This window comes from Pleurodeles waltl, chromosome 7 (assembly GCF_031143425.1).
Source record: "Pleurodeles waltl isolate 20211129_DDA chromosome 7, aPleWal1.hap1.20221129, whole genome shotgun sequence".
NCBI lineage: Eukaryota > Metazoa > Chordata > Amphibia > Caudata > Salamandridae > Pleurodeles > Pleurodeles waltl.
This window is the reverse complement of record NC_090446.1, coordinates 1,367,340,942-1,367,485,120: the sequence shown is the minus strand read 5'-3', so window position 1 is coordinate 1,367,485,120 and position 144,179 is coordinate 1,367,340,942. Positions and strand designations below refer to the sequence as shown.

Here is a 144,179-nt window from a genome sequence, read left to right as displayed (position 1 = left end):
AGGTGCTCTGCCAGTCCCTCTGTGGTCCCAGTTGAATAGACGCAGTGCAACACATCGCCTCGCAAGACTCCACAGCGGAACCGCTACCCAATGCATCCCCAACACAGGACTTCGCATCTCAGGCTACACCCTCTCAGAACCGCAGCTACGTGATACATGTCCATGCATGACATCCCATCACCCTTGTAGCTCCTCAGAACTGCAGCTGTGTGACACATTTCCCCACAAGGACCTTGCATCGCCACCCCGGCTCCCTTAGAACCACTGATGCACGGTGCATCTCCATGCAAGGACCTTGCCTCTGCTGCGCAATGCAGCTTCAACGCAGGTTTTCATATCACTCTGCAATCAAGACTTAAGGTACTTTTCTTCAGCGGGCCTAACTTGGTCCCTTTAGCCGGGCCTCACTCTATTGCAGTCAGCCTGAACTTGTGACTTTGTCTCGTTCTGTTGCAACCAGATAAACACAAGTGTACTTCTAGGCACTATTTTTACCTAAAACTTTGAAAGTGCGTTCTCCGCTTCTATTGATGCCTGTCATTTTGGTGTCAATTTATTAAAATGTATTCTATTTTTCTAAATTGATGTCGGATTTTTTTTGTGTTATGTTTTCACTTTATTATTGTTTGAAGTGTTGCATAAATACTTTTCACATGACCTCTGGTTAACCCTGGCTGCTTTGTGCTAAGCTCCCAGAGGGTTAAGCATGGGTTAATTTGGGGTTTGCTTGTCTTTCACCCTGACAGAGGTTGTGGTTGCTGTTTGAGTAGGGTTTCACCCCCCTGTCCCCCCAACAAGTAACCCAAATTCCAACAGGCATTAATCAACCTTGGTTTTATTGTGAAGATAAATTATTTGAAACGGGGAATCTCCACCAAAATAACGGAACTATCTGAACAAACAAAATTGCACAATTCACATATTGATCTTGGGGTCCAGTGCTCTTGTACACATAAGTCCCTGTGTTTTTTGGCAATAGAAAAAAAAACAAATTTGAAGAGAATGAAGGGTAACTACTCAAGAAAGACCCCAAACAGGTTAATTTCCTTCTCAGGGGCGGGTCTTGAGCCTAAGGACTCCTTTGCTGTGAACCGTTTATTAAGGTGGCAAGAAAGGATGTCAGGGATTTCCCCTCACTTGACTATCCCCAGTAATCTCTCAGATGGCTTTTTTCAAAACCGGCAGAGGCGGAGCTTAGTCTCTCAGTCGTTGCATCCCAGACAGGACATTTGACCTCACCACAGGCGTTTCAGTGCCTTCCAATCACAGTCCACCTCCATCCCATGAAGGCGAAGATTCATCAGCCATCACCCTGTCAGTGGACAAAGCAGAGAAGGCTTTGTCAACAGTAATTATTCCAATCCAACTGAGTCAGATAGGTCGATTTGCTCTTTTTAAAAAGAATATGGCACCAATGCTTGTCAGATCCATGCTCCTTTAAATTGTACGAGGGTGCTACAAATAATATTACTCACATCTAGTTGAAAATGTATTCAGCCATCTGCTTCACCTCTGTTGTACGCAGTCCTTGCACCACCCCTAAGAAAAAGCACCACCATGCACGCAAGTGCTGGCCAGCCACTCACTTAATACAGCAGCCCAGTTGCAACACCACAAACAGACCATTAAATTGTCTGATTGTGTTTCATGCTTCACTAGTACTGTAGCAGAGGTCTGATCCTTCATTTGTCTCTTCGTGAATGACCACCAGCTAAGACACCTGTCTACAAACAATGGTGCCGCAAAAGGTTACGCTCTACATTCAGAGATTTTTCTGAAACGTATACTAGTCATACTATGGCGTGCAGTAAATTTAAACAACTTCAGTTTTTTTGCCCCCACTAGCACTTCAAGGTGGGGGCAGCCACTCATCTAAGTCACTCTTTCATCTCAAGGGAGAGGAAGTTTGGGTTGTATCTCAAGGAAGCATGCCTGTCTGTTTCAATCTGTGAAGAATGGAGAAAGTTCCTTTCATTTCAATGGTAAGATAAAATCCCTTCCAAATACCGATTTCTGAACTTATGAAGTTATTTATGTATTAAAAATTTGCAACCGAAATCTGGTCACAAAACATCAATATTTTACCGCCAAATCCAAATTGGTGGCAACCATTTGCAAGTAGGCAGTGGTCTTAAAAATGTTCGTAAATTATTTATTTTCTTTTTTAAACGCATACCTTTTTACTTTTAGGAAAATTGGCTGCATTTTTTTTTTTAAAAAGGTTACTTTATTTAAAAGCAATCACAGATATAGTGGTCTGCTGACGCCAGCAGACCACCATGCCTGTGACACCAACCAATCGTAGTGGGTATGAGTTTGCAATATACGTCATGCATATTAATGAGGTACGTGAAATTGTGACCTACTACGAATCGGTATTTTGCAAACCAACCAATTAATGGATAGGTTGGTTCACAAAATACCAATGCATTCTGTAGAAGGCGGTTTGCATATTGCACCCGCTTGTATCAAGTCTGTTTTAGCAGATTCCTAATAAGAAATTGCAAATCGGTATTTGATACAATTTAATATTTCTTAGGATCTTTTGTATATCAGGTCTATGGTCTCTTCTTATTTCTCTTTTATGTCCAAGGGGAGCCTGTCCAGAGAAGTAGGTGTCCTGATTAGGTGTCCTGGCGTCTTCTATGCATACGCTATTTCTGGGTTAAATTCACTACGCAGCTCTCCAAAAACTAAAGATATTTCACCTAAGAAGAAGTCTTTCATATACTGCTCTAATACAACTCCAGTAAGAGTGTCATTTGGAACAGGCTGATGTGTGAGCCATGTGGCTATAAGGAACTGCATTCCCAAATCTAGTTTCAGAATCTCAGAGCCTTTTTAAGGGATGGACAAAGTGACTGATTGCCCAGAGGCCCCATCTTCCAAGGGTCTCCCTTTGAAAGTGAGTGGACAGACAAAATCACTGCTATAGTAATGTTGCTCATAGAAGACAGCTTCTTTGTTTTATTTTTACATTCCAACATACTTAACAAAAATTTAGGACGGCATTTACTAATGATTTACACTGGAGAAAAGGCATACAAAGTGACGCAAAGCAGCACAAACTTGTAAGGGTATTTACGTTCCAGCACAAAAGTTATTTTTCACTGTAAAATAGCTTTTTCTCAGTTCAAATAGCACTTTGTACTGCATTGTACTACGCTGCATCTACAGAGAATTACTTGAGTGGGTTAGCAAAAGTACCAATAGATTTCTTTTTATTATTTTGAAGTAAACCCTAATCTACTAAAGATATCCAGACCAGGCTTTGCATCACAAAATAATGCCTCCTTGAGAAGGAGCTAAAATAGTGGACTGTTTTCATTTATGCAAACATTCCACACATTGCATGTATGTTGTACTGTACAGTATGTATACAAAATAAGAATTAAGAAATTGTCAAGGCAAAGGATTTTGTACTGGAAGGGTATGGTTCTAGTACAAATCCTGTGTTTTACACACACACACACACACACACACACACACACACACACACACACACACACACACACACACACACACACACTCCCCCCCCCCCCCACCCCTGGGAATGTTTGTGAGCTAACGTAGGTGTAGTGAGCATCAGAAGTCTATTTGTAATCATATTGCATGCATTGCACTACTTTGTAAATATGGCGGTGGGAATTGCCTCCTTAACGCCACATTAGTGTAAAATAAATTACACTAGTGAGGCGCAAGAGGCTTTTAAATATGCCCCTTGGTTTCTTGTGGCCAGAGCTTTGCCTAAAATCACAGATAATAGGCAATACCTTTTGGTTTTCTCATTAATTTGTATCTTTAATATTTTGATCTGGTTAGTAGCAAATCATCCTTTTCATATGTTTGACAAATTACAGTACAAACATTTGCTGATATAAGTGTGAACAACTCCTCGACCCAAGACATCAATGGAGTGCCAGTTATGATCCTTAAATGCAAAGATTTGCTCCATTTTTAAGGGCTGAGTTGTTTCAACCTCTTTTTACTTCTTGTCTGATATCTAATCAAACTCCCGGTTCATAGAAAAGAAGTAATATTTTACAGTGAAATAAAAAGGGCGATCGGTTAATTATTGTCCAATTGACTTGTTGGATACAATTGGAAAATTATTTGTTGACGTCATTTTAATTCATCAGGGGTTGTGGGTTACTGGTAACTAATTGCTAATAACTGCGCAAGTAGGACTTCTAGCTTTTTGTTCAACAGCTAATATTTTGTTTATAAGTTTTGTGTGAAAAAATATGTGAAAATAAGGCACTGAAAATTATGTTTCATACGTCGATTTCAGTTGTGCTTTTGATCGAGTGGATCATCAAAAAAACGATGACAGTACTAAAATATCTGAACATCCCTGACCATCTGTTTCAAGCTTTAGTTAATTTACACTTTGACAATTGGTTAAGGTGATGATGGTGGCAAGCAGTGAATTAACTTGTAGAATCCCTGTTGTAAATGGTTTAAAACAGAGGTATGTGCGCACTACTCGAGAACTCACAAGGCAGTAAATGAAAATAAAACTAAAATTATGATAATGTACCCTCGAGGGTTAGCTGCTCCTCCCCAATGGTTGTTTGCCTGGCGATAGTTGAGTATTCCTCTTGTATTGTCTTTCCATATGTGCCAAGCTTCACAGAAGCACTGCTACATAATAAAGCAGAGCTGGGGCTGTGCAGGCATTTACTTGGATCTGAACACACCGGATCCCATATTGCATTAGCTTTGACAATACACGTGAGAGCCCCTCCCTTCCCCGAGTGCAAGATCCTGCCCTTGTACTTAACGCGCGCACCCACTTAGGAAAAAAAGTAACTCCGTTGAATGAGAGAAGAACCCAGCATCAGAAATCACAATACAGTCATACATTAGAAATTAATTTGCTCTACAAACGTGGTGATATCACAGCTCTATATAAGCCGTAACTTTGTTTTTTCAATGCTTGCCGTTTCCAGCTCAGCTGCCAGACCATATGATGAAAGCTCCTTCTAATTTCTCTTTTAGCCACTGGATGTCGCTCGCGCTCCAGTACTCGTCAAAGAGGTTTATTTGACCTGACAAATGTTTTGTGGGCTGAGTCACTCACCGTAGGCTCACTAAGGAACAAGAAACTTCGGGGCATATTTAAGAGCCCCTAGCGCCATTCTAACGCCACATCAGCATAATTTTTTGACGCTAATGTGGCGTTAGAAGGCCAAAAACGCCGCGCCCTACAAAATGGCCCAATGCATGCATTGCACCACTTTGTAACCCTTTGCGCTACATTATGCCTGCGCCAGGCATAATGTATGCAAAGGTGGCGTACTCCCATTAGTTGCGGCCGAACAAATGGCGCAAGGAAATCTGCTCAGAGCAGGTGTTAAAAGGGGGCATACCATTGTTTACAATGTGCCCCTATGTACTCTGCAGGAGTAGTGTCAAAATGTTGGTTCTACTTCTGCAGAGTACATCAATAGCGTAAAAAAAAAATTGCCTTACCCTGGGCCATGGTGCGCCATACTTTAAATACAACGCACACATGGTGACGGTGGGGGGCGCTAAGGGACGCAAGAAAAGTGGCGCTGGACTGTGTGCAGAGACACTTTTCTTAAATATGCCCCTTCGTTTCGATAATGCCTGACGATTCTAAGGGACTGGAGAATGCATATTAATCTATTGCAGTACAGGCTTGCCACTGCACCTCCTTTAGTGATGGACTCGAGCATGGGTGATAAACAGACTTTGGGCTAGTTGTCCAAAGGTTTACGGAGTTGGAACTGGCTTTCGAATGCTAAATTTGCATTTTCTGATCTACTAAGGGCCATTTGGAAAAATTCAATAGCAAAACAAACATAGCAAATCAGTAGTTTTACCATATGAAAAGCTGGTGCCAGACGTCAAAAGATGCTAACTGCAAAAAGTGATAGCTATTCACAACCAACCAAATATCTAATTTTGCAAAGTGACTGATGTACTAATAGGTGGATTAGCGAAATACTAAGGGGCAGATTTAAGAGCTCCTAGCGCCTCCTTGCTCCACATTACTATCATTTTTTAATGCTGATGTGGCCCAACGAGGCCAAAAACGCGGCACCAAATTTACAATTGCACCATTTTGTAAACCTTTGCGCTACATTATGCCTGAGCCACACATAATGTATGCAAAGGGGGGGTGGGGTTCCCCTGTTAGGGGGCTGAAAAAATGGTGCAAAGAAATATAAGAGATTTTTATGCGTCATTTTTTGGCACTTTTAACGCCTCAAAAGAGGCCCTCAATGGGCTTTGCAGGATTAGCTTCAAGATTTTTTACGCTAATGCTGCAAAGCTCTGAACAAGGGCCGTATTTTTCACACAGCACACACATGGTGGTGTTAGGGGGACGCTAAACGGGGGTGCTGCGCCACTTTTCTAAAATCAGGCCCTAATTTGAAGGAGGTAGCAAACTGGCTTGCAGATTTAATATTCATCTGGGATGTCGCAAACAGCAATTGCCTCCCAAAGGCTATCTTTGTAGGTGTGGTTAAAGGAAATGTGGCTACTTAAAAAACACACGTTTGCCATTTAAAAAAAATCTGAGTGAGAGCAGGCAGTGGGCCCCAGGAAGCTTTAAATTCCCTCTTAACACTTGACCTTCAAATCGCAGCTGTTTCACATTTTTGCTCTTTTCATTTGGAATCATTGAAGAGAATTGTCCCCTTCTTGTCCTTCACCCACATAGCCACAGTTGCCAATGCCTACATCCAATCTAAGTTGGATTATGGTAACACCATCTGTTTTGGATTATTAGGCGTCTTCAAAATATTCAATATGTAATTATCAGAAAGCTATTCAGTTTAAAGAAAACAGAATATGTATCTGCTTTCAGGCAGGAATTAAATTGGCTCTCAGTCTCGAATCGCATCCAATTTTAAGTAGCCTGCGTCACTGACAAAGGCTACTATGGTAGCAGCCCCACTTTCATCTCCCAGAAATTGTCAAAATACAGACCTCTACGGTAGTGTGATCAACACAGGCATTTCAACTTTCCTGTTCAGAAATTCCAACCTGAAAAAGGGGGAGTTAGAGCTTTTTGCCCTCTAACATCCAAACACTGTGACTCGCTGCCTCTGCAAGCTGAACCTATTTATTGAAATTCAGGAAGCAACTGGAAAACTGAAAACCTAGCTGTTCACTCAATGATCATCTAAGTCAGTTGTATGGGAAGGTATCATAATGTGCACCAACAGACTATTTGTGAGTGAGAGTCCACTTTATAAATTCCTAAAAATAAATAAATACAAGAATAAATACTTTTTTACCAGGTGCAAACCCACTGTTAGCGACCCAGTAAACAGCTCTGTACATTGGGCCTGTGATTTCTTATCAGGGATTCCCAAATAGCGAATCCCTATTGTGATGTACCAAGGATTCGCAATTAGTGAGTAGTTGTATTGTATTGTAGGACTTACACAGCACTTACTACCCTGAATAGGGCAGTGAAGCGCTTGCCTATAATGGGTAGCACCCTGTATGGTGTGTGGTTAGAACGGTCGCTGATCCTATGTGGAATCGTTGTCATTTCATGCGTGATGACCACCGAGGTGCAGTTATTGTGTTATGGGATGCAGCTTTTAGCATGATGAGTAAAGAACTGTGAAAAATAGGCCTACACACTATCGTTTTCAGAAAGTTGGCAGCTTTAATTAGCTCTGCAGACCCCTTTATGGTGTTTCATATGGTCACAGTCCACTAAACTGGTTACCGCACAGGGATATCCATTCTGAGATTTTTTGATTGTTTGTGGTCCTGAGAAGGCATAGGCTGAGGGATACACAGTCAGAAGATCAGCTGGGATGGACTCCATCAAGTCACCCTATATATGATTGTTATTGTGAGATGCCAAGAAGCAGTAATAGGATGTAGTTAGTTGAGACCTGCAGGGGTGGACTAGATTAGAGCTCTCCGGTGGCCAGTGGTATGTGGCAGATGTCTTCAGGTATTCCTTGTCTTTCACTTGGGGATGGGTCGGTCGTTTCAGTGGACTGATACAGAACTGGGTGATGGACATGAACAGTAGTGGCTCTGTCTTATGTGAGTATAAGAAGGCCAACAGTATAAAGAAATTATCATGCAGCCTGTTTCAATTACAGTCGGCTGCATGACCACTAAGGATCATAGTATTGGTGAGGTTAGTTTGTGTTATGTGTGGATTTATATTACTATTCAATAGTCAGGCTAGACACCTGTCAACCTTTTATAATTCAAGTGGACATAGAAATTATTTGTTAGTGTGTTTGTCAACATGAGGAGAGTGTACTGGTCTGCCTGTTCTATATCCGTGGACTGAAGATTGTTCTTGAATAGGTGATTTTTGTTCAGGGATCTATCACAGGGTTATTTGTTGGTGCAGTTATCTTGGTGACAGCCGTGGTTTCTCCTCATTTCTGAAGCTAAAATGCTCCTGAAGGCTTGAATTTTTGGCTGGTAGTAGTGCTGGCTTGTACTAAGAAAGCGATGCTTCCTAGAGATTTCTTATAGAAACGTGATGTGATGATGTGTGGCGCATGCCTGGAGCACACCGTTCTATCTTGTTTGTATTGCTTAAATTGAATTTATTGTTTAAGATGTCCTTTTCCTTGGGAGGCTCCATGGATGATGCAAAGTGCAAGAACATTGCTTGTCAATCTACAGGTAGACAGTGCAGTGCTTTCAGAACTAGTGTCACGTGTTCTCTGGGGTTAAGGCGGAGAAGGAGTCTTGCATGTGATGACACTGGGGGCACCAAGGTAAAGGCTGTTGTCATAGTTGAGTTTAGAGATTATGAGTGGGAGAATCCATTATATCGTTTGATGGTTTCCAAGGTAGGTTTTCATTGTGGAGAACGAGCTTTATTTGGCCTTGTTGACATGTGGTATCAAGGATGAATCTGACTGTGGTTACACCTAGGTATCGTACCTTTCTTGATGTATTTGGAGGGACATGTATGCGGATAGCAGAGTGTGCTGCAGGATGAAACTGAGGTGTATTGTTAGAGGAGTCTCTGGGTCTCCAAACCAGAAAGCAGGTGTGTGGTAAGCCCACACTGAGGTACACTGGCAGAACTGTGTGGGGTTTTGGTATTGAAACAACATGGGCGTTGCAGCTCTGCTAAAGTGTGCATGAATGGAATAGTAGTGCGTGCCACAGGTTAAGAGAAAACCTATTGCATATCAGGTTTGAGATGCACTGGGAGAGCTATGCAAGCCCCAATACTTCAGATGAATGGGACACGATAGAAGAAAATGGAGGCGCTTTGGCAGATCTATGAGTAGGTCTCAGTTACTGGAGTAGCAAGTGGTGGTGATGCGGCAGGCATGAGATACATTTGTAACTGTTGACACTAGGGCTTGGATAGCAGGTGGTGGTTTAGAATTAAAGTGAGATGCATCAGCAGCGTGTACGTGGGGGCGTGACGGAGGCTTTAGCATTGAAAGAACAAAGGATACTACTGGGCAGGATTGAAGGGCATTGGCCGAACTATGCACTGGCCCATGTTCTGGATTAGCAGGTGTTGCTGCTTGTCACAGCTGACATTCTTTAGTAGAGGGGTCACTTTATTTGAAACCAGTGCTTCCATAAAACTTTAAAATCATGCATTTTATTAATCCAGGAACCAATAGAGGTTGTCCTATCTGCACCTTCCTTTGTTATTGACCTACCTAAGAAGTGAAAGTTGCCTGATGAACATTTTTCCTGAACTACTATATTGTGTCTGCCAGACAAAGCAACATAGCACATGGTTAGAGGGACTTGTGTTTCTATAAAGAGCATCTACTATGCAAGCTGTTGGAGACAAGAAGGTGGGGTGGACAATTTAAATATTCCTTTTGATGGAACAGCTTAACAGTCTTAAACAGAAAATCAATGTCAATCAATGTGTAAATTGTGCTGTAATGCTGTGAAGTAATGTTTGTAATCTCCGCGTAAAGGAAAAAATACTAGCTGGTGTTTCTTTCCACAAAAAATGTGTTGGGGTAAGTGACTGAGTCTGTCCAGCCTTACCTGCCATTTAGCGGTATCAGCTTGGTGCGAGATTATAAAACCTGTGTGGTTCTGTAGTTTTACATTCCCAAAATATTTGTATAAGAAAGTGACAAATGCATACCTTTCATGGTTTTCTAAAGCAGTGTGAACTGTGCAAAACACTATGGGGCATATTTACTAACATTTCACACAACGCATGGCAGCAGGCAAAGTTGCAGCACAGCGTTTCATGAAACAGAGAGATCAGAAATGTACCATATCTACTGAGATGCGGCACAGTTCTGCTTCCTCCTTGGGGTGGCATGCTTGATACTGCCTTGGGCCAACGCAGCCACTGCAGTTGGTAGAGTTTCACAAAATGCCTTTTGCAGGGTTTTTAGAAATTTCCTTGATGCCATGATGTAAAGAGTTATACTAACCAATGCGATTTGCCAACACCCCATAGGATTTGCATAACGCTAAATTGGAAATCAATAGAATTGCACAATCACCCTTGTGACGAGGTGTGTGGATGAATGTACCAATTTGTCCACCCCCTATGAATGAATAATTTTTTTTCTAGCTTAAGTGTCAAGAATTTTCAATTCTATTAAGGACACGGAGGCGAGAATTAAGCTTTCTCTTTCTTTTACTGTTCCAAACAGCAGCCAATCAAATAACAGTAAACAAAAAATTTCAATACCTATGATACCCATAGTAATGTCACATGGTCCAATAGCATCTCAGGACCTATACACATAAAAGCCATGACCTCGACAGTTACTTCCTCTTTCTTTGAAACAGTCAGATCATAACCAAATGCGAAAGGAATCGAAACTCCTTACAGAGTAACAGGCCAAGGAAAAAACCCTTCTAGAGTCCAACAACAGGTCTCAGCTCCAACGGCGACCAGAAGCAACTACAACTTCAACCGAGTGCCTCGGAACAGGAGGCTCGAACACCAGCCTTCCATCAGCACAAAAGATGAAATATCCAAGAATCACAGTGTCTTCTGATCCGTTCCTAAGAAGATAAAGAATTGCAAGTAATATCTTTGCTGGATAAAACATCCACTCAAAATAATTATGTTATCATTATAATCCAGGGCAGGAAAAGACATACAAATCAACATATCCGTTGAATGACATCAAATATAGTAAATAAATACCCCAAAGTTGTATACTGTAATAATGGTGGGATAATACTCACCTCCGTGTCCTTAATAGAATTGAAAATTCTTGACGCGTAAGCTAGAATTTTTTTAATTCTATGTCAGTACCGGAGGCTCCGATTATGCTCGTTTAAAGCTGATCAACCACCACAGTCGCCACATCAACTACTGGTTTGTGATAGAATTTTCTAAACGTCGATTCTGAAGACCAATCCGCTGCTCTCATAATGTCCTCCAGGCGAGAACCTAAAGCAAAGGTCTTGGACGCCATAGACCCTCTAGCTGAATGAGCGCCATATTTAGAGGTGTCTATCCCAGCTTCGTTCATCAACTGTCTCATCCATCTAGCCAAAGTGCCAACGGAAACCGGTTTAAAAGGTTTTTGCAAAGAAATTAACAATTGACCTTTAACATCTTGTCTAATGTCAACAGTAGTAACTTCATAATCCTTCAAACATTGAACAACACACAAATGTTGATTATCAGGAAATCTAGGGTATGTTACCAACCTGCAATTGGTCTTTGTTCTTCTGGTGATATTAAATGTAACTCCGTCCAGCGAATATGTTCTGCCCGCTAAGTCTAAAGCTCTAATGCCTGAAACACGCTTACAAGAAATACGGCAAAGTAACATGGTTAATTTTGCCTAAATTTCTTTTCTAGACAGATAACGGTTGGAAGGCCATTTATCCAAAGCTTTTAAAATTCCATCTACATCCCAAAGGGAAGTATATCTAGATTGAGGAGGAGACGTCATACGAATCCCTTTCATCACCTTACAGACACGAGGATGTTCCCCTACTGGTTTGCCTTCTACCTGAGAATGACCTGCAGAGATAGTTGACCTAAAATTATTCACGGTACGATAGGCAAGACTCGAATTCACAAGTTCTGCTAGAAAGTTCACAATCATATCAACATCCGACCCCATGGGATCGATACGCCGTCTATCACACCAACTGGCCCATCTCCGCCAGGCTGAAGCATACTGCTTATGCGTGCTTGAAGACCAGGCTTGCTTAATGAAATCTGCGGCTTGTTGCGAAATGCCTGGGGAACTCCATCTCGCCCTGAAACCATCCAAACCATCAGCCAAAGTTGGTTCGACAGAACCAAGGGATGTTGAAGGCCCTCCGGACTCGTCAGCAGATTCCGACGAGGCGGAATAAGAAGAGGGAGAGAACAAGCTAATTGCAGAGCTACAGGGAACCAAGGTTGAGCCCTCCAAAAAGGGGTTAGAAGTACAATCTCTACTTTCTGTCTTCTCACTTGTACTAACACCCTGGGAATCATCACAAATGGCGGGAAGGCATATCCCTGAAATTGTCTCCAATCCGGAAGGAAGGCATCTGTCGCCAGTGCCATTTGATCTGGACGCCAGCTGAAGAAAATCAGAATCTGGAAATTGAGACGCAAGGCAAAAAGATCTATGTCGCAAGGACCCCATTTCAGAATAATATGGTGAAAGAGATCCTGATTCAATTTCCCAATCGCTAGCGTCCCTCATATATCTGGAGTTCCAGTCTGCAATTGTGTTTTGAGCCCCCGGGAAATGCACTGCCATGACACTCAATCGATGAAGAAGGCAGTAATGCCGAAATTCCTTTGCTATCTCTGCCAACATTTTGGACTCAGTTCCCCCCAGCTTGTTGACATATCTCACTGCTGATATGTTGTCCATCCTCAATAGGATACAACAATCCCCCTTGAGGGGAGAGAGACTATTTATGGCAAAGGAACCCGCTAATAGTTCCAGACAAATGATGTGAAGACTCATCTCCGCCTGAGACCAGAGACCTCCCATCGTAATCGGACCACAACGTGCTCCCCAGCCCCTCTGGCTGGCATCCGACTCTATTACTATGTCCGAGAGAGAACCAAATATGGTTCTGCCATTCCAGGCCACCACATGGTTCAACCACCAAAGGATTTCTGACCGTACCTCCTCGGTTAAGGGGATCTGTTCTGAGTTTGAAAGGCCCTTGCGCAGATGTTGAATTTTTAACCTCTGAAGAGCCCGGTAATGAAGAGGAGCCGGAAAAATGGCTTGAATTGAAGAGGATAGAAGCCCCACTATCCTGGCAATGGCCCTCAATGACACTGTCTGGTTTGCCAAAGATGACCTTAACTCCCGTTTGATATTGCAAATCTTGGGAAGGGAAGAATGAGTTGGGCTCGCACTGAATCTATTTGAAAACCCAGAAAATCTATCAACTGAGAAGGATTCAACAATGACTTTGTGAAGCACCAAGGGGCAGACGACAGGCCGAATGGAAGAGCTTTGAACTCTAGACAACGACTCCTCCACAGAAACTGCAGGAACCGTCTGTGAGGCGCGAACATTGGAATTGAAAGGTAAGCGTCCTTCAGATCCAGACGAACCATCCAATCTCCTTCCAACAGAATGTCCCTCAACATGTGAATCCCTTTCATTTTGAAGTGTCTGTATAAAATCCAGTCATTGAACTCTTTGAGATTTAAAACAAGGCGGTGACCTCCCCCTTTCTTGTCCACAAGAAAAATAGGGCTGATGAAACCCCTTGGATGAGGGGACGAAAACTCCACAGCTCCTTTGTCCAGCAGAGATTGGACTTCATGATCTATAATGGACAGATCTGCTAGGAAAAATACATTGGAGCAGGAGGCTGAAGTTGCTTCGGGGTACTAAAAAACTCCAGTCTGAAACCATTCACCATTTGAAGAACCCAAGGGTCTCCAGAAATCAGTTTCCAATTGTGAAGGAATGAACTGACCCTGCCCCCCAAAGTCACTTGAGAAGAGGGAATAACACTTACCAGAATATCCTGCGTCCTGGATTGCACCTTGTTGTCCCCGCCTGGGACCCTTGCGGAATCTTGTATCCTATGCCAACGACAAGCAACTCATCCTCTCCTCAGAAAGCATAATCGGAGCCTCTGGTCCTGACAAAGAATACCTATACTGTACACCTGTGATTCACAGCTGCCTACCAAGAGGAGACCTTGGTGACAGATTTTTATTGCTACGGTTAATCAAATAAGTATAACAGTAGCACACATATGTGGCATGAAAGATATATGTTACATCTGCGACTGTTGTAAGTGACAGTACCTAAGCCCTAAGTCCATGGATGCTCAACCCATACTGGAATGCAACACTCGAAGTGAGCGTATCTATAACAATGCTCCCCAGAGAACTTGCTCTGTAGTTGAGTGCACCTTTGGTCTCCTGACGGACCAGTTTCGATGTCTCCATATTAAGGGTCATGCGATCCAGTACAAATCTGAGATCTCATGCACAATGACTGCGACCTGTGCTTTGCTGAGCAACATTGCACCACAAAAGTGTCTTCAAACAGTGCTTGATGGCAGTGATTCGGATGAGGATAATATCCCCACCACCACCACTAAACAAGGGTAGGTTGCAGCTAGGGCTGCAGAAAGAAGAGCATGATGGCTAGACGTTACAGTCCATCATTTTTCAAATGAGTGTTGACTACGGAACAATTATTTAACCCCAGAATGACGCAGGTTTGTTGCAAAAAAGTGGAACTTTTTTTTATTTTTGGGCACAAAACAATAATGATAATGTAACATGTGCCAGTCCAGGCATATGCACATTTAAGGAAAAAAAGGAAGATACTTGAGATACAAAAAATATTGAACGATATGTTCATCAATGTTTTTTCCAGCCTCATTCTATGTTGTTCCTCTCAGATGTTGTTCCTGCGGTAACGTTTGAACCATTATCAGCACTGACACCGCTCCTACTGTGCCATACACTTTGTTGCTTTCTAATGATATCAAGACTTCACTCTCTGGTGCTGCCCCCTGCACACACTTGTCCATCTGGTCTCCAGTTCTTCATGGTCTGTGATCACCTCCACCAGTCCCTGTACTTGTACAAGGCCCATTTGTACATGTAAATTCATAGAATGCCTTGATAGTAGAGCAGGACTCTTTGCAAGGAAGTTAACCGACCTACCCAGTGTATTCAAGCGGTAGAGATAATTATGGTGCCTACACCTTTGGATGATTGACACACAGCAACTGATGCTCACTGCCTATGCTTTGACTTCCAGGTTGCCTTACAGTGATCTGTGAGCCTTATCCAGCTTATAGTGCCTTGCCTGATATCCTTTCTTGACAGATTGTTCAATAACCCGTACCTGCCTATTTATGTCTTTCAATTTCACACACCCTACACGTAACATGGAAGACTCCAACGTCCAACATTGCCCATCTCGGTCATCTGGAATTGCCAATGTTCCAGGTGGTGTGAGCTGTGCCCTCTGCCTTGCGAACAGTCTTTGCCTTGACTACCTTGCCCTGACCTGTTGCTCATATCCTGGCATTGTTCAGACTGTGCAACAATGTGTGGCCAAGGAATAACTCTTGGGAGAGTGAAGGAGGCTGGCCTGGCTTATAGTGGGCACCTGATGGTACTTACACCTTGTGCCAGGTCCAGTTATCCCTTATTAGTAGATTAGTAGTGTTCTAGCAGCTTAGGCTGATAGAGGTAGCTATAGCAGAGCAGCTTAGGCAGAACTAGGAGACATGCAAAGCTCCTACTATACCACTTATATCATATAGCACTATATCATAAGAAAACACAATACTCAAGAGTTACTAAAAATAAAGGTACTTTAATATAGTGACAATATGCCAATAATATCTCAGAGGATATACTCCCTTAGGAGGGAAGTATAATACACAAAATATACACACAAACCAAAATCAGGTAAGTAAAACACTTAAAAAAGTAGTGCAAACACTGTAGAACACAATAGAATGCAATAGGAGAAAATAGGCCTAGGGGCAACACAAACCATATACTCCAAAAGTGGAATGCGAACCATGAATGGACCCCAGGCCTAGTGTAATGTGTAGAGGGTCACTGGGAGTGTAAGAAAACACTAAGGGTGTCCAAGATACCCCAGCCCAAGACCCTGAAAAGTAGGAGTAAAGTTACCCTACTAACCCAGAAACACAGTAAAGTCAAGATAGGGGATTCTGCAAAGACAACAACTGACTGCAGAACACTGAAGACAGATTCCTGGGCCTGAGGACCTGCAAAGGAAGGGGACTAAGTCCAAGAGTCACACAAGTGTCCAGAGGGGGGGCAGGAGCCCACTAAACCCCGGATGAAGGTGCAAAAGGGCTGCCTCCGGGTGGAAGAAGCCAAAGATTCTGCAACAACGGAAGGTGCCATGAACTTCTCCTTTAGTCAGAAGATGTCCCTCAGCGTGCTGGAGGATGTAGAGTTGTTTCTACACAGAAAGACAGCAAATAAGCCTTGCTAGCTACAAGAGTCGCGGTTGAAGATTTTGGGTGCTGCCAGGGCCCAGAAAGGACCAGGAGGTCGCCCATTGGAGGAGGAGACAGAGGGGGCGCACATCAATAGAGAGAGTCCAAGCAGAAGCAGGCAGCACCCGCAGAAGTACCTGAACAGGCATTCAAGAAATCTGAGCACGGCGGTCGTCTCAGCACAACAAAAGAGGGTCCCACGAAGTCGGAGGTCAACTCAGCGAGTAGAGCAATGCAGGACGGAGTGCTGGGGACCTGGGCTAGGCTGTGCACAAAGGAATCCTTGCAAAAGTGCACAGAAGCCCTAGCAGCTGCAGTTCACCCAGTACACAGGAATACTGTCTGGCGTGGGGAGGCAAGGACTTACCTCCACCAAATTTGGACAGAAGGACCACTGGACTGTAGGGGTCACTTGGATCCAGCTCCTGTGTTCCAGGGACCATGTTCGTCAAGATGAGAGGGGACCCAGAGGACCGGTGATGCAGAAGTTTGGTGCCTGCAGTAGCAGGGGGAAGATTCCGTCGACCCACAGGAGATTTCTTCTTGGCTTCCAGTGCAGGGTGAAGGCAGACAGCCCTCAGAGCATGCACCACCTGGAAAAAGTCGAGAAAGCCGGCAGGATTAGGCGCTACAATGTTGCTGGTAGTCTTCTTGCTACTTTGTTGTGGTTTTGCAGGCGTCCTGGAGCAGTCAGCGGTCGATCCTTGGCAGAAGTCGAAGAGAGAAGTGCAGAGGAACTCTGGTGAGCTCTTGCATTCGTTATCTGAAGAGAAACCCACAGGAGAGACCCTAAATAGCCCTCAGAGGAGGATTGGCTACCTAACCAGGTAAGAGCCTATCAGGAGGGGTCTCTGACATCACCTGCTGGCACTGGCCACTCAGAGGTCTCCATTGTGCCCTTACACCTCTGCATTCAAGATGGCAGAGGTCTGGGACACACTGGAGGAGCTCTGGGCACCACCCCTGGGGTGGTGATGGACAGGGGAGTGGTCACTCCCCTTTCCTTTGTCCAGTTTCACACCAGAGCAGGGGCTGTGGGATCCCTAAACCGGTGTAGACTGGTTTAGGCAAGGAGGGCACCATCTGTGCCCTTCAAAGCATTTCCAGAGGCCAGGAGAGGCGGCTCCTCTCAGGCCCTTAACACCTATTTCCAAAGGGAGAGGGTGTAACACCCTCTCTCAGAGGAAATCCTTTGTTCTGCCTTCCTGGGACTGGGCTGCCCAGGCCCCAGGGGGGCAGAAACCTGTCTGAGGGTTGGCAGCAGCAGCAGATGAAGAGAAAACCCCAGAGAGCTAGTTTGGCAGTACCCGGGGTCCATGCTGGAGCCCGGGGGATGCATGGGATAGGCACCCCAATACCAGATTTGGCTTGGGGGAGACAATTCCATGATTTTAGACATGTTACATGGCCATGTTCGAAGTTACCATTGTGAAGCTACACATAGGTATTGACCTATATGTAGTTCACGCGTGTAATGGTGTCCCCGCACTCACAAAGTCCGGGGAAATTGCCCTGAAAAATGTGGGGGCTCCTTGGCTAGGGCCAGGGTGCCCTCACACTTAGTAACTTTGCACCTAACCTCCACTAAGTGAGGGTTAGACATATAGGTGACTTATAAGTTACTTAAGTGCAGTGTCAAATGGCTGTGAAATAACGTGGACATTATTTCACTCAGGCTGCAGTGGCAGTCCTGTGTAAGAATTGTCTGAGCTCCCTATGGGTGGCAAAAGAAATGCTGCAGCCCATAGGGATCTCTTGGAACCCCAATACCCTGGGTACCTAGGAACCATATACTAGGGAATTATTATTATTTATTTTTTAAGTGTTTTTATTAACATTTTGCTGTCAAACATTGTTGTATCAGGTTATAGCGTACACATTTTTATGCATCATCCAAACATGTCAGCAATTTTATTATTGATGTACAGTCAACAGTACAATGTTCGTAGATCATTTATGCTAGAACGGTATCTATCTTCAGAACTTCTTCAGATCTATGTGATTCTGGATATTCTGTGGATAATTCCCTTGTCTTTTCCCAAATTGTTATTACCTTTGCAGCCTAGCAGCTTGTAATTAACACTAATCAAACTATGTACAAGATGGTGATCTGTGGGGTGAGCAGTTAACTGTCGTGGAGGAGGGAATTCGATGTATCTTTGCCGTGGGTTAACCTGGCCTGTTTTTCAGCCCCGAAACTCCCTATCGGGTAGGGTGACCCCAGCATGGTCAGTCTGGGTTGCGTCCATGTCATCCTGGTTAGGATGAGTAGGGGGTCAGTGACACCTGCCCGCTATCAGATTCCCACCTTCGCACTCACAATGTTAGGACCAGGCCCCATCCCTCTAATCGCTGTTTAGGTTCGCTGTAGCTCTCCTGGCTCCACTACCCTCAGTTCTGGTCTGTGACATCTCCCTGTACCTCCGTGAGTGTTTCCATTTCACACTCGCGATGCTCCCACTTGTCTAGCACCTCCTCCCATAGGGTGGCAATGGACTTCTGACGCAATCCCTGTGCCTCCTCGTGACTTAAGACCTGTAGTTCAGCCCTGGCCCACCTCGTCACATCTCGTCTCCAGGCCCCAAGGGAGGACCCCCGGGCAACTTCCACCCCAAAGTGATTCGTCTCCTAAAAAGTACCAGTGTCAAGTCCAGGAATCGGCCCCTAAACTTCTTAGCAGCAAGTCCAGGGTACAGGCCCTACAGGCAAACCGACAGGGTCAGGTCTAAAGTGATATCTAAGAGTGCCTCCAGTTCGCCCAACACTGCCTTACAAGATTGTGTAAGCTCTGGGCAGTGCCACACCATGTGGTATAGGTCCGCATCCGGATCGCTACACCTGGGGCACACTCCGTAGTCACCCCCATAGATAAGATTCAACTTGTGTGGGGTGAAGTATGTCCTGTGGATAGAATTATATTGAATATACCGTAAGCGAGTGTTTCGTGAGACCCCCCGCGGGTATGCCAGTACTTTCCGCCATTCCACATCCGTCAGGTTTCGACTCATTGTCTTCTCCCATCTCCCTCTTAGTGAATGCAAGGGATCCAGGGTGCACTCAACCTGAGCCCTGTATAGCTTAGTGACAAGGTGAGCATCCCCTCCCACAGTTAGCAGGAGGTGCAGTACCCTATGTACGTCGGGCTCTGCATTGACTGTGCTCCAATATTTCTTTATGAGTTGTGTCAGGGTGTGATATAATAGGAATTGTCCGCCCGGCACTCCACTCCTGTTGCACATGTCAGTGAAAGGCCTCAATGCTCCATCCCGAAAGAAGTCACCCAGCGTTTCAACCCCGCCCTCGTCCAAAGTCCTAGCCCAGGGCCCAGCAAGGCTCCATCTGCAGTATCTTGTATCAGCACTGACAGAGGTACAGCCGGGGAGTAAGCCACACCCACTCCCACTCGCCGCACACATTGCTTCCAACAAGAGGAGGTGACCTTCCTCAGGGTACTTTCCTCCCGGTGCACCCCTCGTCGATCAATCATTTGCGCTACGATCCAGTCTCTGCTCTTTTCGCCGTCAATGGTACACCTATCCAATCGGCCTTTCCCTGCGCACCACCTAGAGATCCACTGCATTTGGCAAGCCAGGTAGTAGAGTTCAAAATCTGGGGCACTCAACCCCCCTTCGAGGGCCAGCCTGCAGAGAATCGAGAGCGCAGTGCGTCTGCGGCACCCATCCCAAATTAGGTCCCTGAGCAGTGTGTTCAATTCCCCAAACCACTTCGAAGGTATTGACACCGGTAGATTGGCAAAATAGTAAAGAAGGCGGGGTAGCATGACCATCTTAGATAAAGATATCCTGGCCGTTATGGATAGCTTCAGTGACCGCCAGAACCCCACAGATGCTCGGAGCGAACGGAGAGCCCTACCTATGTTGCCCTCGCGGAGGTCCCCCAGATCATGAAACACCTGTATGCCAAGGTATTTGAAGGTGTGTGGGGACCACACTACGTCCATCGGGCACGAGGAAGGTCGACCCCCTCCCGCCATCAGTGGAAAAACATAAGTATTACCCCTATTCAAACGGAGCCCCGAGAGATCTTCAAAGCTGTCCAACCTCGTCAATGCCCAGGGCAATCCAGACTCACCGTCCCTTAGATAAATTAAAATATCGTCAGCGTAGAGTGAGATAATGTGTTCAGTCTGTCCCCACTCCACCCCTCGGCCTCTGCCTTCCAGTCGGAGCCGGGCTGCCATCGGCTCAATAGCCAAGTCAAATAATAATGGAGATAGCGGGCATCCCTGCCTAGTACCCCTACATATGGGGTAAGCCTCCGAAACAATCCTACCCGTCCTTACTCTCGCCAGAGGAGTCGCATATAGCAAGTCTACCCAACGCACCCATCCCTCACCCAGCCCCATCGGAAGCATCACTGTCCGCAAGTAGTCCCAACTCAGCGAGTCAAAGGTCTTTTCGAAATCAATCGCTAGGAGCATCGCCCCAGGAGGCTTCTCCGACCGCGGCATATGCAAAAGGGCAAATAGGCGTCTCAGGTTCAGCGACGTGCTTCGTGCTGGGACAAACCCATTCTGGTCTTTGTGTACTAGGTTGGGGATGTGTCGGAGTAGTCGGTTAGCCATGAGGTTGCTTAAAATTTTAAAGTCAAAGTTCAACATTGACAACGGGTGGAAGTCAGTTACGGATACATCCCCCGAGTCCCTCTTGGGCAGCGGGACCACCAAAGCCTCCCTCAGCGAGTCAGGTAGGAGACCCCGCTGAACTGCCTCCGCGTACATTTCGACCAGCTGGGGAGCTAGCAGAGCCGAATACCTCTTATAGAAGTCCATAGGGAGGCCGTCCGTGCCTGGAGTCTTTCCCGACGCTAATTGCGTGATGGCGTCCTGGACCTCCCCCAGTGTCACTGGGCCTCCCAACCTGTCTCTCTCCTCACTAGTCAATGTAGTTAGGGGCAGTGAATGTAAGTAAGCGTCCAGTGATTCGATCCCTAACGTATCCGGGCTTCTATAAAGAAATGTATAATACTCTCTGAAGGCATCGTTGATGTCACATGGTTTGTATCTGTGCGCCCCCTTCATGTCACGCACACTCACAGTAGGCGTCCCCTCCCCCCCAGCTTCACCAACCACGTCAGCATCTTACCCGACCTGCCCTCCTCTGCCTGTATCAATGGCCAAATATTTCTGCACGTTATGGCATCTCAACTGCTCCTCAATCCGGGAGTGGGAAATCTTTGCTTCCTCAAACTTGATGCGCTCCGACACTACTCCACCCCTATCCTTTTCCCCTTCATGGATGATCTGCTCCAGTTTGGTTAATTCACGCTCTAGAGTGCGCTGTATCCCAACTGTCTGCCCCATGCAGTGGCCTCTCGCTGCCACCTTAAGCGTTTCCCACTCCACACACCTGGTCGAGGCGGATCCTTTATTAATATTAATATGCTCCGCAAGATAAGAGCGGAGTGCCTCTTTATATACCTGATCGTCCAACGCAGCTGGGCCCAATCTCCACATTGGTATGGGGGTCTAACTTCAGTCGCCCTCCAGGTGAGTATCAGGGGGTTATGGTCAGAGAGGGTGCGCCCCAAGTATTCTGAGTGAGTCATTCCCTGCGCTACTTTGGCAGAGCACACTACCCTGTCTATCCTAGTGTTTAACCGGAGCAGACTCGAATAGTAGGAGTAGTCTCTATCCTCTGGATGTTGGCTACGCCAAACATCTACTAGGCCCCAGTCCTGCATCCATTCCTTCAAATGTGTAGCTATCTTATATGATATTGCGTCTGCTAACGGTGGAGTGGAGCGATCCAAATCTGTATCCATTACACTATTAAAGTCCCCTCCAACCAATAGCTCCCCACCCTGCTGGCTTGTAAGATGACTCGATAGGCGCTGCATGAATGGGATCTGATCCTGATTAGGTGCATATATGCTACACAAGACAATTGGAGATCCATGAAGTTTCCCTTCCACTATCACAAACCTGCCCTTTTGGTCTGCATCCACGGAGCTGGCCTCAAAAGGGACTAACGCTCTGACCCATACCAAAGCTCCCCTAACATAGGCAGAATACTTGGTAGCAAACACCTGTCCTCTCCATCTCCACCTGAGTTTATCAGCTTCTCTTGCAGTGAGATGGGTCTCCTGCAACATGGCCACATATACACCCCACCTTTTCAAATATGATAACACTCCTTGTCTTTTGGAGGGTGATCCCATCTCCCTTATGTTCCAAGTTAGGAAGTTGAAATCGGCCATGTCGGAGGGACTATGTCAGAATTGGGCCTCCCAGGCCACCCCGGCTCATCGCCCCCCTCCCTCTATCTGCAGAACTTTGTATATGCAACTCTCCACACCCACATCACCATCAAAACATCAAACTGTAAACCCCAACTCCCCGTCCCAAGGGCGCCTCTCCAACTGTAGGTTGCCCATAAAGCAGTGCAACAGTGCAACCAAATCAACAAGTTAGTTAGAGTTCTCGCCATTGTCCACTGAGTGGCCGAGAAACCAACGGGGGGTGGTTCCATGCCCGTCAGGGCCTCTGTCCGTACTACTCTCCTCACCTCTGGTCCAGCCCGTGGTGCCACTCAGCCCAGCTCATCTGCGGTCTGTGAAGTCACCTTCGGTGCGGCTCTGGAAGGGCTAGGACCCTCTACCGAAGACACAGATGCACGATCCGAGTCTCTCATACTGCCATCCGCCGATGATGCCTCCCCGCACACGGACGCCGTCGCCTCTAGCGCTGCTTTTTTCGCTATCTCTTTTTGGGCAAGGGTTGGTTCGGTTCGTGGTCGATTTCTGGTGGGCTGTATCCTCTGTCCTCTGCGGTCTTCACGACCAGTCTGATCATTCTTGTTGCGATGGCCCCCCTCTATTCCTCTCGCCTCCAGCCATTCCCAGGCCTCTTCCGGGTTTTGGAAAAATTAGATTTTACCATCCACGAACACCCTCCGTTTGGCTGGGAAAAGGAGTGAATACCGAATCCCTTCTTCCCTGCGGGCCCTCTTCACTGCCACTAATGAGGCCCGCTTAGTCTGGACCTCCATAGTAAAATCAGGAAACAGCATCACCACACCATTCGCCACCTTAAAGGGCCCGGCCTCCCTGGCCCTCTGGAGCAGGGTATCTCTGTCCTTGTAATGCATCAGCTTCGCCACCACCACTCGAGGCGGTCTCCCCGCTGCCAGGGGCCTCGAGGGGACCCGATGTGCCCGCTCTTAAGTGAAGAACGGGATGAGATGTTCTGGGGCTACTACTGTGCGCAGCCACCCCTCGAGGAACTCCACCATGTTTGTTCCTTCCGCACCTTCCGGGAGGCCCACGACCCGTATGTTGTTCCTGCGGCTTCTCCCTTCTGCGTCCTCCACCCTTCGCTCCAGGCTCTGAGTACGGTCGGTTAAATGCAATACCGTGGCTGCAAGGTCATCATGTTTCGGTGTTAGCTCAGATAATGTCGTCTCCGCCTCTCTCACTCTGTCCATCAGCTTTTGGTGGTCTGCCCTCAACAGTTCCACCTCCACTGCCACTTGGTTTATATCATGCCGCAGGGTTGCTTTGGTGTCCTCAATTGCACTCAGGATCTTATCCAGGGTGGTCTGCATCTTGGGTTGCATAAGGTCTTCCATATTCTCTTTACTGTGGTCGCTTGGGATTTTGCGGCTCAGTGCTTTGCCCCTGGTCCTGCCTTTGGAAGTCATCCGCAGCTTGCTATGTTTTATACCAAACGTCTAACGGGCGGTGGGATTACTCGTTGTAGTGTCTCCAATGTCCACAAGTCCCTGTCTGGGCACTCCCCGGCATGGGCCACGACGACGGCGCGACCGTTCTCAGGCTTGGGGCAGCACTCCTCCGTCCGACCCGATCTGTTCCGAAGCTCCCTGCATGCCCACCACACCGATCTGGTTCTATCCGAGTACTAGCCACACTCACCCCTCTCAGTTTATGGCACGATTACCAAGTCTGTACTCAGAGAACCCATTTGGTGGGACCAGTGTCCTAGGGCTCCCTCTCCATCCCCCGGTGATTCCTGCCTCCTAGTCCTTCGTCACTCATTTCCGCTGACCCTCCACTAACCCGGGGGCCATCTGCCCTGCTCCACTACACTCCAAATTATCGCCGTGCCTCAGTGGGGTTGCCCCTCCCAGAGTGTCCCCAGAGCTCACCCGCGCATCTGCAGGGATCGTAGGGGCCCGCAGGCGATGTAGGAGCGGGGGAGGGGCTCCCCGCGCCCTCATGCGGTGTCCCAGCAGTCCAAGGGGGGCCTCCGAACAACTCCTGCCGCTCCGCTCACCTCAACCGCCGTGCCGGCATCTCAGGGCCCCCGGGAGCGGGCCGGCTGCCCGTCCCGGCACCGATTCTAGTCGCGGCCCTCCTGCTGGAAGCGCCCCGAGCCGCAGCTCTACCCCACCGCCTGCAGCACCGCAGGAGGTACTGGGTCCACCGGGGCGGGGGGGCAGGGAAAATGCTCACCGCTCCTCAGCAGCCTCACCTCTGAGCTGACAGCGCCCGGGCGCCACCGTCCGGTCTTCGCTGTTCCCCTCCGTCGGCTCAGCGCTCCCGCGCGAACCCACCCCCGGGGTCGGGCCTCAGTCCCCGCCGGGAATCTCTTCCAGAAATTGCATAGAGTTGTTCATGCGACCTCAAAGTCGGGCAGCCGCCCCCCCGCCGGGTCCCACCGGTTTCTCCTGGGTGACCCACCTTGCCAGCCCCCGGGGGAGCTCAGTTGCTACAGGATTTTTGGCAGGCCCCGACGGAGACGCCACGCTACGCGTCCGCCATCATGGCTCAGCTAGCCAATGCCCCATATACTAGGGAATTATAAGGGTGTTCCCTTGTGCCAATTAGAATTGGTAAAATTAGTCACTAGGCTGCAGTGACAATTTTAAAAGCAGAGAGAGCATATACACTGAGGTTCTGGCTAGCAGAGCCTCAGTGATGCAGTTAGGCAGCACACAGGGAACATATACAGGGCACAAGTTATGAGCACTGGGGACCTGGCTAGCAGGATCCCAGTGACACAGGCAAAAACAAACATATACACACAAGTAAAAATGAGGGTAACATGCCAGGCAAGATGGTATTTTCCTACAGAGAGACACTACCTTTGCTTGTGCTATTGAAGGGGGAAGAGAGTCCCTAGTCACATCAGTCTACATTTCTGTTTCTTCACTTCTCTGTCCTTCAACTTCTGTGATGGTTCTTCTGTGGTAAAACAACACTCTACACTGCACTGAACATGCAGGTTTGACATTATGGTTTGTCTTTTTTATGTATTTCACGTGCAACCACAGTTTTATGTCAGCCATCCATGTTCGAGAGAGTGCTGGAGTCATACAGAATGGGAATGTACTGCAGTGCATGTGTGTCTCACTCAACTCTCACAACAGTACTCTGAGTACAAATCCTACTGTGCATTTTACATGTATTAAAAAATGCAATACGGTGTGTGCCCTGATGGACAACATGGGGATGCTTCTCCGGTAGGCTTGTGTCTATATCCCCATGAATCCAAAATTAACCCTCCAAAATCATGCTGCCTAGAGTCAACCCAGGTACATCACAATGAGTCCTAGACAAGTGCATGAAGTGGAAGGTGACAAAACTGACCCCTGGAAGTTGAATGATGTAGACTCCAGCTGCGGCCTAAGTGATGACTGAATCGTGATCCCGACCGCAATACAGTGAGGAAGATCGACTTATGGGGTGAATGAAGCTGTGGCAGAGACACTGGTACGGGTAAGTGGGGTGCGGATTATCAGTGATGGAGGTTGGAGGAGGGCTGTGTCTCCTACTGTGCATCGCAGCGCCTGGGACACGATTGCAGACGATGGAGCTGGAGGAGACGCAGCGGGGAGATTCAACGGTGCTGCGACAGAAGAACTTGTTCTGATGCCAGACGTGCCGCCATGTCACCACCAACCCATCACCTACGTGAAGCTGCCTCCAAAATGGAGCAGGCAGAGGCAGTGGAGGAGGGCTGAAGACAACGCTGACCTCCCTGGACAGATATTGAAAGGGGTATCCTCTACTGATATGAGTAATCAATGAGTAATCATGGGTACTGCAACCACAATGGCCACTCTTGGGCCGTGATAATGTGAAATTCAGAAATTTCACTCAGCTGACGGAAGTAGCCTGGAGGAAGCCTGGATATCCCTCTTTTTGTGTTTTCAGTGGTGGCTGTTCCATCTTTACCCACATCAACACATCTCATTGAACGCGAAATGAAGGGCAGGACTATACATCGATAATAGACTCCTCTCCCCACCTGAAATGCTAGTCACAGGTACAAGCAGCTACAGAGGGGTAGGGAATGGTGCCAGTGTGTCACAACTGATGCCCCCCCCCCCCATGCTTCAGGGACTGTCGGGCCCATGAGTGCCCGCAGAGAAGGTCTTCCATAGGTGAGGGTCAGCCATGGAAGTGGGGCCTTAAAAATCAACAACATTTGGAATGACAAGAGGCTCATGATATGAAGGACCCATAAATTCACAACAGATTTAGGTGGACCGGCAACACCTTCCACCTCCGGATGTGCCTGTCTGCCGCCACAGGAACACAGCATCAAAACACCATAGATAGAAAGAATTGTGAGGGACAAAAAGAAAAAAAATATTCTCAACTGATTTATTGTCCAAGTACAAATCACGAGAAAACCCGCTTCCTCCCAGCTTATTTAACAGTTCCAGTAGTCCAATGAATCACTTAATTCGTATTTTCAAAGTCAGTTTCCCTAATAGAAGTGATGTATTCAAGTTTCAAATTAAAAGTTGTTCTAGTATCAGGAGAAGAGTAACCATCATGGTGCTGTTCCACGATTAGTGTATACGCAATAAAATACATTTATGAAGAATACATTTTTCTTTTTGCTCCTCGCAATTCTTTCTCTGTATACGATTTTAAATATCACACTGCCAGGCTGGTGCATAATACCAAGGTACTCTGCAAATACTCCAAAGTTCGAGTCAGACTGAAATACGGTTGAAGTGAAGTTGTGGGTGGTGTTGGATGAAAATCATACTATAGGGGAAGATAACTTGGCACAGCGGCTGTTATTTTGAATATTTCATATTGGACAAATGACCACCATAGGGGATCATAGTAACCAGTACGCTGTTCTGATTGTCTGGGGGAGCGATAGAGATGTCCCGTCTGACTGAACACAAATCCATGCAACACAATAAAATCCACCTGTGCCACCACTAGAAGAGTCTACGAAGAGATCCTCTGTGGTGCCCAACTGACACTTTGGGGCATATTTATAGTCTTTTTGCGCCAAATTTGCATAATTTTTTTACGCAAATTTGACGCAAACCTAACTCCATATTTATATTTTGATGTTAGACATGTCTAACGCCAAAACATAGGAGTTTGCACCATTTTTTGGATGCGTACACCTACCTTGCGTCAATGAGATGCAAGGTAGGCGTTCCCATAAAAAAAATGGTGCTACCCCTATAGCCCCATATTTATCCCCCATGATAAAATGACGCACGGGTGGGAGGAGGGGCTAAAAAATTGTTATTTAACGACTGGGTCAGACCAGGCGTTCGGGGACCTGTGGGCCCATTTCCATGGTTAAACACCATGGAATGGGTACACAGGTGCCCTCCCCAACCCCCAGGAACACCCACAACCACACCAAAGGGACACCAGAGGATGGGGGAGACCATCCCAGGTAAGTAGGGTAAGTAGTTTTTAATCTTTTTTTTAAAGTGTCATTGGGGGCCCTAACTTGGGGCCCCCTGCATAACAAAAGGATGCAATGGCCATGCCCAGGGGACACTTGTCCCCTCTGCTGGCCATTGGGGTGGTGGGAAGGGCTCCTGTCTTTACTAAGACAGGAGTCATGTTTTGAGTGGTTGTGCACCTGGAAATGGCGCTAGTCTGGTTGGAGGCATTTTTTGTTGTTGTCTCTAACCAGACTAGCGCCATTTTCTGACGCACAACCCTCTCCTTCCCTACAGCCACAGCCACCCCCACCCGGCTAGTGTCTTTTTTTTTTTTTAAGACACTGGCCTAAGTTTAGTGCCGGCTGGTAACTAGCTACAGAACCATGGCAAGATGGAAGGTATAGCAAGCTTCCCTTGTTTGATGGAGGTACAGGTGTGAGGGAGCAGAAGGGGAAAGCTGAGGAAAGCTGGTCATCCCTAGAAGCATGCTACGTTCAATAAAAGTCACACAAATTGCCCTGGAAACGATATCCAGTGATATTGTGGTCCTATTTAGTCAGAACCTTCAAAATGTGTTGGACTGAGTTATGGAAGTATGGGGTGGGAATTGGGTGCTTAATGCAGGGATTTGTCACTTCCAGTTAGAAACATTAACAGGAGGTGGGATTGGAGATGGCAGACAGCAGTATGGACTGTGACCTGGAGCAGAGAACAGATGCCAGCTGAACCATGAGTACCCCTACAATGATGCAATACTCCGGAGGATAAGCCTCTGTGGATTGCTATGTTGGATGGAAGGATTACGGGCCAGGCAATACATGCATACATACTGAGAAAATAGCATCCTGCAACAAATGAAACACCACAATGATAATGTCTGGAAGGAGCTGTACTGGAATACACTGTGAACAGATTAATGTTCCATGCAGAGTTCACTTAGGATTCCAGGAGAGTTGGGATACTAATCAGGAAGATGCCTCTTTCTACTAAAGGAAAAGTAGATGGACCGACGGATACTACATACGTTTCTGCAGGACAAAGGGCAGGGAAGATACCACAGTGTTTAATATCTCCCCCTGCCATGTTTACAAAAGTATACGCTAGACAAGGTCAGATTACTATGCAAGGAAACCCCCCATCACTGCATATAAGGACTTCAATGACATTATGAAGCCAAGTAAAGATAGATTGAAAGTGCCCACATCTAGCATGGAGACCACTACACAATTGGCCAAATGGGTGGAAGCGTTGGAATTGACTGATAGAAGGAGGCTAGTGCATCCCTCTGATCATCAATTCTCTTTTCCAGGAAACACAGAATTTTTTTGAAATCCCCAAATCTAAAGTGTGGAACAGCTGGCAAGGGGAGTCTTTGACCACTCTTCTCAACAGCTAATATCTGGTATATCGCCCAGGTGAGGCACTGGTACCTGGTGACTTGACACAGGGCAGCAGAAAGATAGGGAGACAGCTGGAGCTCTAACAGAGGCCACTGACAACTATTCTGAGGACAAATCAGGCTTAGTCCCATTTTATGTCAGAGATTGGGAGGGATTCAAGGCAATGCGTGGGGGAGAAATTATTATTATTATTAGTAGTAGTAGTAGCAGTGAAAGAGTTAGACTCTAGGCAGACATGGATTTAGCACAGGCCTACTACTAAGAATTACACACAATGAGAGTGACATGATGGGCAGGAGAGGTATCAGCATTTCTTGAAGGTCTAGGAATACCAAGATTATCAAATAATGATAGAGATGCCCTGAATGGAGGATTAACACTTATTGAAATAACAACAGTTATCCAGCAAGCACAATGTGGGAACGCCCGGTACCTAACGACTAACCAGCAGAGCTCTTTAAGAAGATGGCATCCAGGTTGGGAACCCATTTGTTGGATATGCCCACACGGCCATCAGCTGGAGGAATTACCTAGAGATCTCTGGCATGCTCTAATAACATTTCTAAACACCAAGGGCATGATGTTCCCCATATCACACAATATCACTCCTTAACATAGATACAAAAATGCTTACTAAAGTCATGGCGGCTGGACTGCTGACCATTGTAACAGTACTGGTCCACCTGGATCAAACCAGTGATTTGTGTGGAAGGTCCACCTGGCATAACCTCCTCAAACTTAATAATCAACTGGATATTAAATAAACATTGGTAATCCCTTAGAAATCCTCTAACTGGATGATGAAAAGGCATTTGACTCAATTGTCTGGTACTACCCATCTTTGATCCTGGAACACTTCGGTTTTGGCCTGATGTTCAGAGCCTGGGTTTAGTTTTTCTATATGCTCACCTGTCTGAATTGAAGGTCGCAGGGTGAAGTACCTGATATATCCAGCCTGGTGAGAGGGACATGGCAGGGTTTCCCACTCTCCCCACTTCTATTTGCAATGGTAATTGAACCCCTAATTTGCTGGGTTTGATCATCTACAAGATTTAAGAAGTTCAAAAGAGAAAACAATACAAAGCTCAAAATCTCATGGCTTGGATAGGACATTGTTCTATATCTAGCCGAGCCTCTTGAGACAGGCACACAAATACTGGCAATCACCTAGACCTTTGATGGATATTCTGGATCAACTGGGATAAGTTCACATTGTTCACTGTTGAGGTAAATGGGTATAATGATGAGGCAAAGTGGCTAAACATCAGGAGCGATAGATACCCATTGAGGATATACTCAATGAAAAAATAAGATAGTAACTTCCTATATAAACTTGATTGCCCTGCTCAAGAGAACAACTCAAGAACCCAACGACTGAAATCAATGTGCAACTTGAAGTGATTTGGATTATGGCAATTAAGCTAGAGCGATGATGTACTAGGATTCATGGCCAGATGTAGGAAAGATGCATTTACTGTACTCTGCACATGAGATCTTGGCTGTGAGATTCAATACAAGTCATCATTTCTGTTCTCCACCAAATGCCAAAACACAATGAACCTGGACATGGGATCATGTACTTTGAAAAATACCTTTAACACAAAAATGTGATCAAGGCTTCGTGCCATAGTATACCTTGTCATCTCAAAAGCATTATGCCTCTTTCATGTTTAGAAACAAGCCAGAAAACTGTAGAGGTGTGGCAGCATGTACAAAAATGTAATCCTTTTCAGCAAAATGGCACTAAATACTGAAGCATCCAATTTACAGCAACTTGAATGCTGAAAGCACTCTGAAAATTGAGAAAAAACAAATGCCACATTTGCAAGTAAGTCTTTTTATCTTACTCCCTGTTTTCTTTTTCAGAGCACCACTGGTTCCACTCTCCTCTTTGGTCTCTCTCCTGTGCCACCTTTGCTTGCTCTTCCTGAAGAGCTGGGAGATGGTGGGGTGATTCAGTATGATGCCAGATACAGTAGGAAATGGGTCACCTTCGAGACAAGGGAGGCAATAGGGGGCAACAGGGGAGTGGAGTTCATACGGTCTGTGGCAGGGATACTGCAACTAGAGCAGTACAAGAATGAGGTTGAGAAAGGTAAATTGGCAACAACCATTTGAGTGGGAGAATGTGATACATAATCCTGAGTTAGACAGATCAATCCCTCACTTCATGCCACAAGAAATCAGATGAGCCTCTATGTTTAATCTGCTTGATACACCAGGGTACATAGTCTAAAGGATCAGTCCATGTTTTCTTTTCCCACCCACACTTAATATTTTTAAATATATACTGTTTTCACAGTTTGCAATCCTTCATTTTTTAGGTATACGTTTTTATCTCTTATATACCACCTAATCTATAAGCAGCAGCCAGTTTTAGACTTCAGATTATTTTAGGGAACTTGAACTTCGTTCTCTATGCATGGTTTTGACATAGTATTCATAAATTCAATTTTGCTAGTACACTTTTCTGAAATATGATTTCTGCTGCAAAAATGCCAAAACAAAACGTTATCATTTTTAGTCCTGGCTTTTAAGACAGCTTTGGCTGACTTTCAGAAGATTTCCATAAAAATCATACAAAATATGCATACACAGAGAGCTTTACATCACCAGCATTCATCCATTGGTCTGCTAAACTGTCATTCGCGTTTTGCTTAGGCCCACCAAAGCATACAACATGGGTCAATGGCTCAGCCCATTTTAGTTACTTGCAGGGGTGGCTCCTCCATAATAGCGGAGGAGTGTCGCCCCCCTACTCAGTCATGCAGCAACAAATTTGTCACTTCCTGACTGAGCCATGAGAGTTTAGGGCAGGGCGGGGCAATCGCAGCAGAAAACGAGTGGTGGGCACTTGTAAGTGCGCATGTCAGTTTGGCCGGCCGTCTCAGGCTGACCAAACTGACATGCGCACTTATATTTCTCCAAACCCGCTGTGTAACACAGCCAGGTTGGAGAAAATGACACATGCTCCCTGTGCCTGCGAGAGCGACACACCAGCCAGTTCAGGCCAATCCAGATGCTGCTCTCATGCTTGCTTTAGCATGAGAGCAGTGTCAGGACTGGAGCCTGTGTTTTGTGCCCCAAAGCCAGGAAGAGCGGAGCGTCACAGAGGCAGCAGGCAGTGGAAGCTTCTGAAAGGTACGTTTAAAAAAAAATATTTATTATATTCCTCCCCGCCATCCACAGTCCTCCCCCCGCCTGCCCCGCCACCCTTGGTTGACGGCAGCCGCCTCTGGTTACTGGCACCCTTCACTGTAAATGACTGCATAAAGCAAGTTCACAGTGGTCTTTTTATTTTATATATTGTTATATTAGCTCTACATACCAGCTGTTTTTCCCTCAAGTTCTTTTTAAAGTGTATTTACTTATAAAGTGTTTAAGTGACATCTAGACATATTTTAGCTACCAGTGATATGAGTGCTTGGTAAGGTGATGATTTATTCTTGTCCTTTACACAAACAACAATAATAATAATAAAAATGCATGGTGTGGCTGAAAAAAATCTGTTATGTTTATGTAACAAACACCACTAGTCAAACAGCCACAATGGTGATTTTTTTTTTAATGAACATTTTAATTTCAAGCATAAAGTGGTTACATTTAGCTGATAAAATACTTCCTTTTTTATTTTATTTTTGTGGTATATGTTTCCAATAAAGAATAAAAAAGAACCACTGTATCAGCTTGCTAAGGCCCTATCAAAAGGAGGGACATGGCCCTAGATAACCCCAAGGCTGGTATAGACAGCACTAGGCTGATTCATACCACCAGCAGACTGCTTTTACTGGACTCTCCTGGTCCTGAAGGATATCTATTGTCTAAGTACGTATCTGAATATGTAATGCATTGTGGCTCCCACTAGAGGGCCTCAACCTAGGTATTATAGGTGAAACCCCATTTCCAGGTGAAGAGGGTGGGCCCTGCATCAAAGTTCACACAAACCCAGGACAGAACTTCCCCCTTAAGTATCAGAGGCATGTCTAACTAATTTGGGGGATCATGAAGGCCCCTGGAGAGGTAGGCTCCTAAATAGAATCATATGAGCCAATTGTTCCCCACTGCCTCAATGCCTACATCCTATGAAAGAGAGCAAGTCATCAATGATCCGTTTTGGTGGGTAGAAGTCATCCTCAGTCCCTAAGATCAGATACAGAACTTTCTATTGGGAGAGACAACAAGCCCCTCAGGGAAGAAATAAGTATTAGAATGGGTTATTGCTATTTGTACATACACAACTAAGGACTGATAATCCCATATAGCTACCAAGACAGTCTATTATCACAAGCAGAGGCCATCGCACTATGGCGGCCCAGAATAAAGACCAGAATTTGACAAATTGGCTACTGTGTAGGGGTCTTTATTAAGCAACGCATTCAATATTCTTGGGACCAAAGAATGAGATGGAAGCAATATTATGTATGATAATATGTTATATGGCTATGATTTGAGTTGGCTCTGAGATACCTGCTCATTTACACAAGTAGGAAGCACAGTAGGGTTAACTCATGCCCAGGAAGGAGAGCAGAGTGCTGTTGTACTCATTCCCCAACAACATGAACCAGAGAAATGTGTCTTAGTTGCCAGCTATTTGGGGGAGGGAGTATGGGATCACTGACTGTGCTGTCATCGTTGCCCCCATCAAGAACAAGAAACATAGATGATCCACCAAGCAAGCCAGCTGGTACCCCAAGGACTTCAGGACAGCCCTCGAGAGAAGGTGGGTCACCAACAAAGACCCAGCCAACAGAAGCACCTACAGAGCAGCACTCAACCTACACCACTGCCAACTACAAGAGACAAAAAAAAAAGTCCTGGCATTGTGCATCATAGTTAACCCAACAACAGTAAGGAGCTCTTCTGCACAGTTTAAACATTCACCAACCCTTAAAGGTGACAAGCAACATCTCTCCCTCTCAGGGCCTATGTGACAGCCTGCCATATTTCTTCCACACCAAAATCGGCAAAATCTACACAAACTTCAACACCCCCCAACTCAAGCCTGAAGACTTTTCCAATGGCCATACCTTCACACACATGGCCATCCCAAGGTTAACCACTTAGAACCATCTCACCACTCAGGACTCCATCAGTCTCATGAAATCATTCCACTCAGGGGCCAAATCAGTCCACTCAGGTGCCCCATCCGACCTGTGCCCCCACCTCATCCTCAGCCTAGGAGCATCCCGGATCAGCCTTGACCTGGAACTGGACTGGAAGCATGCAGAAATAACACCCCTGCTGAAGAAACCTTCACCAGACCCCAATGAAATCAGCAACTACAGACCCATGTCCCTGCTACTTTTCCCAGCCAAAGTCATCAAAAAAGCCATTAACCAACAACTCACCATCTATTTGGAACACATTCACCTCCTACATGACTCCCAATATGGATTTCACAGCAGCCTTAGCACCAGGATAGCCCTGATCGTAGCCACAGATAACATCTGGGCCCTCCTCCACAAAGGTGAGACAGTCACACTTATCCTCCTAGATCTCTCAGAAGCCTTCAACACCGTCTCCTCCCACACGCTCACTGCAAGACTTCACAACATAGGCATCCTAGGATCCGCCCTTAGATGTCTCGCCTCCTCCCTCACCCACAAAACACAACGAGTCCACCTTCCACCCTTCACCTCCAAACCCAAACCAATCATCTGTAGAGTCTCAAGGTTTCTCACTCAGCCCCCACCCTCTTCAACATCTACATGTTCCCCCTTGCCAACATAGTCAGATCGTACGGACTCAACATTGTATCCTACACCAACGACAAGCAACTCATCCTCTCCTCAGAAAGCTCCACCTCTGCCAGAACCAACATCCACCAATGCATGGCCAGCGTCAACAATTGGATGAGGAATAACTGCCTCAAGTTCAACACAGACAAGACTGAAGTCTTGATCTTTGGCAGTGACAACTCCCCCTGGGAATGCCTTCTATTGGCCCACAGAACTGGGGCCCACTCCAACTCCATCTGAGCACACCACAAATCTTTGTATCATTCCGGACAGCAAACTCACCATGAGATCCCATGTCAATGCAGTGTCATCCTCCTCCTTCTTCAACCTGCACGTTACCTAACATTTTCAAGTGGCTTCGCCAAAGCTCGAGACACACCATAACCCATGCCCTCATCACCAGTCGACTGGATTATGGAAACACCCTCTATGTGAGAATCGAGGTCCACATAGTTCAAAGACTACAGACCATCCAGAACGCCACAGCAAGACTCATTCTGGATCTTCCTCATCGCGCCCATGTCACCCCCACCTCAAAAAACTCCACTGGCTCATAGTTCAGAAGAGAAGCCAGTTCAAGCTGCTCACCCATGCGTTCAAGACCCTGCACAACTCCAGAACCCCTACACCAACCGCCGCTCTAGATTCCACAAACCCTTTAAATACCTCTGCTCTGCCTCCCTTGCACTGGCCCATACCCCACCATACAATGCAGCAGAGCAGGAGGACACTCCTTCTCCTACCTCGAAGCCAAAGCCTGGACCTGCCTCCCCCAGCACCTCAGGACCCCCCCTACTTCACAGGAATACTTTCTATCAAGGTGTCAACTTGTCTAGATTGGATGTGCACAAGCAGAGGCAAAAAAGATTATACAACAATCATGAGGAAGAAATGACAATACTCAGGGGCATGTTTACGAGTAATGACGCATCGCTGCGGTAAGACAGCGATGTGTTAGAAACAGTTGCGCTGCGACATTTTACAATGCAATGGATGTGCTTCGTTTACAGTATGGCACACAATGGCGTAAGGTTCCAAGCTGTGTCCAAAAAAAAGACGCATTCGTGGGATAGCTGCTGCAGAGAAAAGTGATGTATGTGCAGTAAAAGTGATGCAAGGCTTCTTTGCGGCACGTAAAGCACTGCAAATCAGCCTTGCGTCACATTGGAGTGCGTGATGTGTCAAAAAAACTATGAAAAGTGATGCATTTGAATCCACAACATTTCCCCATACCTCAAAAGGGAAAGATGGGGCAGGTGGCAGCAGCAGTCAGGGCAACAACATCAACAACCCCGGGACCTACCACGATGTCCTGACAGACCCCCAGAGGAAGAGGAAGAGTCATTTTAATGAGGAGGAGAATCAAATACTCATTCCAGAGGTGACAAACCATCATGGAAGAAAGAGGCAATTTGGCAGTCCATAGTGAATAAAATTAACAGTTTTGGGCAATTAAAAGGACAGTGCCAAAGTGCAATAAACGCTGGCATGATTATAAGCATAGGACCAAGGAGAAACTGGCCACCAACCTGAATGCAGCCAATGAGGACTGGAGAAGGAGGACCTGAGGAGCCAGAGGATCTGACGTCCTTGGAGGAGCAGATGTCATCAGTCATCCCAGCAGAGTTGGTGGCAGGAGTGGAAGGACTCAAGAGTGCAGCTACAAGTACCAACAAGACCTACAGGTTAAGTGGCAACAAGGGACAATATGACCAAATATGTTATGCTCTTCAGCGCAGCATGCAAAGGCCCTCGTATGGTGATTTGGCATAGGGCAGTACAGCAAGTCACCTTGCTGCCATACCCTACATCAAATTGAAGGGGCAGGAATGCACTGTATATCTCTTATACAGTGTCTTCCTATCTTTCCTCTTGTGATTGTGCTGTTTTGGCTGCCTTGTGCCAATGGGAATCTGGCCGAGAGACACAGACAAATGTTACTGGCTAGTTCGCCACCAGAAATTGGAGCAACGGTGCCAGTGTTGTTGGCAGGATAGTTGAAGTGTAGGAAGGGACACCTCCCTGCACAGAAACAGCACACATAGAAAGAGCAAAAAAGAAGGCATACTAAAGGTATTTCACCTCATTACCCCTGCCATGTGGAAGCAAGAGATTTACGCATTCCTAGATTTATAAATCTGGGAATGCTTCAAAAACCATGGGAGTTGCCTGGAAACACCCCCTGCAATGCCCAAGGAAGGCCTCCCTTGCACAGAGTAAGGCAACGTAGACATTTGAGCTGTCTTGCCTTTCTCCATATTTATGAGGCTATTCAAAGCCACATAATGTGGCTATGCATGGCTTCATAAATCTAAGAGATTTTTGTCACGCATGTACCGCTTTGCGTGGTGCAAACATGATGCAAGGCTCTCATAAATATGCTCCTAAGTTCCTGTGCTGCACCGTGCTGAGTGTAAGGGAAATGTGTGGAAATGCACACATGTCCAGTCATACATCATAGAAATGTAAGTCAAACTGACCAGTCACATGTTGCACAGCCCAGTCCTTCAAATTTGTCAAGTCCATTTGTGATGTGCAGCACCAGTCCCGGTTCTCCCTTGTGTCCTGGGACTTGTAGTGTAAGGTATAAAATAAGTGACCAGGTAATCTATGTATTATACGTCCCACAATCAAAGAGAAAAAACTGGACTGGAGCAGCACATCATCCATGGACTCTGGAACCCTGCTTATCCTGACTTGGATGATGCATTCCACCTTGGACATGAGGCTAGTGGGTCTGTCTTAAGGCCATGCAGCCAAATCTTGACCACAAAGCAATGGAATGGAATGGGGATATCAGAGGATTACTTCCTCACCTGAGAGGGGGGTCAGGTGTGAGGCATGTGAAGTATCATCACTAACGAACATGTGATGAGCCATGTGTATAGTCACTACCATGAAATTAGATTGCACGCAGCAGTCCTGATGTATGGGGTGAGAGCACACAGGTGTTGCCTGCCATTGTAGACTCCACCCTAACTCTTGCCATGTACAAATTCATACTGGGGGTTGGGGTGAATGCAAGTGGTGCACACCAGAGGACCATGTGTGTTTGTTCAAACAATAAATGGTGTGTGAGTCTGGTGGGCCCCTAGTTGTGCAGTGCAAGGTAGGTTTGGGCTGAGCACATTGAACTGGCACTGTGTCTGAATGGGAGGGAATTGCATAGCAAGAGGTGAGAAGTGGCGTGTACTGCAAGGTAGCCTGAACAAAAACACACACACTGCTGTATCTGATAGTTTCACACTTGTGTTGCAGCTAGGAAAGGATAACATAGAAGAGAACATAGGTGTACTACATCATACCTGGACCTGGTTGAAGATGTAGCACGTCAGGAGAGAGCCAGAAGAAGACGTCTCTTACCATGCCACATATGTCAAAGTATGAGGCTGTCATACAGGAAATTCTAAAGTGACAGGATGAGCTAGGCTGCCAAAACCCTGGGCAGGATTCATGGATGGTTTGAGGGTGAGGTGTATGGCCCTAGTTGTGTGGCAAACCAGGGTATGTACATGTCACTGATTATCATCACTACTAACATGTGGGGTACATCTTCACCAGTAGCCCTCAATTACAGGCAGACAAATTGGTCAATTGGACGTGGTGACTCATATTGCTGGTGTGTTGGCGTTACATGAGAGTCAATGTATGAACTGGGTTCCATCTGTGTGTGAGAGTGTGGAGTCCCTGGCCCCAAATTAGCTTTGCCAGAGGAATCATGTGCATGTACAAGTGAGTGGGCATGAGTCAAATGGTGTGTCATTCCCTGCAGATAACCAACACTTGCAATGATGAAATGGGGAGAGCATCAGTGAAAGCAATCTACCACATTTGATGGGGCCTAGCCCCTCAGAGTTGGCACATAGTGGCTACCGTTTGGAATTATGGAGCAAAATGTATGTGTGTAATGAAATCCCATGACTATACACAAATATCACAACCATTGTAATTACATGCCCTTATACATTCCCGCAGTGTAGAAAGGTTGCTAGCTGCGTAGAAATGTGTGGATGAGTACCAAATATGAGCCCTTGGTCAAATGAATGCACAGTATGAATGCAAGACAGCACAACAAGACGGACTGCTGTGGTGTACTATGTGAAAGGTAGACTGCAGGATTAAATCAAATGCATGACCAAACCCAAAGTGATGCTTTCCCAGAAGCAGCGGGCTGAATAGTGGCCAGTGGGAAGGTAGGCGTCCTGGTGACTTGGTGCAATGTGCACAGTAGTGCTGTCAATACATGAAGCCACATTCAATATAGACCATTATGAAAAAGAAAGATAATCACCAAGGCAGATATGGACCTTACTTCAACTTATCCGCACAGACAAGGCAGGTCAGCATGCTGTCTAACTGTGTTGCAATATGTGGTCTTACCCAAAAAATCATCCTTGTCTCGAAGTGGCTGTGTGAACAATGCAGAGATACTGCCATCTGAAAGGCAACTACATTTCGAATTGGCCTCAATTCCTATCAAGTCACATATGTCCTACACATCAATGTTGAACTTAAAGTGAATGAGAATAAAATCTGAATGTCAACCAGATTACTCATGTCAACATCTAGCATAGCTCACCATTGAAATATCTCTATTGTATTACAGAGGGAGAAACAACGCTTCCTGGCCAGCTGCCTGTCCTGGATGACCAACCTGCTGGCAATGACAACCTGCCCCCCAATGGATGCTGACAACTTTCAGCAACTTCTTGACTACATAGGTTCACCTTCTCCTGCTGCAGGAGGGGCTGACAGTGTTGCTGGGTTTCCAGAAGAACCTCCTACCATGGGACATACTCCATCTGCTAGCCCAAGGCCAGGCCTGGACTCCAAGGACCCCAAAGTTGTCTTCCAAAAGCAGGTGGTAGGAGTCCAGCGTCAGATTGAAGATACAGTGCGTGTTGGGATGAAAACCCTCATGGGCACCATAGAGGGAGTCTATAGATGCCTCAGTCCCAATGAGGACACCTCAGAAGCAATAAGAGGCACCTACCGTCCGCTCAATAGATTGGAACAGTCCCTGGCTGGCATCGCTGGTGTCATGAGGCAGAGGCAAGAACAACAGCCCTGTCAATGTGACACCAGTGAGGTTGCCACCCAGCTGGGGGCTACATGCACCATCCTTGAATCAATGGGTGCCTTTCACCGCAACATTGTTGCTGTGCAGACAAGCTAGCAGACCCTTTTCAGGACTGTGCTGCCTTCCTTGTTGTCACAGGGAAATGCTACTGGAGACAGTGGAGCCTCATCTTCAGCCCCTATGATGAGTGTGTGCCTCAGATGCCTCCTGCACAAACACCATCACCTGCAGGGGAGGCACAACACACATCAGAGGAGGAAGATGTGGAATTTTCCAGTTTCCGGCAGAGAACTAGCCAGTAGCATTTGTCTGTCTCTTGGCCAATTTCCCATTGGACCTATGTTAAGTTTCATGCCATCATCCTTGTCACCTAGTAATGCCTCCTTTTTGTATGCCCTCCTGTTTATCTGATCCATTTGTGGGGTACTGATGAGGCCTACCTCCCCTAACGGCATTTCGAAACTCATCCTCACTGGAATACTACTCTCCTCCACAAGTCACATGACATGTATCAACCCTTGGACTCTGTCTAGACATCCTTTGGCTCTCAAACAGTGTTGAGGTTGTTGATGCAAGAACTATGAATCAGATTATGAACAAACCTGTACATAAATGCACTACCTTGAACCTGCACGTTGTATGTTGCTGATTGGACTAACTAGAGCATGGTGGATGTGCAGAACCAAATGGCACTTCCTACCATCTGAAGGGAATGAATCTACAGTCCCTTTCACATTTTCTTGTTGGACAAGGTCAAGCATCATGGACCTCCACTGCCATGGGATCACATGGACAGTCTCTTTGAACTATTGAACATCATGGTGTTACAATAAGCATCAGTAACTAGAGTGGCACACAGAGAATAATCCTAAACAATCACACATTTGCATGCATGCACAAATTGTGAGGCATGTGAGCCACTAACACATTAGCAACACAAAAGGATGATGGACGGAGTACTGAAGCTTTTCAAACAGTCACCCCAAGTTACAGATCTGGGTTTAATCCATTGTTCTTTTGCTCACCATGCCACCCCAGCTTGGACCCAGCCATATGCAAATCAGTCTTGACCCTGTTACCCATGTGAACAGTCCAGTCTGAACTGCCAGGCAAGGTCCTCCCTGGACCAGAAACAAGCATCCTGGGACTGGTTTCGGGGTATCTCCTTAGTTCCTTCATGATTGTGTATTGGAACACAGATTCCTGACGAGGGTGCCTCCTGGGCTGTGGGCAAACGTAGTTGTTTGGGGAGCCGTTGGTGCAACACTTGTGGTTGATTGTGGATGGCTTGGCCCTGCTATAGGATAGCTTAGCCCTGCTCTGGCCTTGCTTGACCCTGGTCTTGGCTGGCTTGGTCCTGGTATGACCTGGCCGGTGGGTGAGGTTGGCACTGCCACTTTGCTGTGCCTGGAAATGTTCCATGTCCCCACTGCTTTAGCCTGTACATAAAAATTCTGCATTTTCTTGAATGCTTTGGCAACATTACTGCCATTTCGGTACCGGATCTACAAATTTTACACATGGACTTGGTTATCCTAATTTGGAATTTGGAGTTGCGTCCAGCAAAAGTTTATATAATTGATAATGAGCATAAGTGGAAGTGGATTAGGTGACAGAGTACAGACAGTGTGGCTTGCCTTGGCATACCCCATTTGGACCTTCAAAACACTGCATATTTTGCAGTCCTCACTCACTCTGGGGGTTATTTCTGAGAGCCCTGTGGCACTTTTGCACCACATAAAGTGATACATGTGTGACAAAGGGCTCGAAATTAAATCTATGAAGCCACGCAAACACACCCTGCGTGGTTTTCACTGGGCTTATACATGTTGAGTTAGGCAACACAAGCTAAATAACTGCATAGCCTCACTCAGCGCTCAGAAGGCCTTCAATGGCCGTGTTTTCCCATGCAACACCCATGGAGTTTGATGGTACCCCAGATTTCCAGGAGTATGTAAACCTGATGAGGCACCAAATATTTACATCTCCCAAAGTGAGGCATAACCAGGAGCGGTATCTTCATTTCTCATGGTTATTTCCTCTTCCTTTGTGTGCTGTATTTTGCGGAGCGAGTGCAGAGGAAAAGGACGGGAACGTCCCTGTGTTCTAAGTGTAACCTTGGGAGTACCATTTACTCCAACCTGTGTTCCAAGTTTAGCCTTGGGCGTGTCATTACAACAGATTACTGGGAGTGTAGGGAACGCCAATCAGAACTTCATATTTGTCCTTTGGGGTCTCAGATATTCCTAAATGCTGTCTTGGTTATTCTGCTCACATGCCGTGCTTCAGAAGAAGCTTGTAAGTGTAAATCACTGATGTTATAGCATTGTCAATGTATCTAGAGGCCTGTTAGTAAACTGATGGTAACTGCATCCTCTTGTCATTTCCAGAGTACTGCGTCTTATCCAAACCAGAGGTTATGTTGCCGTTCACATCTACCTTGCAAACACAGAAGGCCTCAAGAGTGATGAGCCCTTTTACACAGTATAACCCAGCTGGAGGGAAGATCAAGTAATGCAAGTGTCCCTTTTTCTAATTTTATCCTAAACCTCCTTCCCCCAGGGACTGTACGGGATCTAAAGAGGTTTTGTTCCTTGATGCCTTGCAGAGCTGAGAGGGATAGGAGGACCAGCATGGGCTCCAGTATCATCTCCTTGTTTGGGACCAGGTGAGTGCATGGCAGTCATGAAGTGCAGGACACACTGAGTCATCGCACACTCTTTGGAATATAGTCACTTTGGACTGTGGCAGGGGGTCTGTAGCTGAACACACTGTAGCAGCACACCCAATCTCTTCATGTAGACACTGTTACTGCTGGCTTTCTGTTATGTATGTGTTGCACAGGCACACATATTTGGCACATGGTGTTATCATGCCCACATGTTTCTGAAAACATGATGTTGGTCTGGGGGGGGTGTGTCACACAGCAACAGACCTTAGGAGTAGGCCAGTGAGCCATTAGCATCACTGAAGTAAAGCATAGTTGAATAGACAATGCAACGTGATATTCAATAAACATGATGCTGGCATACACACATGATCTCCGTCTTACTCCTGCCAACATTAATAGCAGGACGTCTACTCTGAGGGCTTGCGTTTATGTGTGCCTCCTGGTCCAAGGAAACTGCATCCCCTGACACAGGCATATGTAATGGGACACACACAGCTTATATTTCACCTTTGGGTGGACACACTATTTGTGAGCCACTCTACTATGCACTTGTTCACTCAGGTCAGAGATACCTAACTCTTGCCATACAAAGGAAATTTAATTTAAATGTCCCTCCATCCAAACATGTGCAATGAGGTTGTGTGTATGCACATACAGTTTTGTCTGCCTTTTGATCTAAGTGTAATCCTATTCTTGACATCTCAGTATTCAATTGTTCAGACATTTGCATATTACCTACCAAATGTCATACAGCTCTGTCTATTTACTGACTGTACAATGTATTCTGCTCATATTTTAATTATGCAATCCTTTGTTCCTCATTGCATTGATGTGCAGTGCAAGAGAAATGTGTTCTTTATCTACTGTAGCATGGTGTAGTATGTGTGACAGTGTAGCCAGCAAAATGTTGATGTGCTGTTTTTTGTGGAAATCCACACATGCATATATGCATTCATTACAAGTGACAGCTTTTACATGTTTGCATGACACTAGGACTTTGTCCATGGCAACTGTCACTCATTATCTCTGATGGTATCTGTACCTACATTAGTTCCAGCAAGATGCTGTCATTCTGCATGCTCACACATTTGTGAGACATATTACATTGTGAGGTTATTTTCTGGTAAGACAGTTGGTGGGTTGTTTTTCACACTTCACTAAGTGCCATCTATTGTACACTTTGCTGCTGCACAACACAGCAAGCCTGCTAGGTGTGCAGCTCTGCACTGCTCAAGTGCAAGGGGAGAGTAATCATCAATTTTGAATTTGTAATGTTGCATGGCTGGCCTGTCCCTTAAATGCAGTACACTGCTTCACATAACATTTCTGTATATGTGCAATTGATAGATGTGAGGCATGGCCCCATGTTGTTCAACAGGTCTGATGACATGATTGTTACATTGTGAGGCCTACTTAAAGTAGGCGGGATGCTGGTGAATTCATGTTTCCTGGGACTGTGACATAAACACAAAGAAAAATAATGGATTAAAACATTTTTTTGCATGTTGAACCTTCCAATTATGTATGGACATGTTCAATCACATGTGCATGTGCTTCAGGAGAAGAATGTTGCACAGTGTGGGTGTGTCGCCCATTCCTAGCCACGGTATTCTGGATCTCACCTCCAACCTCATCCTCGTCCTCCATTGGGTCCTACTCATGATGCTCCCAGTTCTACAGGACATTTGTCCGGACACAGATATTGTAAAGAATGGCACAGACAAGTATCATCTTGCAGACCAGAGGGGGCGAACAGAGCAACCTCCCTCTTGACATGTCCAACCACCTGAGCCGGGACTTGAACGCACCAAAGGTCCTCCCACCAATGTTGTATGATCATTGCATTATTGTAGTTTTTGTCTGGCTCAGTCTGTGATGTGGTTTTGGGGTCATGACCCATGGCTGGAGACCATGGGCCAGATGTATCAAGAGTTCGGTTTGCACATCGCAAATAGCGAATTTTAAGAAATCGCTATTTTCGACATGCAAAATGGGATGTATCAAAATTGCGAGTCGGAAATAGCGATTTCTTAAATTTTGATAACGCAATTTGCAAGGTCCAAATACCGAATCACATAATAAATAGCAAATTGGTATCTGAAAATCGCAAATTGCGAAAACAGCAAACCGGAACAGCCTGATGACATCACAACCAGGAAGTGAGTCAGCCCATGCTGTTTCCAGGAGCCACAGGATCAGGCAGGGAGACACAGCCCAGCACTAGGGGGCCAGCTAAGTGAGCCTGCCAGGATCAAACTGCACCATGGCCAATGATGGGAAGGAGAAGGACAAGGGAGACAGAAAGCGCAAGATAAATTCAGTGAGCAGGAACTGGAGGTGCTCACTGAAGAGGTTGTCAGGAACCATGACAGACTGTTTGGAAAGAACTCACTGCAGGTGCCAGAAAGTGAGAAAAGGAAACTCTGGTTGGAAGTCCAGACACAAATATGCGCAGCGCTCTGTGGAGGAGATTCGCAAGAGGTGGTATGACCTATGTTCCCGTGCCAAAGAAAGGGTAGCCAGCAGGCTACAGGAGGCAAGGAGCACCGGAGGAGGACCACCCAACCACCCACCATCTACACCACTGGAGGACATGATGGAGTCCACACTGCTCCCTGAAGCTGTCAGTGAGGTCACTGACTGACACCTCGGGCACACCCAGCACCAGCAAAGGTAAGGCCAGTAATGATGTGTATCCCCATATGTGCATGTACAAATGCCCCTTAGAAAATAGCTATCAGTGCAATGCAATGTGATAAGTAGTCCAAGCCGCATCTTACATACAACGCACCAATGCCTTATGGGATTGTTAGTCCACAACCATAACCTGTAAATACCACATAGATAGCAAGTAGGTGTACAGCCACACAGAGGAACAACACACACAACTCACAGTGCTACAATGTAAGTGTACATTTATAAAAATTGTGCAACATTTTGTGGTATATTCATAAATGACATGCTGCACATTGTCATTGCAGATGTCTCAGGCCCTGCCGCAGCAGAATGTGGATATGTGGGGGATGTTGAAACACAGCCACAGTCCAACTCGAACACCAGTGAGTCATTGAGTATTGTACCAACTAGGCGCAGGGCAAGTGTGTTACCTCTCCCAGAGTTGAACTTGGACTCAGACAAAATGCCGGATGATGTCCACACACCACCCCCAGAAGCTACATCCACAGGAAGACAGCAGTCCCTGCCCAAGCATCTTTCAACTTCCCTCAGGAGGCGTCACAAAGCAGGCAGACACTGCACAGATGAAGTAGAGGGCCCATCAATCTTTGGCGGCCTTGAAGTGTCCATGCTGAAAGTGCAGAGCCTGCAATGCAAACACATGAGGTTAATGCACAGACAGTTGGTGTCAATTGTTCATAACATGGGCGCAATGCACAGGCAGTTGGAGTCTCATAATGACAATATGGGAGTACTGCACAAGCAGTTGGAGTCTCTGCATGAGGGACAGCAAAAAGCTGCAGAAAACACTAAGGAGTTGACAACTGCCATAAAGGAACTCTGCACTGAGATGAAGTATGAGCGTGTCAACCATCGCAGGCACCATCACCAATTCATGGGAATGTTCAATGGTTTCTGCAGATCCGTCAATCGGCTCGCTTGATATCACGGCGTGCTGTGGCCACACAGGTGGAGACGGCACATTGCAGTCAGGACGTTGCACAGGGATTGGTGCATATAACCAACGTTCTGGATGCAATGCAGACAGCACACAGTGATACAACCAGCGAACTGGGTGTTGGGGATAGTGAGGAGTCCTCTAGCCTCAGCAGTCTTACTGTCCCTGTGATGGATCCTAGGCGTCGCAGTGCCAGACACAGTACTGCCTTTGACCCCGCTACAGGAGGTGCCAGCGAGGGCACTGCGCACTCAAGTGGACTGCGTGGACGTAAGAAGTGACATTGAGGGCTGTAGGGGACTACCTTCGCCTATAGCAATACAGTTATACTATGATGTTAATAGTGTGACACTGTTAATCACTCATGTCTGCCTCCACCACATTGCGGGTTGCCCTGTGTGCTGAATTGAACCTCCGCTCTGCAGGTGTTGCAGGGTACAGGTAGGGCGTCCTCATATAGGTGCGCACTGTGTAGGCACTGTCTCCTAGAAGGAATAGAGAGTAAAATGAGTACTTGTGCCACCTGACGCCACACTGACATCAATGCAACATTGTAAATAGGCTATTTACCTAATAGATAGCCTTCACCAAATTCCCCAGCTAGCAGTCTTGTGTGAATCCCGCTGTGGCGGAATATGTACGAACCATGTGTGCTCCCTGGGTACCTGGCGACGAGATTGGTAATGATGTTGGAGCCTGTATGTTCACTTAATGTTGGTTTTTACGGTTACGGTACACATACTCTGTGGCCGATGGTGGACAGATTGCAACATTTGTCCCATCAATGGCACCTAGGACATGTGGGAACTGTGCTATCTGATAGAATGTGATTTTAGTGTGCTGTATTTCCTGTGGGTGTGGGGGAATCTGATGTACTGGTGTATTCTGCTAAGCATGGCATTGAGAAATGCGTTGAAAATTCTAGAGAGGGCACTCTGTGATACCCCTCCAGCTGCTGCTATGACCCCTTGATAGCTCCCTGAGGCTAGTAGGTGCAGGGAGCATAATACCTGCACATGGGTGGGTATGCTATTGGTCCTGTGTGTTGTGCGCTGCAGCATGGGTTGTAGCTCAGCTATCAGGTCAAGTATCATGGTGAGCTCAACCTTTACTTCTCATAAATCTCCTCCTCTGTCTGGTCAAAAAGGGTTATGCGCACTCTGAAAATGCACACCTGGCTCCTCCTCCCTCTCCTCCAACCTGCTAATATCCTCATTCTCCTCGCCATCACGTAGAGTGCAGCAATTGTGGAAAAGTGGCTGAGTCATTCTGGGCCTCTTTTTATAGTTTGCACCTGGTTACCACCTGGTTTCAATTCGTGGTAAATTGTATGTGCAAAATGCCATTCTGCGAATAATCGCAATTTGCAAATTTTTGATGCATCGCATTGCGACGTGGTTTTGCGTGTCCCAATTTGCATTTCGCAAATAGCGACGTGATTTACAGAATCGCTATTTGCGAGTCGCAATTCTAGGGCACAATTTGCGATGTGCAAATAGTGATTTGGTATTTCATGTCGCTATTTGCGAAACACAGATTGCAACACGCAAAACCACGTCGCATTAGCTAAAAATCGAAATTTTTGCGAATCCTTATTTTCACGCTGCAAATGCCTTTCATACATCGCAAAAGGCATTTTTGCATTTGCAAATGGCCGATTTTTGCGATTCACACAGTTTGCGAATGCAAAAACGCTCGATACATCTGGCCCCATATCCTTGGTCAGCTGAAAGTGAAAAAGAAACAACAACTGTCAATGCTTGTGCTCTCTTTTGCAGCTATATTACTGTCCATGTGCGTCATGTGTATTGAAATAATCATACACAGTTCTTACAGTACTTCACAATGTGTGTTACTTATGCAGTTGGCCTTAGGTTTACACATCTCTTCAATTTCTCTCTGTAATAGCAAATGCTGAAAAGTGGCGTGATACATTGTACAGTGCTACATCCTGACTTATGGTGATCCAGTAGTTTTCTGTGATGGCTATTTGGAGATGTTCCTGACCACTCTATGTTATGAGCACTCCCTTTATCTGTGAAGTGACAGATTTGTGATCAGATATTGTGCTTGTTGGTCCTCCCAAGGTAGGTAGTCACTTTGCCAACAGGTATTACACTGACATATACATAGTTCCAAACCACAGATGTAGTTGTTGGCCTACATGACATTGCCACAGCCATCATAGTACACTTACTTGTAAATGTGATATAGGGGTATACATGTATTGCAGTTCACACATGTCACATGGATTGTTATGTGTTAGAAATGGAGTCTCTAGTTGGCAGGGGTTTACATCCTTGTCAAAGTAGGGACCACAGTCCTAGTCAGGGTAAGTCACACACAATCCAATTTATCCTGTGCCCATCCTCTGGTAACTTGGCACTGAGCAGTCAGGATTAACTTAGAAGGCAATGTGTAAAGTATTTGTGCAATAAATCATATACAGTAACACAGTGAAAACACCACAAAAATACACCACACAGGTTTAGAAAAATAGATAATATTTATCTGAATAAAATAAGGTAAAAACGACAAAGATCCAATAAGCACAAGTTGAAATATCACTTTCAAAAGGTTCAAAAGTCTTAATCCTTGAAAATAAACAGTTGTCTCTTTGTTATACACAGAACCTGGTATGCATCAAAAATAACAACGTGCAGAGACCGCATAGGAGGAGATGCGTGGAAAAATAAGGTGTGCATCAGATTTTTCAGCGCGACACAGACAATGCGTAGTTTCTTCCCATGTTGCAAGGGGCTTACGTCATTTTTCTGCGCACCGTCTTGGTTCCTCACTGCGATGCAGGGATATTTTGACGCCCAGGGACGATGCAAGGAAAAATCCTTGACGCGCTGGAAGTAGACACTGGCGCTGTGTCGATCCGGTAGGCGATAAATTTAATTTTCCATTGTAAGGCAGGTGCTGCGTCGCATTTCCACTCGGGAAGTCGGGCTGCGGCTTTCCAGTCGGCAGTAAGGCTATTTCTTGGTTGCAATGCAGGCTTTGTCTCAATTCTGGCAGGCGGTGCGTTGATTTTTTATGCAGAAGGAGTTTCCTGAAGAGATGAAGTCTTTTTGGCCCTGAGACTTCAGAAAACAGGAGGCAAGCTCAATCCAAGCCCTTGGAGAGCACTTTTGGGGACGGCAGAGTCCTTCTCAGCAAAGTCAGAGGCCAGCACACCAGCAGGGCAGCAGTCCTTCTGAGCAAAGCAGTCCAGATGAGTCCTTTGAGCAGCCAGGCAGTTCCTCTTGACAGGTTGCAGGTGTAGGTACTGAGTTGGTGGGGTCAGAGACTCAGTTTATATACCCCAAAATGCCTTTGAAGTGGGGGATTATTTTGAACAAATGGGTCAACCAAGTACCCCGGGACCTGGGTAAGTGAATAATATAACAACAAATGTTTAAGTTAAGTTAGAAAGAATCGAGAAAAAGTTAGTGGGAACCCAGTTACATGGGCACTTGATGAAAGAATATTTGCGATCCAGTGTGATTCAGGTGGGCTTACAAGTGAGGAACGAGCCAGCAATATTTATTGAGGATCCTAAATATAGGAAGAATTTCAGCTATGTAGCCAACCAGTGTTCATGAAACTGGATGGTCTTAGGTATCAATACTGCATTGGAACATATAACCAAATTGAAAAAAGAGATTGAGGAACTCACAAAGGAGATTCTAGATGACATTGCATTGACAAATGCTAAGGAGGCATTAGGAGCCCTGGAAAAAACCTCAGCAGAGTTTACATATATTATTCAACAGAAAAAGCTGGACAAGTTAGCCAAAGATCTGGCCAAGTATGATAACAAATTGACATATCCATATGTAGATGAGGACTATTATAAACAGGATGACACAGGCCAATATGTAAAAAAAGGACAAGGGGGTTACAAGAAATACGTCACTTTCTCAGACACATCAGTCTCGGATAGCTCAGACAGTGAATTACCTGGCCTAAGTACAGGAGGACACCAAGGAGGACTAGGAGGCCCAACGGGCCCTACTGTTTTTTTAGGAAGGAGCCAGGGAGAGGGGGGTCCACAGAGAGAGAGAGAGGTGGCGGAGGAGCAGAGGCAGGAACAGGGGCCGAGCCTATTATCAGGAGTCAAACCTTACTGTACCCATACCAGAGGATACCTCCTCTCTCATGACAATACAAACTAAAGCTACCTCTGAGCCCTCTGCTTCCACTAATACCAATATGGCCCCAATATTCAATCTATCAAGACACAGACTGACCCCTGATGAGATATCTGTTCTTAGCAAGGGACTTTCATTTGTCCCAACAGCATGTCCCAATTTTTTTGAAGTCAAACTTGAAATGCAAAGGTACTTTAGGAAGATAAGATTGAACCACTTCTTCATAGGAAACACCCAGGGTACCAATCTTGATTTGACTCGATTAAGATTACCTTCTACATTTACACCGCCTTCCCTTATGATGCCAAGCGAGGTCCTGTCCTTTGAAAAATGGTTCTGAAAGACATACACAGTTTAAGCAAACAAAGAAAATACATCAAATGCAGTCTCAACTATAACGAGAGCATGGCCATAAAAGATCTTAAAAACAATACAGAGATTGTAATGAAAGCAGCAGACAAAGGTGGGGGTATAGTTATTCAAGATATTTCTGACTACCGACAAGAGATCCTTAATCAATTAGAGGATGTAGGTTGTTATAAGAAACTGAAAGGAGATCCCACTGGTACCCTTAAAAAAGAGATAGCTGAACTTTTAAAGCAAGGGCTAGACCAGGGTTTTATCAGCAAGAATTCATATTTATTCCTTAACAGGGAACATACAAGGATGCCAGTAATATATACCTTACCCAAGGTACATAAGAGATTAGACAGCCCTCCAGGCTGCCCTAGTGTATCTGGATGTAGCTCCATTTTGGAACCATTATGCCAATATGTAGATTTTTTTCTAAAACTATTTGTGCCTAAAACCAGATCTTATATTAGAAACAGCATGCATTTCATAACAAACTTTGAAGGTATGACATTTAATGAATCAACTGACCTACTTATAACAATGGATATTCAGTCCCTATATACCAGTATCCCACAGACAGAAACACTATGAGTGGTAGAGGAAATATTGGGATCCTGTACGCAACCTGTACAAGTACCCACCTGGTTCATAGTAGAAATAATGGGAATTGCAATGACCAAAAACTACTTTTAATTTGAAAATGATTTTTATTTCCAAATCAAGGGAGTAGCAATGGGAGCAAGCTTTGCACCAGACCTAGCTAACCTCTATGTGGCTGACTTTGAAGCACTTCATATCTTTTCTTCAGATAATCCGTTTGGAGAACAGATAAGAAAATGGTCACATTACAGGGAGTGCAGAATTATTAGGCAAATGAGTATTTTGACCACATCATCCTCTTTATGCATGTTGTCTTACTCCAAGCTGTATAGGCTCGAAAGCCTACTACCAATTAAGCATATTAGGTGATGTGCATCTCTGTAATGAGAAGGGGTGTGGTCTAATGACATCAACACCCTATATCAGGTGTGCATAATTATTAGGCAACTTCCTTTCCTTTGGCAAAATGGGTCAAAAGAAGGACTTGACAGGCTCAGAAAAGTCAAAAATAGTGAGATATCTTGCAGAGGGATGCAGCACTCTTAAAATTGCAAAGCTTCTGAAGCGTGATCATCGAACAATCAAGCGTTTCATTCAAAATAGTCAACAGGGTCGCAAGAAGCGTGTGGAAAAACCAAGGCGCAAAATAACTGCCCATGAACTGAGAAAAGTCAAGCGTGCAGCTGCCACGATGCCACTTGCCACCAGTTTGGCCATATTTCAGAGCTGCAACATCACTGGAGTGCCCAAAAGCACAAGGTGTGCAATACTCAGAGACATGGCCAAGGTAAGAAAGGCTGAAAGACGACCACCACTGAACAAGACACACAAGCTGAAACGTCAAGACTGGGCCAAGAAATATCTCAAGACTGATTTTTCTAAGGTTTTATGGACTGATGAAATGAGAGTGAGTCTTGATGGGCCAGATGGATGGGCCCGTGGCTGGATTGGTAAAGGGCAGAGAGCTCCAGTCCGACTCAGACGCCAGCAAGGTGGAGTACTGGTTTGGGCTGGTATCATCAAAGATGAGCTTGTGGGGCCTTTTCGGGTTGAGGATGGAGTCAAGCTCAACTCCCAGTCCTACTGCCAGTTCCTGGAAGACACCTTCTTCAAGCAGTGGTACAGGAAGAAGTCTGCATCCTTCAAGAAAAACATGGTTTTCATGCAGGACAATGCTCCATCACACGCGTCCAAGTACTCCACAGCGTGGCTGGCAAGAAAGGGTATAAAAGAAGGAAATCTAATGACATGGCCTCCTTGTTCACCTGATCTGAACCCCATTGAGAACCTGTGGTCCATCATCAAATGTGAGATTTACAAGGAGGGAAAACAGTACACCTCTCTGAACAGTGTCTGGGAGGCTGTGGTTGCTGCTGCACGCAATGTTGATGGTGAACAGATCAAAACACTGACAGAATCCATGGATGGCAGGCTTTTGAGTGTCCTTGCAAAGAAAGGTGGCTATATTGGTCACTGATTTGTTTTTGTTTTGTTTTTGAATGTCAGAAATGTATATTTGTGAATGTTGAGATGTTATATTGGTTTCACTGGTAATAATAAATAATTGAAATGGGTATATATATTTTTTTGTTAAGTTGCCTAATAATTATGCACAGTAATAGTCACCTGCACACACAGATATCCCCCTAACATAGCTAAAACTAAAAACAAACTAAAAACTACTTCCAAAAATATTCAGCTTTGATATTAATGAGTTTTTTGGGTTCATTGAGAACATGGTTGTTGTTCAATAATAAAATTAATCCTCAAAAATACAACTTGCCTAATAATTCTGCACTCCCTGTATATAGATTACGTTTTTATTTTATTTGGAGGGGCACAGCCTCTGAACTACAGTCCTTCCATACATGGCTCAATATGAGATCCGCAGATATTAAATTTACAGTTGAATACAGCAAAACAAGTATCCCCTTTCTGGATTTGAGGGTGGGGACTGATGATTATAAGATTTATGTGTCCATTTACAGGAAACCCACAGAGAGAAACACCGTGTTACATTACAGCAGCAGCAATCACCCTAGAAGCTTAAAAGATAATCTACCATTTGGTCAGTTTTTACGCATTCATAGAAATTGTACCAAGAAGAGTGATTACTTTAGGGAATCAGAAATACTCATGAATTGGCTTGTAGAAAGAGGGTACCCCAAAAGACTGCTGAAAAGAGCTTTAAAAAGTGCCTGTTATAATCATAGGGAATTTTTATTGCACCCTAATCAAAGAAAAGAAGAGATGGACAGATTAGTTTGTGTGACCACTTTCAATCCTGTTAGCAATGAAATAAGAAAAATCATTGAACGACATTGGGATTTGTTAGAAGACCATCTAAACAATAAAGAACTGCCGCTATTTTCATTCAAGAGAGGGAGGAACTTGAGGGATTCCTTAGTGAGAGCTAAATTACCGGAACCACCTAAAACAACTCTAAATGCTTTGTGGGGTCTCCCGGCAGTGGTTGGACACTATAAATGTGTCTGGTTTGTAAGTTTAGTTTCAACACCAATGATTTCATTCATGATATCATTGTGAATAATGTAAATACGTTCACTAATTGTAATACGAAAGATGTTGTTTATGCTATATGGTGTCCATGCCAACTACTGTATGTAGGAAAAACCACACAAAAAGTGAAATGTAGAATTCTCCAACATAGAAGAAGGATCAAATGCGGGACCATTGGAGAACCTCTTGTGGAACATTACCAGAGCCTACAGCATAACAATGATGACATAAAGTGGCAAGTGATTGAGCATGTGAGGATGGGACCAAGAGGAGGAGACATTGACGTGCTTCTAACCAACAGAGAGCTGTATTGGATGGACAGGTACAACACAATTTCACGATGATTGAACACATTGGAGGATTGGAGACAAGCTTCTGCTATATAACAGGATCATGGACTTTATCACCTTGGCTTGTGAGAAGAGGTTTGACTGTATTTTGGTTATAAGTACCACTGCTTTTGACTTTATTAAGTATAACAGAAGGTATGAATTCATATAATATGAACATATATACACCTCTTTTGGAGGGTTCTATTATGGGAACTAGGAATACAATATTTCAATCAGTACCTCATTGCCAATTCAAGGGCTCTGTTTATTTAGCATCATTTGATAGCAAATACCCACATACACTGTGAACTAAGTATATTTCCACGTCTACCACATGATGGGACTTGTCATAAGAGTTTTTAAGCCAAACATGTCTTTAACAATGAACCTGGCCTTAGGGTAATTATTACCTGTCACAAACATATTATTAAGAACCATCACAGCTTGGATGAAATCACAGTCTGTAATTAATACAGACAAAACCTTAAGATGCATGAATGAAAATGGTTCAGTATAGAATCATAACCTGGATTTACATAGAGGGTTATGTTCTATCACTACATAATTTTAGTTTTGCCTCCACTGTCTTTTTGGCCAAAGTAATAGAATTATTTTTTGTTTTTCGTAGACTAGCAAAAGAATAGCCATTATAACACTAGACTTTCCTTATTTAATAGAGGAAAAATCTATTTTTTGGCCACTAGATGGCAGCAGAGGCTATCCTCGTGGACGTTTACGTAACTGGCTTCCTCATCTATAAATAGAACGAGATAGGCAGTAGGGTCTAATGGATTTACTGTGCTGCTGAACTACCAGCCAAGTAAGTAGATAGAATCAACAGGATTGATGCAATTTTTATCTGGCAGAGACTCATTTATCTGACTTCATTATAATTTGTTTACTTTCTTCCCAAAACTAGAGCATTTAACCTGATTAAATCAGGGCTGCAGATCCTTAACTTTAACATAGGACCACACCAACAAGTTTTCAAAAGGACTTTAAACACTTGGCTCATTTTCATGGAACGATCTAAGACCTTCCTGAAGCCATTAGGTCATTAGGTAACTATAAAGTAATTTTCAGGTTTATTTTCAAACCCTATACAGTAGTCTCGACCTTGAAGACAATTAATTTTATATATATATATATATATATATATATATATATATATATATATATATAATTTTTCTCTAGATGGCAAAGTAAAAAAGTGGTATTATTAACAACACACCAGGGCTACATTACATGGAAAGCGAATTGATATAGTTTTATTATTAACACGACTAGGATGTGTCTGATTACAATTAAATAGGGGTAAATACGTCTTCAAATTGGTTTATTTTCTAAATTAATTATGTAAATTTTGTTTTGATCTCTTAAGAGGTTGACTAACTATCACATAAAGAAGTAGTGACCTCATGTTAAATATGGATTTGATAATATAACCATACAATATATTGTACTGTTGAATTAATAGATGCTGACCAGATGGAGGGCAAAGTACTGATACATGCTTTCTGTAATTGTATTCTAGGTGCTTCCTATTTCAATATTCTGTCCGGATGATGACCCGCCTGAATTAATTTCTTTGATTGGGGTCGAAACGTCGACATTGTATTAGAAATTGTGGATTGACTTGAAAAACTCAGCAGGCTCACAGTAACTAAGGTTATAGGTACTTATTTGAGACCTGATGCTTTGAACCACAGTTTGGTTTTAGTTTTCATGTAAATAACACTGCAACACTTATACTAACACATAATTCACTCACACTGTGCCGTTATACAGGAGCACCTCAATTACTTTGCTTTAACTTGTTGAATTTAAGTTTCTAGTATATGTGATATATTACTCACAAACCTCATCGGTACAGAAAGTTATTTATGGTACAACCACTGCCATGGAGGTTAATTCATATCCTTCCCCCAGAGGGACCAAAACATTTTTTGTTATATTTTTTGTTATATTATTTGAAGTGGAGGAGACTTGAAAAAGTGGTTTTGAAATGCACAAGTTCCCCTTTCAGTACAGTCCTGTCTGTCAGGGTCCCAGTAGTGGGTTTGGCAGTCCGTTGCCTGAGGGCAGGCGACTAGCCTTTGAAGTGTGTCAGGCCCTCCACCCTTCCAGCCCAGGAAGACCCATTCAATTTGCAGATGAGTGCAGGTGTGACTGAGTGTCCTGTGTTTGTGGTTGTCTGGATGAAATGCACAAGGGATATGTCAACCAGCCCAGCCCTGACATTGATTGGATACAGGCTGTAAGGCACTGATGTTTTTTAAGTGCAGAGAAATGCTCACTTTCTAAAAGTGGCATTCTAAAATAGTAATATAAAATCCAACGTCACCAATAAGCATGATTTTCTATTACCATTCTGTCCATAATAAATATGACCTGGTTACCCCTTTCAGATTAGAGTCTACCACTCAAAAAGTATATGAGGGCAGTCCTAATGCTAGCCTATGAAAGGAAAAGGCCTCACAGTAGTGGAAAACGAATTTAGGTGTTTTTCACATTCAGGACAGATGAAACACATATGTACATGTCCTGCCTACCTAGCCCCATGGGTTACAGAGGGCCTACCTTAGGGGTGACGTATATAGAAAAAAGGGAGTTTAAGCCTTGGCAAGTACTTTTAAATGCCAAGTCAAAGTAGCAGTGAAACTGCACACACAGGCCTTGTAATGGCAGGCCTGGGACATGGTTAAGGCGCTCCTTATGTTGGTGGCACAATCAGTGCTGCAGGCCCACTAGTAGCTTTTAATTTACAGGCCCTGGGCACATGTAATGCACTTTACTAGGGACTTATAAGCTAATCAGATATGCCAATTGGGAGAGAACCAATGTTACCATGTTTAAGGGAGAGAGCATATTCACTTTAGCACTGGTTAGCAGTGGTAAAGTGTACAGAGTCCTAAAATCAGTAGAATAGTGTCAGAAAAGTGGATGGAGGCAGGCAGGCAAAAGTTGGGGGATGACCATTTTCAGGCTTAGGCTATCATTTTGTATGGGGTCTACACTGACATGGCATGCTACACATGGGCTTTACACATACTTCTTCCTGTGTTGCTCCTACAACTTTGGTCAACATACAAGTATACTGCCATGTGTCACACGTTTGTTAATTTCCAAAGTACTTTTTTTGAACACCATGGAGCTTGTTGACCTGTGACTGATACTAAGAGTTGCTACACCATTGAGGGGACACTCACCTCAGACATTTCTCTGGTGTTGCCTTTGTACTCATAATTGTCTGTCATGCCACATGATTTAATTGATGATTCATTTCCCAGTGCATGTTGATGTGGTTCCATCCATCCACACAGAGTGAATCGACACATTGATAGACACTGACGGTCAACTACTATTGGTATTGACAGATTAGTAGTACATGACAATGTGGCACATCATCATCTGCAGATTGCAGTGCATTAATCCCACTATGTGCACATGACACAGGGGCCCAGAGATTTGGGTAAGTGGCATTGTGCAGTGCTGCATGTCATCTGTCTGCTCTGCTTTGCGGCTTAGAGAAGGGACAGTATTTAGGCCATACAGCACATCCCTGTCCCTTCCCCCTACACTGGCACACAACTGGGCATATTTGAGAGGCTTGCCCCACTGTAGCATCACTTTTTTTGGTGCTCTGGCATCACAAGCCTGTCAACCATACCTATGAGGCCACGCAAAGCCTCTTTGCATGGCCCCATGTCATAGGTATGAATGGGCATATTTATACTTGTTTTGCGCTGAATTTGCATCATTGTTTTAATGCAAATTCGGTGCAAAACTAACTCCATAATTATCCTTTGGCGCTAGACCCATCTAGCGCCAAAGTTATGGAGTTAAAGTAATTGTTTGGACATGGAAACCTACCTTGCATCAATGAGATGCAAGGTAGGCGTTTCTGTGCAAAAAATGACTCTATGGCCTTAGTGCCCTATTTATCCCCCCATGCTAAAATCACGCACAGGGGTAGGAACGGTTAAATAATGGTGCAAAGCTTGCTTTGCACCATTATTTAACGCCTGGGTCAGGGCAGGCGTTAGGGGACCTGTGGGCCTATTTCCATGGAAGAACACCATGGAATAAGCCCACAGGTGCCCTCCCCAGTCCCCAGGGACACCCCCACCAGAGGGGCAGCAGAGCATGGGGGACCCCGTCCCAGATAAGTATAGGTAAGTACAGATAAGTATTTTATTTTATTTTTTAAAGTGCCATTGGGGGCCCTGAAATGTGCCCCCCTACATGTCACTGGGTGCAATGGCCATGTCCAGGGGACACTGGCCCCCTGTGCTGGCCATTGGGGTGGTGGGGTGGTGAGCATGACTCCTGTCTTTTCGAAGACAGGAGTCATGTGGTATGGATGGTTTTGCATCAGAAAATTACGCTAGGCTGGTTAGAGTCTTTTTTTTTTTTACTCTAAACAGCCTAACGTCATTTTTTGGTGCAAAACCCCCTTCTCCCATACCGCCACCCCCATTCGGCTAACATAATTTTTTTTTATGCTAGCCCACCCTTTGCGCCGGCTTGCACCATTCCAGAAACATGGTGCCTGGCTGGCACTCAGGAATGGTGCAAGCCGGTGCAAAACCTTCTGCTGCAAAACTGTGTTAGTGCAGTTTTGCACCAAAATGTATAAATATGCCCCGAAGACAAAGTAGTGCAAATTGCTGTGCTGCCTTACTCTGCACCATGGAAGTGTTCCATGGGTCTTGTGGTGGGTTTTCCCACACTAGACCCATGGATTTTGGCACTGCCCCAGATTTACTGCTGAAACACACAAACCAAGGGCAGTGGGAAATCCTTCTCCTCCCCCAACCCCCCCATAGAGTAGGTGAAACGAGGAGAAATATTTTCCTTGTTTTTCCTTCTTTCCATGTGTGCTGTAGAATGCAAGAGGAATATGTCTCAGGAGATTCTGTTTGTGCAGGAAGGTGTACTTTCATGCACAAAAACAAACCTCTTGCAACACAGGCGTCTGTGCACCAGGGTGCAAGAGTACCTGCATTGGCGACTCAGTGTCGCCTATATGATGCGGGTGACAAAGCTAATAAACTGCTGGCCTGGTTGGACGGGAGGGAACGCAAGAGATCGTGGGTCAGGGAGGTGAAGTCTGGGGAGGGTGCCCTGTGTGGGACCAATGAGTCCATAGCAGAGGCCTTCGCCACGTACTATGAGGAGGTTTATGCCTTGGTGACTTGGATGACTGAGGCGGACTGTGCGGACCTCCTGCGGGACATTCCGCTCCCAGAGCTCTTGGTGGAAGGGAGAATCGAGCTGGACGCTGAGCTGTCAGAGGGTGAGTTCACTGTGGCGTTGCGGGGGCTCCAGTCGGGTAAAACGGCAGGACCAAATGGACTCCCGATGGAGTTGTTCAAGTGTCTGGGGAGCAAGGTAGTAAAACATATGCTGCCCATGCTTCAGGAGGCAAGGAAGGTGGGAGTATTGCCGTCGGATCAGCGGCTTGCGACTATCGTATTGATCCAGAAGAGGAATAAACCCCCGGAGATGTGCGCCTCCTATAGGCCCATCTCCCTTCTAAATGCGGAGGTCAAGGTCCTGGCGAAGGTCCTAGCAACCAGATTTCCTGCAATTATTACCAAGATAATTCATCCTGATCAGTCAGGCTTTATGCTGTCCAGATCCACGTGGCTGAACTTGAGGAGACTCTATGGAGTTCTGCACATGACGGAACATCAGAATAGTGAGCAGGCGGCGCTGCTGTCCCTCAATACTAAAATGGCCTTTGATAGCGTGGAATGGCCCTATATTATGGCAGTCCTTAGAAGGTTTGCAGTGGGCCCACGATTCCTGGCCTGGATCAGACTGCTTTATCACAAACCGATGGCTCGGGTGCGGGTCAGTGTGACGCTGTCCCGGCCCTTCGCCCTATATAGGGGCACCCGACAGGGGTTTCTGCTCTCCCCGATACTATTCGCGCTTGCACTTGTGCCCTTGGGGGAGTAGATCAGGCAGGATCCCCTGATTCGGGGTATTGATTCTGGAGCTGCATGGGAGGAACGTATCTCCCTGTATGCAGATGATATTCTGCTGTATGTCACCCGGCCCGACAGTCCATTGATAGGATCATGCAGATCCTTCGCACATTCGGGGACCATTCCGGCTTTTGGATTAATTGGGACAAGTCGTTGGTGTTCTCTCTCGGGCCCACCCCTCACCCCCGGGTTGTGAAGTACAGATCTCAACGGATGGTTTTAAATTCTTGGGGATATATGTGACCAGGAATCAGGAGCGTTTTCTCTGGGAAAACCTGCAGCCTTTGCTCGACAGATTCCGTAGGGATGTGGCCCACTGGAGGGCTCTGCCTCTCTCTCTCTCTCTCTCATGGGAAGAGCGGCCCTCTACAAGATGATGACTCTGCCCCGTCTACTATATGTTTTTCAGAACACCCCTTATAGGGTTCCGGCGGAGGTGTTCCACCATTTGGATCGCAACATCGGACTGCTGCTCTGGGACGGGGGCTGTTCCTGTGTGGCGTTGATGAAGCTGAAACTTGGGGGGGGTACGAGGGTGGGCTAGCTATTCCGGACACTCTTCGTTACTACTGGGCGTCCCAACTGGTGACTATTAATGACTGGGCCTTTGCGGATCAGTGGGACTCGGCATTCCAGGTGGACAGACAGAAGATGGGCAGGGGGAGATATGAGCAGGCCCTCTACACCCCTGCGAGTGTGTGAACGCTGCCGGTGCACACAGCGACAGTGGTAAGGGCATGGTGCGATGCTACCCGCTTCCTTGGTTGGGGAACTACCTTGACTGCTCGGACCCCCCTGTGGTGTAGTGATCTATTGGGGGACCTGAAGATCCTGGGCAGGTTCCGCGGGTGGTCCCTGCTGGGGATTGAGCATCTGGGGGATGTCTGGAGAGGCCAGGCACTTGTAAGTTTTGAGGTCCTTCAGCAAGAATATGCTATGGCGGGCACAGAGCGGTTCAGATACTGGCAGCTTCGACATGCTCTGGGTAGATACGTCCCGGAGCATGAGCAATTGCCTAAGGCGGCCCCCCTGAAGGACTGCCTTTTGACAGGGCCTCTGGAGGCAAAGGCCATGTCCCTAGTGTACAAGAAACTGCTGAATAATTCCCCGACCTGATGACTTCCCCGTGCACCAAATGTCAGGCAGACTTGGGGGCACTGGACTACGAGGACTGGGGGGGTGGGGGGCGGAGTCCTCGGGTGGTGCTGATCATAGCACGACTCAGATTGATTCAGTTGCGGATCCTACACAGGGCATACTATTCCAGGGTGGTATTGCACAAGATGGGCAGGGCAGAGACCTCACAGTGCCTGCAGCGATGTGGGTTGGAGGGTACCTTCCATCAAATACTATGGACTTGCCCAGTCATACAGACATATTGGGAAGGGATTGCCGGGTTAGCGGCCCAGGTGCTGGGGAGAGAGGCCCCGTTGGACCCCAAGCTACTTCTGCTTAATGTGGCGGGGAGGAACACTGGCCGAAACACCAAGCATTGTGGTTTGCCATAGCTGCAATAGTAGCCAAACGCAACATAGCGCAGGTGTGGGGTGCTGAATCCTCGCCAAGTATCCCTGGGTGGGAGATGGATCTGGACTGGTGCTGCAGTGCTGAAAAAGTATTCTATGAGAGCAGGGGCTGCCCCAAGAAGTGGGAGAAAATCTGGGGAGCTTACAGGCGTACGGTGTGACCTGTGGTGGGCTGGGTGCAGGCGAACGGGGGGTGGGATTGAGATGTACCTGTCTATGCGATGGGGGGGATTGTCTAACTGAAATGTCAGACCCTGGAAATTTGTTACTTGCTATGATTGGTTTCTGAGTAGCAGATCAATGATGGGACTTTTATTGCCGTCTGCTATAGTTTCACATGGCTGTTTCGTTGTTTAATAAAAAGATTTATAAAAATTTAAAAAAATAAAAAAAGAGTACCTGCATTGGAACTAGGCAGCCAATTGTGTGCCAGCACAGGAGGATTGGACAGGGATGCGCTGTATTTCATAAATATGGTGCATTCCTGCCCTTTCACATTGTTGTAGGGCAGCGCAGCAAGAAAACTTGCTGCCCTGCCCTACGCCAATTCCCCATAAATATGGACCAATGTGCTGCCTAGCACAGACACACTTGCACCAGAGTACTTGGATTCTTGCTTTGCATACAGAATTGTCTTTGTGTGGGGGGGGGGGGCCGTTCCTGCCATGATTATCTATGTATGTTTCTCACTGACTGCAGCATGCATTGAAGTGTTAGTGACTTGGCTGACTACAGTTCAGTTTCATTGTTACACATCAACTGAGGGACCCAATTGATTTATTACATTCCAAAGTTTACCTGATGTGGGATACATGGCATGCCTCATGAACCATGGGCATTGCATTGAGGCACCCGTAAAACAGCCATGGAGCCCCTCTCTTGCACACACTGATGCTATACTGCATTTTGGGCAGTGGTGCATTGCTCTGTACCTTTACGTCATTCAAAGCCACAGGAAGTGGCTTTGCGTCCCTTAACCTGTGTGACTCGAGAGTTTGTATTACATGTGTACCATGATGTATGGTGCATGTATGAGGTACCCCCGTCAGACATAAGACCCTATCTTCATCAACAGACACAGAGATGGCTATTATGACATACATTTGCTACTGTTAGTTGATCTGTAATGTACTTACGTTTTGCTTACCAACAAGGAGGCCATTTCCATATTGCCCATTCTGGAACTGGTCATTTATGATGGAGTGCTGAAAGATGTATGCATCATGCACCCTCCCTGGGGATCTAGCCAGCACATTTCTGAAGATTCCCCAATGGTCCATGATGGCCTGCACACTGATTCAGTATGTGTACTTCTGGATCCTGTACAGATGTGATATTGCAGCATGGGGAACCGGTTGCACATGTTTACAGTCCATAGCCCCAAAGAAAAGTGGAAACCCAGCAATGCCATAGAAGCCTTGCTTGGTGTACAGCTGCTGTTGCTGTGTTTTGGGGAACAGGAGGTACTGGGGTATGAGGCTGACTGCATCCAGGACAAAGGGGAGGAATGCAGAAAAAGATGGTTGTGGTATTCCTGCCACTCTGGTTATGGTCTGGAATGAACCAGATGCCAGCATGTAGAGGACTGCCATCAGCTTCACCTGTGGAGTGATGTTGGTGGGCCTGTCAGTTGGTGGTTGCAGCCTTGGCACAATCTGGTTCAGCAGGCATATGATGGACTCCTTCTTGAGTCTATAATAGGTGATACCCTCATCCTTCTTGAGGTCAATGAGGGAAATCCTCTGGTGGTAGACAAACTCCCTTCTCCTGCACTGCCTATGTGTTGACGGTTGGAGTGGTCTCCTCTCTACTCCTCACTGAAAAATTAGCATCTCCATGCTGTAGTTGAGCTTGCCAAACTGCTTTGTCCGCGTTCTATTTATGTACCAGAGCCACTTATCATTTCTTATGCCTGGGTTGCGGATGTGCAGGAATTTTGACACATTTTAGGTTCTACGCACCACTTTCCAATGATGCATCACTTTTTTCAGAAACCTGTAAATGTCACTGCGTCTGTTTTACGAGGAAATGCCTACCTTGCATATTTTAATATCTGCCTGGGACAACCGGTTCTGGCGCGGGTATTTCCCAATGCAGGCTACAAAAACTGACACATTGGCGTGAACGTGTCACCTTGTAAATATGGAATACTGACTGTGCCGCTGGAGCGTCAAAATTATGATGCAACAATGGCGCAAGTCACTTGTAAATATGCCCCTCAATGTCTTGGGGTTCTACGTGGGAACCATAGTATGAAAATTAACATTTTTTGTAGCTGGTTGAGATATGGTTCAGAGTACACTACATCATATAATCTGTTGCAGTAAAGTGCATCTTTGGCCTCCCCTTAAGGTCCTTTGTGGGCTATCATGGGTAAGCTTTAATTAGTCATATGCCCTAACATCTTCTGCTGACTTAAAACTGGTGTATGTTTCTTACCTTGTGACTTGCCAAAGTATTCTATGGATGCTGTTTACAGGAAGAACTAAGAGATAAGAACAGACACAAAAAAAGCAGATTACCACAGATGGAAAGGGCATTGTGGATATGAAGGATTTTAATTTGTTCCACATTTGGTCTACACAAGGCCAGTATTTAACATTTTTATTCTTCTTACACGCCATGTTCACATCCGCATGCTGTTTCTTCGTCAATGTTAAAGTGCAATTCAGCACACTGTCATCTCAGGACAGTCTCAGTTCAGACCACCTTTAATTCGCGCCACTGTCAACTCTGGTCGCTGTCAACGTGGGTCACTGTCAACTCAGCCCACTGTTGACTCGAATCACTGTCAAGTCAAGCCACTGGTACCCCAGCAGTGTTAAAGTTGGAGAGTTTGGGGATTTTCGAGAAGGAGCCAATAAAGTACCCTGTTTGCTATCCAAAGGAATGTTGCTATTCCAGGTAGGAGATGGGGATAAGCTCATGGAAGACATTACTACACATTTATCAAGTAATTTATGAATAGAAAAGCAGAAATCACAACATAAGTCATGTTTGGGAGTAACTAGTATCTTAAAGTATATTCACTGCTCTGGTAACTATTTCAGAAGATCCTTCTGCCTTCGAAGAGATATATCGATGGCTGACTCTACCCTGGCTCTGGCCTTTCAGAGATGCTGACATGTCAGCTCATCTCCTGGGTTCCTATAAGCCAGTCAGTTCAGTTTCTAGTGCAGGTTGGTAGGCGATAATCATTCCACTTTAAATTTAGCCTTCTGCTTCCCATGTCCACAACAGAAATGTGGATATTTCTTAGCCTCGTATTCAAACAAAATTTTTGTTTTGGTCCAAGGACTCCAGCTGGATGGTTTCCTGGGTGCGGGTGGGATGTGAAAGTCCTGCGGGTGGCTGTGGCACTTCCCCGCCAGCTTTCTGCAGCTTCTGCAGGGTGTGCGGTGAGTGCTCATGTGAATCACTGAAGGAAAAGAAGTCATAGTGGTCCATTGGCGTGTCCAGGTGTAGAACTAGGGACAAAGAACAGAAAGAGGCAAAGAATACATGAAAACTGAAAATATTTGCTGATATTACTTCTGTTGCTGCTGTTCTGTGAGGGTCACCATACACAAATCTCAACTGTAGGTAACCCTCTACCCTAGGCTGTCCATGCTAACTGCATCAGATCTAAAGCAGCATCTTGGAATGTTTTAAATCACATATTTGTCATGGCCTATAGGTATTTGGGGCCTGATACACAAACCCATGTGAAAACTGTGTTGCACACTCAGTGGTTTGCAAATGGGGATGTAATTTGTGACTGACCTATGTACTTATAGGTCAAAACCCCAACTGCACATTTGGAGGGAGTCACAAAACAACCTGATTAATCAATATGAGGTGGATTGCAATTTGCAGCTCTCTTCAGATGGCTACAATTCCATGAATTGGAGCCTACAGAGGACTGCAAACCACCATCCTTGCATTTGGCTTCCCAAAGGGGAGACATTTTTTAAAGCAGCCCATATCCTTAAATAAACAGGGGCTGCTTTAAAAAAACAAGTGTCCTGTTTGGTAACACATCAGGGGACCACTACATGCCCGCCACCAAAGCTGTCGCTATGTTTCCCACAAGGGAAACTGTTCCCAATGAACAGCTTCACCTTTGGGAATCACTTACCAACCACTCTGAGGTGTTAGTATCTTTTAAATGATTTGCAAGCACCGCTTAAACTATATTTTTATGGTCATAAACTCTGTGATTTTGTTCTTAATTCTGACGACTTCTAATCATATATGAGTCAAAATGTGTATTTTTATTTTTGAGAATTTGGGACTATGTGTAGTGTGTGTTTAATTGAGGGCATTGTAAAACTACTATCATATAGGTGTGCATGGACAGACTGCCTATGTAAGAGCATGAAAGATTGTAAAACTATCCCCCTATAGTCATGATTAGAGAATGGTGCTGAAAAATGGAGTGAAACGAGTATTTGATCACCCCCTGTGTACCCATTAAGGCTCTCTTCCTAGGACCTGAAAGTTATGAAATTTTATCTCATCAGTGATGTGCTTGATAAAGGCTGTGAATTGGCTGGAAGAATCAGTGACCCTCCCTAATCGGTGAATGGCTGTTCCTTTGATTTACAATTGGGATGAACAAATATGATTGAGAAGCATGTCTGCTAGTCACGTGGGTGCCTGTTTTGCCTGTGGTATTTGAGTACAATTCAGCACATTTTCTAGAGAACCTGCAAGGTAGCAGATGTTTTCACTGGTTCTCTTGATGAGATAATAAATCCTGCTTCTAGTTATGCTGGTGACATGGAGGCTCTTTTGGCTCCCTGGGAGTTGTGTACCTTTCTAGTCTTTGTCAGTCTTTGCTGGGAGGCATTCATGGATTTAATTTGTGTTTTGTTTTGTCTATTTTGCCTTCAAGGATTCAAGGGCTGGGAATTTCATCTTCCTCTGAATGCTGCAAGTCCAACAGAATTTGTTGTTCCTTCATTTTCACAACTCTGGAAAGAGCCTTCCCAAGGAAAGTAGCTTGTCTCCTTCACTATTCAATGGCCTGCTAGGGCAGGCTTGACACTCTGTCAGACTGGACTGGGAAAGATTGGGTGAGTCTGGAGTTTCCTCTTTATGGTATTCTATCCTGTGTAAGGTATGTATTCCTATACCTAGATAACTGTATTGGGGTAGTGGTATTTCTGATCACTCTTTGACTAGAGAATATATAACCTGTTCACACACAAGTGCAATACTGGATTCGTATTTCCATGTGGATGAGGTTGTTTGATCCCTTACTTGACAAATAATTGAAGTATAGGATCACCTATCCTATTGTACTAATTTAAATGAAGTGGATACACCTGCTGTCTAACTTAACTCAGAACCACATCCCCTTGATGATAGGCACAATCTGGCATGGAATCTTTTTTCCATCTGGTAGCAGCACAACCTACTACCACATCAACAAGCTCAAGTGGTTTCTCTTCATAGTGGATGGGTACTTGACCCCTCTCATGGCCAGTTGTGTAACCACACTAACTTAAGAATGTTGCTCGGGGTGCGTGGTCTGGCCATGGAAAGAATGGCCACCTGATTGAAGAGCTCCGCGTGCTGGTGTGTGCCTCTGGACGGCAGCAGAGCCGACGAGCTGCTAGGGGTGCACCTCCTTCTCCCCCACCCTTCCCAGTCAACAGGGGTGAGCCCCCGAGAACCGGTGGGGATCGCCTAAGGGGCTAGGGTGCCCTAGTGGATTCTGCGGCCTCTGGGCTGATGTCTGGGCCTGTGAGGCAAAGAGGAGCCAAAGGCCCAATTTTTGATGATCAGCTGCACCCAGCCTGGGGGGCGGCCATCGTACAACTGGGGGCACACATCCTTCCTCCTCTTCCCCCCACCCCCAGATGACTGTACTGAGCCCTCAATCGTCGGGAAAGGGCACCAGAGTGGACCCCGAGACCCAGGAGCCATTGTCCGGCCTGCCGCATATCGTGATGCAGCAGGCCCGATCATCAGCATTCTACCACAAGTAGCCGCCGAGGACATGCTGGAGTGACCTGATGGCCAGCAGAGCCTACAGGGGATTGAGGGTGCACCTCCTTCCTCCTCACATCCCCCCAGATGACTCAACTGAGCCCGCACGGTAGGTTCGGGCCACCGGAGCGGCCCCCATGGCCCAATATCTGGTCCTGCGGCATTGTGTGGAGCCACAGGCTTGATTCTCATCTCAGCGCCCCACCGCACGCAGCCACTGAAGACACGCAGGAGTGGCCTGTCGACCGGCAGAGTCGATGAGTAACTTGGGGCACACCACCCTCCTCCTCACCCCACCTCAGATGACTGCACTGAGCCATCACATGCCGGTGGGGATCTCCGGAGTAGACACCGTCGCCCAGGAGCCAACACCTGGGCCTGTGGCATAGTGTGAAGCCACAGGCTCGATTTGTCAGCACTCTGCTGAACACGGCCGCCGAGGAGCTGTTGGGGGAGGCCTGATGGTCTGCTTGACCACCCACCTGGACTAGGCTTGCTTTTCACAGCCCTGGACATACCACCAAGCAGACTGACCTAACAGCCCAGCACAACAATGGATGGCAGGGCCATGGAACATGAAGTGGGGTACTATCTCCCACCTGGCCGGCTGACCTGGTGCTAAAACATCCCTGGTCTGCCCGGAACAGGAGTTTGCCACTCCCCACCCTTCCTGATGTGGCAGGAACCACAACCCCATCCAGGCCGCTGGGGTTCACATAAGACATTGCAAGGTCAGGGGATCCTTGCTGGGACCCAATAATACACACTTTGGCCCGGAAGAAAGCACATCCCATGGACAGGTAATTGGCGCCTCCATACAAGGCGATACAACCCTGCAAGCTTGCAAACCTCACACCCAGGACCTGCTATTGCTACCGCTGCCACAATATCTTTGACGACCTAGAGGCCCTACATCACGTCGAGTCGCCTCGTCCCACCTCCTTGCATTGCGACAGGTGACCGCATGTAAAATAACTTTGCTACACTTGCACTGGGGGACCAAGGGGTCCGTAACGCTAACAGTACTAACACGATGGGGAAGCCTTTTGGAACGGGGTCACCCAACTCCAACGTCCTTCCTAGTGCCATCGGTGGCAGCCTTCTCCTGCATGGCGATGTCCGCCAGCAAAGCTTCAGGTAAATCTACTTGTCAGCTGCTTTTTTCAGAAGCTATTTCACAGCCACAACCCATGGCCTCTCCTCCAGCTCCTATTGGCTCAGGCTTCATAGACGTTTCAGCAGGCACATGCTCAAACACTGCCATGGAGCACATACTACAGGAAATTTCTGCAGTGGGCCTCCGTCTGGAAGCCATGGACTTCAAGATCACAGACTTGTCCACGGGCTCCAAATCAATCTGGGCGGACATAGCCGGCTTCCAGGACAGGGTCACGGAGCTCAACCATCGCCTCACTGATGTTGAAGGCAGATTAGAAGTCCTGCCAGACAGAGACGAAGAACTGCAGTTTCTCCGAAACAAGCTCATGGATCCAGAAGTTAGGATCAGGAGGCATAATGTCTGCTTTTTTGGAATTCCAGAACCAAAAGAGGGCACAGACGTCAGAGCTTTCCTCAGGGACGTCCTCCCAGAGCTCACCGGCCTTGCCTTCTCCACACACTGGAATTCCAATGGGCCCACAGGATCAGTTCCTCCCTTAAAGACACATCCAGGGAACCTCGCCCATCATAGCATGCTTCCATAGGCACAAACAAGTGTGCCAGTTGCTAACAGCTGCACGAGCTCACGGCCCACACACCTACAAGGGGCATGAAATCCGCATTCCTGTCTCTCCGGCCTCAATTAAGAAATGTGAATAACGAAGGATGGCAGGTTGAGGGATTTCTTTGACCCGATCGAACTGTGTTAATTTCTGAATGGCCTTATTGCCCAGCCCATGGAACATGCACCCAGAGAACTGTTGGTGAGCTCCTACGCGGTAGGTGGCTCTCCCTCACAAACCGCCCTCAGCGATCATCAAACCAACTCAATATCACAGAAAAGAAGCAGAACTTTTGACCAACCACCAAGGTCTCAAGATGGTAGAGACAATGCCCTCCAAGCTGTGGTGGGCCTTACTCAGGACCTGTGCAGGGACAAATCGAGATCTCCATTGAAACCTCTGCCCCCTGCTGAGTAACACGCATACAAACTTAGGGGCCATTGATGAATCGCTTGAGGACACTCAGGATGTTCACACAACAAACAGCTAAGCATCCCGCCTGTACTTTTCCGCTGATATTGCAATAGACCTGTTCCATGATCTCTTTTGTTTAGTTTCTGGTTTTCCCTAGGACCTGTTCGTGGCTGTCCTATTACTGTTTACTGAATAACGTTTAAAGCACTGATGTACCATCTGTGCCATAAGTTTATAATTCTGTAATTTTGTTTTGCGGGATGTTCATTATCTGATGCTGGACCTCCTGTTTTTCTGCCCTGCTGTAGGAGGCTGGACTGGCTTGTAGTGAGTACCAAGGGGTACTTGCACCTTGCACCAGGCCCAGTTATCCCTTATTAGTGTATAGGGTGTCTAGCAGCTTAGGCTGATAGATAATGGTAGCTTAGCAGAGCAGCTTAGGCTGAACTAGGAGACGTGTGAAGCTACTACAGTACCACTTAGTGTCATATGCACAATATAATAAGAAAACACAATACACAGTTATACTAAAAATAAAGGTACTTTATTTTTATGACAATATGCCAAAGTATCTTAGAGTGTACCCTCAGTGAGAGGATAGGAAATATACACAAGATATATATACACAATACCAAAAATATGCAGTATAGTCTTAGAAAACAGTGCAAACAATGTATAGTTACAATAGGATGCAATGGGGATACATAGGGATAGGGGCAACACAAACCATATACTCCAAAAGTGGAATGCGAACCACGAATGGACCCCAAACCTATGTGACCTTGTAGACGGTCGCTGGGACTATTAGAAAATAGTGAGAGTTAGAAAAATAACCCTCCCCAAGACCCTAAAAAGTGAGTGCAAAGTGCACTAAAGTTCCCCTAAGGACAAAGAAGTCGTGTTAGAGGAATAATGCAGGAAAGACACAAACCAACAATGCAACAACAATGGATTTCCAATCTTGCGTACGTGTGGAACAAGGGGACCAAGTCCAAAAGTCACAAGCAAGTCGGAGATGGGCAGATGCCCAGGAAATGCCAGCTGTGGGTGCAAAGAAGCTTCTACTGGACAGAAGAAGCTGAGGTTTCTGCAGGAACGAAAAGGGCTAGAGACTTCCTCTTTGGTGAACGGATCCCTCTCGCCGTGGAGAGTCGTGCAGAAGTGTTTTCCCGCCGAAAGAAGCCAACAAGCCTTGCTAGCTGCAAATCGTGCGGTTAGCATTTTTGGACGCTGCTGTGGCCCACGAGGAACCAGGAGGTCGCAAATTGGACCAAGAGGTAGAGGGGACGTCGAGCAAGACAAGGAGCCCTCTTAGCAGCAGGTAGCACCCAGAGAAGTGCCAGAAACAGGCACTACGAGGATGCGTGAAATGGTGCTCACCCGAAGTCGCACAAAGAAGTCCCACGTCGTTGGAGAACAACTTAGGAGGTCGTGCAATGCAGGTTAGAGTGCCGTGGACCCAGGCTGGACTGTGCACAAAGGATTTCCGCCATAAGTGCACGGAGGCCGGAGTAGCTGCAAAAGTCGCGGTTCCCAGCAATGCAGTCTAGCGAGGTGAGGCAAGGACTTACCTCCACCAAACTTGGACTGAAGAGTCACTGGACTGTGGGGGTCACTTGGACAGAGTTGCTGGATTTGAGGGACCTCGCTCGTCGTGCTGAGAGGAGACCCAAGGGACCGGTAATGCAGCTTTTTGGTGCCTGCGGTTGCAGGGGGAAGATTCCGTCGACCCACGGGAGATTTCTTCGGAGCTTCTAGTGCAGAGAGGAGGCAGACTTCCCCCACAGCATGCACCACCAGGAAAACAGTCGAGAAGGTGGCAGGATCAGCGTTACAGAGTTGCAGTAGTCGTCTTTGCTACTATGTTGCAGTTTTGCAGGCTTCCAGCGCGGTCAGCAGTCGATTCCTTGGCAGAAGGTGAAGAGAGAGATGCAGAGGAACTCGGATGAGCTCTTGCATTCGTTATCTAAAGTTTCCCCAGAGACAGAGACCCTAAATAGCCAGAAAAGAGGGTTTGGCTACCTAGGAGAGAGGATAGGCTACTAACACCTGAAGGAGCCTATCAGAAGGAGTCTCTGACGTCACCTGGTGGCACTGGCCACTCAGAGCAGTCCAGTGTGCCAGCAGCACCTCTGTTTCCAAGATGGCAGAGGTCTGGAGCACACTGGAGGAGCTCTGGACACCTCCAAGGGGAGGTGCAGGTCAGGGGAGTGGTCACTCCCCTTTCCTTTGCCCAGTTTCGCGCCAGAGCAGGGCTAAGGGGTCCCCTGAACCGGTGTAGACTGGCTTATGCAGAATTGGGCACATCTATGCCCAAGAAAGCATTTCCAGAGGCTGGGGGAGGCTACTCCTCCCCTGCCTTCACACCATTTTCCAAAGGGAGAGGGTGTAACACTCTCTCTCAGAGGAAGTTCTTTGTTCTGCCATCCTGGGCCAGGCCTGGCTGGACCCCAGGAGGGCAGATGCCTGTCTGAGGGGTTGGCAGCAGCTGCAGTGAAACCCCAGGAAAGGCAGTTTGGCAGTACCAGGGTCTGTGCTACAGACCACTGGGATCATGGGATTGTGCCAACTATGCCAGGATGGTATAGAGGGGCAATTCCATGATCATAGACATGTTACATGGCCATATTCGGAGTTACCATTGTGAAGCTACATATAGGTAGTGACCTATATGTAGTGCACGCGTGTAATGGTGTCCCCGCACTCACAAAGTCTGGGGAATTGGCCCTGAACAATGTGGGGGCACCTTGGCTAGTGCCAGGGTGCCCTCACACTAAGTAACTTTGCACCTAACCTTTACCAGGTAAAGGTTAGACATATAGGTGACTTATAAGTTACTTAAGTGCAGTGTAAAATGGCTGTGAAATAACGTGGACGTTATTTCACTCAGGCTGCAGTGGCAGGCCTGTGTAAGAATTGTCAGAGCTCCCTATGGGTGGCAAAAGAAATGCTGCAGCCCATAGGGATCTCCTGGAACCCCAATACCCTGGGTACCTCAGTACCATATACTAGGGAATTATAAGGGTGTTCCAGTAAGCCAATGTAAATTGGTAAAATTGGTCACTAGCCTGTCAGTGACAATTTGAAAGAAATGAGAGAGCATAACCACTGAGGTTCTGATTAGCAGAGCCTCAGTGAGACAGTCACTACACAGGTAACACATTCAGGCACACTTATGAGCACTGGGGCCCTGGTGAACAGGGTCCCAGTGACACATACAACTAAAACAACATATATACAGTGAAAAAATGGGGGTAACATGCCAGGCAAGATGGTACTTTCCTACACCTGCCCAACTGGGGTCTACAAAGGACCCTCTTCCATCTTCCATCACAACTCCTCGGACTGTCATAAGTCCTCTACCACTGAGACACAGGGCTTTGCATGGCGGGCGCGGTACGCCCCATTTCCCCCCCTTCCTTATCCACCCCACTCATCGTCGCCCATTTTTCTTTTACAACCACCACCTCCCAATCTCATCTCCTTCACTCCTGCCCCACTCATCATCCTCGCCCATTTCTCTTTTACAACCACCACGACCCAATCTCATCTCCTTCACTCCTGCCCCTACCCCGACCCTAATCCAAGCTTGGCACTCCAGCTTGAGCCCATTTCAACACCCACACCCCTCTGTAAATGGCTACCTTTAATGGACACCTGATCGACTCCGATGATGGCTGCTCTACTAGGCTTCTCCGTAAAGATGGGCCCCTAGCCCTTCTGACCCATGCTGATGCTAACTCTATGTACCCCCTCCCCATTGGGCCCGGGAAAGAGCACGAGGGGAATACTGCCGCCGGCCAGGAGGTAAAAATACTTGGTATACTTGGCCATCACAAGCACGCTGCTTATCCATGTCATCTTTTCCTTCAGAAACCCTGGCCTCCTAATGCGGGATCAGATACTCTACACTCCCCTAGGGCACCCTTCCCCTCTCCCCACCCTGCTGGTTGTGAATAGCTGTCCCTCCCTCCCCTCAACGTTCCCCATACCCCCTTCACTTGCCCCTCCTCAGCCCCCCTTTCAAAGCTGTCCCTGATTCATCTCAGCTATTCTCTTCATCAGCTCCCCACACCCCCCCTCCCCAGGCACACCCGGCTTGCAGGCTACGCAGGATCAGTCCTGCGGAATAGCAGTATCTAGAGCACCCAAGGTATCTCCCTCGGTTCCGAACCTACTTCAGAACACCTTTCTTTTTTTGCAAGTTCCATTCCTCTCTACCTTTTTCCTGCTTCTTTTTTCACCTCCTTCTATCCCTCGTTCAATCTCTCTAGCTGGTCTGACTCTTTCCTTGCGCAACCAAGGGATTTCCATTCCCTCCCATCCTTCCCCCTCCATATACTGACCTTGATTGCCTTGGCCACCACTTCAAGCCCCATAGACCCTGTAGCGGTTACTCCGCCTTCAAGGGCTTGCATGCCCGATACAGGAATGGGGACTACCTTCCCACCGAAGACCATATCATGGAATGGTAATGGCCTCACGCACTATATTAAAAGAAAGAAGGGCCTGTCCTATTTGCAGTCCAAAAGAGTAGACATTGCCCTACTACAGGAAACACACCTTTCCCCTCTGGAATCAGAGGAACAGGTGGTTCTGGCTCAGACGGAAAATGCGGGGTTGAGATTCTCCTCCGCAGATTCTTACGATTCAAAGTACTCAAGACATGGTCTGACCTGGAAGGAAGTTATATCCTCACCAAACTCAGACTTGGGGATTGCATGATATGCGTTGGCTCCACATACGCCTCCACGGCCTCCAAATGCCTCATCTTCCTCCTCAATCGTCTACTGACGGAGATTGGAGCCTACCAACATCTATTAGGAGGGCACTGGAATTTGGCTTGTGATGCTGTTCTTGACTGAACAGGAAGGCTAGACATAGGCAACAATGCGTAAGAGCATTGTTGGGGAACATGCTATCGGACCGTGGTCTGGTAGACCACTGGCGTCTTTCACACCCGCAAGACCGAGAGTACACCTTTGTTTCGCTGGTCTATGGGTCACAATCTAGGTTGGACTACTTTCTCACTACCCACAGAATGGTTCCCTTGGTCAGGGAGTCTCACATTCTAGAGGCCACTTTGTCAGACCACTCCCCTGTTCTACTTGCACTAGACTTTTGCCTTGTCACCCCGGGGCTCAAGCCATGGCGCCTGAATTCTTCGCGATACTGCACACCACAGGGTAAGGACCAATTTCTCTGTCACATTTCTAGCCAACAGTAAAGGATCAGTCTCCTCCCCCCGGGTTTTGTGGGCAGCGGCGAAGGCGACAATAAGAGGTCAGCTCATTCGTGATGCCGCCATCGCCAATACCCAAAGACACTCTCGTCAACAAGCTCTGGAGGAATCAATAGCGACATGCACCTGCGAATACACTGTGACCCCCCTCTCCTCTCACATGCTGCCGCCTTGAAAGGGCCAAAATGGAACTCAGTGCCCTGTATACTTTTAAGACGGAATATGCACTGCAGAGGATGAAGGGATGACACTATAAGCAAGGGGAAAAATCAGGCCACCTCTTGGCAGCCCAATTACATCAGCAGGAAGCAGCGCTAGCTATGCCGTCCATACAGGCCAATAGCCTGCGAGTTCGGGCACTTTTATCAGACCCTATACACCCCCGAAACAGAGGTGGACCACACTCGACTCGCTCCTTTTTTCGACTCGCATACCTAGTCTTACCGATGAGGGCAGAGGACTGTTGGAGGGCGAAATAAGCAAGAAGGAGAAAATGCAGGCAATATCCATACTCCCTTACCACAAGGTCCCGGCTGAGGGTGGATTCTCATCGGAATTCTACAAGTGGTCGGGAGCAGGGACGGTGGATCCATTGTATGAGGCCTTCTGAGGATTGGAAAGTACAGGTTCTTTGAGCCATATCTCTAAAAGGGCATTCATAGCGGTCCTGCCAAAACCGGGGAAGGACCCTCTACTGTGATGTAGCTATCGCCCCATTGCCCTACTTAACAGGGATATCAAGATACTCGCAGGGGTCCTGGCGACCCGCCTTAAGAAAGTTATCATGTCCCTTATTCATCATACTCCAGAAACCATCTCCGTACCCTTTCACATACTCTTTGGACTGCCAGGTACTTGCAAGACGAGACCTTCACCCTCTCCCTGGATGCTGAAAAAGCATTTGACAGGATAGAGTGGTGGTATATTTTTGAGACCCTGAGACGCTTTGGATTGGAAGATGGGTTCATAAACAAAGTCCGTTGGCTATACGATTAACCCAAAGCGCAGGTCAACTGTGAGGGATTCCTTTCAGACGCATTTTCCATTAAACAGGGAATTTGACAAGGCTGCCCACTGTCGCCATTGCTGTTCCTCCTAGCTGTCGAGCCCCTGGCAGCTTCTATTCGGCAGTCACCCCTCATTGCCGGTATTCCCATCCAGGGCTCAACTCCACAATCTACCTATGTGCCGACGACATATTGCTCACAATCACGGACCTCACTCACTCACTCCCAGCATTACGATCTATCTTAGCCGAATTTGAGGCACTGTCGGAATACAACATAAACTGGGATAAAAGCGAAGCACTTCCTCTGTCCCTTGTGACCACATGCACTGTATTAACAGAATTCCTGAGTCATTGGAAACAGTCACGCCCTAAAGACCTGAGAATCTACATTAATAGAGGCCTGGAACATATGGTGACAGACAACCTGGAACCACTGCTTACCCGCACCAAGCGGGATTTTGAAATATGGTCCCACCTGGGTCTCTCCCTGTGGGGGAGGGTACAGGTGGTCCCGTATGGTGACTTTACCACGATATGCATATGTCCTTGGGATGTTACCACTACAGGTTCCTATGCCTATGTTCAGAGCAGTGGATGGATGCATACGCGCCTTCTTATGGGGATCGCAGAGACCACGGTTATCTAGAGCTAAACTCATAGCTCGTTGTGAGTGCGGAGGGCTAGAATTACCGTCTGTGGAGCACTATGCATTGGCTCTACACCTTTCTCAACTTGCCTATATGCTCCCAGGAGCGCCAGATCCACCTATGTGGGTGGAGACTGAACACACACTGTCAAAAACCTCACAAGGACTCAGTTTGCTCTACAGCACCAGAGATATGTTGCTCCGACCTGCCCACCCAATGATACAAGCCATGTTTAATTACTGGCGCTGGGCTCACCACTTGTTAGGAGTAGATCCCTGGATTCATAATCACGCGCCACTCTCAGGTAATGCCGGTTTGCTATTTGGGGGGGAAATGGCTGACTGGGAGGGATGGCAATCGAATGGCATTTTACATATTGATCAGATCTTGGCTAATGGAAACCTGAAGCAATTTACGGTCCTACATGAAGAATTTGGCCTATCCGGACACCAATCTTGGTGCTACCTACAGCTCCAGAACTGCCTTCATCGCCGCACAGGGACCCATGCGTGGATGCTCCAGTACTCCCCAGTGCTTGCCTACCTCAAGTCTGACCTTGAGTCTGAATCCAACACTACACTGGGATCTGAACTTTCTAGACTGACATTTGCTCAGGGCCCGAACCTCTCCATGGTAGTATGCGGCAATGTACTTATCCACTGATGTTTATTGATGTAAGTGCTATAGTGAGATTAGCTCGCTTCATTGTATTGTTTTGTAATATGCTGCTTCAGTTTATCAATAAAGATTGCGAAACAAAAAATAATGTTGCTCGGGATGTGAGAAGCATAAACTCAAACTTGGGCCACATTAGGCCTACAGTGCAGGCACATGGCTGCTATGTCGACCATCAGAATACTGGACAGGTCCCTGTTCTGGGGTGGACGCATAATTTGGCCAGTCTCTTCTATGCAAACTATTCAGTTGAGTCATGAACTTACATCACCTTAGTCTCTAGTCTACTTGTTGTTCAATTACTCTATTGTGCCCCCAATGTACACCTTCCATCCATGACTCTGAAGCATATACGGTATTGTCAGATCACTGCATAAGACTAACTGAAAATGAAGCATGTATATGTTTGCAAAGAGGTGGAAGAGAGTGGAGTGAATGATTGGGTCAGGTCCTAGGTGGGGAGAGCTGGAGAGGTCAGGAGGTGCAGGTCTAGTACTTGTGGCCTATCCTAGGTGACTGAAACTAACTTCATGTACTTCAATGTTGTGTGGTAAGAAATGCATCTGTGGCAGATGAGGTGAAACAGGCTGACTCTGTCTTTGAGTTTTGATGTGGGCTATGGGAATTCTACACTTTCTTCAGATTCATGGCGCTCCTGTCCAAAGCAGATGTACTTGCTACATAGGGGGCCAATAAAGCAACAAGTAGCTATGCGGTTACAAGCATTTTTATCTGTTGCAATGCTTCCTTCTACAGTTTGAGCATGCTCATTATTGTCTGTAGCATGGGGTACTCAAGTATTCAGAGTAAAGGTCAGCTTACCAGTGTTTTGAGTAGAACGGTGCAGCTAGGCATTAACCGAAACCTGGCACAATATTGAATGTAGTGAGATTTTTTTGTTATCAAGGTAGGAGAAATGGAAGCAAGGACAGGCACTTTTGAGGGTCTCTTTATCCATGTGGTCATGAAAGGTTGCCACATTCACAACATCCTCCATGTGTGAATTTATCTGACAGAAAATATATCACCATTTGAATATTTGTTGCAAGTCTTCCAAAGACGAGTTCTTACTTTTGAGCCCACAGACTAGATTTTGTAGCAGTCAGTCTTGAGTGGAAGGATTAAACTACGTTTGGTGGCCTTTCATGATTCAAAAAAATTAGACCTGCATCAGTTAGCAGTAGGAGACAGTTATATTTTATTATTTTCACGGGCACTTCCATCTTATTAGATCCCTAAATCTCCTATTATACTGTATATATGTTTTGGTTACCATTCTTTTATGAGTTGACTGTACTTAACTACTGCACTACGTATATCCTTTTACCCAACACTCGCCTAAAGAGAAGCTCTGTGATCAATCCTTCTACAGCCCTTCTACCAGAAGAGCGAATATTATGGGGGCTTTTCGGGCATTACTGTCTACCCATCTAATGACAATCCAAACTTGACTTCTTTTTTAGTCCAGTTCATTCTTGGCACAGGATTGTATCTCTCTCAGATTTTGATTCCAGAGGAGGGTAAGAGCTGTTGCTACCACTGAAAACATGACATTAAAAGTATCTACTTAAGAGTGGACTTTAAGTGAACTTTGTCAGTGTTTCAAGGAAAGACCTCAGGGATTTGTCTGCTTCTACTTGTACATAAAATTGTGTTATAGAAAATTGAAATAGGTTCTTAAGGTCACTTATGACTGGTGCTGGGTAACTCACTGGTGCCTTGTCACCCCAAGCTCAGAATTAACTATATTGCTGAAGTTATTGTGCTTTGTCCCATCTTGTACTGAGCCCACCTGCACAGCAAGCCCCTACTGGGAACTTACCTTAGAACTATGAATAGCACCACTTGACAGAGCTACTAAAATTCAGTGGTTGTCACATCTTAAAAACGACCTTAGGGAATTAGGTTTTGATTAGCTCTGTAAAACCCTCTACTTTTTGAAGTACATACAATTAAGATGATCAAGGAGAAGTTCCGGCTCACTAAACGTAGGGAAACTGTGCAAGTACTGTGTACGACTCAAAGAGATATAGATATCTTATCCCCAAAGAAATCGTTATTCTTGAATTTTATTTAGACACTATCCAACCTGAAACATGTACAATCTTAGGTGTGGAGCAATGGCAACAAAAAATTGCCTCTACAGGTGGAATAAAGTGGAGTCTAGTAATGGCATTTGTGACTGTAACGTAGGGGGCAGAGACTATTCCACACTTATTATTTTCTTCATCAAGACATGGGCTGTCTGTGGGAAGCAGCTGGTCCCTTGTTTAAGAACCACGGGGTTACAAGGTACACCAATGCATTAGCTTAGTGCTATGGGACTGAGCGGACATGAAAGTACTATGCAGTGGCATCATGCATTTGGTTTGATTTGATGATTACATGCCTAGCAAAACTGTTTGCAGAAATGAAGTTAAAAAATATTGCACATAGCGTAATACACCTTATTGTACGCTGTTGCAAAGGCAGATGTTAAAGTTGACATTATTGGACCCTATTCCAGTACCTGAATAGTGTAGTTGACATAACTATTTTGTATATATAGGTCACATAGCCATCCATTATCATGAACAGGCTTTTCAACAGTCATTTATTCACTGCAGTTACACCACGGCAAACAGAAACAAAGCTTGTTTCCCACAGCTGTGATGTCCCAATGTTCAGCCCTGGAGCTAGAGCCTGCCTCCAAAAGTCTATGCCTATTTCTCTTTTTAAATTGCCACAGTTTGAAAAGCCTGTTCTCAGTAGTGGATGGGCTTGGAACCCATATACAACGTACAATTCTAGACTGAGAACTGTGAACAACGAGAATGTTGGTGACTTCAAAGACAAACTCAAGCTTCACTTTTTATTATGTCACTCAGAATCCCTTGGTGAAAACCATCTCCATTATTCACAGCTACCCGTCTATAATCAAATCTGTTACTGCAAGTGATACCACTCAAAGTATTGGATGCTGTATCTTCAAATGCCATTTGCTATTTTTATCCTATTCGCTATGTACTTTATCTTGTAACATTTATATGACATTAATGCATGTATTGTTATGGTTTTTAGGTAACAACACTTAATACTGCTTGATTGACTAGCTAACCCTTAGTGATGATTTATTGAGCTCTGAATAAAGTATGTGAGTGAATTGTCCCTGGTGTGTGCTGTGGCCACCATAATTTCTTCCATTGTAATATGTAGTATAAATCTAATTCAAAGAAGCCAACTGGTGTCTAGGAAAGCCAGCCCTCTTTTTCCTTCCCTGTACTTCTAACAATCAGCAGCAGTAGACATTCCAGAATGTTTGTTTGGTGATCTCTGTTTGGGGTTAAAGAACTATTAGAACATTGGAATGCTGGGCGTTCCATTGGAGACATGGAGTGCTCTGGGCTTTTACTGGCTGGTAAAAGCGGGCAGCATCAGCATGCCAATGTTCTTTGTTCATTGCTGTGAACAAAGGCCTCACAGAGCTCGAGGGGATTTTAATCCCCTCTGCTCTGTGAGGACTTTGTTTTATTTATTAGAACATTCTGCCCTCTAGTGGCAGAATGTTCTAATAGCCTTATAGCCCTTTGTAGCTGGGCTATACCGGCAATTAAAGTCCTGCTCACTTGTTGAAGGCCCTCGCCGAACATTTGCGAGGGCCTTTATTGGCTGGTATAGCCCGCTACGGCGGGCTCTAAGGCTATATTATGTCATCCTTCACTGGAAGGCTCTTTATTGTAACTGATCCAGTTCCAGTCTCCAAAGCAAGTTCTAATACTAGAATTGACTAGCACAATAGTTCTCAAACTTTTTAGAACCACAACCCAATTCTTAGAACGCCAAATTTTCATAACCCATCTAGCTTTAGTGGACATGAGGAGGGCCCTTTTTAATATAACTAAAGCATTGTGTGGCAGCGCATTGTCATTTACAGACAGCACATTGTCTATTGAAATGACCACTAAATTTGCACTGAGATCCAATGTTATGGTTAAAACCATATTGAATACAACTGATAATGTGTGGAAATCGGATTTCAGCGAGTATTTATCATTTGTGCTCCCCCAAGTAAAGTGTATTGCTTTGTTTTGATCCTGCTGAAATCTTTGTTTCCATCATACTTCAGAATAACAAAAAATGTGTTTCATTTTTGCTTTCCAAAGTGCTGAATGTGTACAGTTCATTTACACATATTTACATTTCGTGTCATACAAAAATGGCATCGTACAGTTTCCTTTCAAACACCTGCACCCCAGCAAGATTGTCACATAATTCACTTTACTTTTCTTTCTCTGACAGCAAAATGAGAGAAGTTTGTAAACACCAATCCCATGTTACACAAAACAGCAATTTGTCAGAAGCCATAGCCTGACATTTGACCTCTGTCTTGAAGCGCAGCAAATGTGACAATAGAAATACATGGTTTAAAAGCATCTTTATTTACTGCTTGAACTTTCATAACCCACCAAAAATCGTGTTGCGATGCATCCACTGTTTAGAAATACTGGCCTAGCCTATAGATCAATTCATATGTGTGTTCAGAGTAGGACTCATGCTGAGAAGAGAGAATCGTCCCTCCATGGGGTGGTTTGGGTGCAACAAAGTGAAAGTTAGTATCAAGTGAACCTCTATTCACATAGGACAGTGAGGCCACCATGAAAGAATACACGGGGTGATTGAGTTGCTGCACTGTGCAGATGGGACACCCTTTGTGGTGGGAGCCACAGGCAAAGAGGAGAGGACAAGTATGGCGTTCCCCCGTAAGAACAATGAGCCATATCACAAGTGTGGCTAAGGTTCCAAAGTCAAGGACCACAATCTTAACATATTCCCCAATAGGATTCCAAGACACATGATAAAGGGTTTCACTACAGAGCCCTAGAACAGGGCGGGTCCACAGACCAGGCTGCCACAGTTGAGAGATCTGATGGGGGCACGGATGAGGAGTACTGTGGCAGCTAGCATGATGAGTGAAAAAGGTGTGAGACCTCTGAGGAGGTGGAGACTGAAACACTGTTGCAGGTCTGAATAGGGATGGCACAAGCACCTCGAGGACAGAGTGCACCTACTTTATACCCATGATCCTGATCATGTGGAGCAGGCTTGCTACGGTGCCCGCTAATAAAGCAACAAAGGGAAACGGGCAAACAAATGTGGCTGCTTGTGCGGTAGGAGAGAGAGAGGATCCAGATGGGGTTGCCTTGTCTCATGAAGAGAGAGAATTATGATTAATGAAATGTGGGAGACTAAGACAGACAGTAAGAAGAAATCAAGCTTAAGGTCGAGGCAGCAGATTGAGGTGCTAACGGTGGCATCATTGGTTGGACCGCAATCCTTGAGAATGGGGTATTTAGCTCGTCAAAAGATGGACAGCCTTGGGATTGCCATCAGGCTGTATGAGTGTTGGGGAGGAAATTATTGATGGATTGGAAGGAGCATCTTTGGAGGGCAATGGTTTGGTGGTGCAGGAGACAGAGACTGGAGTCTGAGAGCTCAGGGACAAAAGGGGCAGGCAGATGGTAAGACTCACAATCGTGGTGCCACAATGGAGGAGAAGACGAAGTGAAGAAGATGTAAGTATGTTTAAAGGGTGGATCAATTAAGGAGAGCATTGGGCTACAACATGTGGAAGACACACAGCTTTTGCAAGAAAAGTGACAGAGGGGAGGTTGAGTTGTGTGAAGAGACTGAAATGGGTGTGGAACATAGGCGATAGGAACAGCAACCCATAGCATGAGTGTGCCAATGACTGCTGGGGGCTAACAAATATGTTGACATACTTCAGCTATTTCATAGGGGAACACAGAATAAAGAGAGGTCGAAGGTAGTGGAGTGGGGGTTTGTGAAGCATTCCTGGGTACCTAGCAACAGAGCAGACTTCAAACCAAAGGGTCCGGATCGATCATTATGTTCCTCAGAATTGAATTAGATCATGTTGCAGTGGTGTCTTCTTTGCCAGCAAATTTGCTGCATCGATAGGGCACATTGATGTTGAAGGTGGAGAATAAGTGGACAGGTGAGTTGTGGGATGAAGCAATTCAAACTTGCAAGTTGATCACATTGGGTAGGATGTCCTGCAGACAAATGGCATATGCTGTGAGGGGAGCATGGAACTAAGCCATGGGATATTTGTTACTGACAGGATTTGCTGATCTTGATCACATTTCTGGATGGCTGCAGCTGTATTAGAAGTTGACAATGGACAAACACAATGACAAGGACAGAGAAAAACTTTTCTGGCACGTTGGGTGCAGAAGGTTCTGCTTTACTGGTATATAGATTAATGGGTAGCGGGGTGGCTAAATGTAGGCAAATTGAAAGCATAGTGCGGACTTTTTTGAACTGCTTTCCAGCAGTACAGTTGTAGTACTCCCCTTGCGATGGTAGGGAGAGGATCTCTGAAACAAGAATGGGACATTTCGTATTGCCGAAGCTGCAGTGGTGAACATAATAAACAAGCTGCAGCCAGTGCTCCTTGGAGCTATGAATATTAAAGGAATGTGGCATTTCAACAGCTATTAAAAGAAGGTGGCATTTCATTGCCAACAAATGGAATGTCATATTGGGAGCATCTCATGCACTGGCACTGGCTAATGAGGAGGCGGAGGCATTATCTTAATTTCAGCAGTCGAGATCCTGTAGGCTAACCCTGGAGGTGGAGCAACGTGGCATGGTGGAGAGGGAGTCGCAGATGAAACAGAGGGGCTTAGATCCTTTACAAGGTGCGGCAGGAAGAAGTCAAGAGAAGAGAGGCTATGATCTAAAGATCACAAGGCAAGAAGGAAGGGTGCAGAAGTTTTTGTAATCTCGCCATTAGGCAGGAATATGTCCCCTGTGACTAGTTCAGGGAGATTGGAAGGACTAGGGGCCAGATGTAGGAAGCCTTTTGCACGTCGCAAACTGAAAAACGCAGTTTGCAACATGCAAAAGGCCGTTTGCGATGCACAACCTCAAATTGCGAGTCGGTACTAACTCGCAATTTGAGGCTGCGACTCGCAAATAGGAAGGGGTGTTCCCTGCCTATTTGCGACTGCATCGCCATGCTGAGTTGCTTTGTAACCGCGAATGCGGTCGCAAACCAACTCGCAGTTACCACCCACTTGAAGTGGGTGGTAACTCATTCGCAAAAGGGAAGGGGTCCCAATGGGACCCCTTCCCCTTTGTGAATGACGTAAAAAATGTTTTTTCAGAGCAGGCAGTGGTCCTATGGACCACTGCGTACTCCGGAAGTTTTTCTTTTTGCAACTCGTTTTCCTTTAAGGAAAACGGGCTGCAAAAAGAAAAAAAAAACTGCTTTATTAAAAAAAGCAGTCACAGACATGGAGGTCTGCTGTCTCCAGCAGGCCACCATCCCTGTGAGTGCATGGACACGCTATGGGGTTGCAAAATGCGACCCACCTCATTAATATTCATGAGGTGGGTCTTTGCAACCCCATAGCGAGTCGCAGAAGGTGTCTGAGACACCTTTCTGCATGCAATTTTGCGAGTTGCAATTTGCGAGTCGGTATGACTCGCAAATTGCAAGTCGCAAATTTTAACTTACCTACATCTGGCCCTAGGTAACTAGTGGAAATGCTTCTGGGGATGCAAATCAACTGGGAGGTGAATTTGTGAGAGATGAGGTGGCTGGGCCAAGTAGAAGAGCAAGGCACGAAACAAAAGACAGGCGCTTACGATGGAGTTGCTGGAAACGGTTAAACATCAGACGAGATCTGTGGGTGCGTCCGCTTGGTGATGTTAATTGAAAAGAGCTGTTGTTAATATCCTGACTCCTGGCATGCTTGCCCTTCTGAGGTGGTAAGGGCCTGGGATTGTGCAGGTACAGTGGTGGGAGATTTGATTGACAGCAGTCAGTTGCAATCGATACCTTGATAGGAAAGACAGAGGTGGGAGGGCGATGTTCAAGGACTAACCATGAAGTGGATTTTTGTTTGCCACTACATTAGGAATATATTAGTTCAGAACAGGGGTGGCAAGAAAGAAAAACATAATTGACTTAGGGGAGTGGCAGGTTGAAACATTAGGGAGGCGCTGGTGCATTTGAAGGAAATGTCAGGCATCATGTTACATGAGCACTTGAGAAGTGGTAGCAGGCTTCCTTGACCTGTTTGGTGCCGGAGAGTAGATACACAGATCCGTGGCCACTGAATATTGAAATGGGCAGGAGTGCATGCTTAGTTGGATTGTAATGGCACAGATTGGGAGCCATGAGATGGTGGCGATTATTACCAGGGCTGTGGGGGCAAGAGCGGGAACAGCTTGAGCGGAGAGGCTTTTAATTGCGAAGTAAGAGGAGGTCCTGAATCAGCTAACAGTGGCTAAACCTTTGAAAAAGATAGAGTGGGATTTAAGGACAATTGGTATTCCGCAGATCTTTAAGGTTCATATCTTTACAAGGAAAGTATTGAGTGGTGCGCGCAAGCTGACAGTCATTCACTTGATGTGAGAGGTGTCAGGGTTCTGAACATCAGAGGAGTTGGAGATTTCGTATCAGGTAGCCACTGTATATAAGTGACATATGGTATATGAACTGGATGTAGTGCACCAGTCCCTAATGGAAAGCTGCAGTGCTAAATTTGAGCTGGTGGTTCCCGGTGCGGGGCACCAGCACTTATTTTTGAGGGCCGGCACTTATTTTTCTGCCTCATGCATTTACTGCAAGCAAAAGACACACATGGAAAAAACAGAGGAATAGAAAAAAGGAAAAGTGTCACAAAGGGAGAAAGCAGAAAGCTGCAAGAGTGACCTGAAGGGGCAGGGAGTGGCTGTAAATGGATTAAATAGGCCCGAGATGGCTTCAGGATTACGCTGCCTCAGTTTTCTGTGTGAGCACATTTAATTGCAGCAGCCAGGTGTTTCAGAAGAGCGCTTTGGCCACCAGCACGTTTTTATTTACAAATTAAGCACTAGGGAGCTGGATGTACTTGGCAAGGATGTTGAAAGAACTGGGAAAATGGTGGAACAAAAGTAAGTGGAAGGGGGAGGAGGAGGTACATAGAGAGCACCTCAGAGGAGGACTTACTGGCAAAGGAAGGAGGGAGCTGAGGTTAAATAAGGGGATACCATGAAAGATTAGCAGAAGAGAAGTGCGGGGAAAGAACATAATCAACGAGCAGAAGATTATGCAGTCTGGGCCTAGTGTAGGCAGGCTGGACAAGAATTCAGAGAGGAGTCACAAGAAAATAATAGGGTTAAGGAAGTTAAGAGTTAGATATGTTGTTAACTGTTTAATGTTGAAAAAGGGTTACGGAGGCTTTGAGCAAGTAAAGTGTAAAACATAGTGAAGGGGGGGGAAGGGATAGTGATAATTGTTAGTACATTGTAAGAGACATGTATAATGTGTCACTGTTCTTCTCCAAATAGGATATTTGTGAATTAATTTGATTTCTGTGAACTGTAGTGTGAGCCCCAGGAAAGTTATTGCACCCAAACAGGAAAAAAGGATGGTTTGTGAGTGGTCCCTAAAGGGTATGCCACCTTTGTGCCAGGTTGTTCCTGACAGGAAAGCATCTTGGAAGTAGTTTACCATCCTCAAATATCCTTACCAGGATCCTCAAATCCTTCACCATAGAGTCGATGGTGGGAAAACATCTCACTCTTGTGGGTTCGACTGTAGATGACGTATATCAGAATCAGGAGGCAAACCAGTGCGCCCACTATGCCGAAAAACAATACCAGCATCTTCCCGGTCACTCTGGGCAGCTCTTTGGTGAAAGGACCTGCCAGACAAAAACACAAGATTTTAGTACTCCCCTTCTTCTTTACACCAACATACTGGAGAACCAGTTCTCTGAAAGCTTTTAGAAAAGATGTTCTCTGCAGGGCAGGAAGAAAGAACCATCTGTGATGCCTGATGTGCCCTCAGTGTTGACAGCCAGAAGGGTAGAGATTTTCCACCTCATTATTTGACATTCACACTCAGTAAAGCAGCACCATTTCAGCAGAGGCCTGCTGCTGCAGCCCAGCGCAGAAGTAAGATTATTCAACGCTTTTTACTCAATGTTAGTTAAGATCAGGGCATAGTATTACTGCATATATTAACCCACAGGTGTTGGCCATCCTTTGAGGGGAGATTACCCACAGGTATTAGGATTCCGCTCATCTAGTTTCCGAGTTTCCCTCTGTGCCTGAAAGTATGTTTCACCAAGGGGCTATTCCTGGAGGTCTACAGCACACCCTTTGCTCTTGCGCCTAGACTATTTATGCTCTGTCAGTTTCAGACACCTGCTTGAAGGGTCAAATTGCATCTATGTCATGTTGCACCTCATCAGGTGTCAGGGGTGTGCATTGCAACATTGCTCACCCCTTTAGTGGAGCTTGCCTGGCCTTTATCTGCTACAGCTCTTGATTCCTGGTTCAGAGAGGGTGTGCCTTCATGCCTTGGCTGGGACCAGGCTATTCCTCTTGCTATTTTCACCTTTCTGTGTACTTTCAAACCCTCATGTTTCAGAAACTCTAACTCTCTACAACAGTCCCAGCTGTCAGGACAGAGGTGCCTCATCTTTGGAAAAATGTGTGTTCCTTTGCAGAAGTAAATTAGTACCAGGAGCACCTTGTAAGATTTCTATATAGTCTGATGCACCATGCACTGAACTTTACCTCCCCACCGGTGGAAACAACTAGCCCATCTCTCCGTATGGCCATTATCTTTCTTACTACTCTCCTCACACTGCCAGCTATTGATTACAAAACCATACAAATGCCCTTAGAGGCACTGTTCATTTTGTTCCTTTCTCCCCAGCACACAGTGTCTTTCCATTTCAATACCCAACCTGCCCAGAGGAAAACAGTGGGTCAGAGAACCCTGTATGTCCAGGGGAACCAGAAACCTATAATTACGTACTACGCCTCATTTGCAGTACATAGAATGGATACAACATAAGTCTTAGGGAGGAAATAAACCTAGATACGATAGAGAAGTGGTGGAAAGCATCAGACTGTAGTTGATATTAAAATAGGTAAGCTTAGGAAAGCATGAGGTGTAGATAGCCATAGAGGGCAGGTTGGAATACACCTATCTAGTTTTTCTGAATACGTGACATCTTGTTTTTTCCATTTCATAGAGGAGATGCGTGATGTGGAAGAGATGGACGATGCTCCTTGAGCACAGCAATGCCCATAATGCTGTCCTGGTTGGTGGATGGTGCTTTTTTACCCTTTGGCAGGCAAGTAGAGGAGTCCAGGGCTAGGACTTACTGCAGGACCACTACCAACAGCTGTAGGTCGTCCCTGTTTGAGACTTTTGAATTTCTCTGTGAACATATCAGAGGAGATGTGGAATCAAAGTTCACAAATTATACCATAAACTCAGGAAGAAGCATGCACAGTATCTTGAAACGTTGGAAGAGTTGGCCCATGGGAATGGTCTGAGCTGAGAGGTTGTTCCAGTAAAGGGATAAGTTAATAAGTACATTCTCCATATAACCATTTTTTGGTGATGAGTCTCTATTGTGTGCATGCAAAGCCTGTTACTTGGGTCTGGTGTCTCATTGTTAGCATACAACAATTGATGACAGAGTGGTAGGCTGTTCTAGCCTGTTTGTATGTTGGGTTGGCTCCACAACATTGGGGCCAGGGAAGGAGGACTCATTGGTGCACAGAGATGTGTCTCAAGGCATGTTCTGTCAGTCTCCAGGCAGCACCTGTGCCTCACATGGGTCTAGGAGAATTCAACACCAGCAGGTTTGGTTGGCACTCCAGGCGTAACATGAGGATAAACTGGGGAGAAACAAGTCCCTGCAAATACTGGTGGATCATGCGATTCAGAGATTCTTGTTGCCACTAACACTTACTTGCAGTCCAACTGCTCAATGGGGATGTCTGCCTCTGTGGGTGCTGATGAATGGTAGTGCATGTTTGTTTAGTGCCCTTAGTGGGAGGCATCTTATTTCCAGACAACTGGATCCTGGATTAATTTGTGGTGGACACCAGTACCAGGATGCAGTTTTGTCAGGTGCAATGGTGGTACACTAATCAGTGTGCTGTATTTGTAGGTGTATGGATCGCGACTTTGTAGATGAGCACAGTGTTCACATCACACAGGGGGGCCTGCTGTGTGTCGCAACACCCTTCCTGTTCATGCTGAGGTGTGATCCACTGCACACTAGGTCAATTTCACACCTGGTTTGTATGTAGAATTCCAGTGAGTCTGATGCTGTGTTGAGTTTACATGGCACCATGGCATCCATACTGGCCCTGTGATAATCTATCAGGACTGACATAAAAGCAGTGGTGGTGAAGATGCAGAATGCTTTAAAAGCAACGTACACAGTTGTAATCTCCCACAGGAAATGGAGAGGGAGATTAGATACAACCCCAGGTGAGGCCCCATCTACATTCAGCAACATTTTATGACTTTGGCAAGGGGTCCAGAGCCACCGGTATTAAGATTAACATGTTTCAGTTGATTCAAGAAAAAAGTGAAAGGGACACTTGCATACCGGCCCTGGAGCACTATGTACTAAATTGGTATGCAAGGATGCACAGGTGAGATTTTAAACAGTGAGACTACAGCCTCATGGAGGGACATTTCCAACCATTTTAGGTTTTTAGCACTGAAATAGTGTTTGCTTTCAAGTCTGGGGCAGCGCGCCATGGTAACATCACTCCACACCCGAGCGAAGGTGCTAGAGAGAGGACAATGACTGCAGGCAGTATAAGTGGCATTTATATAACCAAGGGCCAGTTGTATGTCCATTTCTATTTGCGAGTCTCTAATTGCGACTTTTTGTGAGTCGCAATTACAGACTCGCAAATAGAAATGTACAAATGTGTCTCAGGCACATGTAGCGATTCTAGCCTGTTTGTATGTTGAGTTGGTTCCACAACATTAGGGCCAGTGAAAGATGACTCACTGGTGCACAGAGATGTGTCTCGAGGCACTTTCTGTCAGTCTCCAGGCAGCAGCTGTGCCTCACAGGGTTCTAGGAGAATTCAACATGTATTTAATTAAAATAAGTTTGGAAAAAAGTTTCAGGCAGTTACTTTTCATCAACACCCAAATCCCTGACGTAGAAATCCAAAACTGTTCCTGGGCTGAGGCGAGGCTATCTGAGGATCGTACAACAATGTGGGTGTTGTAAGTTTAGGATATCATCTCAAACTCAGAACTTCTATTCAGGGAGGCCAAAGGGGAGACGTAAACAAATTAACAGACTCCTCCAAAGGCAACAATTGTATACGAGATTTAGTGAAGTTGAGTGCAACAAAACTATTTTGATGAGGCTTAATGCAAAGTTCAAATGTTTGACAGAATTGTTATTGAATGGTACTTCTAAACACTAAAAGGTTTCAGAAAGAATCAAGATGTTTTTTACTTTGAACTGAATTTAGTGGACAAATACTAAATGTTGCATTCTCACACTGGAAAATTTATGAGAAGGATAGAATGTTATCAAGGTTTTCCGGACAGCACTATTGGTTTGTTTATGTTATAAAAACAAGCATTGGTAAAGCTAACAGGTCACCCCCTATGTAAGAGTTATTGACTGTGCCAATGTGTTAATAACCATGTTGTGCTCCAGCGTGGCTGTTGTCCAGCATGGCTAAAAGTTAGTTGCATAAAGTAGAGTGGTGTGGAGTGGAATGTCAGAGTAGAGTGGAATAGAGTCGAGTGTCTTAGATTGGTATGTCATGGCGTAAAGTGGAGAATCGTAGTGTAGAGTGGAGTGTCATAGAGTAGAGTGGAATGTAGTGTCAGACTGGAGTAGGATGGAGTGTCATGGAGTGTTTGGAATATAGTGGAGTAGATTGGAATAGATTGGAGTGCCATAGTGTGGAGTGGTGTAGAATGGAGTGGTGTAGGGTGGAGTGATGTAGAGCTGAGGGGTGAAGAGTAGAGGGGTATAAAATAGAGTGGTGTAGAGTGGAGTAGAGTTTCATACGGCGGAGTGGCATAGAGTGACGTGGAGTAGAGTGGTGTACAGCTGAGTAGTGTGTCTGTCGTAGAGTAGAGTGGAGTGGCATAGAGGGGAGTAGAGTGTTGTTTAGAGTAAAGTCTCATAGAATGGAGGGGCTTAGAGTGGAGTAGAATATGGTAGAGATGAATGGCATATAGTGGAGTAGAGTGTCAGAGTGGAGTGGCAAGAGTGGAGTAGAGTGTTGTAGAGTGGATAAGAGTGTTGTGGAGTAGAGTGGAGTGCCATAGACTGGAGTGCCATAGAGTAGGGTGTCAGAGTGGAGGGCCATAGATTGGAGGGTTCTAGAGTGGAGAGTCAAAGAATGGAGGGCCATGGAGTGCAAGAGAGTGTTGTGGAGTAGAGTGTTGTAGAGTGGTGCGGCATACAGTGGCGCAGAGTGGAGAAGAGTGGCATAGAGTAGGATATTGTGGTGTAGGGTGGCATAGAGTGGAGAAGGGTGTGGAGAAGAGTTGAGTACAGTAGTGTTGAGTGTTGTAGAGTACTGTGGAATGTTGTAGAACAGAGGGGCATAGATCAGAGGGGTGTACAGCAGGGCTGGCTTTAGGGGAGTGCAGCACAGGGAAGAGGGTGCTATGTAGAAGCACCTGAAGCAGAGTTCTATGTGGACAAGCTGTCAGGCAACAATAAACATTTCAAGATAACTATTGTGATTAATGTTCCTGAAAGAGAGAGAGATGATATTTGTCCATTGCAAGTTTTGACTCACCATAAACTAGCACAGGGGGTTCATATGCCTGCTGCAAAGAAAGAATCTGTATTTTATGTGGATAGCTGAGTGGATTAGTAGAGCTAGCCTTTACCAGAACTTTAAAACAAATGAAATGTATTTGAGAAAGGGGCTATGGAGAGATAAGGGGCACTTTTGCCAGGTAGTGGTGCGGGAATCCGAGGAGGAGGTCATGGGGGGGCGCCAACAAAGATTGTCACACAGGGCGCCACCAGTGTTAAAGCCGGCTCTGGTGTAGAGTATCAGAGATTGCAGTGGCATAGAGTGAAGTAAAGTGTCATGATGTGGAGTTGAGTGTCAGAGTAGAGTGGAGTGTCATGCAGTAGAGTAAAGTGTTGTGGTACTCTACATGGAAAAGAGTGGAGAAGAGTGGAGCGATGTATAGTGGAGCAGAGTGGTGTAGACTGGCATACAGTGAAGTGGCTTAGGGTGGTGTGGAGGGGCGTAGAGTAGAGGGGTGAAGAGTGGAGAGGCATAGAGTGAAGTAGAGTGTCAGAGTGGAATGGCATAGAGTGTTGTAGTGTGTCAAAGAGTGGAGTGGAGTAACAGAGTGGACGAAAGTGGCATGGAGTGGCAGAGAGGGAGCTTAACAGTGTCTTAGAGGGGAGTTGTGTAGGGTGGAGTGGCATGAGGAGGAGTAAAGTTTTGTAGAGTGGAGGGGCATAGACTGGAGTGGAGTGTTGGAGAGTGGAGTAGCATGGAGTGGAGTAGAGTGTTGTAAAGTAGAGTAGAGTGATATGTGGTGGAGTGGAGTACTGTGGAGTGTTGTAGAGAGGAGGTCCCTACAGTGGAGGGCCATAGAGTGTCATGGAGTTGAGTAGAATATCATAGAGTGGTGTGGCGTACAATGTGCAGAGTGACAGAGTAGACTGGAGTGGTTTAAGGTGGCATGGAGTGAAGTAGAGTAGAATGTCAGTGTAGAGCGGCATCAAGTGGAGCAGAGTGGAATGAGTGGCATAGAGTGGAGTAGGGTAGGGTGGAGTAGAGTGGTGTACAGTGGAGTACAGTGGCATGTAGTGTTGTAGCATGGAGTAGAGTGGCATAGAGGGGTATGTCGTAGAGTGGAATGTCGTAGAGCGGAGGGGCATAGAGCAGAGGGGCGTAGAGCAGAGGGGCGTAGAGCAGAGGGGCGTAGAGCAGAGGGGCGTAGAGCAGAGGGGCGTAGAGTGTCATGGAGTTTTGTGATGTAGAGTAGTGTAAGGTGTCATGGAGTGAAGTAGAGTGTCTTGGAGTGCAGTAGGGTGGAGTAGAGTGGAGTGTTACGAAGTAGATGGGAGTGTAATGAAGTAGAGTGGAGCGTTGTAGAGTACAGTGGAGTAGTGCAGAGTGGTGGTATAGTGGTGTAAAGTGGTTTAGAGTGAAGTAGAGAAGTGTAGAGTGGAGTGGTGTAGAGTGGCCTAGAGTGGGGGGCATACAGTGGTGTAGAGGGGTGAAGACTGGAGGGGCATAGAGTAGAGTTTTGTAACGTGGAGTGGTATAGAGGGTCATACAATGGGTGGCATAGAGTGGATTTGTGTAGAGTGGAGTTGTGAAGTAGAGTGGATATCTATGTCAGTGTAGAGTGGTGTTGAGTCGAGTATAGTGTCATAAAGGGAGATGGTAGAGTGTCATAGAGTGGAGTAGAGTGTCAGAGTGGAGTGGAATCAAGAGGAGTAAGGTGTCAGAGTGAAGAAGCACAGAGTGGAGGGGTATGAAGTGAAGTAGAGTGTTGTAGAATGGAGTGGCACAGAGTAGAGTTTTGTAGAGTGAAGTAAAGTGTCAGAGTGGAGTGGTGCAGAGGGAACTAAAGTGGCATAGAGTGGAGTATAGTGGTGTAGAATGTTGTATAGTGGAGTGGCGTAGAGGGAAATAGAGTGGAGGGTCGCAGAGTGTCATGGAGTGGATTAGAGTGCCATAAAGTGGAGTGGTGTAGAGTTGAGTGATGTCAAGACGAGCAAAGTAGCGTGGAGTGTAGTAGGTATGAGTGATGTAGAATGAAGTGGATTGTCATAGTGTGCCAGAGTTTTAAATAGTGTCTTGGGGTGGAGTAGAGTAGAGTGGTGTACAGTGGAGTGGTGTAGAGTGTTGTGGAATGTGGAGAGGCATGGAGTGGCACAGAGTGGAGTAGGATGTCTTGAGTGGCATAAGCATGGTGGGGTAGGGTACTGCCATTATAGAGAACACATTTTCAATTGAAATGACCTTTACGTTTGCACAAACTGAGTTTTACTGATAAAACTATACAGCTCCCAAACGATAAAATGTGGAGATTGCATCATCTACTGTACTGATTTGGTTTGATCATGCTAACATTTTCCACCACACTTCGGAATTACAAAAAAGCTGTGCTTTTTTAATTCTGATACCTTCTGAAATATCAGCACAGTTCATTTACATACATTTAAATTTTGTTGTGTGCTGGAAAGAAAGCCAATGGTAAGCAATGGGCGGAATGCACTATTAGGTCACCTTTCAGAATGTCCCCAATAAGTCCTTAGCAACCAGACAGCTGTGCTGTCTGGTAAGCTTCGACCTAATAAATGCCACAGATGTTATTGCTGGAAGAGAAAATCACGCCTTAGGCACTGGAAAAAGATATGTAAGCAAGGAAAATGGGGTTATTCACTTGCTGGGTGGTAATAAGCGTTCAAATGCGATATATGATCATGAATTCCTTTAGCTACTTTAGCCATTGCTGACAGCTTTCCGAGCAGACACTCCCACGACGAGAATCCTGCAGCTTTCAGTCTGCTTCTGCCCACGCATGGACTGCTCATGCATCTGATGGGCAATTGTTTCATGTATGTGCATTCGTTTTTTGTGAAGCTTCGATTACGGGAAAATGAAACTCCTATCTAATGGAAGCTAACGCTTCCCCCATTCCCTCCACAATCTTCTTGAATATTCCATTCAGTAAGTGTAGACCACGTGCTCAGAAAAGGTAGAGCTACTTTAAATGAGCCATCTCTTTCTGACTGTTTTCTTCGGCAATGTTATTTTACTCCTCTTTCTATTTCTCTCCCTTTTTCTGTAAAACTGGTCCAAGCTTTGGTCCACAAGACTTAAGATAATTTATATACTATGAACACATAAGGGTCAGGTATAAATATGTAATAACCCTGAAAAAGGCTAAACAGAAGCTTTTCTCTCCTGTGCCATAAATAAATGACAGACTACACTCCTGCAGACACTGCTATAAACGACTCACCTTTTAGCTCAGCTTTCTTTCGGACACCGTTCTTATGAGAATATATTGTTTGAAAATGCACGCTGGAGGCCATCATTTCTACAGCTGAGGTCCTGTGCTCATAAGTATCGTCACTTATCCCTTGTGTCATGTTTGGTGGCTTCATGGTGCTGTTGGTGCTCCAAAACTCTGAGGACTCCAGTTGGTCAGTGCCACTGGAGTTGGTTCCTGACTCCAGTGCCAGGTTTGTGCCAGTATGAGCTGTATTGTTGGAGGTCTCCGCTTCCTTCTCGTCTGGACTGGTCAATGGAACAATGAATCCCAGGATGTCTGAATTATTAAAAGCCGGACTAAGCAAACCAGGTATCTTTTCCTCTCCTCGACTGAGGCCAGTAATTAAGTTGGTGGTCTCTGTTGTGGAAGAGACGTGGACGTCATTTGTGGCAGTGTGCAAGATGTCTTGAGCACTGGCATTGCCATGGCCATAGGGGGACATCATGGAATGGCCTTGTGTGGTGTTGAGTAAGATGCTGGAAGCTGAGCTGCTGTTTATGACTCCAGACGCTGTTGTGGACAGGACGCTGGATCCAGTGGAAGACACATTAGCCAACAGGCTGCATGTTGGGTGAATACCAGTGTGCATGATGAAGAGAACGATGCCGGACAACAACCGAGAGTTCAAGGTGGTCCTCATCTTCTCCTCGTGTCTTCTACTCTGTTCAAAGAAAGATCAAGAAGATTTCATGGGAAATCTGTCAGTTTGCATCTGTTCTTGACATTGATTTTACATTGGACAGCAAGATTTCCTAAGATATTTGAAAGAGGTACTTTCCTCTAGAATAAAATCTAACACCCCAGTAAGTGAAAATTATTTTTCAGTGAACCAATATGCTTGTATTTAAATGACACACAGTTAAGTATTCTGATTCAACTATTAACGTTGTGATAACAAGTTAATAGCATGAACTTATCCACCATATTGTGGCATTTCCCTTGTGGGTAATCTAGGCTCTACACTATAATGAAGTTACAAAGCTTTGAAGAACCTGCAAATATCAGCTTTTCAATTTGAATACTGGATCTTTAACCGCTGGAAGCTTTTTGACTTAAATATATATACAATCTAAAACATAAAACCCACCGCAGTATGCTAGTTATGGTGATCTACACAGCCATAACTCCCAAATATGCAGCGCAAGACCTTGTGCATGATGTCACAAATGACAATTCAACAGGTTTCATCGATAACATCATTGGAGAAATCCCATCAATACTGGCAACATCAATCCATCTTTGAAGCTTATCCGATTCCTCTTTTCCTCATTCATTTTCTACAGTCAAAATACTGCCTACTGTCAACATGTATACAATGTGAGGACATCAGTGCGGGTAAAGTAGTACAGAAGCCGCCTCCTTGTAATAAAGGTCTAAGAGGATACCTATTGTTAGTGAGTATAGTAACAGTTTGCCCATGAGCGGTTATGGGTTCTATGGGGGCCCATAACCATAAATAGCCAAGCTCAGATAATATTCTTTTTTTGTACTGCAACCTCAATGTACCTTAGCATATACATTTTCAGTGAACATTTGATATTTTTATTTATATTTTTTCAGTTTTTTTCTTTCAGAAATATGTCGACAAATATGTTTTGAAGAACAACATGGTTATGTAGCAATTCAGCATATAATGGATAATGCTTGGAAAAATTCCGCCAAACAGAAAGCTGATTTGCAATTTTGATTTTTTTCCAATTTTCTGAACATCTAATGGCTATGTACATATCTGAAGCATGGCTAATGGTCAATTACAATGTAGCTCATCCAGTGCTTAATTTGTAAATAAAAATGTGCTGGTGCCCAAAGTCCTCCTCTTAAACATGCGGCTGGTGCCATTAAATGTGTGAGCACAGAATACTGAGGCAGCGTAATCTGGGCCATCTCGGACCTCTTTAAACAATTTAAAGCCACTCCCTGCCCCTTCAGCTCACTCTTGCAGCTTCCTGCTTTCTCTCTTTGTGACGCTTTTTCTTTTTTTTTCCTCTTCCTCTGTCTTTCCCATATGTGTTTTTTGCTCGCAGTAAATGCTTGAGGCAGAAAAATAGGTGCCGGCCCTAAAAAATAAGTTCTGGTGCTTAGCCCGGAAACAACAAGCACAAATTAAGCACTGAGCTTATAACTTCAAAATGGCTGAATGACAATACAGTAAGCGAACAAAGGAACAAAATGGGACTTACTGCTACATGAGCAGCGAATGAGGTGCTTTTCTGTTTCCTCCAATTTTTAACAAAATGGGAATCCCCTTTTAGATGTAATATATCCACACACACATGCTATGTGGGAGAACCAAGTCCTTTTGCAGGAAGTATATGCCACCTCTGTCCGGGATACTGAACAAAAGACTTCATCCCATATTTACACTTTTTGAAGCAAACCAGTGCCAGCCTTGGTTTGCGTCAAAACATTTACCACCGGCTCACGCCATAACAAAGCATCAGGTGCTGCCTGGTTAGAGTTTAAAAAATGACTCTAACCGGGCAATACACGCGTAGGGAAGAATGGGGGTTGTGAGTCAAAAAATGGTGCAAGTCAGGTTACAGTCAAAAATCGTGGCTCTAACCGGAAGTGCGCCATTTTTTGACGCACAACCCCCATTGAAATTACTCCTGTCTTAGGAAAGACAAGACGTATTCCCCCCTGCCCAATTGCTATGCCCAGGGGACTTCTGTCCCATGGGCATGGTCATTGGGCACAATGGCACTTAAAAAAAAAAATACTTACCTGGGATGGATCCCCCCATCCATGGGTGGCAGGGGGTGTCCCTGGGGGCAGAGTAGGGCACCTGTGGACTGCTTCCATGGTCAGGGACCATGAAAATTAGCCCACAGGTCCCTCAATGCCTGCCTTCACCCAGGCGCAAATCAGGCTGGGTGCCATTTTTTAAGGCCCGCCCCCTCCTGTGCGTCAAAATGACGCAGGAGTATAAATAAGGCACACATGCCTTAAAGTCATTTTTTGGACGGGAACGCCTACCTTGCATGTCATTAACGCAAGGCGGTTTCACGCATCCAGAAAATGACACACACTGCTGAATTTTGACGTTCACGGGGTCGGGCGTCAAAGTATAAATATGGTGTTAGGTTTGCGCCAAAATGTTTGACGCACATTCGGCGCAAACAGCCCCTTCATCTCTGAACCAAGAAAAAAAAATGCTAAATCAAATTGGAGCCATTGGAGCCATGTTATGGTTTTTGTCAAGGTCAAATACTTATTCACCAGAGACCAATAAGCACTAACTTAATATCATTGCTATATAATTAGTGCAATATAACCCCACCTCTATATAAACACCCCAATAAAGCCTATTTGTATCATTATCCTTCAGTCACTTGAAATGAAGGCGTATAATGTACTATAACATGACAACTATTTCAGATGCTGTTTATTACCATTGTGGAGTACGGGAGGATCCTCCCAACCTCAATAATTATAAGAATTAGCATATTACACTCTGCACATCTGCAAATATGGTTTATACCATAACAAAAAAGGTATTTACCCAAAACCAGAATGCAAGGGGTTAAATGTGTGCCACAAGTTAAAACTGCGTTGAAGAGGCCTTCTGAGTATTAGAGAGTTGTTTCCCTGTGTGAATTAATTATAAAATGTGACCAATTGGGTAGTAAACAGTACTTTTTCATGTCAGTTTAGGTGTACTGTGGTGATAAACTGGAATTTGACATTTGCACTGTAGTAATAAACGTGTATTTATTAGTACAGTTTCTCTTAATAAAAATGAACAATAGAACCATCTAAGATTCTAATTGGCCCAGTGGGTGATAGTGGATTCCACATTCCTACAGGTGTGCAGGCCTTATCGTCATAGTTATTCATTGCCTTAAAATAACAAGCATTGGAAAAGTCAATGTGTCTCATCTATGCAAGAGCTATTGGCTATTGCCAATGGCTTTTAGCCATGTAATAGAGCAGCACAGGTGCTGTGCAGTATAGCCAAAATGAAGAAAAAAGCGCTATGATGTGACCAACGCTGGCTGTGTCAAAACACTTTTTCCTTATGGTGGGTGGGGTGGCAACATGAAAATGGTATGGGGTGGCAGGGAATGAGCAACATGGACAATGGGAGGAAGGGTGGGAGAAAAAGGGCAACAGGAACAATGGGAGGGAGGGAATATATGACAATGGGAGAACCACACTGGCCCCGCCATAGCTCTTATTTTTCTTCTGGCGGGTGGAGGGGCAAAAAAGACAATGGGAGATGGGACGAAAGAAGCAACATGGACAACGGAAATGTGAGACTTGAGGAGGCAAGAAGCAACATGAACAATGGGAGGGTAGTAAAGGAAGGGAAAAAAACAACACGGACAACATAAAAGCAACAGGCTCTATGATGCGGCCAGCATTGGCTGTATCAAATAGCTTTGTTTCTCATGGAGGTAGGAAGGGGCATTACAGAAAACAGGAGGGTGGGAAGTGAGAAGGAAGAAGAAACATGACAACTAGAAGGTGGGAGGTTGGAGGGAAGAAGCAACATGAACAATGGGGGTTGGGAGGAGAGAAGCAACATGGCAGAAGCAACACAGAAAAGAGGGAAGTAGAAAGAAAAATAGTACCTGAATCACAGCTTGAGCAGTGGAAGGACACTAATCAAAATGAAGCAATCAGTACTTTGTTCAAGCTCCACACGAAAGTAGAGAAAGTGAAAAGGGCACGCACTGGCCAGTTAGGAGGCAGCAAAAAAGAGTGACAATGAAGCCAATAAATGGTAAACAATGGGCGGACTCCATGCCCCTCATAGTAAACTATATCTCTTGCAAGTGACAGCATATGCACTCTATATTTATTAGGCAAGATCTCAAGACCTTGAAAGCATTGAAAGCATTTCTCCTATTCCTATTTCTAATGATACCTACGTGTTCTCAGTTAAAGAATGACAATGTAAAAAGGACACTGGAGAATATAGATGATGCAAGAGTTATTTAGGAATTTCTTGATTTTAAATATTTTATTAAAGGGACGGCTCCCCAATTAGTACCTGTCGGGGTGGAGCACACCAAACAATTGTACAATCACTATTACTTTTTCAAGAAAAACAGCTCTAGTGCATGGACGTTCTTTTTGCGTATGCTAGTCTTCAATACAGAATTTAGTTATATTCTTTAAAATACACCCAAAAAACACTTACTGTAAGTACAAGTACCCTAATTCAAATATGTACAGGATCAATTCTTGATTGACAACTGGAAACCAGTTTGTCACCCAAATTCCATCTTAGTGTGAATGTAACAAATGAACACAAACCTATAACACTGTTTTTTCACATAAACTTTTATTTATGTGAGATTCTCTATCAATAAGGGGTAGAGTCCTGTTTTTGACATTTGCTATTACAGAACTGAATATTTTTCTCCCCACTGGGCATGCAAATTACCTCTTTCAAACATCATTAGTCCACTGGTTGGAGGCTTTTTAGGAGAAGTCTAAGTAACCGTCTATATGCACTCTCCAGTGTTCTTTCGACACTGGGCATATTTAAAGAGCCATTCATCAGGAATCGATTCTCAAAACAACCTCCAACAAATGTTGAGTCTTCAAAGAGCAGCATTCAGTCACAATAGTTTAGATACTGAATTTTTGTTCTTTGTTGAATGGTGAAGAACAGATAGTTGAGTTGTTAGAACCATGAGTTGCTTCCATGACAGGATGTGAAAAGGAACCTCAGCATTGCCATCAACTGGTTGTGCCACAGTTAATCCCTTGCATGTCAGTTTCTCCTGTGCAATGTTGATAAGTGTCAAGACTCTGGCTGTTAAATGATCCTGCTAACCAACTTTATGATGATCACTAGGAATAAGATTTCCTGTCAACACAACTTGAGATGTATGCACAGACTTTAAAACACTTGTTTAAAGTATGGATAGAACGTGTCTTCATAGTTGTGATAATAAGTTAAACGATAATAATGTGGTATTTACTTCCAGCTTCCCATTCACCCTGCTGGATAGTCAAACCTTCAATTAGTTAATTAGCAGGGATAATTATAAGCAGCTGTGACCGGACAGCAGGCTCAGGGGCTACAGTGGAGATCCAATACCACTTGCAGGGATAGTGAAAATTAAATTTTAATTTAAAAGAAAGCCTACAGTTCAGAAGATTTGCATGGCAATGAAGGGCTCCAACTTGCAGAATGGACACATTAAAAATAACTGGGTATTAAGTTGAGCCATAATGAGACCAGTCCAGTTCTTTTGGTCAATGACTCCTTTTGTGGTGGTGATGTGTGTAAACATTTCCTTGATGACTTTACTGACATTTTCGGGCTGCTAACCAATTAACAACATCACATCAGGTTGCTATCCATTGTCAAAACAGTAGTACAAAATGTTATCGCTGTGCCCTATCTCATGCAAGCGTCTTATAGGGCCGAACTGGGCACAATATTACAGGAGGGCATAACTGAACCCATAGAACATTCAAAGTGGCTGGCTCCAGCTCTGTTAGCCACCCAGGCATGGTGATGGAAGTCAGGTTATATGTTGACTACATGATCCTAAGATCAAGAATATGGTGGGTAGAAATCCCCTTTCCAGGAAAGAATGCTGATTGCTGCAGTGTCCTAGATTTATCCTCACCATATCATCAGGACGAGATACATCCTAACTCGAGGCTGACCCCTTACATTGTTTATCACCGCAGTTGGTGTTTACATATATGCTGGGAAACCCTTTGGATTTACATGCGCTGCTGCTGTTTTTCAGTGGATCTTGCAGCACAATCTCTTCTGTTTACAGGAATCTTAATGTAGGGTTTCTCTGTACAAACCCATGACCATTTCCTGAAAATGGTCTTACAAAAGCCTAAAGAAGCAGACCTCACCGTTAAAAGGAACAAGGGTTGTGGGGGTCAGTTTACTTCCACGGATACACCATATCCTAAGATGGGATCAAATCCAAGTTAGAGCTGATTGAGTCTGTGAAGAAGATGCCATTTAACCAATACAGATGACCTTAAGTCCTGGTTTGGGTTTTACTCATAATATGTAAAAAAAAAAAAGAGGTAAGGTGGAGTCCATGAGGGCACTCTTAAACAAAGGCGTACAATACAATTGATTCCAAGAGTGCCAGCTAGGTTTTGAATGTTTTGAAATAGCAATATCTAAAGCGCCATCTTTGAGTAACTTCATTTTCAGTAACACCACTATTTTGACCACTGATGCTAGCACCAAGGGGTTAGATGTTAACTTGCCACAAGTAGTTGATATTAGGAAACACATTACAGTCTTTGCCTTCTGGATCCTGAGTGGTCAATCTGTAATTATTTGGTGGTTGAAAGGTTGCATGTTACATGGCAGTCAAGCACCCTAAGTTCTTCCTTTGGGTGATCTCATTTGTTATTAGAATAGACTACAACCCCTGACTTCTGTGTTCACGTCTGGGGGTTCAGAACACACCACATCTGGAATTTCGCAATAGCTCCTAGGTTTGGAGGGCTTCAACTTCAAAACAGAGTACTTACAAAAAGCTAAAAATGTTGCAGGGGTTATCTGCTTGTATGCTGTTGAGCACAAACGTGTCAAGAGAAAGGTATTGTTGAAGAATGTGTGTTGGCCATTGGTTTGTTGGAAGTAGGAATAGATGATTGGAAAGAGTGGATGTAGGAAAATGACAAATTGAAGGAAATCTTAGATAGAATCCTGCATGGTTTACTTGTAAAGTGTAGAAATCTCCCAGAGAGCATACCTGGGTCATAGGAAGCCAGGAACAAGGTGCACATTGACTAAGCTTGCCCCCGCCCCAACAACTAAACTTAGAGAGAACATCATTAGCCTGGCACATGAAGAGCACTTAGGCAGAAGCCTAACCAACACGAAGGACGGATCTAGGTACTGGTTGCCAGGTTTGGACTCTGCAGTGGAGCACAAGTTTAAATTGTGTTTCAGCTGCCAGTGATAAGACCAAAATTGTCAGGAAGGCTCCCGTTACTCCTCTTGAAGTTCCCAGTAAACCATGTATTCCATTAACCATAGCTATGATAGGACCTGTAGACAAGAAAGGTTTCCACATAAAGTATGTTCTTGTGCTTGTGGATTACCACTCTCGCTAGATAAAGTCAATGCGCTTGTCATGTTGCAGTCCAAGACAAATCAATGGTCATCATCGACTGATGAAAAGACAGTTTCAGTGCTCCTGCTTGGTCAGAAACCCACTTTAGTGTCACTGAGTATATTATGTTTCTCAAGAAAAGTTGATAGGTAAACAGAGACTATAGAAATTTTGCTGGAGCTAGTAACAGAGTTATGTAGCGCCAGTTTGACAGAAGGTCTGTGATAAAGGTAGGATTTTTAAGAAGAGGTTATACTAATACCTGTTTCTCTTCCACCCTCTTTCCATTTAGTTTGTTCTTTCATTTCTTGCTCTCGGTAATTGTCTGATGCAGAAAGTAAGTGCCAGTCCTCAAAACTGAGTTCCTGTGGCACCACTGACAACAACTGGCTGAGTTTACACCTGTGTTGAGCCAGTATCTTCTTAAGAATGTTTGGTACCCAGGGCACGACATATTTTGGAGGTCTCTCTTGGGAACAATTTTTAATGTTACTACCCATTTCCGGCTAGTACAAGCCTGCATGATGCCAAGAAAACTTTCAGAGATGGGGTCATTCAAAAACAGCTGAAAAATGGCTGGTGCGTATTAGGATGAAAGTGCTTACCACTCCTATTGCCAAATAGTTAAAACCTATCACAAGTGTCTATTTAAACAAAAATAAATATGCCTTTCCCAGGGTCTAAAAAATTCTTAGGATGATCATGAGCAAGGAGATGCAAAGTTAGAGGTAGGCAGAGTGGAGACAGATTTACAAAAATAGAAAAATATTTATTTACAGAAATAGACGGATGTGAGACAGAAAGTAAATTTTATCAGTGGGTCCCTCGGAAGGTGGGGGCTCTGGGCAAAGCTCGGCTGAATCCGTCCACAGGATTAAGTGCTGTTGCCACACCACGGCTCAGCCCAGGGCATTGCACTCATCTCTCTTCCCTGTTGAGAGAATAAGTGTTGTCATAGCAAGGCCACCAAGCGACAGAGGAAGGTCGGAACAGGGGCGTAGGAGACACTACATTTCTGGGGGGGACAGGGACAACCTTGAGGTGGGCCCCCTGCACAAAGTTTGCAACCAGAAGGGTTGCCGTGGTGGGGGGAGATGGGGAAGGCGGTCGCTTCCAGTCAAGTCCTGCCTGTGTGGCCTGCAATTCCCTGTCTGCTGGGCCCTTTGCTGCCTTTTAGGCAGCGACAGGCTCTGTGATGCTGTGTGAAGTCCTAAGAGGCCTGTACTGCCTGCTGGGCGCAGTGCTTCCTGTCGATTCCTGTGCTGCCTGCCATGCACTGTACTGCCTGTTGGGAGCTTTCTAGTCAGGCTGTGTCAGTCTCTGCGCCTTCGCCTGCCTATGAAGGCCAGTAAGGCCTATGATTGCTGCTAGGTCCATGTCTGACTATCAAGTGGCAGTCTCTGTGCTGCTGTGTTCCTGTGAACTGCTGTGCTGTCTGATAGGGCCGACCTTAGTGCTGGTGGCGCCCTGTGCGACATTGTTTGTTGGTGCCCCCCAGTGACCACCTCTGCCACGGATTCCCTCACTACTATCCATCCCCACTCTCTCTCAGATGCATTTCATTAGTCTTATAGCACCACTCATACCGGGAAATATCCCTTACAACGCAATCAATGCAATGCAATGCATTGACCACGCTGCCATTTCCACAAATATGGGTCTGGCACGCATGCCTTTACCACACATATCTTTACCACACATATGCATGGTTACAGCATAGAGAGCGGTCTAGCTGTCCGGGTGGAACAGGAAGAAGCAGAGGAGAGAGAGGTAAGTAGGGCTGTGGCCGGGTTTAGAGTAGGAGGTTGGGGTCATTTTTAGGGCAGGGTAGGGTCGGGGTAGTTTTTAGGACAGGGTGGGGTAGGATTTAGGGGTCAGGAGGAGTGCATGGAGTTCAAGTAGTTTTACGACAGTGTGGGGTAGGTTTTAGGGTACAGGGTGGGGGTCATGTAGTATTTAGGACAGAGCGGGGTAGGTTTTAGAGTTCATGGTGGGGCAGGGGCATCAAGGTAGTTTTTAGAACAGTTCAGGGTAGGTTTTAGGGTTCAGAGTGGGTGTCGGGGTAGTTTTTAGGACAGGGCAGGGTTACTTTTAGGGCTCAGGGCAGGGGGGTTTAGGGCTCAGGGCAGGGGCAGTTTTAAGTGCTTGGAGGTGTGGAGTATGGTATCAGGTGTAAGGGGGCAGAGTAGGGAGAATTTACCACACATGTTCCTTTACCAAACATGCTTTTACAACGAAATTCGTTGTTAAGGCATGCGTAGTAAAGACACGGTCATAGTTGAGACCGCGATGTTAAGGCATGCACGATATACGCATGTGTTGTTCCATCATTCATCCCTCATACCAGTCTAGGGTGTCAAAGCACTTTACATCACACAGACATTACGCAGAGACAATCCTCATATATGTGTGAATCATTGTATATGAAATATTACATAAGACAGGACTACAAGGTGTAGGTGTCACAGGTCATCCATACTGGTAGCAGGCATAGTTTCAGAGTGCTTTTTCTGGAGAAGCGCAAACTCAGAATTTTAAACATAACACCATGGTTGGGGGCTCCCTTTAATAATAAGAACTGATTTGCGCTCAAATCAACTTGTTTTGCAACATTAAGTTAATCAAAAAGTGGGGGGAAATCATAACGCTCTAATCTATACCTTGATGTTTGCATGCAGCTCTTTGATGAGTTCATTGCTCACTGTTCTATATTCAGTTTTCATTTATAAATTGCAGGGGACAAAAAAGGAGCTCTTTGATGTAGGAAGCTGGCCTGGTGTGTGGTGAGTACCTATGGTATTATCACCTTATGCCAGGTCCAAGTATCCCCTCATTAGTGAAGTGTAGGCAGTATCTAGAAGCCAGGCTCTCTAGAGGTAGCTGTGGATGATCAGCCAAGACTTATCTCAGACACATGCAAAGATCATGCAATACCACTGTAGTCACACAGCACTTACACACATGAAAGAAACATGTGTTATGAAAATAAAGGTTCCTTGTTACAGTAACACAAACACTAAAACACTAGATAGGCAATACTATAATAGGATGTAAGTAACACACTATTATATGTACAGCAGCAATCACAAAATTGGCATAAAAAGCAATAGAAAACAGTGAAAAGCAATAGGCAATACTGAAGGCCTAGAGGGGGCCAGACCATATACTAAGAAAGTGAAATGCGAAAGCCGGGTCCCCACCCAAGGAAGTGGAATTGGTAGAGGGGAGCTGGAGGAACTAGGAAACCCCAAAGGTAAGTACCAGAGTGCCCCCCAGCGACCAGGAGAAAAGAGGTAAGTTACTGTTTTTTCCCTGACCCACCAAAAGAACTTCAGAGAAGGATATTGCAAAACGCAGACAAGACTGCAAGAAACTAGAGGTGGATCCTGGAAGAGTAAGACCTGGAAAAGAAGGGCACCAAGTCCAGTTTACGTAGGATGGTCCGGTCTTGGCAGGAGCCACTACCCACCCATCTGTGGATGCAGGAGTTGGTCGACGGGGAGACGAGATGGTCAGCAATGCAGCACTGGAGCAGATGAAGAGTTCCTAGGTGATGCAGTCGACGTCCCATGCCAGATGAAGAATTGCAGTCAGTCTGTGGTGTGGAAAACCCACCAACAAGCCTTGCCAAAAGCAAATGTCACAGTAGGAGAAAAGTGGAGCTGCTGGGGACCAGCAAGGTCCAGGGGGACTCAACCCATGGAGGGGAGTCCCAGGTGACCATCAGCAAGGCAGAGAGTCTGGAGGAGGAGAGGCAGCCCCCACAGAAGACCTACAGACAAGGAGCCCAGGAGCTGCAGAGAGGCCCACAGCACACCTGAAGAGAGGTCCCACTTCACAGACGAAGCACGTTGAGGGCTGTACTTCACAGAGAAGAGTGCCGGGGGCTGAGGCTACACGGAGCCTGAAGATCCCTTGGAGGAGGTAACAACAAGCCTTGGTAGCTGCAAGAGACGCGGTGCATGGGGGTACTATCCTGCATGGGAAGGCAAGGACCTACCTACTCCAAAGTTGGGCAGCTGGTAGAGAGGACCAAGGAGACCACTCCAGACTACCACCCCTGATGCAGGATCCACGCAGCTCAGGAGGAGAGCAGATCCACGCAGCGGGTGTTGTTGCAGTTGATGCCTGCAGAGGCAGGTAAGTGACTCCTTCACTCCAAGGAATTTTCCTTCTTTCTTCTCATGCAGACTGAAGACTTGCTGCCCTCAGAGGAAGCACAGCTGGGAAAATGTTGCAGTTGGTGGAAGGAGTCGGAGAAACAATGTTGCGTGGCGAAGTCGTTACTGGAGCTGTAGATTGTAGTTTCCTGTGAAGTCCAGTTGCGGTTCCAGTGGCCAGAAGTCAAAGTAAACGTTGCTGAGGAGTCCTGCTGGAATCTTGCACGTTAAATCTGAGGACCCACCCAAGAGGGAAACCCTAAATAGCCCAGAAAGGGGGATTGGTCACCTAGCTGGGTGACCACCTAGGAGGGGGCCGTGATGTCACCTGCCTGACCTGGCCACTCAGATTCTCACAGAGGCCTCTGCCAACCTTGGATTCAAGATGGAAGAATCAAGTGGCCACCTGGAGGAGCTCTGGGCACCACCCCTGGGGTGGTGATGGACAGGGGAGTGGTTACGCCATTTCCATTGTCCAGTTTCACGCCAGAGTAGGGGCTGAGGACCCTGAACTGGTAGAGACTGGTTTATGCAAGGAGGGCACCAAATGTGCCCTTCAGAGCATACTAGTAGCTTGGCGAGGCTACCCCTCCCAAGCCTTGTAACGGAGAGGGTGTTGCCTCCCTCTTCCAAAGGAAATCCTTTGTTCTGCCTTCCTGGGCATGAGCTGCTCAAGCAGCAGAAGGAGGGCAGAAATCTGTCTGAGGGGTGGCAACAGCGGGGGCTGTCTGGAAAACCCCATAAAGCTGGTAGGAGCAATGCTGGGGATCCTCTAAGGAGCCCCCAAAGTGCATGGAATCATACAATCAATACTGACAATAGTATTGGGGTATGATTCTGACATGTTTGTTACCAAACATGCCCAGGTTTGGAGTTACCATTATGTAGCTGGACATAGGTAGTGACCTATGTCCAGTACAAGCATAAAATGGCGTCCCCGCACTCACGAGGTCCAAGAAAATGGAGCTGGAGTTCGTGGGGGCACCTCTGCTCCTGCAGAGGTGCCCTCACACACAGGTACTTGCACCCTGCCCTCTGGGCTAGGAGGGCCTACCATAGGGGTGACTTACAGTGACCTGGTGCAGTGACCTGAAGTGAAAGGGTGCAAGCACCTTTTCACGCAGGCTGCAATGGCAGGCCTGCAGACAGTTTACATGGGCTCCTATGGGTGGCATAATGCATAATAAATGCTGCAGCCCATGGGGAACCCCTGATCCCCCAATGCCTTGGGTACCTGGGTAACATATACTAGGGACTTATAAGGGACACCAGTATGCCAAGTGTGGGGTGTGTGTGGTCCAAGCAACCAAATGTAATGGGAGAGAGCACTGGGGTCCTGGTTAGCAGGATCCCAGTGAACACAGTCAAAACATACTGACAACAGGCAAAAAGTGGGGTAACCATGCCAAAAAGATGGTACTTTTCTGCATCTGACAAAAGCAGTAACCCACTGACCTATTCACATTAGGTACACGTTGTGATCTGCATGTAGACGGCCTTTGTAGCAGGCATAGTAACCCTGTATGTTATGATGAGTCAAAACTTCCACTAGACAAAACTTCAATCTCTCTCCAGAATGACCATTAATCACCGGAATTATCTTAAGATTTTTATTGTTGCCTGAAAACTGTTGGTGGCAAGGAACATCCAGCAGGTGCTTTTAAAGTAACAATATACTTGCAAACATAGCACCCCCATCCTAAGTCAGCACCCAGTGCGGCAGCACCGGTTGCATCACCCTAGCTGCCTTACCTAGCCCTGTCCATCTGGTTCTTCCTGGGACTCATGCTGTGTGCTGGTCTCTCCGCTGTCTATCCAGCAGTGTCAGGCTCTGTTCCACCACAGCCTGTGAAGTCCTGTAAAGCCTGTGAGCTGCCACAGTGCTGGCTTCGCATCCACAGGCCATTGGCTGGAAATGAGATTTACAGACAGCCCTTGCCCTTCAGAGCGGGCTTTCACAAATACCAGGAAGGCTGAGCGAGAGACAGGGGACCGAACTGTTGGGGGGGGCAGGATGTCAACTTAGGGGACAATAATTAGCACTAGGGCAGGTAAGCTAGAGACAGAGGAGAGAAGAGAGTGAGAGAGAGGTGACAGAAAGGGGGGCCCTAACAAACATTGTTGCATCAGCGCACTAAAGCCTGCCCTGCTCATATCTCACAGTAACTCAATAATACTGTTTTTAGAAAGGGAGATACTCTGCAACACAGCACTGTATTTAAAAAGAAAGGGAGTTACTTAGCAATAGTTTATTTAACTACCCAAACCTCCTTACCTTCTTCAAATCTTGCTGCTGTCTTCAGGGTTCGTTCTTTAAGGGAAGGGAAAGGTAGGGCTCAGGAGAGACGGGATGCAGACAGCAATCAACAAAGAGCCTCTCTCGTCTTCCTTTGTTCTCAGAAGTGCAGACTGCAGGGGGCTGTGGGGCAAGGTGAGAAAGAATCCCTTGTGTGCTGCAGCACAACATAGGGCAGAGGGTGAGTGTCCTGGAGCCAGGTCACAGGTCGAGTGCAGGGCCAGTATAGGTAGCGCTTTCATGCGCTAATGGCCCTGCGAATTACAGGAGAAGGGAAAATTCTTCTGTCCCCTCGTCCCCCCCACCCTTGTCCCCCCCACTCCAAAATCTGGGGGGGACATATCCCCACGTCCCCCACACTTCCTACGCCCATGGGTCGGAAGCCTCCTAGGTGAACCAATACCATGCAGATGGCGATTAGAGGTGGTCTCCCGCCCCCTGCTCCCTGTGTTCTCAGCATTGTGGACCTTCTCGCTTCTAGTCCCCTGGCATCCAATGCTGTGAGCCTAAATCTCACATTGTCGTCGTCTTCAGTCTGACTTGTGAAGACTGCGCCTCCTTTGTGGCTGTCTGTGTGATTGCCCATTTTATACCCCACACTGTGCCCCACGGGCAATCGCTCTAACCAGAGGCCTCACCAGTCCAAGGGCAAGCTGCTGAGCTCCAACATCTCCCCCAAGTCTGACATTTTGAGCCTGAGAAGTTGTTGATCTAACACTGTGCTTCAGTCACCTGAAAGACCCTAGTGCTAGGCACTCCTAACCACACAGATAACACCAAACCAATACACTTGTAGAAATCTCTTGGTGCAGACCTAGGCAGCATTTGCTAAATGCTGTCATGTAAATGCTGTCATCATGCGCATGCTGAGTGTAAACTGCAAAAACAGACACCAGATTTATTTATTTTACATTTTTATATAGCATAAATCTACCTAGTAGGAAGTGCGCTTAAGAGAAGAAACATGTTGAGATCTGCGTTTCTTTACCTAAAGGTAAAGCTCTGGAACTCTTTACAAGAAAGTGAAACAATGAACCTGATTTGCATTTAGCATCATGAAAAAGGTTGAGTCACCAAGTAATACAGAGTGCAAAGAGGTATAAGAGAAAAGTAAACGTTGAGAGAGCTTAAAGAGGATAAGGTAGGAAAGGCGAAGAGACCTTAGATGATGGTAAGGACACAGCTGCGTAACCAGTGCTTAATTTGTAAATAAAAACGTGCCAGTCTCCAACGCCCTCCTCTTAAACACGCGGTTGCTGCAATTAAATGTGCGAACACGGAATACTGAGGCAGCGTAATCCCAAAGCCATCTCGGGCCTCTTCAATACATATAAAGCCACTCCCTGCCCCTTCAGCTCACTCTAGAGCTTTCTACTTTCTCCCTTTGTGACGCTTTTTCGATTTTCCCTTTCCTACGTCTTTCCCATATGTGCCTTTCGCTCGCAGAAAATGCTTGAGGCAGAAGAATAAGCCCCGGCCCTCAAAAATAAGTGCCGGTGCTCAGCACCGGAAACAACAACAAGCACAAATTAAGCACTGGGCGTAACTAAATTTAAAGACCCCTCTACAAAGTACCTGTTGGGGCCCCTTTCCCCCTGGACCCACTCAGAAGTCGGCCCCCCTCTGCACGTGTTTACTGTGCAGAGGGGGGCCGCTGGAGCTCGTCGCTCCCTTCCCCCCTCCCCGACCACAGGAACTGCGAGGGGCTTTGTCATGCCCCTGTAGGACAAGTTAAGGATTAAAACGGATCGGATGCCAGTAAAAGAAAAGGCTAAAGGGCAAAAAGAGGGGAGGAAGGAAGAGGGAGGGACAGGTCGAGAAGAGTTAAGTACAGGAAGCGGACAGAAGCACGTGCATTTAAAAGTACATGTATTATTGCATTTTCCTCGCCTACTGAACCTGTAGTGAGTGAAAGTCCTATCTATTATTTTTATAGGACATAGCATTGACTGGGCAACCTACATTATTATATGCGTTTCCTGTAGTACACATATATGTTCGAGTTTCTACGCCTACATTACTTTCCCGAGAAACAACTGTCCATCCTTGCTACTCCCCAAAGTCACAGTCTACGGTGACAGAACTTTTTTATTTCAGTAAACTCACGGTACCTAGGTCCTGTATCGACGGAACCGAACGGCAATATTTACTGGAAGGGGCCGCCCTGTTGCACCCGAGTCCCAACGATTTTAAGAACTGGCCTGACTCATCCAGTGCCAGTCTGGGTTCCTGTCATCTAGGGAGGCCACGCCTAGCACGCGCTAACAGAGGCCGTGCCCTCCGCGGCTGGACAGGACGGCTCCTACCGTCACAGCGCTTGAAATCCACCTCAGCCCCGGTGGTGGGTGGAAGGGAGGGAATGCAACCCGCGTGCTGCGCTTCCCTCAAGGGTGGATGGAGAGTAATGATGTGTCACTCACTCCCAGGAGCTCTGTGGCTTCCATCCCAGAGGGCCTGTCGCAGGCGGTACAGAGGGCCCATGGGATGGGCGCGAGCTCTGCTTACCTGGTTAGGATTTGCAAACAGTCGCACGCTCCCCGGTCACAAACACTTAGTAATGATCTGATGCACTTTCAAGACACACTGGCCATTGCTGTTCGCCTTCATGAACAGGATATTTAAAACCCCACTTTCAGGGGTTCTTGCCATTCACAGGGGTCACAGATGTGATACTGGGCAGAAAAGGTACCGCATATTCACAATCTCTTTGAAAAAGTTTACTTTATTTAGGAGTGAGCTGAGTTCACAATTACAACCTTCGGCTTAGTTGTACAAATTAAATTGTCCTATCAACATACAATCCGTAAACACTAACCTTCCCCTTGAACATTTCCATCCTTAAAGCTCCCACCCCTCTTTCTAGTGTCCTTTGAGTTTCCCGAACCACTTTATTGGTTTCCAACTCTCGTCTCGCCTTCCTACAATCTCCTTGTTGCATTCCTTTTCTTAAACAGGAGGAGGGGGGAGCACACTGCCTCACATCCTATCATTCAGATTGCCACATTGTGTTATGGTTCATGCAGTACAAGTTCACACTTACTTCAGTGGTAGTCTGTAGTTCTTCACCCTTGTTGGTGCAACTAGTGCTGTATATCTCTAGACACATGCTTGTGGATTACGCCCTTCAACAGAGTGAGGAAGTGTGCTCCCACCCTTCTCCTGCTCCCCCTTTCTTGCGTGTCTTGGTAGGACCTAGGATGCAGTTCACCTTTCCAACTCTTTCCTCCAGCTACTCAAACCCACCTGCACTTTCCTGTTACTACAATCTCCTCCATTGACTGTCCATCAACGACAACAACAAATGAAACAACACTATACAGTCACTATACAACTTAACCTGCTCCTATGAGCACCTGCTTGTGTACCAGGGCGGGAAGTGGGGTCATTGTTGTAAAAGGAAAGTGATCTCCCACTGAGTGATATCCGCGACCATGTCGCAGCAGCAGCCTTACATACACCAAGCCACTTTAGCACCACCCATTTGGTCCTCCACGCCCCATTAACCTGGGTGGAGAGAGTGGTTCCCTACCCTCCACCCAGAAACCAAAACAGATAGGATAAGGACCACATATTCGCTTGTGTATGTGGAAAATGTTGCTTTATTCAGGCGCAAGATTAGCACACAGCAGCAACCTTTGGCTAAGCTGCACAAACTAAATGACTTCTCTGTGTACTATAGGTAAAAACTAACCATTCTCCCTCTCTCTCATCCTTGCCCCTAAAGCTCCCAGCCTTTGTACAGTTTTGAGAGTTTGTCCCAAATCATTTTATTGGCTTATGGCTAATATCTCCCTATACCACCCCTTATTGCTTATCCATTCTTGCCTGTAACGACTGCACAAAGTCCAGAACACATTTCCTAATCTTTCTCCCGCCCAAATCTAACCATCCTTCCCTTCTGTGTTAGTCCAATATCTTCCTTTGGCTATTTCATCACAACCACAAAAACTCTCCCTTGAGGTTTTTCTTTCTGTCCCCTCCAACTGCTCAAAATTGTCTCCCCCTACTTTGTGTTTTGAAGAGGTGAACAATCTGCTCCCCAACAAGGAAAAGGATACCCCAACAAACCTAAACAAGACCAAGTAATCAAACACAATATCCAGGTTACACTACCCCAGACATCCTTTGCTCTTCAATACCTTGTCGCCTCCATATTCAGTTCCTTCCCAGCCCTGTTAATTGCTGCTCTCTTCCAAGTCCCTCTCCAAACTCTACTGTGCAACATTTGTGTCCAGGACACCTTTGACTCCTCCATCTTGCCAAATCCCTCTTCAGCATCTCAATCCATTCTGAACCTGCTCATTGCACCATCTCACGCTTGCCATTCCATGTCACTGAATGGCTACCTTAACACCATTCATTCCCAAGTGCTGTCCAAAACAATTGCCTCCTCGCATGCTCACATTATAAAAACAAGCTATTTCAATGCAATGGATCTCAGGTTTGCTCGAGTTAAAACTATTAACGTTGTAAACTCGTAACCAGACTTTTCTTGCCACATAAACTGAAAATGAAAAGTAAAACAGTTTCACATAAGCGAGCCGAGGGCCATCATGAGCGCAAAGCAGACACACAAAAGGAAAGAGAAGTTCGCTCGCAGTGAAATGTATCGGCAAAAGTGCAATTATCCATGTAACCAGCAAAAGTACAAATATCCATGGGTCAATGTCATGCAAAGCGATCAACTACTGCCCAGCGATATCACGCTGCCTACCAAATGAAGAGAAAAAGTAGTCCAGAAACCATACCGAAAACATGGAGCCTCGTATGTTTTCAGTAGTTGGCCGGTGCGCTTGAGGCAGGCTAAACACCGGAAAAGGCATGACCTATGCATGCCTTTCACTAGTTAAATCAAGCGAATTTTAAAAGGCAAGCCCACGAACCAACCAAACTGATGGCTGTGACATGGGCATGGTTAAAAGCCCACAGAGAGATTATACCAGGGACAAAACGCTTTGCGTGCTCGACCCCAACGATGGATTTCAATGCAACCTGAGTTATTACCAGTGGCTCAGATTAATTCAGGAATTTAGTCTATCACTTTTTGTATCCCTCATTCTGCCCCAGAAGTGTCAGAAAATATCTCAACAATCCAAGTCATTGGGTCATACTGCAACAACTATGTCTATAAATCGTACTGTTCCAAAAGTCCAGACATCCTCCCTCATCCATACATCCTCCCGAATTCTGCTTGTAATCCATATCTTGAGGTGTAGTTTATCATTACCTCTCATAGCACATGCCATAATTTCACATTTTTTTCTTCCGGCCACATCCAATTGTAATTCTGTCCAATTTTCTCGGTTTGTCGTCAAGCCATAGTGACACCATTGCCACTGAATCAGCTTAGTTCTCAGAGACATCAAGCATGTTGTAGAGCTCTCTATATTTTCTGGAGCCAAGTGCATCGACAGTTAATTGGCCACTGCCTCTAAGGTCTTCCCCAGGCTCATACACTGCTCTTCTGCTCCTGCCCACCACTAAAAAGTCAATGAGGTACCACCTTCATCACCCATTCCAGAATGGTGCTGAACTTTTTGGAAACTGCATAAGCCATGGAGCAACCCATGGACATGACTTGTCTGCATAGGTACATTTCTAAAGCCAAATGCCCAACAATAAAAAGTCATTAGGATGTACGGGCAGTAATCTGTATGTTGACCAGGGTTCATATTACACAAGTGCCCTGGGGATGCAATGGGCGTGTGCGCCCTTTTTGTCTGCCCCCAGGGCACTATGTTATTACAAAAGAGGCTGCAGACTATTGTGGGTCACCTTCTGTAATACTGTAGTACCAGCACTATCTTGAAAGGGCATTCCCTCATTTGCATGGGGGCTTGGTCTCATGTAAATAAGGGAATCCCTTTGCCTTAGCACCTACGCCATATCATCGATGTGGGCGCAAAGGCAAAGAAGCCTTCAAGCGGCTCACTGACAGTGTGCCATATAAAGGTGGTGCACTGTTGGTGTGCACCCTGAGGGCAGCCCTCTGGAGGGCTAGACATTGCCCTGCAAGTGGATGTAGTGGATGTAGTCACTCACTGCACCTGTCTGCAAGAGGGTCTCTGTCCCACCTCCTCTCTCTCAAGTGCAGGCAGGTGTGGCCTGCACAGTGAAGCATGGAGCAGCTGATTGATTAAGGCAGCCTCTCTATATCTCACTGAATGCGCTGCCCCCAGGGCATCCCTGAGTTTAGGGCTGCCCTGATGGCAGTGCATTTATTGTAATCTGGTGCACTGTTCATGTTTGCACCCGGCGCACCTGTTCAAAGGTACGCTGTGGTGCAAACATGAACTGTGTGCTTCATATGTAATACGGACCCTGCCGTCCTCCTTTCCCATTTTGCCCTTCCCTCTTTTGTACACCAATTTTATTGGATCATCAATATCTGACTAAACGACGAGCATTAAATTTGACCAATTATATCGTTCACTGAACTCCCTTCTGGCCAAACTAAATGGTGAATACGTCTGCACTACCTCTCAGTTTTCTTTGGTACTACACCCAGCTTGGAAATTATTAAATCCCAGGCTACCAAATGAGCCAGCCATGTGGCCATCTACTGCCTCCACGTTTCCCTTGAACCATGTCCTCCTTCCACCTACACAATTTAAAGTTGTCTGCCCACCTCATGGTCTTCTGTCCCTCATAAGGAATCCGAAAACCATGTCCAAATACTTATTTCGGTAGCCTGGTGGCTTCCCCACCTAAAAACTGCTGCAGCAACATAATCCTATTCAGCCTAGTCAACGCATTGACCTTTTCTCATAGCTCCCTTCCTCTCATCTCAGCCCCTGCTACTTTGCTGTGATCTTCTACCACTAAAACACAGTAAGACTGGTAAGGGTGTGGGTAGTATGACCACTAGTAAAATTTGAGCACGCCTCCACCAGTCACTGCTTCAATTCCCCCACACATGACTTGCGGGGTGGGACAGCGGGATGGTCGCAATAGCAAGCTACTCGCTCTGTACAAAGCTGGAAAGGGCCTTGTTGGGATCTTGGTCTGCAACCAATGCTCACTGACCAGCTCTCCCGCAGTGTCTCAGAATTCTTGCTCCTTCTAGCTCCCTTTTCATCGTAGTGTAACCAAACCACCCCCCACTGTTGAAAAGTGGGTTATTGGTAGTAGTAAGTATGAACCTACCACTGGCAATAAGGCCACTAAACAAATATAGGTTCAGTAAAGGTCTCAGTAAATTAGACCTTACTCAACCCTTGGAAGCTGTAACCGAGCAGGCAGGCCTAACTTAGGAGATAAGAGTGTAAAGCATTCAAAAACATCAATACTGTAAATAAGCGAGACACCACACACAATAAAAATTCCACACCAATTTATAAAGATAGGTTACATTTTTATGAGTAAATAGACACCAAAACGACAAAAATCCAATGTAGGGAACCAGAGATATGAATTTATAAAGAATAAACACAAAGCTTCAACGTTACCAAAATTCTCCAAACTTCAGGAGGTGTTTCATGAAGTCTTCCTTGCAGAAATAAAGGCCCATATATATACCGTTTTATTGCAGCATTTGCGTCATTTTTTTACGCAAAAGTGGCGCAAACTTGCAAAATTCAATTGTATTTTGTAAGTTTGCACCGTTTTTGCATCAAAACGCGGCGCAAATGCAGCGCTAAAAAAGTATAAATATGGGCCAAAGTGTCCACATCACAAATCTAAGGGTCTGAAATCTCCTGGCTGGCCCTTGGAAAGTTATACCACAATTCCCACAATGCACCTGGCCAAATCCATAAAAGTCCACTGAGTGCACTCTACTCCGGGGACTCCTGCTGGGGATGATGCAGGTGAAGCTCTGTTAACCTGTAGCTGCAGGGAGTCCAATCCTGAGTCCTTTTTGAAGCAAGGCACCATCCACAGGGCAATAATACCAGATTGTGCAGCAGGCACAGTTCACTAAGAACTGCAGGCCACGGGTGCAGATCTAGATTCCAGCAGGGCAGTCTTTCTTCCTCTTGTAGTTTCAGACATAAGATCTGAAAGGCTATGTACCTCTGACATATTTATTCCCAGCTCCTGGGTATCAGGAAGGGGGTTTACCCCAACCAATAGAATGCAGAACAACATCCAGATGCATGACCACTTCCTCCAAAGTTTGGCATATTCCTGTCCCAGAAAGCAACATTCTTTCAAAATCCATGATGGCTGAAGTTTCAGCAGAGCAGTAAGAGCTAACTAAACCATCCCCCAGTGTGGCTCAGTTCCATAGGTCTCCTCCTCCTAACATCTGCAAATTCCTTCCTTAAGCCTGATATCTGGGTGAGGGGTACAGAAAGTGGGGGTTAGGTGATCCGGCATTCCCTCCTGTCAGCTCTCTTTTGAGGCTGTATGTTTTATTACCACTAATCCTGTTAGCACTGACCAATCAGACTGGACCTTCAGAAGGCTGGATTTTGGCTTACAGAAAGAAAAGCCTTATAACTTCTTTTCTGTACAAGTTTTGATAAATTCACCAATGTCAAATTGCTGGAATTATCAAAACAAATCTTTTAAGTCCTTCAATTACTTTTCCACACTTTCCCTTACTATAATTACAATAAAACACAATATTGCAATGATAGCCTATGAAGCCCAGTATCTACAATGGGGGAAAAATGAAATGATCAGTTTTTTCCCTCAATAGGGTTTATAAAACATCTTTTATAAGGCCCTGTTTAACGTTACATGACTCCCCCCCCCCACCCTGGGACACCTAGGGGAGCCTGGGGGTACCTAATATGTGACAATAAGGTAGATCATCACATTTAATGTGTCCATAGCATCAAAGTCGAATTAGGACACCTTTTTCATTTAAATGCAGTCTGCGGAGTCAGAATGCATTTAAAAATGACAGAAAACCCAGCAGTGCCCACATGCAAAAGTCAGCAATTTTGCAGGGCCTCTACTTCCATGCCCTAATATAGGTAGTTGGCATCCCCTTGCCATATTGTTTACAAGGGAGTTATAGGAGCTGTCATGCAAATGGTATGAATTTAACTTTTAAAGAGGTGCTGCAAGGCAGGCCTGCATTTAAAAAGACAGAAAGCACACATGCAAGTGCAGAAATTCTGCTGGGCATCTAATCTTCATGCCCTATTATATACTTGGGGCTTATAGGCAGATTGTACCCCCTTGCCCTGTCATATACTAGGGATGCACAGGGTCTGTCAGGCCTATTGGAAGGGTACCCTAATACCTAGTATACTCTACTACGTGTGTGTTTGAACATAGCACTGGCCTGGGTCTGGCTAACAGAGCCCAGGGCACAGTAAGAGTCAGTTACCACCAACACTAGTCAGCAACAAAACATGGGGTTGAACAGGGCAAAAAGATGACTTTTTAACACCCATTAAAACTTATAGTAGCTATCCTTAACTATTCACATCAAAAGAACAATGTTGCTTTCCAGGTTCATCACACAATATATTCTGCCATATACTGTGAAGGAGACCATCCTCATGTCAATGTTAGTTAAAACCCGGGGGTCATGGCCAATTTCTGCTTTAGAACTTTCCTTTCTCCAATGAAGGCTCCTATGCACCCTGTGCAGCAGTTTAAACAGTCTTTTGCCAAAATAGGTCATCTTCACCTCCCCATTCCAGCCCCCGTATCAGTCGTCCCTGTCTCTCCCATTGTTGTCTCCTCTGTTGTCAAATCCCCTTTATCCTTCCTCCTTGCCCCTACTCTTGTTCAAGCTTCTCTTGACTAGGAACATGTCCATGATTCTCACCATGCCTTTTGTAGCCACTCAAATACCCGCTGACATTCCATTTGTATCTTTGCTCGGATGGCTGTCTCTCACTTTCCTCACACTCTTCTGTCCACCTGTCCCTTCCTCACACCACAAAACCCACCGAACACTCACATGCTAACTTCCCAGTTTCTTCTCTGTGCATTTGGACTCTGATCTCATGCTTCAATTTTCCCTTACCAACAATCCCTCCACAGATAACAACCCCCCCCCCCCAGGTCAGTTGTCTCTTTCCCCCGTTGCCTGTTCCTGCTCGCTCCACTGGATGTAACGCAGTACTCCGGTCCTGCCTGCTAAATGCATCTGAACCCCAAAGCTGAAGCCACTCTCTTCCTCATCTCTCAGCTCTGCTTCCCACCTTCCTTCTCCTGCCACTCTTCTCCCACTGGTATTGAGCTGTATATCTATACCAACTCTTGCCCCGCTCTGGTGCTTGCCCTCTTAAAATACTTTCCCATCTAATGTCTCCTCTCCAATCTCCTCACCACTTAGCCACCCAGCTGTCCCAAAGTGCCTGACTTGTGTACTAACATCACCATTTATTTTGTAGCCACTCCTTTTCTCATTGAGCCCTCGGCTCCACTCGCTCCTCCAAATCCTCTGCCCTATAGTGTTTATCTTTGTTCTTTTCTGTCCCTTTTCTTGGGGTGTGGGGCTTGGTTTCCGCTTCTACCCACTCTGACTCTCACTCACAGATCACCCATTGCCGGCAACCATTGTGCTGTGCTGGGAGCCAACTCACCAAATGTTTTGCCCCTTAACAATATTATCAAGGATTGACTTGATTTTTATGGAACTAAGGGCCAGATGTATCATTTATCTGGATAGTGATTACCTAATTGCGATTATCTGCGGATTGCAATTAGGTAACCGCTTTTGAATGTATGATACTCCAGGAGTTTCATTTAGCGATTCCCAATGGCCCGCAAATCGACCTACCTCATTAATATTCATGAGATAGATCACAATTTGCGACCCATTGTGAATGGCTAAAATCACAGGGGTGGTGGCCTGCTGGGCCGAGCAGACCACCATGTCTGTAATTGCTTTTAAATAAAGCAATCTTTTTTATTTTAAATGCAGCCCGGTTTCCTTAAAAAAGGAAAGCAGGATGCGTTTCAAAAAAGAAAACTGAAAAGTTTTCTTTTTATTATTTTAAGAGTAAGCAGTGGTCCGCGCGACCACTGCCTGCTATTAAAAATGCTTTTGCATGCATTCACACAGGAGAAGGTGTTCCTTGGAGACCCCTTCCCTGTTGCAACTGGGTTACCACCTACTTGAAGTAGGTGGTAAAATGTGAATGTTTTGTGATCGCATTTCGGTCACAAAACATTCCTACATACCGCTGGGATTCGGTATTAGGAAGGGATGCCCTTGACACGCCCCTTCCTAATACCGAATCGTTATGTAGTTGCAATTCCAAATTGTGATTCAGCAACAAGTTACCGAATCACAAATTGGGATTCATACATACCAAAATGCAGTTTTGCAGCCGCAAATGTCCCATTCGGGCAATTTGTGACTGCAAAGGTGCATGATACATCTGGCCCGAAGTTTGTTACCCTTTATCTCCATAAGAACAACTTGAGAATTATATGATATTCTTGAAATCTAGCTGACCAGCTGTCTATGAGATAGTATCACAAAAGACGCTGGACTTTTTATCATAAATTAATATTAGATTAAAATTACCTGTCAAAAATTCTTAAAGACTCTATTGTAGAAATTGAAGGACTTTCCTTATTAAATATAGTTTGGGATACCCTGAAAGGTATAAATCAGGGGGTACACATTAAGCTTTACTATTCGAAAGGATACGGTGGATAAAAGAGTAGCAGCTTCTCTTAGACAAGAGCTGTTAGACTTGGAGCTCACTCATGCTAGATGTTTGAGAAAACAAAGGCCATAGCTTGATGAGAAAACTATATAATGTGATCTAGTTATTTTATAAATGTCACTTAAAAAATGTGTAGCATAAGGGGTCAAAAGTGTGTTATTTGAGAAGAGTGAGAATATGGGACGATTTATGTCATTAAAGACAGAGAACATGTTAGTAGCAATTTTATTCTGGCTATCAAGGACACTGCAGGTAATAAAGTGATTTGAAATGAAGCATTAATCAAGGCTTTTCACTTCTTCTATTCAGCTTTATATAAGGGACATTGATTGGCCTCACTAGTGCAAGTGGATGCTTTTATGTGTTTAGTATATCTCAAACTTTTAACTGATCAACAAAGGCAATATTCGAACCCCTATTACTTTATAATATTGTTTTGTCTGTCCTGAGAAAGCCTATGGCTCATTAGCTTACCTGGGACACAGCTAGGCCAGATTCTATTCCAGTAGAAGTTTATAAAACCATCACACAGATTCTCTTAAAGTTTCTTCTTCAACGTTTTAATTCATCTGATGAAGAGAGTAGTATTCCTAGTTCCTGGAGAGAAACCTACATTGTGTTATTCCTCAAAAACAGGAAAGGATCCGAAACTCAATGGTTCTTATAGGTTCGTATATTTAATTAATTGTGAATCCAAAATGTATACAAGGTTCCTATCCACTTGCCTATCATCCCTTATGATGGAGCTTGATGATCCAGTGTAGCGTGGGTTTATCCCTGTAAGAGACATCACGACTTCTATCAATTTAGCACTTTCTGTATTAGGCGTAACAGAGGAAATAAGGATACTGTCCAGGTTGATCATGTTGGATGCTGAAAGAGCACTTTATAGGGTGTCCTGGTTGTTCTTGGGTACACCTTAAAACTGTGTTTTTTGGCTCTTTTTTCTTCAGCGAGTCAAACCCTGCATTGCGATTTTATCACACAAATATGCTGTATCAGGGTACTACGGGCCAAGTTACAAATAATCCAAGGAACTAGAGAGGGTTGCCCTCGGTCTCCTCAGTTTTTTGCATTGTATTCAAAACCTTTTTTGAAACTTCTTAAAATTCACCTTTTGATGATGTCAAGGTGCTAGTGCACTTTTTATAATCAGACCCGTTTTCAACGAATAATTCAACTAAAGTGCCTGCTAAAAAAAAAAATCCCCAACTCTGAGTGATTTCTCAATTAACTGAGTGGCTGACAGGCATTTATCCTTAGTCACCTATCTAGGTGATAACATTTATGCTCAAATCTTCAACGTGGTTAAATTGAACTATAGAACCCTACTGGCTGAAATGACTTTCACAAATGGGACAGACTTCATCTTTGCCTAAAAGGTCACAGCCATCTGTGTCTTTTATGCCACTTTTAAGCAATACCTCTTTTAGTCTTATGATCTATTTTCAAAAGGTAGATGCCTTTGGGTCTAGGGTTATATTGCAATACCGAAAGCCTAAGGGACCGCTCTATTATTTGCATTTGTCTCTCGATAAGGGTAGATGGTCTCTTCCACTTATAAATATTTAATTCTTAGCCACCTTTTCAACACATTCTTTGCAAGTTATGAGTTTTGGGCCTAGTTTACTGCCCTTATGAGATTTATACCCCAGTTTAATTTCCCCTTTGGGTTTTTAGGACCCAGCCTACTTTAAAAGGATAAAGTTTAAACTTTAGCTCAGTATGCATGGGTATTTCAGGATCTCTTTGATGTCTTTGTCCATATTAAAAAATTTACGAAATATACCTCACTTTGGAGTAACCCAAATTTGCCACACAATCCCTTCATGATTAAATGAAGCATATCTTCTTTGCTTGTCTCAATCGGACAACTGTGTGATAAGGAAGCCTTCTATTCTTTTGATGGCATTTCAAAATAATATAATATTTTCAATTCATACCTCAAAAGCAGGGATTTTTTCTTTAGGGCTGCTCCGGGGGACCAGAATTAAGAGACAATGAGGGGCATATTTTATAATCCCCTAGCACCACTGGAGTGTCACTTTATGTGACGCTCCAGGTTTGCCAACCACTGCTTCATATTTACAAAGAGGTGTAACACCACTTTTTGTGGCGTTACGCTTCCTTGTAAATATGGCCCCCTCCGACGCAGTATTTTGCGTCAGAGGGGTGTGCAATGGGCGTTGCTGTGGGCGTGCCACAGCAACACCCTTTGCATTTTGACACTGCCTCAGATTTACAAGATTTCATAAACCTGAGGCAACGCCAAAATCTAATGCCACCCCCAGGGGTGGCGTTAACAAGGTGCAATGAGGAGGAATACTTATATTCCTCTTCATTCTTTGCTTTCTCTATGCGTGCTCCATTCTGCAGCATGCTTAGAAAAAGCAAAATGCCAGAAATTACTGTGTATGTGCGGGAACATGAACAATCATTTGAAAAGGACCCTTTGGCACTTCTGTGTTTGCTGCATTCTGCCACAAACACAGAAGTGCCAAAGTGCCATTAGTGATTGTTTATGTTCAGGAAGGGACACCTTCCTGCACATAAACAATCACAGCCGTCAATGCAAACATCATTGAACGATGGTGCAAGGATGACTGTATTGGCGCTGGCAGCTGAATTTAGCTCAAGCACAGGGGACAACACAGGGGTGCGCTGTATTCACTTAAATACAGCGCATCCCTGCATTGTGAAAATGACAGAGCGCGTCGCTGCCAATTTTGGGGCAGCGTCGCACTCCGTAATTTTCCCATAAATATGGGCCTAAGTGTTTTAGACTGGCTGAGAAATATACCATTAAGAGACGCAATTAGATTAGTTTTTCAAATATTAGTGGAAGGACGAGATTACGTGGGAAGTTGTTCTTGGCAGGGAACGTTTCCTTAACATAAAGTACTTCTGTTAGATATGGACACAAGAGTTGTGGAGAGACAGACGTTCTCATTTGGGAAAGGGCATTGGAATATTTTATGAGAAACGTTCCCCTCCCAAAGTCTAACAACAACTAGTGCCGTCTCCTCTGCCATGCATGTAAGCATTTTAGCATCCCACAATGTCTGCAGAGTAAAGGAAAGACTGCTAGTTTGGTTGGATGCTTCATGAAGTGCGAACATTCCACCCTCTAGCTACAACAAAGCACTCTGATGCACTAATAGAAGACAAGGATGCAAAAACAATGGCAGGATTCAGACAATATGTACAGGTGCTGTGTGAAGCGAGAGCATCTTTAATCAAAGTGTAAAAGCCCCACACTGATTTCATGGCATAAATAAGCACATGCCTACATTCATATTTGTGCATTGAAAGTTTAGCTCGTTACACAAATCTAACTATGCTGCTCATATGTTTCACTTGAATCACTGTTTGGCAGTAGAGTGTAGCACTAAAATACACTTATTTTTTTCTGCCACAGCATCCCTGTTTACACCTTTTCACTTATTGATTTCCACATCAATTAAGCCAGGTCACCTTAAGAACTCAGCATTTAGATTTCTTCACCATCCTTCATAGCTTATTTATAACCACAATTATGGAAGGTGATACATACACCTGTGAACTGCTGTCTGTGTACTGAAAGAGACCCTGCTTTATTTCTGACAAGAGGTTTGAAACGCCAACAAATGACTTCTGCTAGACTGTTAAGAAGAGCAGTGTAGAGCAACATCTGTGCCTCTGCTTTTATGAACTTCAGAGTATACATCACTGTATTCAATGCCAAGCACTGCAGCGTCTCATAACATTTAGGTAGAAAATGCCACAAGTGATGGTGTAAATATTTCTACCAGTGAGTAATTCCATGATAATAAATTGACTGATGCAATGATCAGCAGGCCTTCATTCTTTAAGAGTAATTGAGTGAACTGTAGTGCCTGCCTTCATTGCATTTACTGATGTGCGTTTACAGTCAAAACATATCTACATGTCTCTGTTGTCTTTGCATAGTATATACATGTTCCTTGACCAGGGTGTCACATGGGAAGGTAGCTTGGGATCTTTGCCCCGGGGCTTCAGCTCTCTCTACAACATATAGTTCAAGAATGAGATGCAGGCTTCACTTGTTTTGTTGTGATACAGCTAATGCACCACCACTGCTGGGTGATGCCTAATAGAGTTTTTCTTTTTCCCCAGCATACATGTTTTCTTCATTACAAGTAGATGCCAAGTAGGCTTGAAAGGGTTAACACTTTAGTATGTCTTGGTCACTTAAGTCCCCGAAGTTGCAAATACTAAATCCGCGGCTGTCCGCAAGCCAGAAGTTCAAAACTTAAAGGTCTTACATTTGCCGAGAGCATCTTCGGCTCCTGTTATACATTTTAGATCTCCTGGCAAAGCAAAGAGCGGTTGCGGATCCGACGGCGCCAAATGGCTGGCCGCAAAAGTAAAATTACTCTTGCTGCCACCATTACAAGGCGCAGGGCAAGGTCTCCCTGTCCCAAAGGAAAAGGGCATTTAATGGGACAGGATGAGCATGCCCTGACCCCAGGCATTAGGAGGGAACCTTCAGTGAGCTCCAACAAATAATGAAAAATAAAATATGTCCGTGTGCAGTAGTCCCCTTACTATTTTTCGTGGCCATGGATTTGAGGCACATAATATGGCACTAGTAGACTGCAGCCTTGATAACATACCCCATACATCCAAGATGGTGTCCAAAGTCTGCTGCTGTGACAACTAGACTGTGGACGACAGGTGCCACCTTAGATGCATTGAGTCTGTGGTCCGAGTCTACACCTTGGTGGTTGAAGCCGTGGATTACCAGTTAATTATCGGTATGTCAAGTCTGCGGCCTCGGAAAATAGTCGGTAGACTACCAACAATTTTGTGGGCCACATAAAATGGAAATACTTACCTTTATGTTCATAGAAATGTCCTATTAGGTGTGCCCTGAAACCACATTCAAATTGTAAGGGGTTGGTCATACTCAACCCAACTTTTTTAATTGAGCTGGGTCACTGGCCCCCTCACAAGACTGCAGACCAAGCGCATCTAGTAATAAGAGCTATTCTTTCTTTGAAGTTATCAGATTAATTACATTTTAAAGACCATTCTGTTCTGAGATTCTGTTGTTGCCCATGGTAACTTTCCAATAGAAAGAAAAGTGCACTTCCACCATTCTGAAGCAAGAGGCCTGAACACATTTCATCCAAGAAGATTACAGATAAGACCCAGCCAAATGCTGTAAGACTATCAACATCAGCTGCTGCTACTGAGGAAGAGGTGGTCTGCACCAGAGAGACAGTGAATCAGGAGACGTTATCTAAATACTCTTATATGGGAATTCTTTTCCCACTACTCTGTCAAAAAGAAACTCACTGAATGGACGCTGACCTATACGCTCTTTGAGCAAAAGCTCATCAATGAATTATAGTAATTTGGGGGGGAACAACGATACAAAGACACCAAAGGTTTAAGTATAGGAATGAGTATGTGGCCACCATGAGTAGAAGGGAGCAAAGCTGAAGATAGTGGCATTCTGCTAGGTGTGTCCAAGGAGCTGCTGACCTGTCAGGAGGAGGAGATGAATCTGCACCTGAGGTTTTTTGCTCCATATTGCGTGGAGTGTAAAGTCCACATCTGGTGAGCAAAACAAGGTCAGAGGGGAGAAAATAGACCAGCATATTCAAAATTTCCATAAGTAAAATGTAGCCGTTTGCTGCTACAGTTGACAAAAAAGTTTAAAACACAAAAAACACTGCCAAAAAACAAAAAACCTTTATCTCCCACCCCTCAAAGAAACAGTTTTTTCGAGAACCTCCACCAAAAAAACAAAATAATATGTAGGCTTTTTTAAGTCTGCAGCGAGTTGGGAGCTACCCTCGACTGCGTGTGGGCAAAACTGTGGCATAATAAGGGCCCTTTCAGCATAGTACCGGGGCCTGAGAGCTCCTGAGTAAATCCGGGGTTTGGGGCAGTGCTTTAAATGGGCCGGTACTCTCCGGTACTGAGTACCGGCACTTTTTTATTTTGAGAGGGAGAGTACCGGCATATCTCAGGAAAAACGTAATACTTTTAATTGGAGAGTACCGGCACTTCTCAGAAACAAGCAGGTACTCTATTACAGAGTACTTGCACTTCTATTTTTCCATTTAAAGCACTGGTTTGGGGGGAGGTTCATGTATTTTGCAAGGGGGTGGGGGCGTCAAGTTTCGTTATGCCAATGGTGCATACACCAGATCACCCCTTTTGGAGTGCAGGACCGCCCTCGCCCCTTGCTGTCGGTCTTCCCAAGATACTGAAAACAGATAAACGATTCATAACGTCCATAAATTATTCAAGGTTGGCAGTGCTAGGCCTCCTCACAAGCTAGACTCCTTGAATCGGACGTGGAGGAGAGAGGCATGTCTCATACAGGTACTGATACGTTGTGGTATGCTACTGGCCTTGGCAACCTGTTGGAAAAGGCCCGCTACGGCACCGGAATGAAAGTCACCGACACAGTGGGGGTATTGCTAATCCATCTTTCCTGCGGGAAAGAGGATCTATTTAGTCCATATGCTCTGACGTCATGGCTGAAACCAGTAGGGGATTAAAAGAAGGGGAAACACCCAAAAGACCCCTGGTGGGCCTGAAACCAGTGGGCCCACTCAAATGACTACGTAACAACCACTGTCCACAAAACATCGATTAGCAAATTGCACTGAAAAATTAGTATGGCAAGAGTAAAACAGGACAGGCAACGTGAGCTATTTTAGGCATTATCTTGAAGCATATCATAACCGGTGAATTTGAGTGGTTTTTAGTGTTTAAGCCAGAACCATAATTCAGTTTGTGTGTTTTTTTCTTTGAAATAATATATGTGCGTGTCTGCATGTGCTGGTGTGTACATTCATCTATGTGTATACCTGTGTGTGAGTCTGTGTGTACATTTGTGTCTGGGTGTACATAAATGTGTGCACACATCCGTATCTTTTTGAAGATGTATGTGTGCATGTGTATATTTGCGCGTCTAGTTCTATATTTCTACTGTCCATATGAAAATGTGACTGCGCGTGTGTGCATCCAAAAACATTCTCATTGTCTTCCTCCCAGAACTAATAGCTGAGGAGAGTTTAATGAGTGGCTTGAAACATATGATTAAATACTTCTAATGCTCATAGTCGGTTCATATAATTAAGGGGTGATTAGAACTGCCAGTGTTGACTGCACAATCATTAGCAGAGGAGTTCAGTAAAGGGCCTTGTTTACCCCACTTTAGCTTATTGTCTGCAGATTAAGATTCATCGCTCATAATATTCTCAACAACTTTATAACTTTACATCTGTCTGTCTGTTCATTAGTCTGCCCATCTATGGATGCACTCCCAACAAGGCCATAGCTAACTTCCACTCAAGCCTTCCTTTCTCAGACATGCAGTGTCCCATCCTCTATTACCCATCCTGTCCAGGCTATCCACTTCTGTCAACCATGCGCATTACCATTCGCATTCATGCAACCCTGTCCAGTCTGCCTGAGTCAACGAGTACTTTAGATATTCCGTTCGATTTCACATATTCATGAATATTTCACAAAGTCTCATTTTCTTTCTCTCTTTCCTTTAAAAGCAAACTCTATCCTCCTCTCCATTTAACTTAGGTCTTGGAGACTCTCAGTCCATTCGGAGTCGACTTCACACCAGGTAAGTGTGTGCGGCCCTAGCAGTTATACCTCATAATATCGACTGCCACAATATAGGCCGCCAAAAAATTCTACAGCCAGAATATCAACTACCACACTCACGGGAAAAAAACTGTTAAAAAAGGAGGCTTGATGCTGGCTCAAATATGGCAAACCACCAGCTGCCATTGTCAAAACACCAACTTGCAAACTGTGCAGAAATAAAGAAAAAAGAGAACAACATGGCGGGTGGTGCAAGTTATGGCATGTGTTGTGTGCATTGGTAACCCTCACTGCAGAATTGTGGTGGTTTCTGGCATTTGAGCCAGAACTGTAACTTCATTTTTAACTGTGTTCTTTTCACAGTGATCATTAGGTTTTTATAAATGTCCTATATTTTCAAATCCCGCAATCTAAACTCATCCGTCAAGCGATCCCTGCTGCAGTTACGGGGGAGTAATGGGTTCAAAAGAAAACATTCTGTGTTAAAATTACATTGTGGGGGACATTGGTCATAATTTTATCATGGTCACCCAAAGTTACATTGAAACAGAAGGGCAGTTGGTTCAACCTTAAATGGTGGTCAACATGTTTCAGCCTTCTGTAAATTCTCACTCTCTGGTCGAGAGGCTTTTTCCTGTCCTTAAGCTAAAAAAAAAAAAGCACTAGACAATCAGACTGGAAGGAAAGTTACTAGTTTTATCTGTGTGTTGGGAAAGAGTAGAATCGTGCCTGAAAGTGGAAGATAATACTGGACTAAAAAATTCTGGTTCCGGTGGGATAGGCAATTCATTGTCATTTCTGTACAATGGATAGAGTAATCGCTTCGTGGGCTACATTACTTAGGGCCGGATGTACAAGACATTTAGCATTTCTTAACGGTCCAAATCGCTATTTCAGGCTGTTAAGAAATGCTAAATGGGTTTTTCAGATGTACAAAGCCCTATAGGGAATTGCAAATTGCAATTTCTACCCAGTAGAAATCGCAATTTGCGATCCTCTAAATAGGAAATGCAAATAGGGATCACCTATGTGTGATTCCTATTCAGTTCAGATGTACAAAGCATTTCCTGAATATGAATTGGCCATTTAGGAAATGCAGTTACCATCGACTAAAAGTCAATGGCAACCATGTGCAGTTTCAAAAAAAAACACAAAAAAAAACCCACCTAAAGATGCTTTTTTAAAGTGCAATAGAGCAGGCACAGGCCCCTAGGGCATATGTGTGCTATACATGTGCACCACTATTTTGGGGCTGCATCATGGTGGGCCTTTTTCCCATTGTCATTGTTGGTTTTGCATTTCCAAAATAGCGATTTCCTAATAGGAAATCGCTATTTTGGAAATGCAAAACCGTCCCAGTGTAACAAATGGCATGGGATTTCCTAATTGCTATTTCCTAATAGTGATTCCTATTTTGTAGGAAGCACTATTAGGAAATCAGTATTTTGATAAATATCGCTTTGCATTTCCTAAATAGCGATTTCTATGGAGTCGCTATTTAGGAAGTGCAAAACTGCAACTATGTTCATCTGGCCCAAATTGTGGTATTGGTGGGAAGCACAGGTTTTACGTTAAAAAAAAAGAGATAACACCAGCTGTGAACGCACCATCGACTTTCCCTGGTAATCAAAGCATCTCTCCCCCTATACTCTGGGATACTTTTGGTTCAATTACGGCCCCACTTAAACTGTTTTACTCACAACCGATTATGAATTATTCTATCATCCTTCAGCCCAACTATGACTATTACTTTGGTACTAATTTATATTCATACATACTCGGAATTTCTACTTCCTTTCTACTGCTTTTACTTTTCTTCTTGGCTTTAGATTTTTTTTCTATCTCCATATTTCTACCTCAGGCCGTTGAATTTAAAAATTCTTCTTTGATATTGCTTCTGTTTGCTTGCAAAGTTTTTAGGTATATTAGATTTAGTTATTTATGAAAATATGACTCATAATTACTTTACCACCTACATTCGTGTGTACTCCTGTTTGCCTTGCCACACCACTATTTTGCTTCCAAGGAAGTTCTTTCGTTGCATTCAAAAACCTTTCTCAATACTCCCCAAACGCTGCATTATTTTAATTATTATTTTCACAAAATGTTTTGTAGCCTTGAGTATGCACTGGGCTTAACTGTCCCGAGGTGAAACACGTGTTTGCAATCTATCATGTAAAGAAATATTGTAACTCATATACCCAGAGAAAGAAAAGAAAGTTGTCCATGAGAATGTGAAAAAAAGAAAGAGAAAATCAATCCTCAGATATGGTGTGTTGCATACATTTTTAATGCATAAATAAGTGTGAGTACCACCTATGACTTTGGATCCTTCGCACAGGGTCGGACTGGGATAGAAAATAGTCCCAGGCACCAAAATAAAAGTGGACCCAATTAGTGAATCAAATAGCTAAAAAGTGGCCTGTGTGTGCAAATCAGAGCAGTTTTGAACTTGTAAAGGCACGCTGTATACAAAGAATGGAAGAATTCATTTATTTGAGCTTGCTGCAGGCAATGTTTGTTTTAATAACAGGGAAATCAACAGTAAAAGTTGGCTCACCAGACCATAAAACAGGCCCACAAACCAAACAAAAAGCCGGGCCACACACTGACCTGTCTGGCGAGCCCAGTGGGCACTGTCTGATAGCACTACAGACCAGACCGCACTCTTACCTATGATGTTTATGGCTTTGCAGAGCGTGCAGCCCTAACTCAAGTTCCCCATAGTGATTTGTGTAGGTTATTGATTTTGTTTTGGGTCAGAGCACATACAACAATCATGTGTGTGCACTGATGGTGTCTCCCATCCTTTCCCATATATTTAAATTGGTCTGACACTCCCATGAACCTTACCTCCATCAATGTGGGACATGGATGATGCATGTGAGTATTTGATCCATATGGGTATAATAGGCACTACCAGGAGTGCGTATGTGGTTATGGCTTTGGCCACACAAGAATCCATTTTGATTTACTGCAATACAGTGGAGTCTAACAAAGGTGGAGAGAACCTCCAGAGAGCAATGTGAATTGCAGGGCTTTTCCAAAACATTTTTGAAGCCCTCTGAAATGGACCAGACGTGACAGTGAGGAGGATAGGTGACATAGCATTCCTTTTTACTATAGGGAAAACCAAAGTCCTCTTCCCCACTTATGCTTTCACATAAATGTTTCCCACACTAATTTAAGTGGTAAGCCTCTCCCTCTTTTATGACTTTTGGGGAGGGTCTCTCCTCACAGAAAACTCCCAATTCTTACACCTGACACTGCAAGATAAAGCACATGGCTGGAGCAGACCGGGAGGAGGGGAGGCTTCCTGAAACCAGTTCCTGAGATGGACTTGTGAAATATACACAATTTGGTAGCTTCTTTCTCGTATTAATTATACACAGTCAGTGTGCCAAGATTTCTGTACCAGAATCTGGGGTCCCACAGCAGGTGGTGGCAAGAAATTCTTTACTGATCCAGTACTGGGGTATTGGCCAACAAATTATATGGGGCACTCTTGTCCCTTCCAGGGGTACGACAGGGTCTTTTACTCAGGCTCGGGTATCCTGAGTTGTAGAGATTCTTACACTCCGTTTCCTTCCCCATGTCCGTTATTCAAGACACAAAAGACCCTCAGGGTCGTTTCCTGGCCTTTACCGGAACGGAATGGTAAAGGGATGCACCATCAACCTGGTTACAGTATATGCACCCCCTACAGCCCTGGGAGCTGTCCTTTGGGACCTCTCCAAAATCCTACTTGCCCTTCTCGAGGGACTCACAGTGATTGAGGGTGACTTTAATGCTGTTCCAGCACCTGAAACCGATGCCACAAGCCCTCCCTCTGTCTCCCGTCAAGCTGGTGCCTGCCATCTCCAGGACTGGGCCTCTGCTGTTGGTCTTTGTGATGTCTGGTGGACCTGGCATCCTCAACCTCACCAATACACTCACACCTCTGCAGCCCACCACACCCAATCTTGCATAGACCTCCTCCTCATAGCGGCCCCGGACTGCCAGGAAGTGTCCCAAATTAAAATTCTCCCCGAAGGCATTTCAGACCATGCTCCTCTTCTCATAAGCCTGGGTGCCCACAGGACCGACCCCACCCCATGTGGCATCTCAATGCCTGATACCTTTAAGACGAGTCCTACATGCAGGCTCTTGATGGCGATTTGAAAGCCTACTTCCACCATAATGATGGCTCTGTTAGATCGGCAGGCACCCTCTGCGCAGCCAGTAAAGCTGTGACCAGGGGACTCGCCAAGAGTCAGAGCCACACACAAGAACCGGCTCATTCTCACCAGATTACCCAACTAGGAGCACGTGCTCTTCGCTTGGAAGCTAGCACTGCAACAGACTCAGGGGAGGAGGTGTCTTGACAGTTAGACCTTTTAGAGAAGGAGATCCGCCTTCTGTCAATAGAATCCGCAACGCAAAATGTGGCGCTCGACAACACCTCAGGTCTATGCCTGGGGAGATAAAAACAGTAAACTCCTCTACTGGCAGATCTCACGTCAGCAAGCGAGTAGGATTATCCCTAAAATAGCTGACGAATATGGTCGTACCCATCGCACCCTTCGTGACATTGCACAAACATTTGTGGCTTACTACAGATGATTGTATGCTGCCCCTGTCAACACAAGACCAGTTCCTCACCATCTAAGCGAATTACCCCTTCTCTGCCAAGCCTCCTCAGGAGTTTTGTTGATGGACCAGCCTTTGCTGCCGAGGAAGTGGGAGAGGCCATCTCCTCATTGGCCTCCGGGAAGACCCTGGGATCAGACAGGTTTTTCTACAGAGCACTAATCAAAATTCAGAGAGATGTTCATACCCCGGCTGCTGGCCCTTTACAACAAAGAGCTCAAGAAGGGCACATTCCCCTCTGAAATAGATTCGGCCACTATTGTAGTTATACTAAAGACCCAGCCCCCGTCATTCTGCTGTTCTGACTACCGTCCAATCACACTTATGAACGGGGAGGTCAAAATCTATGACACTATATTGACTGCCCATCTTAAGCGAGTACTGCACACACTTACACATCCCGATCAGCGTGGCTTCATACCAACCCACAGTATGCTGCACTGTCTCAGATGGCTCCACGTGGCCCTGGTCCACCATCATTTGCTGTCTCCCAGACTGGATTTCGGGAAAGCCTTTGAAAAAGTAGTCTAGAGCTATCTGGAACATGTGCTGATACACAATGGCTTTGGACTCCGTTTTCGTAGGCTGGTTCATGTGCTCTACACCAACTCCACTGCAAGGGTTCAGGTCAACATCGTGCTCTTTCAGGTTTTTCCCATCAGGAAAGGGATGCAACAAGGATGCTCCCTTTCCCCCCCTCCTCTTTGTGCTGGCGATTGAGCCCCTCGGATGCCTGATCCGTTGCGATGGCCAAATACGGGGATGGAGATGGAACGAGGGGTGCGAAGACTGTATGACACTCTATGCTGATGATGTCCTCCTTTACTTGGGGTAACCAGCACTGAGTGGACCCCACTGTCTTCACATCCTTAAGATCTTTGGGGTGGCCTCTAGGTTAATCCAATGAGATCGGTTCTGATCCCTCTCAATATCATCCACAACTCTATTGCCTGGCAGAAAGACACCCCAATATGTCACTTTATCTTTCGCTACCTGAGGATTTGGATGGCACTCCACCCAGAACTAACCTGGACCCTTAATCACAGGCCCCTAACAAAGAAGGCTAAGGAAGATCTTCACAGATGGCACTCCCTACCATTGAACGTCATGTGTAGGCTCGGGCTTTATAAAATGAGGATCCAACCCAGATTCCTTTACGTTTTTCAAAACCTGCCGATTCTCATACCTCAGCACTGGTTTAGGGTGCTAGACAGGCAGGAGTCCCCTCCTGTGGTATAATTCTAGGCCCCACCTGGCCTTCTGCCACTGCCAACGGCACCCTATAAAAGTGGGTTAGGAATGACTAACCTCCACCTTTACTATTGGGCGACCCTCCTTCTGGTGATCAACGTCTGGCTCACGGGAGGGTGGTCTGATCCCGCATATCAGCTTGATTTGACAACCCTGGGATTTTCTCAGATGATGGCCATGCTCTATGGATCCCCCATTAATACTACTATCCCTGTAGTGACCAGAGCCGTATTCCTCATGTGGATGGCAGCACGCCGACATAAAAAGTAGGACGCCAGACTTACACACCAAAGACACCCCATCCCCCCATGGAATACTGAGGCGGCGTAAGCCTGACGCCATCTCCCACCGTTTAATCCATTTACAGCCACTTCAACTCACTCTTGCAGGTTTCTGCTTTCTCCCTTTGTGACGTTTTTTCGTTTTTCCCTTCCTTCGTCTTTCCCATATGTGTCTTTTGCTCGCAGCAAATGCTTGAGGCAGAAGAATAAGCGATGGACTTCAAAAATAAGTGCCGGTGCTTAGCACCGGAACCAACAAGCACAAATTAAGCACTAGTATGTGGTTGAGAGAAGTAGTGGGACTGGCAGGGTTTGGGAAATGGTGCCTCATCGGAATAACTCTACTGCTGATGTGTGGTCTAGTATCTATATGCGTTTCTTTCAATAGCTTCAAAATTACAATGCCCTTACCTCCTCACAATTCTACAAATAGTTACAACTGAGGCACGCACTTTCTACCCACATGGCTCACATAACCTTCCCCCCCCAAATTCAGTCTACTTGAGGCCAAAGAATTTATGGGAGCGCTGGGATAGTGAGGTATATCCCAAATCTACTAGACCCTAATCCTCAACACCCCAGGAACTCTAGAACCACTGCGAAAGCTGAATGGGGCCCCCTTGAAGATGATGACTGGCGAGATGCAACAGTGGCACCACGGTCCATCGCGAGCTCTTCCCAGCTTTGCATGATCCAGATATATTGTCTGTATTGTGCCTATCTTACACTGGCCATACTACACGGTGAAGGCTTCCTCTCCAGCCCTGCTTGCCCACGCTGTGCACATGATTTAGCTGATTTCTACCATATGGTATGGCTATGAGCTGTGATACAGAGGTACTGGTCTGCTGAGGGGGGGGGGGGAACTTGGGGAGGTGCTGGGCTGGGAAGTCCCCCTTTCTGCTTTGTTATTGATACTTGGTGTACTGGAGGGGTCTGGAGGCTCAAGAGCAGACCAAATGTTTTTGGGTATTGAAACTGTAGTGGCCACGTGGGATATAGAAGCTTGTTGGAAGAGTCCCGCTCCTCCCATGTTGAAGCAATCGAGAAGAGGGATTAACTGGGGTGCCCAGCAAGAGAAGCCTGTAAATGAAGCCCGGCGATGCCCATTGAAACATGGCCGGGTGTGGGGGAAATGTCTGAGACACTTTGACTGAATTGCCTGTCTCTCCATAATCGAAGCCCATATGTCCTCCCTGTGCATCTCTTCTACTGCTTAGTGCATGTCTGTGCCATGATGTCACATGTAATTGTGATAACGTATGGACTCTGTGCCTATTTTGTGCAAGAAAACTAATAAAATTGGTTACATAAAAAAAAAATCATATCCTACAACCCATAGTGTGTGCTTTACACTCAAAATCAAATGCTGATGCTTTAACCCAACACATAGTAAGTGCTTGGAACCTTAGCCGAAGGTGCAGGCAATTACTGGAGCTTTACACTATCTACAGCCAATAATTATGCATTTGTCCACCCAGTCAACTATTAGAACTCTAGCACTATTATGCAGCAGCCCACCCAGTCAACTATTAGAACTCTAGCACTATTATGCAGTTGCCTACCCAGTCAACTATTAGAACTCTAGCTCTATTATGCAGCAGCCCACCCAGTCAACTATTAGAAGTCTAGCACTATTATGCAGCAGCCCACCCAGTCAGCTATTAGAAGTCTAGCACTATTATGCAGTTGCCTACCCAGTCAACTATTAGAACTCTAGCTCTATTATGCAGTCGCCCACCCATTCAATGTTTTAGCCTTCAGCTCTAGCCACAATAGGTAATGTTTAAACCTCTATTAAAGTCAGTTATCAGTGCTTTGGCCCCACCCGCGGTCAGGTATTGAGATTTCAGTCATTCCCACGGTTTGTTTTTGATGCTTTAGTGCAATGTAAATCATTTTACTCATGTTTTTGCCCCTCTCAAATCAGATATTGGGGCATAAAATAATCTTCAAATCAATTCGTGGTCCATAATCCCAAAACACACAATAATTGTGCATTAGCATCATTACGGTCAATAAATGGCTCGTAATTGCAAAATCTTCAAATCAGTTCGTGGTCCATAATCCCAGATCACACAATCATTGTGCATTAGCATCATCACAGTCAATAAACGGTTCGTAATTGCCGCCAGCAGTCAATTATCGGACATTTCGCATCTTTCACAACAAACAGATTAACCAATAGATATCCCAAATGCTAGACAATAAACGGGGATTAAATCCCGCACACGGTAAAGTGGTGGGTGTGCCACCACTGTCATCAAAAGCTTTAGTGGGGCTTCATCTCAGCCCACTTTCAAATCTGGAGGTCTTGGTTCTTTCTACAGTTAGAGCCTTCCAGAGTCATCTTTGTTTCATTGACTTCATCCCAGCCCTACTGGCGTTCAATAGCTTTCCTTTTCTATAGGTTTCTTGACATAGGTTTGTCTTTTTACTTTTCTTTCTAGTATCCTCCCTGCATGCCTTCTATGTAATAACAGTAATCGTGTGGATATGTGCATATCTCGTTTTATGAACTGATTTGTCTGTAGGTGCTGACATCCGTGTCAGTATAATCCATTTGAATGGCTTTCCTTGATAACACTGGCCAGACCGCCCAGGGTCTCTCGCAGCCCGGATCTCTCTCAACACTCACCTCGCTGTCAGCGTCCGGGGGTCGCACGGCGACCTTCGCGGCAGGTGCTTAGAGGGCCCCACAACCACGGCAGGCTTGTCTGATCCTTAAAAGCGGGGTAGAGCGTCTCTTTCATAAACAAACAACAGAATGCCCCTAGGAGGCGAGGAGGGACACGCCCTGCTTCCACCTGTCGCCATAGGCACCTCCCAGAGAAGATGCTCTGGGGACCCGCTATGGCGCGCACGATGCCAGTCGCCGCAGAGGCCTTTGGTTTGACGCTGACGGGCTCGTGACGCCGTGCGCAACCTGCGTTGCTAAAGACAACATCCTCTCCCGGGTAGCAGCGAGGGCATAGGATACTGGTCTACGGATCTTCTATGTTACTCACAGGTCATGGGTTTGTAATAGGGAGGCCAACTCACCATTACCACTCCGCAGGACACGCAGCGCGTGTCTGTTGGAGTGCGAGGGTGACAGGGACCCTAAGCGCGTTTTATGCCGTTTCATGTCCTAACCACAGTGCTTGAAATGGAAAAATTAAGTGCAGGTACTCTGTGCTAGAGTACCGGTTTGTTTCTGAGAAGTGCCGATACTCCCCAATTAAAAGTATTACGTTTTTCTTGAGATGTGCAGGTACTCTTCCGCTCAAATTAGAAAAGTGCTGGTTCTCAGTACCGGACAGTACCGGCCCATAACCACCTCCTCTAAATCGGTCGCTTTTAAAATATATAACTTTAGCCGGATATTAAGATTATGAATTGTATGTACTCTGCCGTATTCAGGGCTTTAAGTGGGATGAAAAAAGTGGACAGTCTCTAAAAGGGACGTGGCATTTGCAAGTAGGGTCGTATAATTCTGTGATTCCCAAAGTGTGACACTCAACTGGTATTTTGGCTCCTCTCAAACTTTCTGTTATTGCATCCACCTAAATGACACAACTACCAACGTACACTTAAAACCAGGACTACTGGCTTTGTCAGTGGTCACTGGATGTTTAAGAAAAAATGAGTAACAATGATTTAGTTGTTAATATTGAAAATGTTTTAATTATGAGCCTAGGAATTCAACATTACTGAGGCCTGCAGAAGAATTAGTGGCTTCAGAGTGTCTCAATCACTCCAGTTATATTCAGTGTATGTTTCACATGTACACCCTTTTTTCCTTGTCATCTCCATCATATGCTTATCTTACTCCTCGTATCTTTTCTCTTCAGCACCCTCTTGTCACTCTCTCCTGAATGCCCTTCTTTACATCTCCTCCAATTCAACACCCGCAAACACACAATGTACCTACTTACCCAAAAGCACTGTATTTTCTTATACTCTCGCCCTGTCAATATTTTTCAAACGTTATAACACCTTCACACACAAAATCCTATGCAGACTCACAGTTGCAGCTGGAATACGTGGCCATTGCTCTGTGCGTTCTGCATAGAGGCTAATGGTTGGAAGACCATATATTCTAAACACCTTTTCGACCCACTAACAGCAAGAAACTCAGATTGCCTTCACCCTCAACACCTGAGCTCCCTATCAAGGCCTGTTATAACACCTGGAGGTGGCTCAGTTCAAAGCATGCACTATGCAAGAGTAGAACGCTATACTGAAGCTTTCAGAACCACAACATCCTGGAAATAGCAGACACTACTGGGAATGAAAGATAAAGTACACCTATTTCTTCCCCCACGTGATCTAACACATTGTTAATTCATTATTCAGGTATTCGTGCTGACCACTATTAATCAGATCACTAATCATTGAATCTCTTCTTGCAGACCTATTTCCAACTTTCTTTATTCTCTCCTATGTTGTCACCCATTTGACAAACACACCTCTTATATAAGCCTTTTAGGCATCCCAAACTATTCTTGCCTCACAGCTACCCTTATTGATTTCAAAATAGTCTTTCGTGAGAGTCAACAAGGTTTGGATAAGATCAGAGTATTTAAGGAACATTCTCTCCAGTGTCCAATGCCTCATTTTATCACCCACCTTATTAACATCCCCACTTCTAACCAAACAATTTTATGATCTGAGTGCAGAGGGGGATGTACTTAATCTGGCTCACTTTCTCCATATACTTATGATAAAGGAACCAGTAATCCAATCTTGAGTTATGTCTGTATTTTGAACTGTGAAGAGAATATGCTCTTTCATCATCCATTTTCTGCCACCAGATACCTCCCAGTCCTAAATCTCTCAACATAAACCTAAAACTATTCACCATTTTAGGGGAACTAACATAGGTCCTGTGATCAGGTCTATCCATCGTACATCCATCAAGATGTTAAAATCTCCTCCACATATTGATGGGGCTTTTGCATTCCAGCAACTTTCCAAACAAGTTTCTTAACGGTCTCGGGTCGTCAAGATTTGGACCACAGTACCTAATTCAAGAAAATCTGAACCAGCCATAAATCATATCCACTATTACCAATCTTCCTATTTCATCCACCTCCGACCACATCACTTGGAGCTCAGGATTTGCAGCCACTAAAATGGCCACCCCCTTTGTTGCACATCTGGGTGGTGAAAAATGCCTCCTGAATCCACCTCTGCGTTGACACTCGCACCCTCATTTCAGGAGCTGGCAGGTCAGACACCTGCAGCACCACATCTGCTCTAAATTCTCTAATCTCCTGCAAGGTCACTCTTTGCCTTCTTCTAAATCAGAGACCATTCACATTTCAGGACATTGATCTAATGCATTGCCTATGACCATTTTTACCCCCCATTAGGGCATATTTTTACCCCACCCACCCCATTTGCCCTAACCAATTCTGGTACTCTGCACCTCACCCACTTCATGACAATGCCTGGCAATCTATAACCTGTGCTATCGACGAGGACTAATTTTGTTATATTTTTCCCCCCTGCTCCCAACCCAGTGTATCCTGCCCACCTATCCCATTGTCCCCTCCTACATCCCTGAGGTACCCTCCAGATTCCTTTGGCTACAGCAGCCATTTGGGTGTACATTTTGAGCCCTCCTTCCTCCTGAGCATATGTCATATCCTTATCTAGAAATTGAAACCCTCAACAAGTGAATCTTGTTCCATGTGCATCTCAGCTTCCTTCTCCTTTACTCACCTCCCTATCTGATCCCATCTAGATCTGTAATCTCGTGTTCTTTGTTACCCCTATAAACTCCCATCTAGTGCTCTTATGTTGTTTTGTTTTTACATGCATCACAGTCTTAAACTGACTACCTCCATAATCCAATTGATCCTATTCCTCATTGCTTTTGCTGACTTTTGCTGAAGCAAAGCGTCAGTCGTGATGCCTGTGGACAATATGCAATTTATTCTTCCACATCCCCTTAATATGGCTGGGAATATCATATGAGCAGACAGCCCCAACTCTTTGAATTTAAGACATCTTTGCTCCAATACACCATGTCCTCTCTTCTGTGACCTGGCAAAGGTCTAACATTATACAACATGGGACTCCCTCAAATGAGGGCACATGTATTTTTAAGGTTTTAGACAGGACTGCCTCTTACCTGATGAGTGCTAAATTTCACCAGGATTTTTCTAGGTTTAACCCTATCCTATCTGATTCTATAAGGGTTCTTGTGTTCCCTTTGGAATTGCATATCTTAGTTCTCCTGCAAAGACCCCGCAAATAACCCCTCCTTGATCAGTTGGATAACAAAAGCCTTAATGTCTGAGCCTTCAGCCCCTTCTGGAGCATTTATAATCTTTACACTGGGATGCCTTGCTTGATTTTATATCCTCTCCAGAGTTGTTTGAGTTACTTAATTTTGCTTTTTCTAACGAAACCAGCTCAATCTACTGTTAGCACTACCATAGCATCCTCCAATACCACAGCTCTTAATGTCAGTTCATCTATCTTATCTGAGAGCTTGACATGTATCCTGTCGCTCACTCTGTTTTTTTCTACAGAAGTAACAAACCTCCTTAACAAGGTTGAATAAAATGTTCTCAAACTCGCCTCTATTCTCTATAAATTGGGATGATTTACTAGGCTGAGGCTTTAGCTGGGAAAAGTTGTGTAGAGGTAGGCATATGAATGTGGGTGCTCAACGTACGCTCGCTACACTCACCACTGGATTCCACTAGTGGGGTGGAAAACTCTGAAGTCAATACCTCGGCCTCAACTTCTGCTTCTAAAAGACACAAAGCACTGGAGTCTGACCCATCTGTTGTAACTGAGAAAATCTATTAGCCACTGCATAGGTCCCATTACTCCCCTGGGGTATTGATACCATCAACCCTTCTGAAACGGAATCATTTTCTTTAGGCTTGCCATCACCAGATGACTCCATATTACGGCTTCTTGGAGATTCACAAAGGAAAAAGAAAGAGGATGGAGTCTGTTTTTGGGATATTCTCAGCTTAGGTCACCTGCAGTGGCTTGTTGCCTTCAACCTCTCTTTCCTGTGTGGTGGGCTTGTATCTCCTGGTCCCTTTGCCAACACAGAAACACTCCTACTAGTAGCTTGTGAGTTAATCTGTAAACTGTCTCCCCGAGTTTGGGTAAGGTTACCAGAATGCAAGTATAAGGGCCCCGACTAAGTTGGTAGCTTCCTTGGGCTCTATTAACCTCTAGGAGCCCATCTGCCCTTTCACCACCTGGGCAGGACATGAAATCGAGCTGGGAAGATGAGACAGTTCAATGATTGGGGGGGCAATAGGTAAGTGTAGGAGGCTGGCCTGGCTTGTAGTGGGTACCTGATGGTACTTACACCTTGTGTCAGGTCCAGTTATCCCTTATTAGTTGTGTTCTAGCAGTTTAGGCTGATAGAGGTAGCTACAGCAGAGCAGCTTAGGCTGAACTAGGAGACATGCAAAGCTCCTACTATACCACTTCTATCATATAGCACTATATCATAAGAATCATAATACTCAGAGTTACTAAAAATAAAGGTACTTTATTTTAGTGACAATGTGCCAAAAATATCTCAGAGGATATACTCCCTTAGGAGGTAAGTAAAAATACACATAATATACACACAAACCAAAATCAGGTAAGTAAACAGTTCGAAAAATAGTGCAAACACTGTAGAATACAATAGGATGCAATAGGCCTAGGGGCAACACAAACCATATACTAAGAAAGTGGAATGTGAACCACTTAGGGACCCCAGGCCTAGTGTACTGTGTAGAGGGTCGCTGGGAGTGTAGGAAAACACTAAGGGTGTCCAAGATACCCCACCCCAAGACCCTCAAAAGTAGGAGTAAAGTTACCCTACTTCCCCAGAAACACACTAAAGTCGTGATAGAAGATTCTGCAAAGATCACAACAGACTGCAAAGCACTGAAGACGGATTCCTGGACCTGAGGACCTGCAAAGGTAGGGGACCAAGTCCAAGAGTCACAAAAGTGTCCAGGGGGGCAGGAGCCCACTAAACACCGGATGAAGGTGCAAAATGGCTGCCTCCGGGTGGAAGAAGCTGAAGATTCTGCAACAACGGAAGATGCCAGGAACCTCTCCTTTGCACAGAAGATGTCCCACAGCGTGCTAGAAAATGCAGAGTTGTTTTCATGCAGAAAGACCGCAAACAAGCCTTGCTAACTGCAAAGGTCGCAGTTGAAGAAAAAGGGTGCTGCTCGGGCCCAGGAAGAACCGGGAGGTCACCCCTTGGAGGAGGAGACAGAGGGAGGCGCTCAGTAACAGAGCCCATGCAGAAGCAGGCAGCACCCACAGAAGCACTTGAACACGGGTTCAAGAAAACTGAGCACGGCAGTCGTCTCAACACTACAAAGGAGGGACCCACGAAGTCGGTGGTCAGCTCAGCGAGTTGAGCAATGCAGGATGGAGTGATGGGGACCTGGGCTGTGCTGTGCACGAAGCATTCCTTGCAAAAGTACACAGAAACCCTAGCAACTGCAGATCACGCAGTACACAGGATTACTGTCTGGCATTTGGAGGCAAGGACTTACCTCCACCAAATTTGGACAGATGGACCACTGGAGTGTCGGGGTCACTGGGATCCAGCTCCTTTTTTCCAGGGACCACGCTCGTCAAGATGAGAGGGGACCCAGAGGACCCGTGAAGCAGAAGTATGGTGCCTGCGTTAGCAGAGGGAAGATTCCGTCAAACCACAGGAGATTTCTTCTTGGCTTCCAGTTCAGGGTGAAGGCAGACAGCCCCCAGAG

General features: G+C 45.4%; 1 protein-coding gene across 1 annotated transcript; it reads right to left on the bottom strand.

Moving 5' to 3' along the window:
- Positions 1-64,587: 64,587 nt before the first annotated feature.
- Positions 64,588-138,234, bottom strand: GFY (golgi associated olfactory signaling regulator). Its single transcript, XM_069202046.1, has 4 exons — positions 138,077-138,234; positions 95,536-96,229; positions 87,248-87,421; positions 64,588-65,506 (listed from the first exon to the last, which is right to left on the bottom strand). Exons 2-4 carry the CDS (start codon positions 96,206-96,208, stop codon positions 65,307-65,309), a joined length of 1,047 nt encoding a protein of 348 aa, XP_069058147.1. The 5' UTR covers positions 96,209-96,229; positions 138,077-138,234; the 3' UTR covers positions 64,588-65,306.
- Positions 138,235-144,179: the final 5,945 nt, after the last annotated feature.

Bases quoted from the DNA above. Each gene is read 5' to 3' on its own strand.
- GFY (XM_069202046.1), bottom strand. From the start codon at position 96,208: ATGAGGACCACCTTGAACTCTCGGTTGTTGTCCGGCATCGTTCTCTTC. The intron at 87,422-95,535 runs GTGAGTCGTTTA...TTTGTCTGGCAG, and splicing joins AAAGAAAGCTGAGCTAAAAG to GTCCTTTCACCAAAGAGCTG. The intron at 65,507-87,247 runs GTAAGGATATTT...CTTTGTCCCTAG, and splicing joins TGAAGGATTTGAGGATCCTG to TTCTACACCTGGACACGCCA.